The 144,179-nt window shown below is 43.7% G+C and overlaps 1 pseudogene; it reads right to left on the bottom strand.

The window, feature by feature from the left end:
• Positions 1-83,110: 83,110 nt before the first annotated feature.
• LOC127687960 (60S ribosomal protein L19-like) lies at positions 83,111-121,963 on the bottom strand (annotated as a pseudogene).
• Between the last annotated feature and the right edge of the window lie 22,216 nt (positions 121,964-144,179).

Below are 144,179 nucleotides of genomic sequence, written 5' to 3'. Positions count from 1 at the left end.
TTTGAAATGTAAATAAAAACATATCGAATTTTAAAAAAAGAAAAAAAAGAATTGACAAATGGGACCTCATAAAATTACAAAGTTTCTGTAAGGCAAAGGACACTGTTAAAAGGACAAAACGGCAACCATCAAATTGGGAAACGATATTCACCAACCCTACATCTGATAGAGGGCTAATATCCAATATATACAAAGAACTCAAGAAGTTAGACCCCAGAGAACCAAATAACCCTATTAAAAAATGGGATACAGATCTAAACAAAGAATTTTCACCTGAAGAAATTCAGATGGCCGAGAGGCACCTTAAGAAGTGCTCAACATCATTAGTCATTAGGGAAATGCAAATCAAAACAACCCTAAGAATATCTTTTCTTATGTTCTTGGAGTATACCGTTAAGCCCTCCACTAAAAAGATAATTTTTAAAAATCTGTCTGAATCATTAGTCATTAGGGAAATGCAAATCAAAACAACCCTGAGATTTCACCTTACACCAGTCAGAATGGCTAAGGTCAAAAACTCAGGAGACAGCAGGTGTTGGCGAGGATGTGGAGAAAGAGAAACACTCCTCCACTGCTGGTGAGATTGTAAGATGGTACAACCACTTTGGAAATCAGTCTGGTGGTTCCTCAGAAAACTGGACATGGCATTTCCAGAGGACCCTGCTATACCTCTCCTGGGCATATACCCAAAGGATTCCCCGGCATGCAATAAAGACATATGCTCCATTATGTGTCTTTATTTATAATAGTCTTATTTATAATAGCCAGAAGCTGGAAAGAACCCAGATGTCCCTCAAAGGAGGAATGGATACAGAAAATGTGGTATATTAACACAATGGAATACTACTCAGCAATTAGAAACAATGAATTCACAAAATTTTTAGGCAAATGGTTTGATCTGGAAAATATCATCCTAAGTGAGGTAACCTAAACACAAAACAATACACATGGAATGCAATCTCTGATAAGTGGATATTAATTAGCCCTGAAGCCCTGAATACCCAAGGCACAAATTGCATAACAAATGACTACCATGAAGAAGTATGGAGAGGGTCCTGATCCTGGAAAGGATTGATCTAGTATTGGAGGTGAATATAAGGACAGAGAAAAAGGAGGGAGGTGATTGGAGAATGGATGGAGAGAAGAAGGTTTATGGGACATATGGGGAGGGGCGGTCTGGGAAAGGGGAAATCAATTGGAATGTAAACAAAGAATATAGAAAATAAAAATATTTTTAAAAAAATGTTAGGGTTAGGGTTTTAGGGTTAGGGTTACATAATTTAAGGAGATGGAGCCCCACCATCCCAGTACTGCTTCAGAAGTGGGGGAAGGGCCTTGTAGACTACCAGAACTTCTCACACTTGTGGACCTTAGGAATGATGACCTTAGGGAGTCAACAGAGGAGCTTTGACTTACTTCCATTTGTTCATACTAATAGTCTGTATGGAAGATAAGAAAATCTTCTAATAGAGATGTATCTGTATTTCCCAAAAAATGACATGATTGTTCAGGGGAGAGACTGCTTTTCAAACACCAAAGGACCTGGGAGGAAACATCGCCAGCTGCCTGCTCATTCCTCAGTCTGAGATTCCCCAGGGTTCTAGATGAAGAAAAAAAGTCTCTGTGGGCAGGGCACTGGCATTAAAGACTGTGAGAATCCATTGGGTCTGTGGATGTTGTCTAGAGGAAACCATCTTTTATTTCTGTCTGTTGTGCCCTTGAAACCTTGTAGTTATCTGTGATAATAACTAGACTTTAAAGAAGTCTTTATCATCTATGTCTTCAACCTCTGTCTGGTAATGGTAAACACATTAGTTTGTGGACCATGGCAGAATTTCCAGTGTTTCACAGGAGCCCTTGTGCTTTAGGAGCCTGGGAGATCTGGGCTTAGTGTGCAGCTCTCTGGAAACACGCAAGGCCTCCTGCTTATGCCCAGAAGTGACATCACTGACATTTGATTCTGGTGGCTGCTGCTTGTGGACTTCTGGAAGAATGGGGGCGGGCAGGAAGAGAGCGCCCTGCTGAGTCCAGATGGGGTTTGTTTGGGTCTCAACTTCCAAGCCAGTACTTCTAATTGGTGAACTTGGCGTGAGGAAGGAGGCTGTAGGCCAGGTCATTTGGAGGCTTTCATAAATCTCTTTCCTCAAAAATAGAAATGAGAAGAACATTTTATCTTTAGCTATCAATAACTGAATGTTAACGTATCCTAATATCTTTTCAAAATATCATTTATTATTTGCTGGCAACAACTGACTGCGCTATTTTCTGTGTGGAAAGAAAGGAACCCTTCCCAGGTTTATGCTCTTTACCACCCTAAACACACAATGCACTAATTAAATATGTGCTTACAACGCCAAGCAGATACTCCAGCTGCTTTTTATAAATTAACTGTACTCAGATAATAACAGAACTTCCTTTTCTTAATATGGAGCATGTGTATGCTTTGAGGGAGCTCCCCAAAGTTCCTCGGGGCTGAACGTGTTCCCCATTTCCTGTGTGCAGTGGAATCAAGCAGAGTGATGGCCCAGAAGCCAATGGACGCCATCATCCATGACCACAAGTGTGTCAACTTTCAACAATGGCACCTATAGAACCCAGCTGCCTTACTTCAGAAATTTGAAACTTGCCCTTTTTATTGTTTTCTGGGGAGTAAACCTGTAGTGTCTGGGCCCATCTAATAGGTCTTCTTGGTCTTAACGTTTAACTTTCTGAAGATGAAAACAGTGTCTCCAGGAGGTATGTTAGAGCCTCCATTCTCGCTAGCTGCAGAGGAGGCTCCAAATCTGCAGACACGCCACTGGCTGCTCAAGTCCAGAATTAGAAACCCACAGCCTTCTTTCCCCCATCTAGCTCTGCTGTTATTCTCTGTAAACTAATCCACTGACTTCACTCAGTGAGTGTTTATCAGCACTAAGCACCTGCTGCATTGTGTACTTTGGGAAAATTAAAAGCAAAGGACTCAAAAAACTGCTTGAATTCCAGAAAGATTCTGCAAATTCTGCCCAGCCGATTTGACCACGAAGACCCTGAAAAGTATAAAAATTGCTTTCTGAGCTCTTGGGGAAGAGAGACCTTGATTGATTTCCTAATTCTGGCATATATACAAATCTTCCTAGCACCTATAAGATGTGCATTCTGTTGGGACAATTGCACTCTGTTGTGGCAAACACTAATGCTACTCAAAAAAACTACTTCCATTGATTTATTCAACAAATGTTCTTTGTGTTCTTACCGTTTACCTGGCAGAGGTCTAAGCAGCTGGTCTATTTCAGTGAAGTAATTTGTGTCCTATTGTCCCCATACCCTGGATTCCCAGTATCCTCCTTTGGGAACTTCTTGGGCTTCCAGTATCCTCCTTGGGAAATTCTGTCTCAGGGTACAATGTCCTGCCACCGTAATGCCCTCATCCTCAGATCAGGTGATGATGCTGATGGAGCAGTCTGTTTGGAAGAATGACTGAGGGCTGTTGAAGCTGTAATTTCTAAACAGTGACTTGATGTACACAATCGATACTTTGACATTTAACCACTTCTCCTCCAAATTGACCGCAGTAACTGAAAAATTCAAACTCTCACAAGTGCTTCTCCAGATAATAACATTCTGTCTACTCATTGGGGTGAATCCTAGATTAGACTGCTGCCTCTAATTAGAAATTCCTTTTCTCTTTGGTCATGTCTGGGAACACTTTACTGCAATGACATATATAGTCAGAATTGTTATTTAGATTAACTTAGACAGCCTCAATCCCAAGAAACAGAGTGGCCTGTAGGCATTACCTCCATTGCCTCCACCGTTTGTATGAATGTAGGGACCATTAGTTTTTTTACAGGGCTCCCAACTCCAGCCATGCATCTGGGGATTTGACAGCACTTCTCCAAGGGTCTACAAAGTGGACTCCCTTCCATTTATAAGTGCCTATACTGTGATTCCTCTGCTGAAATGATGGCTGTACAGTGACATCTACCCACATCTTCTACTGCCTCGTTTACAAACTCAAGTTCCTCCTCCTGTACCTGGGGAGATGTCCAGCAAAGTGTAGAGTAAGGATGTCAGGGAAGGAAGACCTAAGCCTGGTTTCTCATCCTCATGCTCAGTCCCATTCCCAGCATGTGTGCAGTATTTCTTACTGGAAGGACATCAGGACACACATTAGGCTCGGACAGTCCTGTCATCTGATGATGCCTCCAAAAGGCCCCCTAACACCTTTTCAGGCTGAGGATGATCTTATGAGCACACAGGGCATGAGGCCAGGTTACCAAGTGGCAGCCTTCCCACAATTCTTCCTACTCCTCCTCTTCCACCTCCTCCTCCTCTTCTTTTTCTTCTCCTCCTCCTCTTCTTTTTCTCCTCCTCCTCTTCTTTTTCTCCTCCTCCTGCTCCTCCTTCTCCTCCTCCTTCTCCTACACCTTACTGGTGCAATTCCATTTCACTATATATGATCCAAATCATCTGAAAGTCTCACACTATTTCATGTTAGAATATACAGGACCAAATGCTGGGGATGAAGACCCCAGCCAGGAGCCTCTAGCTAGTGCATCCTGCTGCAGAGGAAATGGCAGTGTTTACCTTGGCCTGTCAGGAAACTCAAATGCAAGAGGCATGCATGCATGGTGCAGTATCTACCTTCCAGGGAGATGCCTGACAAATGGGAATTTTCCTTCTCAGTTTCAGTCTGGGAACGATGAAATTAGAGGTAAATCCCACTCCTAATGTGTGCCATCAGAACACATTGGGAATATGGTTTTGTTCAAAGTTGTCAGGGTTGAGGGTGGGGGCGGGAAGAAAATCAATTTATAGGAAAATCCTGTGGAGGATTCATGAGTGTAATGTTCTGGACCAGGCAGGATTGGCATCTACCCTGTGACACTTTATTTCTGTTTCATGAAGAAAGTAATACTGAAATGGAATCTTCATCTGAGAAATACAACTAGGTCTGCTGTAAGAATGCAGCTTTTTTTAATCCATTCTAACTGGCTTCAAATGTGTTTTAAACAATTTCCTTCCCAACCCCAGCACACATAAACCAAGCATGAAGCCAAAAGCCCATGTAGTTGAAAGAAGACAAGAGAAGAAGTAGTGAATTCCCATCCTTGCATCATGATAATGATGATGATGATGATGATGATGATGTTAATAATGATAGGGAGGAGGAGGAGAAGGAGGAAGAGAATAGCAGTAATGGTGATTATAACAGTGATGATGATAGTAATGATGGTGGTCTTGGTGATGATAGCCAAGAGGTGGTGTGGTGATGGTGGTGATAAGAAAAATAAACCTCTTTATCTTATTATTGTTTGCTCCTTGTTTTGTTCAAGATAATCATGTTTAACAGTTTTAAAGGAGCAAGGCTTTACATGAGGAGACAGCTGGCACAGCAGTGTCTGACAGTACGTCTGGGTGACTTGGTGACTTAAGGCAGTGTTATCCCTCTGTCAATCTTGACCATCACAGTCTTGACCTCATAGTGTTCTCTCATTAAAATATATGAGTTTTGTCATGCTTATCCAATGGCCAAGCCCCTGTATTGATCACTGTTTCCCTAGTAATTGTTAACCTATCGGTCAGACAAGATGGGCACGATGTAGAGATCTATGCAGGCTGCAAGTGTTGTCTATATCAGGTTATCAGAGCAAAACCCACCAGACTGCACAACTCCAGTAGCAGCTTCTTGTTTCCTACAAGATATTGGAATTGACCTTCACCCTGTATGAGACTGGTGGTAAGAAATGTCTCTTTTGAGCAGTGGAACCAAGGCGTCACAGGGACCAGTTAGGCCCTGCGCCCACGACCACTGACCTTCGCTGACCAGCCGGACAGCAAGCAGCTGCAGTTGTGCGGCGCCTTTCCTGCACGGAGGCCACTTCAGAACTCGGCCTCCCACCAGTCAGGAGAGGAGGATCCATCTTGGTTACGTACTCCAGGAATCGGACTGAGGTACACAAACATAATCCGAGGCCAACACCGCGGTGGTCTGAGCCCGACGGGCGTTGGCCTGCACCCAGGCCCTGGGCGGGTCGGGGGGCCATCGGGGTGCCAACCCAACCAGGAGGTTTTTTGCCCAGGCCTGCGAGCGCGCCGCCGCCATTTTGCCTGCAGGACTACAGAGAGCTCAGGCGGGCAGACCTGTAACAGGCATAGCCTAAGGCTAACAAAGCGGGGGTCCAGGCCCCAAAAGGCACAGGACTGACCCCAAGAACTGGGCGGCTTGGTGGGCCATCTGTGAGTCAACCCGCCCAGGTGATTGTTAGCAAAGCAGACTCTCCCGGCGCTTTCAGGGAGCGCGGGCGCACACGCCCGCCATCCTAGTCACCTGGCAAACCCAATTAACAGTCAAAGCCGTAGGGGAACTTTGCTCGGACCTTGGCCTCCCAGGCTTTTGCCTGGACTCAGGGACTGGGCGGCCAGGCTAACCTTGTGTGCGATAGCCCGGTTGGCAGATCGGCTGCCCAGCGGAGTGAGCGGAACTCAGGGGAGGTCACAGTAGCATACACCATCGGCACTCCCTGGGAGTGCACACGGGCTCCATCTGCTCCACAGACACAATCTGGGGCAAGGCCTCAGGCAGAAGCCCTTAGCTCTACTCTCTCCGCTTCTGGATCCAGATCAGTCTGGGCGGCAGCATTACATCTCCAAGTCCTGCAAGGGGCTAGCTGGGCTTCCGGGCGGCCAGCTGGGAGAAGTCAGTGTGCTCCAGTGAATCCAGCGGGCCCCAGCGGGAGCCTTCGGGTGCCTGCTTTGGGATCGGAACAGCCTGGGCAGCAGCACACTGTCTACAAGCAGTGCAGGAGGTAAGCTGTGCACCAGAGGCCAACTGGGAAGGGGCAGCTTGCACTGGTGAGTCCAGCACTGACAAGATAAACTAACACCAGTGAGATCTAGATGGCAAAAGGCAAACGCAGGAACGTCACTAACAGAAATCAAGGCAATATGGCAACATCTGAACCCAATTCTCCTCTACCAACATGTCCTGGATACCCCATCACACCAGTAAAACAAGATTTGGATTTAAAATCACTGGTCATGATGCTGGTACAGGAACACATGAAGGTCATACATAAAGAAATTCAGGAGACAATGGATCAAAAGGTAGAAGCCCTTGCAAGGGAAACACAAAAATCATTGAAAGAAATCCAGGAGAATACAAAAGCCAACAAGGAGGAAATGCAAAAAACACTTAAAGAAATACAGGAGAACTTTGCTCAACAGGCTGAGGTCATGAAAGACGAAACACAAAAATCTCTTAAAGAAATACAGGAGAACTTTGGTCAACAGGCTGAGCTCATGAAAGAGAAAACACAAAAATCTCTTAAAGAATTACAGGAAAACACAAACATGCAAGTGAAGGAGCTAAGCAAAACCATCCGGGATCTAAAATCAGAAGTAGAAACAACTAAGAAAACTCAAAGGGAGACAACTTTGGAGATAGAAAGCCTTGGGAAGAAATCAGGGGACAGAGATACAAATATCAACAACAGAATACAAGAGATAGAAGAAAGAATCTCAGATGCTGAAGATTCCATAGAAACCATGGACTCAACAGTTAAAGAAAATGCAAAATGCAAAAAGCTTGTAACCCAAAATATCCAGGAAATCCAGGACACAATGAGAAGACCAAACCTAAGGATTATAGGCATAGAGGAGAGTGAAGATTTACAACTTAAAGGGCCAGCAAATATCTTCAATAAAATTATGGAAGAAAACTTCCCTAACCTAAAGAGAGAGATGCCCATGAATATACAAGAAGCCTACAGAACTCCAAACAGACTGGACCAGAACAGAAATACTTCCCGTCACATAATAATCAAAACACCAAATGTTCTAAACAAAGAAAGAATACTAAAGGCAGTAAGAGAAAAAGGCCAAGTAACATATAAAGGAAGACCTATCAGAATCACAGCAGACTTTTCACCTGAGACTATGAAGGCTAGAAGGTCCTGGGCAGATCTCATGCAGACTCTAAGAGAACACAAATGCCAACCAAAACTACTATATCCAGCAAAACTCTCAATCACCATAGATGGAGAAACTAAGATATTTCATGACAAAACCAAGTTTACCCAATATCTATCCACAAACCCGGCCCTAAAAAGGATAATAGGAGGACAACACCAATACAAGGAGGGAAACTTCACCCTGGAAAAAGCAAGATAGTAACCTTTCATCAAACCCAAAAGAAGTTAAGCATTCAAATTTAAAAAATAACGTCAAAAATGATAGGAAGTAACAATCACTATTCCTTAATATCTATTAACATCAATGGACTTAATGCCCCAATAAAAAGACACAGACTAACTGAATGGATACGTAAACAGGACCCTACATTTTGCTGCTTACAGGAAACACACCTCAGGGTCAAAGACAAACACTACCTTAGAGTAAAAGGCTGGAAGACAATTTTACAAGCAAATGGTCTCAGGAAACAAGCTGGAGTAGCCATTTTAATATCAGATAAAATTGACTTTCAACCCAAAGTCATCAAAAGAGACCCTGAGGGACACTTCTTGCTGGTCAAAGGAAAAATACAAAAAGAAGAACTGACAATCCTGAACATCTATGCCCCAAATGTAAGGGCACCCTCTTTTGTAAAAGAAACTTTATTAAAACTAAAAGCACACATTGCACCTAACACAATAATTGTGGGTGACTTCAACACTGCACTTTCCTCAATGGACCGATCAGGAAAACAGAAACTAAACAGGGACACAATGAAACTAATTGAAGCTTTGGACCAATTAGATTTAACAGATATATATAGAACATTCTATCCTAAAACAAAAGAATATACCTTTTTCTCAGCACCTCATGGTACCTTCTCCAAAATCGACCATATAATTGGTCACAAGACAGACCTCAACAAATATAAGAAGATCGAACTAATCCCATGCCTCCTATCTGATCACTATGGAGTAAAAGTGGTCTTCAATAGCAACAGAAACAACAGAAAGCCCACATACACGTGGAAACTGAACAATACTCTACTCAATGATACCTTGGTCAAGGAAGAAATAAAGAAAGAAATTAAAGACTTTTTAGAACACAATGAAAATGAAAACACAACATACCCAAATCTATGGGACACAATGAAAGCAGTGCTAAGAGGAAAACTCATAGCCCTGAGTGCCTCCAAAAAGAAAATGGAGAGAGCATACATTACCAGCTTAATGACACACCTGAAAGCCCTGGAACAAAAAGAAGCTATTTCGCCCAGGAGGAGTAGAAGGCAGGAAATCATCAAACTCAGGGCCGAAATCAATCAAGTAGAAACAAAGAGAACCATACAAAAAATCAACAATACCAGGAGCTGGTTCTTTGAGAAAATCAACAAGATAGATAAACCCTTAGCCAGAATGACCAAAGGGCACAGAGAAAGTATCCAAATTAACAAACTTAGAAATGAAAAGGGAGATATAACAACGGAAACTGAGGAAATCCAAAAAATCATCAGATCCTACTACAAGAGCCTATACTCAACACAACTGGAGAATCTGGAGGAAATGGACAATTTCCTTGACAGATACCAAATACCAAAATTAAATCAGGACCAACTAGACCATCTAAACAGTCCCATAATGCCTAAAGAAATAGAAGGAGTCATAGAAAGTCTTCCAACCAAAAAAAGCACAGGACCAGATGGCTTCAGTGCAGAATTCTACCAGACCTTCAAAGAAGAGTTAACACCAATACTCTTCAAACTATTCCACAAAATAGAAACAGAAGGAACACTACCCAATTCCTTCTACGAAGCCACAATTACGCTGATACCAAAGCCACACAAAGATCCAACAAAGAAAGAGAACTTCAGACCAATTTCCCTTATGAACATCGATGCAAAAATACTCAATAAAATTCTTGCCAACCGAATCCAAGAACACATCAAAACGATCATCCACCATGATCAAGTAGGCTTTATCCCAGGAATGCAGGGTTGGTTCAATATACGGAAATCCATCAATACAATCCACTACATAAACAAACTCAAAGAACAAAACCACATGGTCATTTCATTGGATGCTGAAAAAGCATTTGACAAAATTCAGCATCCCTTCATGCTTAAAGTCTTGGAGAGAACAGGAATTCAAGGCCCATACCTAAACATAGTAAAAGCAATATACAGCAAACCGGTAGCCAGCATCAAACTAAATGGAGAGAAACTTGAAGCAATCCCACTGAAATCAGGGACCAGACAAGGCTGCCCCCTTTCTCCTTATCTTTTCAATATTGTACTTGAGGTACTAGCTCGGGCAATTCGACAACATAAGGAGGTCAAAGGGATACAAATTGGAAAGGAAGAAGTCAAACTATCATTATTTGCAGACGACATGATCGTCTACCTAAGTGACCCAAAGAACTCCACTAGAGAGCTCCTACAGCTGATAAACAACTTCAGCAAAGTGGCAGGTTATAAAGTCAACTCAAGCAAATCAGTGGCCTTCCTATACTCAAAGGATAAGCAGGCTGAGAAAGAAATTAGGGAAATGACCCCCTTCACAATAGCCACAAACAGTATAAAGTATCTTGGGGTGACTCTTACCAAACATGTGAAAGATCTGTATGACAAGAACTTCAAGACTCTGAAGAAGGAAATGGAAGAAGACCTCAAAAAATGGGAAAACCTCCCATGCTCATGGATCGGCAGAATCAATATAGTTAAAATGGCCATTTTGCCTAAAGCACTATACAGATTCAATGCAATACCCATCAAAATCCCAACTCAATTCTTCACAGAGCTAGAAAGAGCAATTATCAAATTCATCTGGAACAACAAAAAACCCAGGATAGCTAAAACTATTCTCAGCAACAAAAGGAAATCTGGGGGAATCAGTATCCCTGACCTCAAGCAATACTACAGAGCAATAGTGTTAAAAACTGCATGGTATTGGTACAGTGACAGACAGGAGGATCAATGGAACAGGATTGAAGATCCAGAAATGAACCCACACACCTATGGCCACTTGATCCTCGACAAAGAGGCTGAAAACATCCAATGGAAAAAAGATAGCCTTTTCAACAAATGGTGCTGGTTCAACTGGAGGTCAGCATGCAGAAGAATGCGAATTGATCCATCCTTGTCTCCTTGTACTAAGCTCAAATCCAAATGGATCAAGGACCTCCACATAAAGCCAGACACTCTGAAGCTAATAGAAAAAAAACTGGGGAAGACCCTTGAGGACATCGGTACCGGGAGAAAGTTTCTGAACAGAACACCAATAGCGTATGCTCTAAGAGCAAGAATTGACAAATGGGACCTCATAAAATTACAAAGTTTCTGTAAGGCAAAGGACACCATCAAGAGGACAAATCGGCAACCAACAAATTGGGAAAAGATCTTCACCAATCCTACATCAGATAGAGGGCTAATATCCAATATATATAAAGAACTCAAGAAGTTAGACTCCAGAAAACCAAACAACCCGATTAAAAAATGGGGTACAGAGTTAAACAAAGAATTCTCACCTGAAGAACTTCGGATGGCGGAGAAGCATCTTAAAAAATGCTCAACTTCATTAGTCATTAGGGAAATGCAAATCAAAACAACCCTAAGATTTCATCTTACACCAGTCAGAATGGCTAAGATTAAAAATTCAGGAGACAGCAGGTGTTGGAGAGGGTGTGGAGAAAGAGGAACACTCCTCCACTGCTGGTGGGGTTGCAAATTGGTACAACCACTCTGGAAATCAGTCTGGCGGTTCCTCCGAAAACTGGGCACCTCACTTCCAGAAGATCCTGCTATACCACTCCTGGGCATATACCCAGAAGACTCCCCACCATGTAATAAGGATACATGTTCTACTATGTTCATAGCAGCCCTATTTGTAATTGCCAGATGCTGGAAAGAACCCAGGTATCCCTCAACAGAAGAGTGGATGCAAAAAATGTGGTATATCTACACAATGGAGTACTATTCAGCCATTAGAAACAATGAATTCATGAAATTCTTAGGCAAATGGATGGAGCTAGAGAATATCATACTAAGTGAGGTAACCCAGACTCAAAAGGTGAATCATGGTATGCACTCACTAATAAGTGGATATTAACCTAGAAAACTGGAATACCCAAAACATAATCCACACATCAAATGAGGTACAAGAAGAAAGGAGGAGTGGCCCCTGGTTCTGGAAAGACTCAGTGAAACAGTATTCGGCAAAACCAGAACGGGGAAGTGGGAAGGGGTGGGTGGGAGGACAGGGGATGAGAAGGGGGCTTGCGGGACTTTCGGGGAGTGGGGGGGCTAGAAAAGGGGAAATCATTTGAAATGTAAATAAATTATATCGAATAATAATTAAAAAAAAAAAAAAAGAAATGTCTCTTTTCTCTTCTGATATAATCCCATCTTGAAGGGTCTCCTCCTGACTTTATCTAACTGGGTCTCACCTTCAAGTTTCATTCCATTGGAAATGAGCTTTAGCACGTGAATTCTGAGATGACACTGGCCTTCCTTTCACGGTAGCAAGGTATAAGTGAGTTTGGTGACATAAGGGCATGGCTAGTCGGTTAAATGCTGGCTATTCAATCATCAGAACCAGAATTCAAATACCAGAACCTGTGTAAAAAAGGCAGGCTTGTTATTAAATGCTTATGATATTGGATCAATGGAGGCAGAGACATGCAGATCCCTGGAGCTCCTTGGCTCCAAGTCTAGCTTAATTGGAGAGTTCCCAGTCACTGAGAGACCTTGTCTCAAAAACAAGGTAGATCACTCCTGATAAATAACACCTGAGATTGTCTCCTGGCCACCACACATGCACATGCGCACATGCATGCCCAAGCACACCCATGATGAAATTCAGTCTTGACATCCATTTCACAAATGTGTCTCTCAGAAATATGAAAACATCTTAGTACTTCTCTGTGCCCACTAGACCAAGTTTCTCCCATCCGTTTTTATCCTGTGAGTTTCTCTTCTAAAGCAATTATGACAGCAATTTGAAGGAGATTGTTATTTCTATTTGTCTGGATTGATCGATTTTTTCCTTTAAATTGCCTGTCATTCTTTCCACACACTGTAGGAAAAGCTCATAAAATGTGTCTATGGTGGGAAAAAGGCATCAAGTTCAAAGCTAGAATCTCAAAAATCTAATTTGAACTTGCCCAAAGCACATGGCCTGAAGCAAGATTCTGACCCTCAGTACCCATAGGTGAAAGGAAATAATTCTCTCAAATTTTCAGTAAGATTATATGATAAAGGATGAATTTAATTCTATGATAGTGTTTGGAACTCAAGTAGATATTAAATAAATGTGTCTCTCGTTTCATTCTCAATATAACTATCACTTGTCTCTAACAAAGAACATTCTCTTTAGGTGTTGCAAATCATTTTCAGTGGAAATTGTCAGCATACTTTATGACATCATTGTTATGAGAAATAACAGCTAATTGTTGGGTGAGAACCACATAAATGGTAAAAATTATAGACGAGGAAGAATGAGTTGAGCAAAATGAAGGTGCCCAGGGTCACGGACATGTATTAGTTGCTTGTCTGTTGCTGTGATAAAGTACTATGACCAAGGCAACTCATAAAAGACAGAGTTTATTTGAGCTTGAGATTCCAGAGTAAAGTCCATAATGGCAAGGGAGGGGTGGCCGCAAGAGACCAGAATAAGAAGCTGAGAGCTCACACCTTCAACCACAAACAGGAAGCAGAGAGAGATCTGGGAGGAGGAGCTGGAAGGTCAGGCTATGAACTGTCAAAGTCCGCCACTAGTGACATGCTTCCTCTAGGACATCATCCTCCAAGCATGGTCATCAACTGGGGACCAGGTGTTCAAATATCTGAGCCTAAGGTAGACATTTCTCATTCAAAATATCCCAGAAAGCATCCACAGAGAGAAAGTATTTGTGGTGGTAAGAGGTGCCCTGGAGTTTTCATAAGGTGCGTGATAAAATATCAAGGTACACTAATGGATTAACGGGAGACAGAATGAGAGACATGTGGATGCCCCTCAATGTAATTATGGACTAGGGTTAGCAAAGATTAAATTGCATTGAACTGCATGTTTAAAATGTCCCACTGAAGGGCTCTTCATCTTCCACACTTTCAGGGCCTGTGTGTCTCTTCTGGGCTTGTCATTATCACTTCTACTTCTGTTGCAATCATGTGTCCAGCCATCTCTCACCAATATGTAAAATACCCATTTCTTTATACAGAAGACTTGCCTCTGGGATGCCAAATGTTGTATTAACAACTGCAAGACACGTGGCAAGCAGTTAGACACACAAGAAGTTCTGCAGGTGAAGGTTGTGGCGAGAAAAACAAACTGCAGCTCTAAACCTCAGAAAAAAAATAGCCAGTACGCCTAATTAAATGAGGCTAAAATTAGATGCGATTTTAAAGTCGTACCTGCAATGAAAAGTTTGAGAGGTGTTACAGCCAACTAAAGAATCAGATAACTTTAAAATGTAGAACTCAGTTTTCATAATTAACTTCGGAGCATAGAAATGTGTCTTTAATAATTGGTATGACAAGTGAATTAATTTATTAACATATAGGAAGAAACGGAGCCTCACAGACAAGGAGTGGCTAATTGCAGGAAGGGCTTCCATTCCCTTGCAGATCCTGCCTTCCTTGGTGATTTCCTGAGCAGGTTCAAGGGTGAAACACTTGCTGAATTGAAATCTAAAGTCTGATTTGAAGTCTTTGTGTAAACATGTCTTTCTAAAGTACATAGGCCACTAAAACACACACACACACACACACACACCATTTATGTTAAGTTGGATTGTAAACTTGATTGAGCCAAAAGGCTAGAAAGAGATAAATGATAGGTTTTACATATCTTCTTTGTTTGCAGCACTGGGAATTAGGGCCATGGCCCTAAACATGCTAGGGCAGTCCTCTGACACTGAGTTTCGTCCTAGGCCTTGAACTGAACTTGAACAGCATCGTTTCAGCAGCTGGTAAAATTTATACCGTCCTCGTAGTCATAACACACAGGTCAGACATGGGAGAAAAAGTACAAGGAAAAGGTGCACTTCCTGCAAATGTGCCTCCCTGCACACACACCCTGGTTAAAACAGTGCATTTGGTAGCTTGAGACCCTTGCCTGCATGCCACCCATCTCTGAACAAGGGAGTACGCTTCTCCTTCCTCCAACCCCTGCATCAATGGACAGATGTAAGTTCTTTTCAGTCTGTTCCACTTGTGTCAGGGTATGGAAGCAAGAATGGCAATTTAGTCTGAGCTGATTCTAAATGGGTAGTCAATACGGCAAGACTGTGACCCCAGGTGAACTTTTAGGGGGGAATCCTCTGTTTGCCATCTTATTCCTATGCCTAATCAGTCATTCTTATGATTAAAATCAGGTGCGTTATGGAAAGGGCTATGAGCAGATGAATAATGAGTACATAACTTAATCTGTCAATCAAAATAGACAACCACACATATTATGTGTCCTGCAAATAAGATGTCCTTTTTTCTTGATACCTGTGAGAAGAAACCCCAAGCAACAATCAGAGCTGTTAAGGGCACTCGTCAGGCTCACTGTCAGTCCTAACAGTGTGCTTCCTTCAGGCCTGTGCCATCACTTTGAAGAACATTGCCTTGCTGCTTTGCAATCTGTGTGTACTTTTATTTCATTCTTGAATAAGATGCCAGGAGTCTGCAAGCATGCCTCCCACACCGTGACCACTGGTGACAGATGTATTAGGATAGAAACAACCATTACATTGTGGTAAGTATTAACACACACACACACACACACACACAAACACACACCACCACCACCACTATTTTACCACTGAATCCCCATGGTCAGCTGACGGATGGAGCCCTCTGATCCCCCACACACATATGCATGCTTCCCTGTGCGCTTGGCAGATGCTCTTAGTGGGAATCCCAATGCTAAGACTCTGGGGTACCTCAGCCTGTTATACTTATAAGTGAATGTCATTCACTTGGAACCACTAATGAAAACAATTTCTATGATAGATGGCTACATGACACTTGGAGAAAATTAAGCATTTCAAACATGAAATTACATAATGTGGACATTTGATATCCAATCTGCCACAAAATAGAAACCAAGGACAGATTTTGTGTCCAGTTGATTGACTTAGTTAGATGCTTTTAGAAGGGATTTTCCGCAAGCCAGTGTCACTCCTTCCCATGCAGTATCTATGGCTATGAGAAAGAGCACTGTCCCACCTCAGAGAAGTTTTTCCCCTCCCCTACCATGCCTTCTGCATCCTGAGGAGAGCACTGGAGTTTTTCCCGATCTCCTATTTGTTCAAGCACATGCATACTATCATTGCTGTAAGGGTTCACTAAAGTCACTCCATAAAGTGGCAACTGCCTTCAGCACAGGAAGAATGTGGTAAATGTAAACCTTCCTCTCCAGGGTTTGAGTTGACCACCACTCTTCACCATGATACCTTATCCACACATATGCATAAAAGAGGCAGAGACAGAGACCAAGAGAGACATTGACAGAGAGATTGGCATCTATGACAAATCTCATGAATAATTATCCATGAAAGGAAAAGTGGGAACAGACAGAAATGTGCCTGAATCACTACACAAGGTGAGAAAACTGCCCTGTCCCATAGACATACTTCTAGAAATCATCTGCATGGTATATACCCTGTGTAGCACTTTTATCACTGCTACGACAAAATACAAAAATAAGTAATCTTTAGATCCTTTAGATATTAAGAAAGGATCTACTGGGGTGTATAGTTCAATGGATAAGGCCATTCAGGTGGGGAAAATGTGGCAGCTGGGAAAGTCAGACAGCTGGTCACATGGCATCCAGTCAGGAAGCAACGGGCAGTGAGTGCTGGTACTCAACTCTCTTTTTCCTTTACATTCACCTGGGACTCTAGTCCACTGGATGCTGACACCCACAGTTAGGGTGTCACCTTCTCACCTTAGATCACTTAGTCTAGAACCTACTTCACAGATATGCCCAGAGATTGGTCTTCTAGGTGATTCTACATCTTGTCAAGTTGACCATCATTCTTAACAATTATACCCTACCTACACACAGTTGACAGAGAGAGAGGAAGGGAGGGAAGGGATGGAGGAAGGGAGAAAGAGAGAGAGAGAGAGAGAGAGAGAGAGAGAGAGAGAGAGAGAGAGAGAGAGATTAGCATCTAAGTCAAATCACATGAAGAATTATCCATGAAAAGTGAATATAGACAGGAATTATCTATAAAATAAAAATGTGGGAGGGGCTGGGAAGAGTGGAGAAAGGGAAACTGTAGTTGGGATGTATTGTATGAGAGAGGAATAAATTTAAAAAGAAGGGGAGGAAGAGGAGAAGGAGCAACTCTCATGTTTCTCCTACAAGCTTCATAGCCTGAGAGACAGAAATAGCCAGGAATAAAGATCTCCAAAGCTGCTCTGAACTAAGTGCCCCTCAGTATACTGTGTCTAAGGCAACATTGGGGATTCTTTCATAAGACATCAACCCTTCTGCCCTGCATTTCACAGCAGTAACCTATCAGTGATGTGTCTTTTGTTGACTTTCCTCCTAGAACCATATCTCCCAACCCTCACAGAGATTCTCATAACCCCTTCCTGAATAAAATAATTGAGTGCTAAGTCTTGGCTCAAGGTCTGCTGCTGTGAGTCAGGAACCCCAGGAAACAATGAAAGGATATACAGGAGTAAGGCATCAGCCAAAAGGTTTCCACTAGATTCATAAGCAATTCACAATCCATATCTGACTGTAAGAGTTCAAGATCTGTTCTGAAAATAAGAGCCTCCTGGGGGCCAATCCCAGAAGCCCAGTTAGGAATAAGAGAACCGGATTTACTTCCCAAAGCACTATTGGCCAAAATAAAAACCCTCTGAAAAGGGACAAAATTCAAGGAGATTTTGCTAAAGAAGAAGATGAAAAAGAAGTCTAGAGCCATGTGCTAATGGAAAATCATAGTATCAGACAATCAGGGTAGCTGGTCACATGGCATCTGTAGTCAGGAAGTGGAGAGAGATGAGGCTGGTGCTCCTCTTACATTCTCTTTTTTTTCCTAGTGTAGGGCCCCCAAGTGCGGGTCACAATCAAGATGGGGCTTCCTATCTCAATTAATTTTAACACAGACATGCCCAGAGAGTGACATAATCTAAATAATACCTCAAAGGTTTGCTTGAAGGATGGTCTCCTAGGTGATTCCAGATTCCATCAAGTTAGGAATTCAAAAGATATGGCTACTATTACATTAGTGCATTTATGGAGGCAATCGACCACTTTCTGGGTTAATACGAGACCTTCTCCACAGGAGATATTTCATGTAGATTTCATGTAAACCTGCCTAAAAGCCCATGAGTGGGGAAAGCATCAGTCCCATCAGTCCGTAGGGAAGACACATGATTGCTGTCATTCTAAATGGTATTTCTGCTACACTATCTTCTAAGTGTTTTATGTTTATTCCCATGGATCTGTATTGCTCTTTAATCAGGAAAGTTTCTTTTTGAAGTGAATAATGGATAATGCAAAAACTCATAAAAGGTCAAAGACCTGGGTGTACTGCTCAGCTATGGATGAACGATCAACATCATTTTCCTCCCATCCAAGGCTCAACGAAAAAGCACAGGATGAATGCATAGTTCCTCTCAGAGGTAGATAGGAGCTATGAAACACTGATGTCCTGATATGACACGGCCAGTACACAGATCAACTCATGCCAACTGTAAGTACACAAGACCAAGCTGTTCAAACGTCCAGCGGAGATGAGGGAGGGGGCCCCAAGGTCCCACCCTTAATCTATTAGCAGTTGATGACCTTGGTTCCCAGGCTCTATGTCAGTGACACACTGAAGCCACTCACTTCCCTGAGAGGTGTTGACAGGATCCATTCCACAGAGGTAGAGCATCACAGGAAGAGGTGTCGCGGGTACTACCAGTCCCATCTGTGCCTCAGGAGAGAATGTGATGTTTCAGTGTGGCCTCCCTCCCAGAGAACTGCTACTGCCTGACAGGCAAAAAAAAAATATGCAACCAGTCTTTGCTTTTTATTCTTGAGAATAAATAAAACCTCCTTTATGAAACCAGGGGACCAATGCCATCCAGGCCTTAAAGGCAGATTTTCTCCAGTGGCTCCGACAGTCTCCTTCCTAGGAATAAATATTTTATATTTGGCTTCAGTAATAAAAAGATCTGCCCCAACATTTCTGGGCAGCTCTAAGTTCCTTTAAACTTCAGACCGTGATTAAGCAAATAAAATGTGTATGTGAGCATACTTCACTGTGGAAGGCGTAACGTGAGCAAGGGGTGATGGGAATCCCAGGCAGATGACAGCAGCAGGCTGTATAAAAATGCTGCAAAATATGCCAGTAAACTCTGGGAGGGAGGGATCTACAGCAGTGTGCAATGCATGGAGAATGTTGTCCTTACCCCAAGGGAGTTCTTTACTCCCTTTCTTTTACTTAGTCTTGCCTTCTCTCCCTCTGTCTTTTACTGTAGCTACCTCTTGAGAGTCATGTAGGGATATTATATTGTCCATTATTTCTAAAGTGTCATCCTCCTGACTCAACACTTTCTTTGCATACCGGTTTATGGTTTTCAGAGACTATCTCCACAGACAAGCTCACTTGAAACTCATCATCTCAAGAACTGGAAGAACACACACAGTGACTATTGTTTCAGTATTAAGGGTTCGGGAAGTGAGTATGTATTAACTCAGGATTATGTGGGCTGGGAGCATCCATCTGGAATGAATGCCGTGGCTGGATCACAGTGTATACATCAGTCAGCACTAGACTGCACAGTGGCAGGAGGGGTAGCATAGGCTGGGGACCTCGTGCACAAGAGGAAGTTTGTGACGTGGGCATGGGATGCCACTCTGAAAGTCCATGATGGAAAGCTTCCAGCTAGCGTCTCCTTCAGCCGATTTCCCTGACTCTCTCAGCACAGATGGGTTGCCATTACTGTGACTCTGGCCCCTGGCCTGCATGGAGGGCTGCTTTTTTGTGACAGGTCACCTGACAAACTAGGCTCTCCATTGTGCGGTGACAGCAAGCTCATGCCTGAGGATCAATAAGTTCAGAGAAGAATTAGAATGCCTTTACTCACCTCAGAAGGGGCTCTCTGGGGCGACCTCTGTGGTCAAGCTTTCATGCCTTTTTCCCCCTCAGGGTTACCCTGATTAAACCTCTCTCTGGAACTTTCCATGCTTTCTAACTAAATTAGAATGAATGAATAAAAATGAAGATTCTAATTAGCACCTCCTACATATTAAACAAATCATTCTTCCCCTTACTAGAAGACTCACTGGGAGGAGATCAGGTTTGAAATGTAGTTTTTCTGTCCAGATGCAGTAAATCATCGTGGCAATGGTGTGTTGCTGACCAGAACAGCATATCCACTAAGTGTTCCATCCTGTGTCCTTCTGAGTGACAGCAGGGGCATTCAGCATTGTGGTTATGTTGATGGCAAAGGGGAAACAAGACTCACAGGCAATGCTGTCTTGCAGAAAAGTGTGCAGGGATGCATTTGTTCAATTACTTTCAGTGACTACAGTGCCCTGAGTTTCCTTTCCAGACATGAAGGGGGTGGGATCTGCTGACTGATTAACAGCTGTGACAGTCAGTGAGCATTACAGCCGAACACAGCCTGACCTCCAGTGAGCTGGTGAGACAAGGTGTCTTCTAGGCTGAAATTCCCCTCTTAAAATTTTCATGAAATTCTCCCAATGGAATCACTGTTGATTCCTGGAAAGACTGGGGACATCAGACGTGCTCCAGCTCGGCCATCAGAACCTCACTCCTTTCACTCCCAGCCTCCACCCTTCCACCCCCACCCCCACCCAAGCCATATAAGCATGGAGAATGGGTCCAAGGCCCACCTATTATAAAATTTACATTTTCTACCAAAGCAACACTATATTAAATACTTAATTATTCACTACTAATGCTTGTCATGCTGAAATATTGGCCTCACTAATTTTGAGAGTACCAGATCCAGCTTTTCTTCCTTGAAGGTTAGCGGCTGAGTCTCTGATTTCATTTCTCTTCCTAAATGCAGCACACCTACCTTATTCTGTGGCTCCCAGGACCCTCAGCGCTGTTAGCAAGTAGAACCCTCACCACTTACTCTACTAATCTGTGAGGAGGAAAAGCTCATTTTAATTGCCATGGTGGGGAAAGCAGAAGTTGAGGGTGGTGTGTTTTTAAAAGAGACACACCTCTTCACTTAAATAAGCTGTATAGTTTTATATAAATCAGCTGTCAGGCTCAGAACTATTCTGTGTAGGTCTCCATACTACAGTCCCTTCTGCCTCTGATGCACCATGATCTTAATTCTCTCCTGAGAGGCCTTCCTCATCTGCCTCATCTCCCGGACAATTGCTGGAGACATGAAGACTGCTGATGCTGAGCCGAGCCCCGCATCAGAAAGCTCATTCCTGTGACTGTCGAAGCCACTGGAGAAAATCTGCCTTTAAGGTCTGGATGGCATTGGTCCCCTGGTTTCATAAAAGAGGTCTTATTTATTCTCAAGACTAAAAGCAAAGAATGGTTGCATTTTTTATTTTTGCCTGTCAGGCAGCAGCAGTTCTCTGGGAGGGGGGCCACATTGAAACATCACATTCTCTCCTGAGGCACAGATGGTACTAGTAGTACCCGTGACACCTCTTCCTGTGATGCTCTACCTCTGTGGAATGGATACTGTCAACACCTCTCAATGAATGCCATTGACACCTCAAAGGGGCAATTTCTTTAGATGTACAATCCTCCATTGTTAGCCAGAACCTCAGAGTAACAAACACAGCCTCTGACTCACTTTCAGTAGCACATCTCCTGCTATGAACCATGTTCAAACATGGAAGCTAGTGGAGACATTTTCATTCCAAATTGTAACCATTACTAACTTATGACACCAGAAAGACCTTTCAGGCTTGCAGTCCTTGGCCTGCACATGCCTTCATCAGCTTGGACTACATGACAGCAAGAAGCCAGAGTGGGGGGCTGGGGGGAGCTCACAGAGAGGAGAGAAGGCATAAGGGGGGCAGACAGTGCAGGAAGTCTGATGTCTTAGTTCTCTTGTAAGGCCACCCATTCTCCCTCGGGATCTCACCCTCACAAATTCTTCTCCCAATACCATCATATTAGGGGTCAAGATTCCAAGACGTAAACGTGCAGAAGAGGGAGAACCAGTGACCAGTCCACAACACAGTACCTATAGAGCAGCAACAGAAATCTCCTCCTGTACTGTGCGAGAACTCAGCTTAAAACACCAGAGAGTGGCCCATGGAAAGCTGGGTTTGCAGGCTCTGTTAGCAAATACTCTTCCCTTATAGCTGGAGCTAACCTTTCAGATACATTTACATGATCTCTCCTTACTGAAGAGCAAAGTCTCACTCTGTACCCTACGCTGACCTGTAACTTGCTAGATAGTGCATGCTAGCTTTGAACTTGCATTTCTCTTCCAGAGAGCTCCCTCTCATCTCCCAAGTGCTAGGATCCTTGGCATGAGCCACTTTACTAAGAAAAGCCAAGACTCTTTTTTTTATCATATACAACTATCAGTGTGTGACACAGGTTCTTGTCAATTTACCTATATTCAGAATGTTAAGAATCTTATACCACAGAAACCTCAAAATAAGTCTTCTTCGATTTCCAATAAAATGTGTTTTCTTCCACCTCCCTAAAACCCTCTTCTGTAAAATGTGTGTGTGTGTGTGTGTGTGTGTGTGTGTGTGTACATACACATATATATCCTCATGGTGTCATCAACCATTCAGAAGCTACAGTCTATATGAAAGGCCTGAACTATTTAGGAGCTAAGCAGTTAGCTAATGCATAGTTTGGCAGAGGAGTCACAGAGTGCATATCAGCCCCAGTTCTCCAGCATCCACCAAGGCCAGCTCCTCCTTATATTGCCCATTTCCTCTCTGACACTGGCTTTTTGTAAAATGGTTTGACCCTAATCCATCCCAGAAAGAGACCTCAACATCAGCACTACCCAGTTACCTGTGACTTTATAACACCCAGAAGCTCAGAGATCCTCTGTTCACATGATAACCTAGATACATCCTTCTTAGTTCAAACAGCTAAAAATGACTTCTACAAAAAGCATCACTTTGGAGGTATACACATGAAGAAGAAAAGGACATTTGCAAGTCCTGAAATATATTAATTTGTCTGCAAATATGTTAAATAAGAACTAAAATCCTTTTCTGTTCGTCAGTTGGCCTCCCTTAAGGTAGTGGCTTCCTCCTCCGACGGTGTTGCCATGGCTGCAGCTCAACCCTCCTGACTCTTGTGAATGTTCTGATGGGCCACTCACTAACTTCCCAGCATCTGCGACTTGAGTTGGTACCCAACCTGAGCCTGTATGTTGCATATTAAGACGTTGCCCTGCTCTCTCAGCGGGCCAGCCCCTGGTGCCTGTCTGCATAATAGACTATTCCAACCTTTACCTAGACCCTTTCAAGCTTGGAGTCTCCCTGATGAATGATTCCCTGCCGTGTCACCATGACAACAGGGAGACCCTCAAACCTCAGCACAAATCTCACTGATTCCTTTCTGTTCAGTTCAAGGTGGCACAGTGAGGGAGTGCCAGACTATGTCTTTCTTTATAGCACAGGCTACTTCCAAGCTGCCTCCCCTTTCACAGAGATGTAATTACCTTACAGTCTCTGGGAAAAGTGCAAATCCCATAAATAGAATGTACTTCACTGGCTGCTCTAGCCCATGCTAACAGCAGGAATTCTCTGCATGGGAGGAAAGCAGGTCCTGCTGCTGCCCTGTCCATTGACTGCCATAGATCTGGCCTGCCTAAGATGTCTCTGTGCCCTGTGTAAGCACAGGTATCTCTGAGTTCCTATATGGCTCTCGCATTAATGCCAACACAAGCCAAGACTCACATACAATGGAGACTCTGGGGTCGAAGAACAGTTCTTCCTGCCTCTGTCACTATTTTCATCAGGGTCCTCTTGATATTAAACCTCTGTCCATCCTCCACTGTCTTGGAGCTAAAACATGGAGATATAAGTACCCATGGTCAGCCTGGGTCTAGGCCTGGACCTTAACTGACCACAGGGACAAAGCTGCCCTCCCCTTCATTCAGGAAATGAATAACTCAGAGAACAGAGTGGATGGCGTGCCATTGTCCCCATATTGGTAAGGGCATTTTCATATTAGTATGTTGAGAGAAATTTACGTATACATGTCTAAAATCAGCATCAAAATCATGCACATGACTTCACACGCACACATCCTAAATACCTAGATAGACCCATGTAGGCACATTCCACAAGCAATAAAATGAGTGACTCCGTGAGCATGCAGTTTTGGATGTAGAGTGTGAGCTAACGGCTAAGATTAACTCAGGGCCCATTATCCCCTCTGTGCTAAGGGACATCAGATTGGGTATAACCTCATTTATTTCAAGTGACAACCTGAAAAGTAGGGCTAGTCACATTTTCTGATGAGGAATTTGATGGAAAGGGCTGAGTGATTTGCCCTAGATGTCTCTGTGCTCTGTGTGAGCATAGGTATCTCTAAGACCCCATATAGCTCTCACATTAGTGCCAACACAAGCAAAGACACATACAATGGAGACTCTGGGGTCTGGAGCCAAGCATATGTAAACCACCACACTCCTTGTCTCTCCATTTGTGTTTTATTGCTGTGGAGAGACACCATGACCACAGCAGCTCTTATAGAGGCGAGCATTTAATTGCGGCTAGGTTACAGTTTCAGAGGTTTAGTCTATTCTTGTCATGGCAGGAAAATATGTCACCATGCATGCAGACATGGTGCTGGAGAAGGAGCTGAGAGTTCCACCCCTTGATCCACAGACAGCCGAAGGAGACCATGGGTCACATTGGTTATAGCTTGAGCATAGGAAACTTCAAAGCCTGCCCCACAGTGATCCACTTCCTCCATCTATGCCACAGCTCCTCCAACAGCCACCTCCAACAAGACCACACTTACTAATAATGCCACTCCCTATGGGCCAAGCATTCACACACATGAGTCTAAGAAGGCCATGCCTATTCAAACCATCACACTCACCTACAATGCAGCTTAGCAGAGGGGTCTATGGTGGTGGTAGTGTGAGTGTGCATAAATTGGATGGTTGTTTAAATAATCATTGTGATATTTAATAGTGGTTGTTACCTTCACAGAACTAGAGTCACCAGGAGACACACCGCTGGTCGTGTCTGAGGGAATCTCTAGATTAATTGAGGTCAGAAGCTTAAAGGGTGGCACCATGCCATGGAATCCTCAGCTGACTAGAAAGAAGAATGAGCACTAGTGTTCATCTCTCTGCTTCATGGTTGGGGGTGTCATGCGGCCATGATGGACTGCACCTCAAACTGTAAGCCAGGAAGAAAAAACAAACAACAAACAATAAACAAACAACAAACAATAAACAACCTCCCTTAGTTGGCATTTATCAGGCATTTTGTCTCAGCAATGAGAATCCAGTCACATTGTAGTGTAAGGCCATTTCCTCTTATAGTTGAAGTTATATAATACAGATAATACATCTATTATTATCTTAACAATGAACACATGTTACATTAATGACAATAATCAGAAAACAATGTGGACATCCTTAGAGACTGTCTTCAAACTGTTTATGTCCAGACTAGAAAATGCCTTAATGTCTGCTGGGGACTCCTCTCTTGTCATATGTATTTTCAAATGCACACGAGGTATTTGTAGTGTTCTCCAGGGAAGAGGACACTGGAATCTCCTCAGAACTGAAATCACTCCAGGCTACCGCAGCTTAGTGTCGATTAGATGTGAAAGCTAATACAGCAGCATACTTCCAACAGTGGCTTCTTTTGCCCACTCACAGTTTTCTTACTGAACTCCAATCCCCAGTCTTATGGTGTCAGGGTAAAGCATTGTGAGGTAGCTAGGTCATGAAGGCAAAGCCCTCTGAATGAAATGAGTGTCTTTATGGGAGACCCCAGAGCATTGCCTCCCCTGTGTCATGTGTATATGTGAAAAGCTGATCACCCACACTTGGAAGAGGGTCCCTGCCAGAGTCTGACATTGCCTGCTCTGTGATCCTAGACCTCCAACCTCCAGAGTGAAAGGGAATAAATTTCAGCTATTTATAAGCTGCCTAGACTGCGGTACTTGGATACAGCAGCCCAAACAGGGTAAGACATACAGCCTTATCTCTTTAGGCGCTCATTTTTCCAAGAGATACCACTTGCTCATATATGAAGACTCGTGTGAAGGTTAAACAAAAATGTGTGCACTTGGCCAATGCATGGGTGTGATTATCTTCCAACACGTGTCATCGCTGAATTTGGCTTGTTTCCTCTGAAGTGGAAGGCAGTTGCCCATCTTTCTGTGATGACCTTTATATCCTTGAGGATTTAGCAGAATGATTCATGGGAATCTGTAGCTCCCCAGGAAGTCATCTCAACTATATCTGTGTTTTCCTTTGGCAAAGACTAAAACCAAAATCAGATTCTCAGTGACTGGGTCTCACCCTAGCAGCAGTGAGTCACATGACCTAAAACAGTGCTCTATGAGGAAATTCTGAGTTTGTAGGAAAAGAGAAATAAAGCACAATGACACTAAAGCTCAGAGGGCAGCACTGGGATGGTGGGGGATGCAGGAGAATGGAAGCGGAGAGGAAAAGAAGGCCAAAGAAAGCACATTTTGAATATTCCATAGTGAAGCCAATTACTTTGTTTAGAGCAACAGAAAAATGTCTGGGATGGGGAGGCTTACAATTTCTACTCACACCAAATAGAACTGAATAAATATAATTCACCAAAACAAACTGAATCTCTGATATCATACAGAGTCATGGGGCAGGGCCAGGGTGTTTGTCTTGTCTGTGACCTGTCCCCTTCCCCAGTGACCCCAGCAACAGTGTTAAATCTAGGACATTAAGCATGACACATGAAGGCCGGTGGGAATCCTGGATAGCCTGTCCCTGGATAGACAGCCCACTCTCTCAGCTTGCTCTGCATCCAGGACTTTCCTACCGACAGACCCTCTGGATCTGCTGCTGGGCTTTAATCGACACTATCATTTACCCTGTTTGCCCTAATAAGAAGAAAGCCCCACCGCAAACAGAGAGCTTTTAAGCCAACGTGCCGAAACAACAAAGAAAACCCACTTCACTCCGCTATCTGCTTCACTCACAGGAATGCATTCTTCCTTGTCAACAAAAATAGATCTTAAGACTCGAGAGCACGGGTGTACCGTGCTATGGGGGTCCATTATTCCTGCAAAAGACTTCCATAAAAACCGGACCAGCACGGAAAAGGATACGGAATGGGCTGGCAAAGGAGATGAACTGACCCCTGCCCCAACCCAGGCCACCCTGCACCTTAATTGCCTGACTTCCACCTAGGGATATGAGGTGAGTGCTCACAGAGGGGTTAAGTGAAACAGAGGAGATGGGGGATGATGAAGAGCCCTCACCCTGGCTGACAGTGCATTCTGTGGCCCGGGAACACTGCACAAGATCCGGCGCGATGCTCACCACCTCCGGGCAGCGCTGCTAACACAGATTTTTATGTGCTTCATGTCAGTATGTCATAAATCACACAATGACAAGACGAACTCAATGCTTATTAAACCCTCACCATGTGCTAGGGTGTATGCTATGGGCATTCAAAGCATGGCAAAGCGTTTTCAACTTCACGAGATCTCATAGATCTTTAAAACAGTTTCGGCTTTTGTGATGGTGAAAATCTCTCTTTTGTAAGAGAGTGAATGAAAGGATTTTGAGGCAATTTGTTCTCCATGGCAACAGCTCATGATTGAACTCCATTTTACCTCCATGGTCTTCTGGGCCTGGAAGGGAGTTTATTTTCACAGTAAACATTATTGAAATGTGAATCCCAAACAGAAGTACTAGGTGCATCACAGACTTGAGCAAACTCATTGCCTTCCAGCCACTTGACCTTAGCCAGTTCCTGCCTCCCTCATCTGTGGAAATGTAATATGGATACTGTGGCAGGGCATATACATGTCTGATAACTATATAATGTCACTACACCAATTAACTCATTCATCTCTATCATAAACTCCGGAAGGGATGGTTGAGTCACCAGGTGCTCCCAAGTCAGTACACCCTCTGTTATGGTTCACAGGCAGATCAGGCCCCAAAGATCCTAATAACCTAGGGAAGTCACAAGACAAACTCAGAGCAACAGGAATGAGGACCCTGACAAGTGGCCCTCCAGGACATGAAAAAGCCTGTATGCTTCCCCTTAGGAAGGAGGGATGACCCCAGAACAATCAAGAGGCAGTCCTGAGGACAACAAAGGTCGCACCAGTACGGTGAACTTCATGGCTTCTGAGGGTAATAAAGTTAGCAAGACAAATTTCTGGTAGGTTTGAGTCAGCACACGATCAAGTCTATTCTTAAGCCACCCAAACCTAAACTTGCCTACAGGCGGGTGGCTATGACAGGGATCTGACCTTAGCCCAGATTGAATCATATTGATAAGATTTCTGACAAATGCATTGTACTCGATATATAGACACTATCACACTGTTTCCTCAAGAAGCCCTAGTCAAGGAAAGAAAGGTAGAAACTGAGATGGCAATGTACTAAAGGCTCAGAGTCCATTTCTTTCCAAAGGCAAAGTGCAGATCATGGTCTGGGCCTCGTGACACTGAGTAGCAGAGTTCTGTAGAAAAAATGAGATTCCCTCAGAGATGAGAAGGCTCAACAAAGAGTGGATACTCCAGTACTAGAAAGAATGCCGCTAGAGAGATGCACTTGCTGAGAACCTACTCCAGGAAGAAGATGAGAGAAGACAACCATTCACGAGCTGCCTCGTGGGGAGAACAGTTAGCTGCCTAAACACGCCTGCCATGAGAGACTCCACAGAAGACTGAAAATTCACAAATAACATGATTTCACAGCTCCGTGTAAGGGTGCCTGCCACAGGGCAGAACTGGGTCCCTCCATTCCTTTTTGCCTGCCAGAGGCCCTGATCTTCACAGTGTCCTCAGAGAGTAGGACTGTTAATGTCTCTTACTGATATCATTTTATTTTGATATTACAAACTCAATGCATGCACATCTTGTTAACTTTTTTGAACTTCCTTCAAAGTGAATCATAATCAATATAAACACAAAATTATCCTAAGCACACACACATACATACACACACACACACACACACACACACACACACACACACACAATACTAAGCATTACATGGAAACAAAAACGTGTTTTGTCAATAAGGATGTAGTCTATACAGGAATGGTTAACTTCCAAGTAGATAATTATATTTGGATTGCAAATCAATTGGGCATTTGTCTTCTGGAGAAAGGAAATCTTTTCTGGGAAACCTCAGCCAACTCTAAATTATACCTTGGTTCACAAAGTTTATAACTTACTGGATGATTAACAAAATGTAAAGCTGACTATCGAGCTTTCCTTGTGGGACACAGAAGCCTCGAGCTCCTGAGCTTGAGATTTGGCTCAGGAACATTATTTTCCAATGTTTTTTCTAGGCAACAATATTTTTCTCACAGTGAGTTCAGAAAATTCTGTCAAAGGTCCATTAGTCCCAGCAAAACATAGAGTGTCAGTCACACATGCTAACAAAATTCCTATTGGCATTTTATAATCCTAACATGGCATTTACCACAACCTTTCCTTCTATGATGCATTGCACACACATCAATAAATGGCTGTCACTGATAGAAACTTAATATGTAGAATTCCCTCCCCCAAGTCCCTCTTGTCACCCAGGCTTCTCAGTACTTAACAGGGGACCCCTTAAACTTTAGACCCCAGGAGATGATGGTGTACAATGGGCAGTCTAGCCTCCAATCACTTTCCAGAGGGTTCCAAGACATCCTATCTCTCCTTCCCAAGTTCTCCAAAGCCATGGCCACTTGAATGAATCAACTTTCTTCCGTTTCAAGGGAAGCAATAAATAAACCTAGTTCCTGGGAGGATTTAGAAATTGAAAAAATAACTTAGATCTTAGAGGAGTGCTTGTCAATAAGAAATTCCTTTGAAAACAAAGTGTCTGTAGATTTTCTTCCGAGAAACATGACTTCATTAGCACTGAGTAGTTAGCTAGGTTTCCGGTACCAGGTATGTCTCCCTGTTGTTGAGTGGATCTTAAGTTTAATTAGAGAGTGGTTGGTTTCTTCCAAGATATGGGTGCCACTACTGCGCCTGTAGAATTATTGTGTCAGGCTGGTTGTTAATTGGGTCCATAGATGTCATAGCTGGGTAGGACTATTATTTGCCTCTCTCTTGGAAGCATGCATGGCACCTTTGGACACAATGAAAGCTAGTCCTCAGGGAGGGAAGTCCTTGTTCAGCCCATGTTTGGCAGTCATGCTAGTGAAACTTAATAGGTGGAGTTTCTACTGTTAACTAGCAGACAGAAGAATAGCACAGCGAAGTCCCTGGTCCATGGGCTCTTGCAATCTTTCTACCCTCTCAGGCCCAATGTTCCCTGAGCCTTAGCTACAAAAGCATTTTGTAGATATATCCATTTCAACTGGGCTTCACAACTCTGCATATTGATTGGTTGTGGGGTTTTTGTAGCAGTCTCTGTCTGCTGCAAAGAGAAGTTTACTTGATGAGAGGTGAAGGCTATATGTATCTGTGGATATAAGGACAAATATTTATTGATTGTTGTTAGGGATTACGATGAAAAAAGAGGCCATGAATTTGAAAGAGAGTGGGGGTGATGCATAGAACAGTTTGGGGAAAGGAAAGGAAAGGGGGAAATGTTTGTGATCAAAATACAGTCTCAAAAATAAACAACAAAAAAGTGTCTGGACTGGTTTAGAATTAAAACCTGCCTTCCTAAATCCCCCATCTTCTCCTTGCCTTCTGCATTCATATGGGGCTCCTGACCACTTAGAATATTTAGAATGTAGAGTTTTGAGGCCTTGAGGACAAACCTAAAGCTTGGCTTTTTTTTTTTTTTTTTTTTTTTTTTTTTTTTTTTTTGCCACTCGCCACATCTCCCAGATTATAAAATGAAGGCTGACACTTAAGTTATGAGTTACTAGGAGTTGGAAATCCAAGAACTAATTTTTTTTTGGAATATATCTAATACCATCGGAATTGGTTATTTTGCTTGTTGTAAAATACCCAAAAGGAGTAATCTAAGGTTCACGGCTCAAGGGTTTAGTCCATTATGGTTGGGAAGGCAGGACAGCAGGAGCATGAGGAGGCTGCTTTCGTCACATCCTCTGAACCAGAGAGACAGATGAACGCTGGTCCTTAGTTCAGTCTCTCCTTTTTATAGAGCCTTCGACCCTAGTCCGTAGAATGAACCCACCCAAATTTAGGGTGGGTCCTCCTACTTTAACTCACACTAGAAACTCCCTCATAAATGTCCCCCAAGACCTGTCTTCTAGGTGATTCTAGATCCTATCAAGACAATCAGTTTTCACTACCATACTCTTATCTCCTAGTTCTCCAAAGAGTTAAATGGGACAGTTCAGCAAAAGGTGATAGAGCAAGAGTTGTTGTTAGCTGAATTAGAAAGTGTGCATCAAACATAATTTTCAAACTATAATGCATTCTATAATGTAACTTATTTATATAATGATGTGTCACCACGTGTGGTTGGAACAGTGGAGTAGATAAAGATCTGACCTTCTAAGACAGCCTAAGGAGCATAGAGCAGTGTCTTCGATATGTATTTCTCTTCTGAACACAATGCTTTCCCTAGTATAATAAAGAGAAAAGTTTCCCTTCTGTGGGCTCTGCCTTATTTCTACTATCAGTTGGTTCTGATTCGTACAACCTGGCTGACAGGGAGAGGAGAGCCATGGATCTGGGCATGCTCTTTAATCCTCCAAACTACCTGGACTAGCTAGACTCAGCCACCTTACCTTTCAAATGAAGCCTAAGAATGGTGGACACCCTCTGTGTGAAAGACGGAGACCAGCGGGTCAGTTGCACCTAAGGACATGTGTCACTGTGTGGAAGGCACATTGAGGCATTTGCTGAAGCTGAATGAAACCGTGATTAGAAAGAACTTTGCTGGAACTCCGATTCTCATGTATTCACAGCCTTGCTTGTGGCTGCTCTCCAGCCATTTAATCTGGCATTCAATCACAAATAATAGTTCTATTGAGTTGTGTAAAGTCAATACTTCTTATGCTCTTTAATTCAGGCAAAGCTCCAGGACACAGCACTCTGTTTGTTTAATGCTTTCATGGGCTATTCAGGGAAATCAGATTTACAAGGTTCCGTTATTCCCAAGCCACTTCCCAGCACGCTCTTATCTCGTATTCTCCCTCCACTGAGGAAATATGCCTGTCAACCTAAGTAGCATTTTCTTAGAGGAATAAAAAATTAATTGGGTACAACGCTTTCGCTCTGGGACCCCCCCAGGGCTATCACTAAACATCTACATCACTGGGCCACCCAGGAGTCAGGCCACCAGCTCCATATTCTAATTCTTTGCAGAATCAAGAGATATTAAGAAAACAGCAGTTTAGGATACCTTCATCATAAAATCAGCAAATAGGATACAAACATTGGTTGTCAAGTTATATGAAGGTAAACATCAATCTCTTTGTTCCTGGGTGTTCAGACCTGGAGTGAGAAGAAATCTTATATTTATGATTCTTTTCACATTATTAAGAAAAGGGTACATTCACATTGTAGAAAAACGTAAAGACAAGCCAAAACAAAGTTAAATGTACGCCATACGAGATATGACCTATGTTGGTGTGGTAGTGTGTGCCTTTTGGGGTTCACACATAATATGTTCTTACCAAAGCAAGACTGTAATGTAAATAGTAATTTATACCCCATTCTACCTCTGCTGAACATGTGACTTTGTGAACAAAAATATCGATAAATGTTCATCCATAAATTTTTCAGTGATTGGATAGTTTCAGCACAAAGGTGGCCTTCATTTATTTAATCAGTTCCATGCTGCTAGATACCTCCCAAACCCCCAATTTCAAATATTGTATACAGAATAAGATGGCAATTTCCCTTTAAGAGTTCCTCACTTCCCTGGAATATCACCTTAGTCATAACTCAGCACATACGTCACTAATGCTTCTGGTAAGCCTGTTGTTCTCCAGCAGAGCTGCACTAGCTCATGTGCCTGTCCAACGGAAAATGTGCTCCTAGCCAGCCAGCCGTGTTGTGAGTGAGGAATGCCAACCCTCTTGATTTTCACTACTTTAATGAGTAGCCAGGTTCAACCTTTCTTTCGTTTTCCTTAGCTAGTAGAATTGCATCAGAGCCGCAGAGCCTTACCACACAGTGTGCAAGTTCAGGGAGCCTGAAGCCTGAAAGGTATAGCTGTGATCTTTGCTCCTTGTGGACAGTCACGGAAAGATAAGATCAGAGTACTTGCGGGGCAGGTCACAGGATCCATAGCTTCCTAAAGCAATGGAGGACGTTAAGCGTTTATCTAAATATTTGAGGACTGTTGAGTGAATGACAGTGTCCTTAACCAGCTTTGTGGTCAGAAACATATAATGGAATTACGATGGGTTGACTTCTACCCTCCCCCCAAAAAATACATACACTGAGAAGACCCCAAACTCAAGGGTCAAGAGGACTTTTTAACCTGGACAAAACGTGAAAGTTTTTTTTTTTTTTTTAGCTTAGACACTGCACAGACCTTAGCTGCTATTACTAACTTTCTTCTATTTGTTCATCAACTCTGTCACGATGCACCTGTCATCCTGCAAAGAGACAGTGCGTCCTACCTCTCCAGATCTTCATGACAGGATCCTTGCCTGTCCTTCCGGTCGGTCGGCCTGTACTCAGGATGGTTGCAGCAGATGCAAATATTGACTTTTCTAGAGAAATAAAGAAAGCAGATAGATAGCAGGGTCATGAACAGTCACATGTGGGGCTCCACCCAAGCAAATGGAAGCAAAGCCATTTTGTGCTGTCAGGTTTTAAGGGGTGGGGACTGAGAGGGAGCATGCAGGTGGAGGCCAGAGGTCAACCTTGGGTGTCCTTCCTGAGAAGCCATCCATCTTGGGTTTTTAAGACAGGCTTTCTCGCTGGGCAATGGTGGCACACGCCTTTAATCCCAGCACTTGGGAGACAGAAGCAGGCAGATTTCTGAGTTCGAGGCCAGCCTGGTCTACAGAGTGAGCTCCAAGACAGCCAGGGGTACACAGAGAAATGCTGTCTTGAAAAACCAAAAAAAAAAAAAAAAAAAAAAAAAAAAAAGACAGACTTTCTCACTGGCCTGCCCCCCCCCCCCAAGTGCCTAGCCTGAGAACTCCAGGGATCTGCCTGTCTCCACCTCTCTGATGCTAAAACTGCAGATGTACTCCACAATGTCTGCCTTGTTTTAGATTTTGATTTTTTTGTTGTTGTTGTTTTTTGGATTTGGTTTTTTCGAGACAGGGTTTCTCTGTGTAGCCCTGGCTGTCCTGGAACTCACTCTGTAGACCAGGCTGGCCTCGAACTCAGAGATCCGCCTTCCTCTGACTCCCAGAGTGCTAGGATTACAAGCGTGTGCCACCACCGCCCGGCAGATTTTGATTTTTTAATGTGATGAATTTTAGGGGTTGAGCTAAGGTCCTTTCTTTGACAAGACAAGCATTTTAACATCTACACCATATTGTCAGTTTCAAAGAAGTCAAAAAATGTTTGCTGTGGCTACACACGCTCTCCCACTCCCTCTTAATCCTCAACCATATACATTCATTCACTCTCTCATAATCACACACACATCACACACACACACACACACACACACACACACACCTGAGTTCACCATCAGAGCATTGTAGAAACTTTAAATGCATTTATAAGATATATTATTATTAAATATATTTTAAGATATATTTAAATATCTCACAATAGATGAAACATATTGTCTATATATTTTGAGATAAGGTCTCACTCTGTAGCCCAGGCTTAGCCTGGAATTCTCTATGTAACCCAGGCTCACCTCAGAATTTTAGAATTCTTACTGCCTCAGCCTCACAAGGACTGAGATTGCAGTTGTAAGCCACTGAAGCCAACTACACACTTATAGTTTTAAATATATACCTCATTCTGTGCTTAATCTTCTTGAGTTTTCTGCTTTCCTGATTTTCTCTACATTCATTTTTTTCTGAATAACACAACCAAGCTGGAATTATTAAAAAAAATTCATTTAAACTAAATACTTGGTTGGTTCACATATTATTTTAGAATCAGATGTCAAGTAGGTTTATTTCAGTCTCTCCTTTCCTTCCTCCATCTGGCTCCCATATGCACTCATGTGCGTGCATATGCACACACACACACACACATGTACACACACATGCATGTGTGGTGGTCGAATGCTCTTCTCTGCTCCCACACTGGCTCATGTCACCCAGGATCTCTCCTATGCTTCAAACTCTATGAGAACAGATGTTTTCCCTTCCCCAAATGACCTCATTGTTCTTGCTTTGAAGGTGAGTGTTTTGTCTAGTGGGAACCACTGCTTTCTTTCAAGGTAACCCCGGGCACATTGCCGTTGTCTGCAGTTTTATTTATTTGCTTTGGTTTTCATTAGCCGCTGCTGTTTAAGATATTCTTGACATCTGATTTGTACTATTTCAGCAGATCTTAGCTAGCCAAAAGAAAAATAATTCATGTATAGACCAGTCCAAAGAAAATGTGCAGAGCCCCAGCTCTGGGCGCTAGGAACAGGATAACAGGTGAAGAGCTGTTTAGTCTGTGATGGGGTTTGGGGAGTGTCAGGAGGTCTAACAGGTACCTAATGATGCTGAGAAGGGAGGCAGGCACTGGTGATAGGGAAGATCTGGCAATGGGTGTTCAAAAGTAAACGATGCAGTTGCTTTTATACAAAGCAAGCAGGAAGCCAGCTAGTGCACATGGGACAGACCACCCAGGAAGCGTAAGACGTTGACGTAATGTAAGGTAACGTAACATTAAACGTAAACATGGTATGATGGTCATCCGAAGAGCCAGGCATTAGAAATGTCCATGCAGGGCTGTGCTGGTGCTCTAGGATGAGACCTAGCATGCAGCTCAGTCTGTCTCCTCTGTTCCTTGGTAGAACCCTAAAGAACTTCTGCCTGGATGGAAGATTGTAAAACTTTGTGCTTCACACTCTCCGTGGCAATTAGAAACCCCTCAGAGTCCTGGAAAGGTATGGGAGAAGATAGGAAGTTCTGATGAACTCTCTAGATGGGGCCCTGTTGGTGATCACCACTGAGCACACTGCTATTCCGTTCACCACTGAGCAGCACACTGCTATCTCTTCTCACCAATATTTAGGTGATGTCTAAGATAACATCAATATGATGTTGATGTATGACCTGCACTAATGTTATACAGTAATATAGTTTAGGTACTACATAGTTCGTGATTTTATATCTTTCCTATGTGTACTGAAAGTATATATGAGTGTGTATAGGTACTGTGTTCTATGTGTGAAATATTATATAACTATTGATTTTTACATATGCATATATAAAATCTCTGCGTTGTGTGTTAATGTATAATGCCACAGTCATACTGTGCTGGACATTGGAGGCTGCACGCCTGCCTCCAGTGTACACCTGCCTCCAGTGCACACCTGCCTCCAGTGTGTACTTACTTCCAGTGCACACTCAGTACACACCTGCCTCCATATAACATCATACATGCTGAGTTAGACAGTTTTATGTCAACTTGATGCAATCTGCAGTCATTGAGAGGAAGGAGCCTCATACAGAGGCAGATGCTCGCAGCCAACCATTGGACTGAGCACGGGGTCCCCAGTGGAGGAGCTGGAGAAAGGACTAAAGGGGCTGAAGGGGTTTGAAACCCCATAGGAAGAACAATATCAACCAACCAGACCACCCCCACCCCAGAGCTCCCAGGAACTAAGCCATCAACCAAGGAGTACACATGGTTCCAGCTGCATATGTATGTACCAGAGGACTGCCTTGTCAGGCATCAATGGGAGGAGCAGTCCTTGGTCCTATGAAGGTTTAATAGATGCCTCAATGTAGGGGAATCGAGGCCAGGGAGGTGGGAGGGGTATGGGTAGAAGAACACCCTCACAGAATCAGGGGGAGAGAGGATGGGATAGGGGCTATCCGGGAGTGGGGGAAACTGGGAAAGGGGACAATATTTGAAATGTAAATAAAGAATATATCCAGTTTTTTTTAAAGAAATTTTAAAAAAAAAAAAAGAAAAGAAAAGAAAACACCTTTGTAAGACTATGCTATAGGCAAAGCTACAGAGCATTTTCTTATTTAGTGATTGATGGGGAAGTGCCCAGCCCATTATGGGTGGTCTCATCCTGAGCTGTGGTCCTGGGTTCTGTCAGAAAACAGGCTACACAAGCTATGGAGAGCAAGCCAATAAACAGCACCTCTCCATGGTTTCTGCATCAGCTCCTGCCTCCAGGTTAATACCTGGAGTTCCTGTCCTAACATCCGTTGATGATGAGCAGTGGAAGTGATGTGGAGGTGTAAGTCAAACAAACCCTTTCCTTCCCAAGCTGCTTTGGTCATGGCTTTCATCACAGCAATAAAAACCCTAAGACAAGTACTATTGTGACTAAGTATGGATTATTGTTCATTGATAGTTATTATGGTTGTTGATATTACTGCAAATCATACTGTTTAATGTTTTTGTCCCAGTGTAAGGAAACCACACAGATGCTTATAAAAGAGGGCAAGTGTAAATTTTTTAACTTACTAAAGTTTCCCATGCCATCTCAAAGAGCAGGCACCCACTGTGCCCCTTCCCCTGCAGATCCATCCCTAGTGCCCGCAAAAATGGCAGGAACACATTCAGGATGATACAATAAAGCAGTAAAATAATGGCCACCGACCCCATTACAGATCAACCAGACAGTAAAAAAAATCATCCTTGAAATTAAAAAAAAAATCAATGTAAAAATTCAGTTTTCTTCATGAGGGAGACTAACACACATGCCTGTTTTGTGTTCTGAAGCAGCAGCTGGTCAGTGGAGATGCAGGCACAGGGTTCAACATGTAGGACAGAAAATATAACTCAGAATTTAACTGAAAAGAATTACAGGATTAGAAATGTGGCAGAGATGGTGTCTGTTATCAGTGTATATAGCAAATGAGTGATTGCTTAAGCACTTCCGGGCTGAAGACCACTTCGTGTAGACATGGCTAAGGCAACGTGTGTCATAGCCAGGATTACAAAGGAAAGAGAATGGTCTCCAGACTTTCTCTCAACCTAAAGCCCGATCAGCAGATGTGGTTTAGGTTTGTAACTCTATTAAAGTGCATACCTGCCTCCAGTGAACACTGGCCTCTAGGGCACACCTACTTCCAGTATTTACCTGCTTCCAGTGCACACCCAGTACACACCTGCCTCCAAATCACTCATGGCTCCCATACACACAGGCCGTTGAATCACTTCTTACTCCAATGCACGTCTACCTCCAGTGGACACCTGCCTTCAGTGCACACCTGCCTTCAGCGCACACCTGACTCCTGTGCACACCTGCCTTCAGTATATACCTACTGCCAGTGCACACCTGACTCCTGTGCACACCTGCCTTCAGTTCACACCTTCCTTCAGTGTACACCTACTGCCAGTGCACACCTGCCTTCTGTGCACACCTGCCTTCAGTGTGCACCTACTGCCAGTGCACACCTGCCTTCAATGTACACCTACTTCCAGTACACACTTAGTGTGTACTGCCCTTAGTGTACACTTGCCTTTAGTGTACACCTGGCTCCAGTTCACACTTGACTCCACTGCACACCTGCTGCCAGTGTACACCTGCTGCCAGTGCACACTTGCCTCCAGTACACACCTGAATCCAGTGCACACCTAACTCCAGTGCATACCTGACTCCTGTGCATACCTACCTTCAGTTTACACCTGCCTTCAGTGCATACCTGCTGCCAGTGCGCACCTGCCTTCAGTGCACACCTGCCTTCAGTGTATACCTACTGCCAGTGCACACGTGCCTTCAATGTACACCTACTACCAGTACACACCTGCCCTTAGTGTACACCTGACTCCACTGCATACTTGCCTCCAGTGCACACCTGACTCCTGTGCACATCTGCCTTCAGTGCACACCTGATTTCTGTGCACACCTGCCTCTAGTGCATACCTACATTCAGTGTACACCTGTCTCCAATGTGCATCTGCCTCCAGTGAGTCACAAAAGAGTTTTCAGAGTGTTCATAACACTGAAGATAGTTTCACTTGATTTAGACATCATCATAGTGACTAAGATCTGAGAGCAAAGCTAGACTGCCTTGTTGGCAGGTAGACGTTCAGAGGATGAGCCAGCCTCCACAGGCTCCAACTCCTAGATTTGGACCAGACTACTGCTCTTGGCCCCTTGGGAGTGTGAGAGTCCATAGTCTGAGTCTCAAATTGCTTCTTCATGGTTAGGTATAAATTATTCTCATTTTAATAAAAACAACTATAATTCAACTTTATCTGTGAGGTTTTTAACCCACAATAAATAGAATTGATCCCATGGAACCATTTCTTCTCTCTTGGAACCACTTATTAACAATGAAGTCATGGGCCATAACTCTGAGCACCTCCTAAATCCTGCACTGTGAGTTGTGAAAAGTATCTGTATGTACATGTATCTGTGTATACCTGTGTGCATCCATGCATGTGCACATGTATGCACATATGTATAGAGGCCAGAGGTCAATTTTAGGTTTCTTCCTCAGGACACTGTTTACCTTTGGTATTTTTTTTCAGACAGGTTTTGCCATTTCTATCTAAAAGTCAATTATTTGACTAGGTGTGGTGGTTTGAATATGCTTGGCCTAGGGAATGGCACCATTCAGAGGTGTGGCCTTGTTGGAGGAAGTATATCACTGTGAGCATGGGCTTTAAGACACTCATCCTAGCTACCTGGAAGCCAGTCTTCTCTTGTTTACCTTCAGAACGATGTTGAACTCTTAGCTCCCCCTGTGCCATGCTTGCCTGGACACTGCCATGCCCCTGCCTTGGTGATAATGGGACAAAGGTCTGAACCAGTAAGCCAGCCCCAATTAAATCTTATAAGAGCTGGCTTGGTCATGATGTCTGTTTACAGCAGGAAAACCCTAATTAAAACAGTAGACTAGCTGACTGGTGAGTCTAAGAAATCCACCTGCCTCCTCCTCCCCAGGGTTGGAGTTAGAAGAGTCACACACACACACACACACACACACACACACACACACACACACACAAAGGGATTAAACTCAAATTGTTTGTGCTTGGGTGGCAAGTACTTAGGACTCTCAGGTAGTGACATCAAGAAGGAGGCAGATGAGTAGAGTGACAAGAATATGGACTGAAGAGGGAGCCCTGGGCTTTACAGAGAAAATTCCGGTACCTTGCTGTAAGTGTGCCAGACTTACAGCCTGTGTCAATAACCTTCATGAAACTGGAAAAGTGGGATGGAGAGATGGCTCCCTGGTGAAGACCCCTTGTTACTCAATCACTCAATCATGAGGACTGGAGTTCGGTTTCCAGAACCCACGCAGCAGCTCGCAAACGCTTGTAACTCCAGCTCTAGGGAATCCACTAGCCTCTCCTGGCCTCCTCAGGCAATTACATTCACCTAGACATACAAGACACACACAGGGGGACACACACGCATTGGGGAGGGGACAGAAATCTATCTAAAAACAAAACAAAACCAACCAGAAGGACTGGCACAGATGGGAAAGAAGGCCAGTGCCCCTCTGGAGTGGCACAGGATGATAAGGACATCCATCTACCTCATCACTACATCTACTTCATCCACTTCATCACTGTATGCTACGGGAAAACAATATCATAGTTTTCTATCATTTCAGTAAATTTGCTGCTACCCACAGCTAGCTGGCAAACTTTTACCACAGGGACCAACCTCTCCTTGACTGCACTCTACTTCCTGCCATGGGGCAGCTGCTCATCCCTGCATGTTGATCAGTTATATGGAACTATGGGAGATCCTAAACTCCTTAAGCTGTGAGCACAGTGAGTCTTTTATCTCTCCCCACACTGTGGTAGGCCTGTCATAATGACATCACTATGCAGAGACAGAACTAGACCACGGGTAGTGGTGAAGACAGCTCTAGAGAGAGATGTTGAGGATGACCCCATATCTGGCCATCTGGCCTATGTCAGAGGCTGAGGCAGTAAGAAGAGGCCATAGCTGGTGGGACAGGCGCGGGAAAGGCTTTCAAAGCCTAGAGTTTGGAGTCTGCTCAGAGAGTCAACCAATCGGTCTAAATCAAGTGTCAAACTAAGCATCTCAAAGATGCACTCAAGCCTGTGGTTTAAGTGCTGCATTTCTTTGCTGACAGGGAATATTCATTCCAACACATCGCTGTAATATTGAGAGATTTAGGTACTAATCTAGCTGTGTGAGGTTTTTATTTGTGATTTCAATACTATAAAGTAATTTTTTTTTTAAAAGCCTAGATTTGGTGTGAGTAAAAATACACCATTTTTAAGTCAGGATGCAGTACAAGCAGTCACACTATGTTTACTGTCGGTGCCTAGGGCAATGTGGCACCTGGTAGAATGCAGGAGGAGTGGACACTGGAGGACACGTTGACAGGTTACCCACGGGGAGTTCCACTGAAGAGAACCAAAGCCATCATGATAAGGAGAGGGGGACTGGAGAGAGGTCAAGGGTGAGCCTGCCTGGCTTGCATAGCCTGGGAGCTCCTCAGAGCCCTGCTGTGATGTCAGTTTTCTTTCCCTTCCTCTGAAAATTACTGTAATCTTGAGTAGAACCTGCTGGCCAATTACCATGCTATCAAAATAGTTTCCCTAAGAGCAGAAGGCAAACAAATCAATAACTTCCGAACAAGTTTAATATGCAAATATTTGAAATGTGGTTATTAAAACTCGTAACTCAGTCTCTGGAATCTGCTGCGGCCTTTATTAAAGACGTTTCTCAAGGCCTTGGTGGTATACTGGTTGGAATATGAAGCGATGATGTTCACAGCCCTCTCGGAGAGCATGCCTCTTCATGGAAGGACACTGAATATTTATATTTTAAAGAAATGGATGTGTTATGCAATATCACTTTTCAATAATTTTATATGAATCCAATAAACACATTATGAATATCATAAATCTCAGTTTATTAAAATAATGATATCTGTTGGGTAGAGCGACCAGTTATTCAATCAAGGAAGGAAAACACCCCGTTTGATAAATCAGTCCTTTTTCATTGACCCGGGTTTCCATTTGTTTTGGCATCTGTGGCCTTTTCCCTAAAGAAATAATATTATGACAAAAGAGTGGGATTCCAACCTAGAAATTAAAGGCTGGACAGCATAAGCCATCCAATTATTAAAAAGGCACAAATGATAAAAAAAAAATCATTAAATAGCATGTGGCTGGTACACACCCAACTGTGATGCCATTCTGGGGTAGCTGGGATGGGACAGATGGGGCACAGACATCAAGGGAAGCCAAGATCCTGCCGTTACATGATAGACATGCAGGCATTCTTTACAGTTAGTGCTTTATGGGAGCATAGACAGACAGACAGACAGACAGACAGACAGAGAATGAGTAGTTATTAAACACATAGACATTGTTTCTAATGGCTGAATAGTACTCCATTGTGTAGATATACCACATTTCTAGAAAAGGGGAAATCATTTGAAATGTAAATAAAAAATATATCGAATAAAAAAAAAAGGCATAGACAGTATTTGCCCCATGTGCTCAACTGACTTATGCCTGCTTAAGGTGTACATTATGCAGAAGTACGTTAAGACAGACACATACAAGGATATGGAGATCAATGTATTAAACATTTTTATACATAAAATGAATAAAAAGGAGGAGGAGGAAGAGAAGAAGCAGCGTGTTGTAAGAGATCTCCATGAAATATCACTGGACCTTTACACACACACTGTATTTAAAAAAGAAAAAAATCCAAGCAAGGGAGAAACCCAGGGAAATCAGATGCTACTGTGGAAGTGGCTCCTCATCACTACAAGAAGCATGTGAGATTATGAATGTGCTCAGGAAAGCGTGGCTCTGCGTCTCAGCTTCAGGGGGTCTGGTCCCGGATAGGCTCAGGCTGGTGCTTTGAGCTATGGCTAGACCGAGCATGGCCTGGAAGGACAGAGGACCAAGAGAGGCTGCTCCCATGGTCCCCTTTCAGGCCACACCTCAGAGGCCAAAGACTCTCCAACCCCAAAAGCATCTACCAACTCCAAGGTGCCACCCTAGGGAGCAAGCACATGAGTCTTTCCAACCTACAGAACCCACACAGATGTGTATAGCTCAAGACTGCAGTAAATAATATACACATGTTCGTCGGAAGGAAATCCCAACGTGGGAAACAATAATATTTTAGATACTGAGAGAGGAGTGTGGAGTCTCCAAGGGAGCTAAATTCCCATCTGTTGTGGCAAGACCCCAATGAGTTATGTTTACAGTTAAGTAGCAAATGCCTGTGGCCTGGCAGTTCTGCCTGCCTGTTCTGCCTGTCCTGCCTGCCTGTTCTGCATGCCTTGCTTGCCTATTCTGCCTGTCCTGCCTGCCTCTTCTGCCTACCCTGCCTGCCTGTTCTGCCTACCACTCTCTGGTTTGTGGTTTCCCATCCATGCTTATTCCAATCTGGCCTCCTGACAGCCAACAGCTCTCTGCTTTGTTTCAAACTCTCCTTTAAGCATATATCCCTACTATTTGGAGATTTTGGTTCAATCACTCCAAGGACTTCCCATCAAATTGTCTTCCTCCTGGGCCCACCCTAGATGCAGCCAGAGTGTCAGCCTCCTACTATGGAGCTGCAAACTCCACTGACACATTTCCTCATCTTTGTCTTCTCATAGAGGTCAACATTGTAAAAGGCATTAATAAATACATTTCTAAATATGTATAGTTCCAGGGCTGGCACATTCCAATAATCAGATGATGCTAGTACCCAGACCCAGAATTCCCAACCACAGCTGTGCTGTCTACACTTGTGGAAATTGAAATGCAGACCAGCCTTCTACTTCCAGTAAGTACTCCATGCATCACCTACCAGCATGTGACTGTATGGTGTCCCCCAACTGGGGGAAGGAAGCCCCTGGATATGCACAGACCTCGCTCACCCAGCAGTAGCAACAGCAAGTCTAGGACTCAGACTCCTGATTTCAAGCACTCAAAAGCCAGGCTCAAGGCAAGGTGCTGGCCCTCCTGCAGAGAGCACAGCTCAGTTTCTGCTCTGTTCCACTTAGGAAAATGAGAGGCTGAGATGCTGGTGGGATACTCCGGAACACTAATGAGGAAAGATAAAACAGGGGGCATTTGCTTTGCTTGTTACAATGCAGCAACTGCTGGCACAAGGTTACCACTGCACCCCAAAGGGAAAGAAAAGGTGTACCCTGTCAGCCCGGAGACAGCATCTGCCTTCCTGGAAGGGTGGAAATGGACTCTCTGGGGAAATTAAACCAGCCAACTTCAGCAAATCTTCAGCAGTACGTGCAATTAAAATGCCATTTTTAAGAAATGGCATTTCTACCTCTCAGCTTTGCAGAGGTTTCTGGAATAGGCCCTCTAGGTAAATGTGCCCCCTTCTGCAGGCCCCAGCTTGCAGGGGAATCGGAGCCCACTCCAGAGAGGGAATAAAAAGCTGGAGACATTTTCTACAGTCATACCTGTGAACTCAAAAATAGTGAGCATCATTAAATCACCAATTAAAACAATAAGTATTAACAAATTCATATTTTCCCAGAATTGGAACCCATTGAAGCCACAGAAAATGAACATTCCGATGTTTTGAAATGTTATATAAATATCTTCAGTCCTGAGGAAGTTCAAGAGAGTAGTAATTACTGTGAATCACCCCTTTCAGGGAATATGAGAGCTGGCAGTGACTTAGCCAAAGCCCAGAGACTCCAGCGAGATACCATCTTGATGCCTGTCCACGCAGAAGGAATAAGAACAGGGACAAGATGGGGCTGTGCCTGCTCTGCTCAAAGCCAGCTCACTCTAACCTGCTTTCTCCTCCTCTCTCTCTCCCTCCTTCATGCTTTTCCTTTAGTTGGATTTTAGCAAAAGTGTTAAAGAGTTTGACTCTCAGGTCACAAAGGAAGTGGCAGATGCTTGTGTTAGTGAAAGTCTTTGAGATGGGCACAAGGGGTTGAAAGCTGTCTTGCAAACTTTCTCATTCTCATATCTGCCCTAGTTTCTTAATCCATTCATTTCGATTCAGATACTATGTATTTGCACAATTGCTATAATTAAGTCTAATTATATAATTAGCATAACATATGTGATCACGGAGTTAGAATGTGTAATTACATAATTACACTGTGTAATGGCATCGGGTGTAAATATCCTTCCGAAATGTCAAGAAGAAATATTCTCCATTTGCTCAAAAGGTAGATTTAAAGTTCAGTTTCACTTTTTTTTTTTTTGCCATGGTAGAAATTCAAATATTATTTCAATCAAGCACCTTAATTACACTTGAGAAAAATAAGTTTCATTTTTCTCTTCTTGTATCTTTTCTAGCTGTGGTACAAAGAAAGAAACTTTGTAATGTGCCACAGTCATTTAGTTAACAAGTAAGGAAAATAAAATATTAGAGATCTTGACCAAACTGGCCAAACATGGTAGCTCACTTGTAATTCTAAGACTTGAAAGGCTGAGGTAGGAGAATTGACATACAGAAGCCAGTTCAGGCTACACAGAAAGAGACCATATCAAAACAAGACAAATGAAGTGGGGAGAGGAGGGAGGCAGTAGGAGGAAGGAATGAAGGAAGAAAGGAAGAAAAAATAAACGCTGGTTAAATGAGCATACCTATAATAGTGACAAACGTATTTCCCATTTACGTGCCGTGTTTCCCATAATACCCGTAAGCATGGCTGCTTGATTCTTCACCTACAATTCAAATAAACAAATACACAGAATCAAGCACATTGAATTTTCTTACCCTAAGTTGTTCTTTCACTCATATTTCCTAACTTGGAGGGTCTTGGACTCCAGTATTAACCAAACCTTGCTGAAGAGATGTGAGCACAGGACCTCGAGAACTCATGCTGGGATCTCTGGGAGGCAGGCCTGGGGTAAGCCACCATGCATCTGCATGCATCTGCATTGCTGCTGTTGCAGGAACGAGGATGGAAAGGCACTGACTAGACAATCCATTCCACTCTTGACTCCTCCGCTCTTCCCCTGGCATCTCATTTAGACATCACTGCCTTGGGTTCTGCCACAGGAAGCTCATCTCCCAAGTTAACACTCTGCTTGTCCGTAGCTCCTCCAGTTTAATCCCGTTCTCATCTACCTGTGCTCTGCACTCACTACTGAGCTCTCCAGCTCTTGCACAGGTTCAAGGGTCAGGGTTTATAAGCAGCATACAGTTCAAAGCGAAACAATGAAAGAATACAAAGAGAGGCAGTCCTAAATATCAAAACTCAATTACTAGAATGGGGCCATCATTTGACCACTGGCCAGCCTGCAGCATGGAACCCCAGTTGCTGCAGCCCAGCTGCTTGCCCTCCTAGGAGAAGGAGAGTGCAGGTAGCCTCACCACCTGCCGGCAACAAGCACTAAGGTCATTCCTGGTGAGCTGAGGGTGGCTAGCATGGAAGACAGGGAGGTCTCATGGATCCTGTCCTCAGAGTCCCTGCCTAGACGCATGATCACCCTGACTCTGGGAAACAGCAGGATATCCAAAAGCACTCTGGGTGATCGTCCAGTATTTATGGTGCTTCAGACACCAGAAACCTTGAACCAGACAAATGTCTCATTGCAATAATTATTCGCATGTAAAGTTGCTTGGGCAAATAAATAAATAAAGTGTGACACACTGTTGAGGAGCCCTGTTATGTAAGGTCCAAGCCTACCATGTCCAGATAGCTCCCCTGAGTCCTGTGAGCTCTGTGCAAATATGGAAGACTCCCTATCCCAGCAGGACTTCCTTTTCTCTAGTTATTTGGGGAGCCCCACACCCATACCCTCTACCTGAGGAATGTCAGGTAAACCTTGGCAAAATTACAGCTTCAACTTCCTGGAATGGAATGCCTCTCCATGAAAATGACATATCCCCAGTACCTCAAACCTCAGCCAATGAAATTCACCCTAAGAATAACCCTTTGCCACTTTCCAAGGTTTATATAGTCCTTTTCCACCCCAACAAAGAACACAAGCTGTTTCTTTGACTGTCGTCTAAGAGAGCTATTTTCTAAAGGAGCTGTAACACTGAACTCTTCAGCGGAAGTCTCCCCTCCCCACCCCCACAGCATTCACTGCCAGACCAGGATCCTGCTGACCTACCTATTCCAGACTTTGCTTCATACTTTCCGGCCTGATATACACAGGCTCCAGACACCCAAGGGAAAACACAGACCGTGGGATTCCGCTCTGCTCCATTCTTCCCAGCTTGGTGTGTAGCAGCACCTGGACAGTACAAAGGAAGAAGCAATAGATAGAACCACAACACAATGCAATTTGCGGTGCCACTTTGATGAACAAATACGTGATGAAGAGTTGGGAAAGATGGAGGAAGGAAGCAGCTCATGTGTGGTGGAGTTGTCACTGAAGGTGGTGACAGGTGTGGGAGAAGCCGGCTGTGGATTGGGGAGCATGGTATTGCCAAGTAGGGCAGGCAGGATGGTGTACAGCACACTGGAGCTGGCACAGGCTCTGCCACCAAACACACTACCTAGCCACATGATTGCCTTGGTTCTGAGCAATGAGAGAGATGGGAAACACTTCATTTCCTGGACTGGGCTTCCTCATAAGATCTCCCAGAGGCCATGTTGGCATCTCTTGTCCATGCCACAGCAGGGGCACATGTCTGTGGTCTGTGCTGCCACCCTAGGCCATGTTGGTGTCTGTAGTTTCATGTGGCTGTCCATGGTCTGTGCTGCATCTGGAAGCCATCTTGGCATCTGGGTCCTGTGCTGTCACCTGAAACCATGTTGCTGTCTGTGGTCCAGGGGCCATGGTGATCTCTGTGGTCCATGCTATTGGTGGAAGGCATGTTGATGTCCACGGACCCTGTTGCCACCTGAAGCCATGCTGGTGCCTATGGACTGGCCATGTTGATGTCTGTGGTCCATGTTGTCACCAAGATCATGTTGGTATTTGTGGACCATGCTGCTGCTGAAGGCCAGGTGGACATCCAGGATTGGTACTACTGCTGGAGGCCATATTGACATCCATGATCTGTGCTGCCATCCCAGGCCATATTAGTGTCCATGGTCCAGGCTAAGAGCTATGTTGATGTCCATGATCTGAACCATTACCAGTGACTATAGTGAGGTCCATGGTCTGTGATGCTTCTGGAGGCCATGAATATCTGTGGTCCATCCTGTCACCAGAAACCATGTGACAATCCACAGTCCATGCTGCTTCTGACTGTAAAGGGCAAGGACATATCTTTCACAGTGGTGTCAATGACTGCAGACACATGAGAATGAGAGGGATGGAAAGCTTCCATGACAACCTCTCTCTCCAGCCCTGACCCCCTACCTTCCCTCTTCCCCCAAAAAGAAAGAAGCAGTCTAGACATGAAGCCATTGAAGAGAACCAGCTAATCCAGCTTTAATGTGGAAGATATTTTCAAACACACTGAAATTAGGAGTAGCAACCTGTTTAGTTTACTAGAAGAATGTCTTTTTAACAAAAAGAAAAATAATCACAACAGAAAAGATATACGAAGTGTATGTCTGTAATGCCCGCTGTGTTTGGAGGTTGAGGCAGGAGGATCATGAGTTTGAGGTAAGCCTGGCCTACAAAGACATTGTCTCAACAACAAAGCAAAAGAAAGCAGCAAAAAGCCATAATGAGGCGCTCATCTGAACCCCATTCATCTGGAGACAGAAGATGGTAGATCACAATGCCAGCCTGAACTACTACTATATAATACCTCCAATTGTGAGCCCACAGCTTATATAACTTATAACCTACATGACTTAAAAATTAAACTTGTGTTTAAAAATACAATTTATAAATAACAATAACCAGTGTAATGGGGAGTGTACTTAATAAATCTGGCTATGTTCTTTGCTTAATTTGGAAAGACTATAAAGGCACTAAAAAAAACTCTAAAAATAGTTAATAAACTTAGATATTGTTAAATTGTAAGTTAACCATAAAAGGCTAGAAATATATTTCAGAAAATAAAGTTGAACTATGAAAAAAATTTAAAACCTATAGCAAAAAAATGCAAAGAAGTGAAAGGCTGCACTGCAGTGTGGTTAAAATTCATTTATGAAAAATAAAACCTTAGGACTGAGTCTCCTTGTACCATTAATCACAACATAAATAGTAAAGTCTGTAATTTTAAATTTTAAAAATAAATTTTACAATTAATTTCAACCTTCAACACAGCACGGTGGTTATCCTGACAGACACTGTGTCCTAAGACAAAGTTTAATGATATTTTGGGTTAAGTTTGATTCATTTAAAGGGGTGAATTTTATGTATTTCTTAAATAATCCAAATGGTCATCTGAGTGGCTCAGTTTTGAATCAGTCATAATGTCTCCCACCAAATATAAGCCCTAGCTCATTATATCCTTATTTATCCCTGGATTTCACCAAAAATGAGATTTTTTTTAACTAGGAAAAAAATAAAAGAAAGATGAAGTAGAAAATTCTAGGGTAACCAAAGTAATCTAGGAAAGTCCAGGCACGCCACTCACCCTGTTGCCACTCCCCCTGTTGGAAGGCATGTGGAAAGGCCAGCCCTCTGTGGCCTGACTCCAAGCTGATCGGTGCTCCAATTTGGTACCCTGTACCCAACATCAAAGCCACACAATGGTTACCTGGGAGTGATGGATGACCTTAGGTATTTCACACTGGAGGGGGCTCCTCCCATGGCAAATACCCTACAGATGAAGCGCTTGAGAGTGAAGGAAGTCATGTACAAGAACAAGGCTCTCTAGTCCTAGAGGTTATCAGCTCCAGATGTGCCCCATGGAACAGAATGAAGGGATAATTATTTGCATGTGTCAAATTGGATGCTGTGAGAGCAAGCCCAGGGAGGTTCCTTTAGCCACAAAACTCTCAGCACTGGATCATTATCCAATTTCTGATCTTATCCCTTGGTTACTAAGTCACAGAAATGGGGAAGGAGTTGAAAGCCAGGTTCACAGTGGTGACAAACTATGAAGAACTACACAGCTGCAGGTTCACACTGACTCACACCACCAACTCCACAGAGAGGGGTCATGCAAGACTCTTAGGTTGTGAGGGAGGACTGGCCACAGATGGTTGAGGGAGCTGAGGAAGTGGCTCTGCACTAGTGCCAGGAAGGAAGGGGTTGTGAGACAAGGAGAGTCTGTGTTTGAGGGTCAGAAGGATCCTAGCTACTGCCTACAGTCCTGACTCTGCTAAAAGGCCAGCATTGTACTTGTGCCTGACCCTGTCTTGGATGGTCAAAGAGCCATTAAGAAAATTAAAGGGATTTCTACAAGATACCCCAAGTTGGTCCCAACAGCTAAGAAGAAATGGATATAGAACATCCTGGGTGGCAGGTTGCAGTTACAATGGAAGCTTCAGGGTCTCAGAGATGCCTGGCCATTCTTTGGCAAATAAGTCTCCTCCTCCCTCTCCCACTCCAACCCCAGTCCAGCTTTCTTTCTTCCACCCTCTTTTCCCTCTTTGCTTTCCTTCTTCCTCCACCTAGGTCTTTGCTCTTTCCCTCCCTCCTTCCCTCCCTCTCTCCCTCCCACTATACATGGGCAACCTCTGTTCATCCTACACTCCTCCAGGCCACAGCCTTATAAAGCTGATGTACAGGAAAGGAAAATTGTTCAATAACAGATGACTAAGAGGGTGAGTGAGTAGATGGATGGATAGGTGGATGGTAGATGGATGGGTGAATGGTGGATGGATGGGTGGATGGATGGATGGTGGATGGATGGATGGGTGGGTGGATGAATAAGAAGTAAATATACTGATATAATCTTGAAAAATGGTAATATATGATAAATGAGACCCATGTGAATAAGCTGAGCACACAAATGGGACTGACAATAGAAACAGTGTAGATGGAAGGACTGTGAGATAGAAATAGGAGAGCCAAGGTGTCAACCCTCCCTTCCTCTGCTGCCACCCACTTAGGTCATCAAAGAGGTTGTGCCCCCAAGTAAAAGGACTTATGCTGTGGATGACAAACTGGAAAGGGAGGGGCCTCATCCTCATCTCTGAGGAAGCATATGGCCCAGCAGCATCCAAAACAGACAGCAAGGCCCTGCCTAATTAGCTCATGGGAAGTGCTCTGAGAGGTCAGTAAGGACAATGTGTTAGTTGTTTATTTCATCCATGTGACCAAGTAACCTATGGGAGGAAGCACTTGTTTGAACTTGTGGTTTGAGGGGATTTGTTGCATCATGATGAGGAAGACATGATGTTGGAAATAGCTGTGTTCCTGAAGCAGGTACATGAACCTGCTCTCTTGCCCCTTGGTAGACAGAGAAGCAGAGAGAAACCAAGCTTCTTCCCTCTGCCCCAGCCTAGTATGACTGAAACTTCTCCTTCTATCCCGGCATCCCAGCATGTAAGCTTAAGCTGGTCAGCAAGGGAAGCCCAGGGCTCTACAAGAGTTCCTGGCCCTCATTTACTTCAAAGGCAGAGATAACTGCCCCTACTCCACCAAGGAGATCCTGAGAGGATGAAAGAATACCTGCATGGTTCTAAAAGAAAGAAACAAGAACACTACCTACAAATCATGACACAGTCAAGAGTCCTTATATATACTAAACCAGAAGAAATAATGTAATGTCAGGTAGGCATTGTAAGAATTGGAAGATGAAGCCCTTCAGAACAAGGAGAGCTATGTAATGTTTATATGTGGACCAGCACAGAGAAATAACAGAACTGGATATTTTAAAAATCTCATAAGACATTGTAGGATGAAATTTCTCTGGACTTTAACCCCCTTCAAGTAACTATTACTTGATAATTGCAAAAATAATACCAAGGTACTATGTGGTGTTTTGGTTTACTCAGAACTGTAAACCAGTTCTGAGTAACTGAACTTAACTCAGCAAAGGCAGCTTCATAGAAGGGCTAATTTGGGCTCAGAGTATGAGGGTGCACCTCTTCATGGTGGGAATTCAAGAAAGCATGAACTTGAAGCAGCTGGTCCCACTGTGTATGCAGTCAGGAGACAAAGGAAGATGGATGCTCATACTTGGCTACCTTCTTCCTTTCATGCTGTCCAGAAGCCAAGCTCAGGGAATGGTGCCACCCTCCTATATGCAAAGTTTTTCTTCTTTATTTATCAAGATAATCCCTCACAGGCATGAATCTAAATAATTCCCATAGGTGTATCTGAAATCCAGCTGATTTCACATCGTGTCAAGTGGATATTAGTCAATATTAGCCATCACGTACACCTTATAATGTGTGAAGAATGCCTGAAAGTCGGTCAAAAGATAAAAACACACCTTTAGAAAAGTCTTACACTGGCTGCCGGGCGGTGGTGGTGCACGCCTTTAATCCCAGCACTTGGAAGGCAGAGGCAGGCGGATTTCTGAGTTCGAGGCCAGCCTGGTCTACAGAGTGAGTTCCAGGACAGCCAGGGCTATACAGAGAAACCCTGTCTCGGGGAAAAAAGAAAAAAGAAAAGTCTTACACTGCTCTTTGAAGTTAACTAATGTTGTGTGAAACTATACTCAGTTAAAAGTGTATAATATAAACTCTAAATTAACCACACACAAAAATTCACCAATTTCTAAGTAAGTAATAAACCAATAAAAGAGAACACATAGAATATAAAAAGAAATACTGAATTGCTCTAAAGCAGTTGAAATGGAGAAAAAGTTTCAAAACCAATTTTAATAACAAAACAGTAAATTTAAGTAAGACTGTCAACAATCATCTCCCTAAATATAGCACAAAGACACAATTAAGTGGTTAGATTATAAAGGTGCATTAAAAAAGGAGGGAGGTCATTGGAGAATGGATGGAGAGAAGAAGGTTTATGGGACATATGGGGATGGGGGATCCGGGAAAGGGGAAATCATTTGGAATGTAAACAAAGAATATAGAAAATAAAAATATAAAAAAAAAGCAAAACTCCAAGAAACCACACTGTAGGGACTTGAGTGAGAAAAATCTTCCCCACTTTGAACACTTTGTCCCCAAGTTGACCACCAAACTTAGCACTGTTTGGGGAGGTTGGAAGGTGTGGCCTTGCTGGAGGAAGTATATCACTGGGGGAAAGATTTTGGAATTTAAATCCTTGAGCCATTTCTGGTTCATTGTCTCTGCTTGGTGTTTGCAGTTGAACTCTCAGCTTCCTACTGCCTTATGTTCTGCTTGCTGCTGTCCTTCACCAAGAACCTCTGAAGCACAATCCAAATAGACCCTCCCTCCTACAAGTTGCCTTGGTCATGGTGTTTTATCACAACAACATAAAAGTAAATAATACAGAAGTTGGTAGGAGAGTGGTTTTTACTGTGAAGAACCTGATTTCCAGAAATATGGAAAAAGACTAATTTGGACAAGTTTCAAAACAATGCAATCCCCATCAAAACTCCCAAATAAATTCTGCATAGATCTAGAAAGAGCAATTCTCAAATTCATCTGGAATAACAAAAAACCCAGGATAGCAAAAAACGATTCTCCACAACAAAAGATATCCTGGGGGAATCACCATCCTGAGCTCAAGCTCTACTACAGAGCAATAGTGATAAAAACTGTTTGGTATTGGTATGGAAACAGGCAGGAAGATCAATGGAATAGAATTGAAGACCCAGAAAAGAACCCACACAAGTACAGTCACTTGATATTTGACAAAGGAGCTAAAAACATCCAGTGGAAAAAAGACAGCATTTTAAACAAATGGTGCTGGATCAACTAGAGGTCTGCATGCAGAAAAAAAGTAAATCAGCCCATTCTTATCTCCTTGTACAAAGCTCAAGTTCAAGTGGATCAAGAATCTACACATAAAACCAAACACACTGAAGCCTATAGAGGAGAAAGTGGAAAAGAATCTTGAACACATGGGCACAGGGGGAAAGTTCCTGAACAGAACACTAATGGCTTATGCTCTAAGAACAAGAATCTAAAAATGGGACCTCATAAAACTACAAAGTTTCTGTAAGGTAAAGGACATGGTCAATAGGACAAAATGGCAACCAACAAATTAGAAAAAGATCTTTACTAACCCTACATCCAATAGAGGACTAATATCCAATGTATACAAAGAAATCAAGAAATTAGTCTCCAGAGAGTCAAATAACCCTATTAAAAATGGGGTGCAGAGCTAAACAGGGAATTCTCAACTGAGGAAACTCAAATGGCTCTAAAGCACCTAAAGAAATGTTCAGCATCCTTAGTTATCAGGGAAATGCAAATCAAAACAACACTGAGATTCCACCTCACACTGGTCAGAATGGCTAAGATGAAAAACTCAGGGGACAGCAGATGCTGGAGAGGATGTGGGGGAAAAGGAACACTTCTCCATTGTTAGTGGGATTGCAAGCTGGTAAAACCACTCTGGAAATCAGTTTGGCAATTCCTCAGAAAATAGACATAGTACTACCTGAGGATCCAGTTATACCATTCCTGGGCATATACCCAGAAGATGCTCCTACATGTAATAAGGACACATGCTCTAATATATTCATAGATGCCTTATTTATAATAGCCAGAAGCTGGAAAGGACCCAGATGTCCTTCAACAAAGGAATGGATACAGAAACTGTGGTATATATACACAATGGAGTACTATTCAGCTATTAAAAACAATGAAGTCATGAAATTCTTAGGCAAATGGATGGAACTAGAAAGTGTCATCCTGAGCAAGGTAACCCAATCACAAAAGAATGCATATGGTATGCACTCACTGATAAGTGAATGTTAGCCCAAAAGCTCAAAATAAACAAGTTACAATTCACCCAATAAACAAGTTACAATTCACCCAGCACAGGAAGCTCAAGAAGAAGGAGGACTTAAGTGAGGGTGCTTTGGTTCCTCTGAGAAAGGAAAGAAAATATTCACAGGAGCAATAAAGGAGACAAGGTGTAGGGCAGAGACTGAAGTAAAGGCCACCCAGAGACTGCCCTACCTGGGGATTCATCCTATAAACAGTCACCAAACCCCAACACTACTATGGACGGCAAGAAGTGTATACCAAAAGGAGCATGCCATGGTTGTCTCCAAGAGAGCCCTGCCAGAGCCTTACAAATACAGAGGCAGATGCTAGCAGCCAACCACTGGTCCGGGCAGGGGGTTCCCCAGTGGAGTATCTGGAGGGTGGTCCAGAGGAGCTGAAGGGGTTTACAGTCCCATGGGAAGAACAACAATGTTGGCCACCAAGACACCCCAGGACTCCCAGGGATTAAACAATTAACTGAGGCATACACATGGTTCCAGCCGAAAATGTGGCAGAGGAATTCCTTGTCGGGCATCAGTGGGAGGAGAGGTCCTTGGCCAGGTGAAGGCTCAATAGATGCCCCGACAAAGGGAAATGGAGGGGGGGATGGTGGGAGTGGGTCGAGTGGAGGGGCATATATGTGGAGGCAGGGGGTGGGAGGAGAGATTGGGGGTCTTCGGGGAGGGGGCAAATCAGGAAAGGTTTTACCATTGGAATATAAATGAAGATGATATTCAACAAATAAAATTTTTAAAAAATGGAACTCTATAAGCAGAGCTTAAACGGGCTATCTAATAAGAGCTTGGAAGGCAGCGTTGAGAGCAATGTGGACTAGAATGCCTAGCACAAGAGGTTTCAGAAAGAAATAATATTAGCAGTTGAGCTACAGATCATTCTTGTGATATTTTGGCAAAGAATCTGTCTTCTACCCTAGTCCTAAGAACTTGCCTCAGGATAATTAAAAAGTGATGTGCTAATTTCTCAGGCAGAGGAAATTTCAAAGCATAATATTGGCTCTTCTGTGTCCACTATTAATGACTGTTATTTGGGTTTACAACAAAAAAAGATTACGTAGAAAAGAACGAAACACAAAATGAACAGCTTGAAGAAAAAAAATAGCAAGAGGAAGCAATATGGCAACCAAAGGTTGAAAGAGAAGAGATTAGTGCCATTCTAATGGCAGAAGCCTCTAAATCCACACGGAAACAAAGGGAAGGGTGTCCTCAGGTGAGACTTCACGCGGCTAAGCTTCCAACTCATGAAAGAGCAAAAGGTGCTTTCTACTGTAGAAAACACCTAAATAAAAGCTGCTGCCAATGTGACTCCAGGGGCCAGGAGTCAGCCTAAGCTGTCAGCCAAACTTGGCAGTGTCATCTACATTTTAGAGGCATGAATGATTTGATGGTGAGGGGATTTTCACTGTGATTTCGGATACCTGGTGAGGCCAGGCAGCCTATAGCCAGGGGATCTTTGCATAAAAGCTCTAAAGGCAGAAGTTTCTGAGGGGCCACTGCATGGAAACTATGAAAGAAGACTGGGCTGCACTGGATACCCCAAGAAGTTGGAAATGCCAAAGCCATGAGATATTTGCCAGGGAGAGTTGAACACTGGGAGTGGAACCAGCCCAAGAGAGATCAATGCTGCAAGCAGGAAATCTAGAAGGGCAGAATCATCCAAGGCCTGTGACATCAGACATGGAGCTATATGATTTGATGTTTGCTCTACTGGGTTTTGGTCTTGCTTTGGTCCAGTATTTCCTCATTATGCCTCAATTCCTCCTCCTAGGAAGAGTAATGTGTATTCTGTACCATTATACGTTGTAATTACATGATTTGTTGTTTTTATGCACTCACTAATAAGTGGATATTAGCCTGGAAAACTGGAATACCCAAAACATAATGCATAATCCACACATCAAATGAGGTACAAGAAGAAAGGAGGAGTGGCCCCCTGGTTCTGGAAAGACTCAGTGTAGCAGTATAAGGCAAAACCAGAACAGGGAAGTGGGAAGGGGTGGGTGGGAGAACAGGGGGAGGGAAGGGAGCTTATGTGACTTTCCGGGAGTGGGGGACCAGAAAAGGGGAAATCATTTGAAATGTAAATAAAAAATATATCGAATAAAATAAAAATACATCAAAAAAAAGAATAAGAGATTGCATTGAGTCTCAGAAGAGACTCTGAACTTTGAATTGCTAAACTCTGTGGGGGCTGTAAAAGACAATAGAGACTTCTAAAGTTGGACTAAGTGCATTTTCAAGTTCGCATTTATGCTGAGGCTGTGAGCCTGTGTGGGCCAGGAAGTGAAATGTGGTGATTTAAATGAGAATGACCCCCATAGGCTCAGGTACTTGAAAACTCTGGCCCCAGGTCATGGTGCTGTTTGAGGACGTTTAGGAGGTATGGACTTGCTGAAGGAAGCACATCACTGAGGGTGGGCTTTGACAGTTTAAATCCTTGAGCCACTTCCAGTTTGCTCTCTGTGTTTGGTGCTTGTAGTTCAAGATGTGAACTCTCAGTTGCTGCTTCTGACACCACAACTTCTGCTTGGTGCCATAATTCCCTACCACAGACTTCTAGAACCATAAGCCTGAAGAAACTCTTCCTTCTATAAGGTGTCTAAGGTGTCTTTGTTACAGTGTTTATCTCAGCAACAGAAAAGTAAAGCTTCCCAGAGCTGCCATGTGTGTGTGTGTGTGTGTGTGTGTGTGTGTGTGTGTGTGTGTGTTAAAGACTGTGCTTCTTAAATTTATTTTTATTTAATATGTGTCAGTGTTTTGCCTGCAGATATATATATTCACTTCAAGTGTGCAATCCCTGTGGAGGCCAGAAGGGGGCATCAAATTCCCCTAAGACTGAAGTTTTAGACAGTTGTGAGCTGCTATGTAGGTGTAGGGAACCAAACCTGTATCCCTGTAAGAGCAGACAGTGCTTTTAACAGCTGAGAGATCTCTCTAGACCCTTTGTTAAAAACTCTTTGATAAACTTTCTTATTAAAGTGAACAAATGGTACTACAGTCTCAAGAACTTTTATCCTGATTTATTCCAATCCTTACCCACTGATTAGTATCTCTGCATTCACCCTTTACTTTTTCTAGGCACAGAACCACTGGAGGATTTCTGCTTCTCTAAGAGATGAGTAGTTTCAGGCACTACATATAAGATCATTCAGTTTCTGTCTTTTTGTCTATCTGACGTCATGTCCCATTTCACCCAGGTTCACTGATGTTGAAATAGGTAATGGGATCTCATTTGTTGTTGTTGTTTTGTTTTGCTTTGCTTTGCTTTGCTTTGCTTTGTTTTTATGAATAGCAGAATAATACTCAGTTGTCTATAAAGACACATTTTCTTTATCCTATCGCCCATTCATGAGTATTTAGGTGTGTTTATATCTTGGATATTGTTTTAATGGAATGGCCATAGAGAAACAAATATGTCTACCAGACCCTGACTTCCTTCTTTGCAGATACAAAGGAAAAAGACTTCTAGATTGGATAGCTGTTTCTCTTTGTTTGTTTCTTTGTCTCTTTCTTCCTTCCTCCCTTCCTTTTTCTTTCTTAGAAATTCCATTGTTTTCTACTATTGCTGTTATCAGTTTATGATAACAGTAGTGAGATTTCCTTTCCTTATACTCTCTTGGACACTGGTTATTCTAATCTCTCAGGTGATAACCATTCTGATAGTTTGCAATGGCATCTCATTGGATTCCAATGTGCATTATCCTGATGGTTCTCTGTCTCTCCGTGCATTCTGTGCTGGTCCTCAGGGAAGGGAGATCCCATCCATTTCTACTTTGCTTTAGGTCAATTTTAAATTCCTAAGTAGGCTAAAACTTCTCATTCTGTCCTGTTACTGAGTAGATGTTTATATGGGTATAAAAGTCTAAGTCATCATATTAGCATGTTGAAGGCAATGTCCTGATCCTCCCTGCTTCTCTCTGACATTCTGTTGTAAATCTAATTGTACATGTTTTGACTAGTCCAGAATTGCCTCTTTCTGTACTGACTAAAAAACTAATTATAAAACGTAAAATAAAATTAAGTGTATTGTGCAAATAACAAAATTGTGTGTGTGTGTGTGTGTGTGTGTGTGTGTGTGTGTGTGTGTGTGTGGTGGTATCTTTCTGATTAATTCTTTTTTTACTGTTTGGGACTCAATGAAATCATTGAATACAAGTCACCCTGGTCTCTGAATGTTGTATGTTCCATGCTTTTCCTGTTCTGTTTAAATCCCATCAGAAATGCACTAAATCTCCACTCCCCCATCTATGCCATGATGAATTCATTCTTTGTCATTTGCTTGGCTTTGCTGTTCAGAGCAGTGACCAATGTCCACATTAACAAAACTAACCTTAGTTTTTGTTTTATTAAGGTTGCATTTCATGTGTAACCTTTTTCTTATCTGGGAGTTTTGTTTTGTTTTGTTTTTTGACACAGGATTGCTCACTGAGCCTGGAACTCATGGACATTCTAGACTAGCTAACCATCAAGCCCTGGGGATCCTCATGTCTCCTCCTTCCCAGTGCTGAGACTACAGGCATGTATACCATATCCAACCTTTCATGCACATTTTGAAGATCCAACTCAGGTTTTCATGGTCCTATGTGACCAACTGAACCATATCCCCAGCTCTCAACATCCTCATCGTGAATTTTTATCTGAGAACTATGCTTTTGAATAACCTACGTTCAATGGGGGAGGGGCTGTTTGATCATACAATGTCCTCCCCAGCTCACACCTTTCCTCTTTACTTCCTTTCCTTCATCTTTCCCTCTCTGCCAACCTTTCACCCCATCAGACTAGCTGTGGTGGAACTCACTTGCACTCCCAGACACTGAAGGGGAGGAAAGAGGATGAGTAACTAAGGGGAGGAAAGTCTCATGTGGGTGAGTGAGGAGAGCATCTCCTGACGCAGCTCATTCATGCACTTCCCACCAGCTTTCCAGAGCTGCACATGGGTGTGTGGGTGCAACAGGCATAACATAAATGGAACCAAGCACAGGCTGAAGGCAGTGTGAAGACTCCAGCCTGCCAGCTGACAAAGTGTCTGACATGGTGCTGTCAAAATGAGGGTGGTGTTGAGCATGCCACAGGCTACAGAGCACAGCTCTGGCTGGCACAAGAGAGCACACTTTTGCTCCCAAGCACTTGGATTCTTCCAGAGTTTGGACAGCTTCCAGGATAAATTCAAAATAACCACTTTCTAAAACAACTTATTCTTCTAGGTGATTATTTAATGGATTTGATATTATAACATAAAATGTGAACTGTTTGCTCAACTCTTTGATACTTGGCATATCAAAATTAACAATTTAAAGTAGACAACTCTGGTTTGTCAAACAGCCACTCTCCCAAGCCCTGTCATGGTGGATACTCACAGGCCCCACAGCACGCTCATGGTTGGTGCTATCCAGGCTAATTTGGACAGACACACAGAAGCTCACAGGAGCCAATAGAGTTTCAAAAACAATGTTTAGGTAAGTAACCAGTAAGTATGGGAGTCCGGTGTTATGCAAAATGCAGTCATAATCTGCACTGAGCTGAGTCCATGCCTTCTTCCTTCATTCCTCCTCCCTCAACAGTGCTGCCTCTTGAGCTGAGATCCAAGCCTTGGATCTGTTATTGTGCAACAAACCAGTAAAATCTTTCAGAGTCTCAGCTTTCTCCTCTACAAAAAAAGAAAATGAAGCCTTGCCCTAGTCCACCCGTGGATTCCATCAACAAGCAAACACAAAGTCTCAGAAATACTGGACAGTACTTTCCTGGGAATTCTCTATCACATTTAAAGAACATAACAGCTGGTCAGAACAGCATGGCCCAGAGAAGATAACAGGTCAATCAGTAGACCCAGAAGACGGGACTCACAACCTAAAAGTCCAGCCAGGCAGCAATTTCTATAGATGTTGGTTTTACAAATCGTTAGATGTAAGGGCAAATATTAAGCAAGGAGTGTCTTGCCAAGATGAAAAAACCAGAGGAGGAATGGCAGCATTGTAATGGGCTGAGTGCCCATTATCTTTGGCATTGTGTGGAAAGCTGATATGTGATAGCTCCTGCTGAATACCCACCAGCAACAGGTACAGACACTTACTGATGCACATTAAAACACCTCTGGCAGTCAGAGGCAAAGAGATGCCAATAAAAGCCCAAAAAGCATAAAGAACACCAAATAGGATCAAAGAAATTCTCTACATTGTATAATGGTCAAAATGGCAAATGTGCAGAAGAAAGAAAGAATATTAAAAAATGCAAGAGCAGGGGGAAAAAAACCAAGTCAGACACAAAGGCAGAATAACAGCTGATTTTCCAATCGAGACCATGAAAACCAGAAGAGACCGGACTGATTTTCATTTTCTGTTAGCCATCCACTGCTAGGCATGGGGCCTACCCTTAAGAACGGTTTATTTCCTCAATGAGGCTCCCTTGGAGAAAACTAATTTTTCATTTGCAAATAGCTTTCAATTGGAGACAGCTTCTGGGGTAGGAATGGGTGCATGAATTCACTTCTCCTTTCAGCATTGGGAGCCCATCTGGTGCAGACCTATGCAGGCCCTGCAGAGACGCAAATGTTTTAACCCAACACAGCAGCGAGTCACTTTGTGAAGCCCAGTGATTATTACATTCATATGAGGGAGACACTTGCCAAAGTGGATGCTACCTGCTGGCTACCTACCAGGGTGTTTGATATTGTATACCAAGTTCTGTGTTCACAATGATGACAGATTTGTCTACTTATCATAGTCTATGTATCTGTCACCTGTTAATATGTGCACCCATCATCTTTCTACTTGCCAATCATTGTCTATCTATTTAATATACTCTCCTGTGCATAGGATAGTGTATAACTAATTTTCAAAGATGAAATTTAGTCAACACCTCCCCCCTCTGGAATGTAAACACATTGGCACCAAAGCTACTCTATTCATTTAACCACAATGCACAGCACCTACCCTGCCCCAGAAGAGGATCTCAGTATGTTTCCTGATTAGAAAGTGCTGAATAGAGTGTGGTAGCTCATCAGACGAGTTTCATCTCTGCACGATGAAGCACAGAGTTGCTTGCTGGGGCATCGTGACCTGTCTCTTCCTTGGAACAAGTCATAAAACCAATCGAAGCTGGCAGAACTGCAGGGTATTCTGGCAGCTCCTGAGGATTATCCCTGGTGTCAGTATTAGAAAATCGAATCAAAAACACAGCAGACAGTACATCCTTAAGTACAATTATAATTACAAATGTCACACTTAGGAGGACATCTGACATTCTAAGGTTCTGTGTCGGGTGACCAAATGCTTCTTTATAAGACTACTTATTCCTCATGTCTCTTCACATGCGCCAGAGAGCCTGAGCGGGGCTCTCACACAGCAACTTCTGCACAGAAGTCCTCCTGTATCCTCTCAGCTGGCTTCCCAGCTCCTATACAGGAGAAGAAATAGCATACAAGCACGGTGTGCCTCTATTTAGATACCTGGGAAGCTATACGATGTCAGAATGAAAACTCAAGAAGTTCAGACAGTTCCATCACCCAGTGGACGCATGCAGACAGTTCCACACGCCTAAGTTCCATCACACGATGAGCGCATGCAGACAGCCTTGGAATGCACAGCTCACTCCAAAGTACTTAAAAGGAACAAGGCAAGAGTCACTTTACACCTGCCACTGTGTGTCTGCCTCACACCTTGTCTCAGCCCAAAACTAAGAGATTCACAGTCAGACACCCTTTTTAATGATGGAAAAATTTACGCTGGGGAAAGGGACAGATTGGCCAAGATTGCCAAGGTAGCAAACTGTCAGCTGTAATTCTTACTTGTGTCTTCTGGTTACAAAGCCCGTTATTTAATCTCCCCAACATCCACCATCCAAAGGCTCCCAAAGCTCTTAAAGGACTTAAAAAAACATGAGGCCAAGAATGAGGTAAGCTGCTGGTAAGAAGCACAGCCTTCCAAGAAGGACTTGTAGGCACCCGGAGTGTACAAGGTGACCAAACCAGAAGTACCCATAGAAATGTGACCCCAACTGATCCTTCCAGAGTGTCTAGTGTCCTGGCTAAGAGAAGAAATCCTGAAAACATTCTGTGAGGCCTCCAAAGAGATACTAAAGATTCTGTGTGAATCAAAGCTTGGTGTTAACCTGTCTGAAAGGGAGCCTTGGCCTCAACATAAAGGTCATGACACCATTTAGCCAAAGCTACTCAGAAGACTTTTCCTACACTAACAAAGGTCATATAAGGGTCAGCAGACACTTAGCCAAGGCTACTCAGAGGAAGTGCTCATGGGACTTCAGGCCTTTCCCACACTAACAAAAGTAAATAAAAGGTCAGCTACCACTTAGCTAAGGCTTCTCAGGGGAAGCCCACTGCTCGGTTCAACCTAGACAGTTCCCACAATCCTCCATAATTATGGAGGTTCAGACACAATAGAGTCAGTACCTGGCCCAAGGTCACAGGCAGAGAGGGACAGTGTCTAAATGTAGTCTAAGAAACCCGCTCAAGCAATGGTCAGGCCATCTACAAAACTCAAGCTCTGGCCAGAGATGCAACACCCAGCCCAGAAAGTCAGTTCATTCTTAAGCATTTGAGGCTAGCTCTGCAGGTCACTCATGGTAGAAATCAAACCATTTTCTCTGGAAAGTAAGAAGCCATACATGAACCCTGTGAAATTCAGACCAAAATATCCAGGACTTGAGTTGTGGTTTGCAGCCACCTAGATCTTGCCCTTATTTTCAACCAAGAACACAGTGAGAAACAAATATTGACGTACCCGGGATGATGTGATGTGTGTGCTGTGATCCAATGTGATGACTCTGTTCTCGTAGCAGTCCTGATGTCACCAGGCTGACAACCTCCTCAAGGATGACCTAGGGCCTTTCTTACACACTGGCTGTGAGTCTCTGTGAGTCACCTGTGAGTAAACACAGGGACCAATGGCTCTTGTTTAGGTGATAGTGGCCAACCCATTGGCTTTTACAACTCCACATACAGAGCTTCTGTCCATCCCACTCTAGTGTCCCCATTTATTTCTGCTAGTCTGAAACTGTCACTCGGGCTCCTTGTTACCCTGCAATCCAGCCCTTTCAGATGAAGAGTACACAACTGAGGCCCCATTCATCTCTCCAGGAACTCCCAGAAGACAGTCCTCAGCCTCCTGCTACCCAGCACATATAGCTCTAAATCTGGGCTTCTGTTTGCTTCATCTTTCTACCTAGCCACCCACACAGCTTAGCCATCATACCTATGGAGTATATCAATTATATACACACCACAATGCACACCATACAAATGTGCATAAACATTCATGCATGCTTCACATGCATGGTACTCTTAAACACACACTGTAAACATTTACACACAACCCCAAGACCCCACCCACCATAGCCAGGTTGGAAATCACACATCATTTTGTCCACTCACCAACATCCCAACTTGCAGCATTCTCTGGAAAGAGTGGCTCCATGAGGAATGATGTAGAAAAGAAGGGAGAAACTATAGCTTCACAGTGAAACCTCTGACTATTCTTCCCTGTTGAAATGTATGTATAAACTGCAGCACACAAGCAGGTAGCCTCCTCTGTACTTTTCTAGAGGCTCTGTGGCTGAAGGCTGGCCCGACATTCATCCACAACACAGCAGTCAACAGAAGACTTGTGCAGAATCAATTTTTCAAGGATGTTTCAAACAATATAGCAAATTAGCCGAGCTTGAAAATAAAATAGAAGCTAGATAAATTGTCTCATGTCTTTAATCCTAGGTAGAAGCAGGTGGACTTCTGAGTTTGAGGCCAGCTTGGTCTACAGCTTGGTTCTAGGATAGCCAGGGTTACACAGAGAAACCCTATCTCTAAAAATAAATAAATAAATATATTAAACAAAATATGATCAACATCCAAACCTGTTCTGCATGATATGTAACATGGCCTAGTCCCCAGAAGACATGGGGGAAGGGCATCTTTAACTTCACATCTTTCTGGGAGATTAAATAAGACCCTATTTAAAATGAATGTTTTGTTTTATTTATTAACTTGGAACATCGAAAACATCAAAAAGAGGTAAGATAAGGAACTTCCCCACCCTTACCCACATGTCAAGTACCAAATAACCCATTGAGAGCTATCCCTGCACAATTTGTAAGGTGTACTTTGTTGGTAGAAGTTTCAAGCCCAAGTTCATGAACTAAGACCCTTCCTCACATTAAGGAGCCCAGGAAGACAAGCATCTGAACAGACAGATCAATGCCTGCCAGAAATACAGGGCCAGCGTGATTATCTACATTAATGGAAAGAGCCACACAGATAAAGTCAGAACCACAAAGCACTCAGGGTTATATGTCTAAACTTTTCTTCCATCAGTATTTTTCAGGAATTGCTTGAAGGGGACAGGAGAAAATAGAAATACTGTTGTCCTTTATAAAGAGTTCAGATGCTCCCTTCAGCCCAGCAGTACTGAGATATTATTCATTGACATTGTGGAGGCTCAAGGATCGGATTCTAGTCCCAGATGAGCCACTAATCTAAAAGCCAAGTCCTGAGTTCAGAATCCTTTTCTTCTACCAAATAAAGGAATAATTACCCCACCTTCCAAGACAAGGGTATCAGCAGGTAAAGGGGAGTTACATATCTTAAGACAAACCTGTGACCCTTATCCCATCCCACATGTGTGTGGGGCCAGCTAAGATTTGATCTAGTCAGACAGAATATAAACTTCCTATAAGCCTGCATCCTCACCACAACCAAACCCATTATGGGTAACAAGCTGGTATCTTCCCTCTCCTCTCTCATCAATCTCTGCTCTCTTAAGAATCTCTTGTATCCATTTGTTCTTGCCTTGGTTAGAATGAGCTTGGATGTACACAGAAAGGACCATTGGTTGCATTCTACCTGAGTCAGCTCATCATGGAAAGACTTCTTTGCATCTGGTGATGGTACATGTACAGAGGGGAGACTGTTGGCCATGTCCAGATGGCCCAATTCCTGCTAAACCTCCCACACCTGGAACTTCAGTTTCTCCTTCAGCCTTTGGGTGTTGATAATCTGCATTGTTAAAGGCGTTTTAATTTATGTCATAGGCACTGAAGTCTGAACAATGTTGCTCTGTATCTTTTATGTAAAATTCTGAATCTCTTATCACCAGTGCAAGCTTGGACAATGTGTTCTACCTTCCTGAGCCTCAGTCTCCGCACTGAGGATCCCCACTCCTGATACCATTGCTATAAATAACAACAGTCTGGGTGGGTGGTGATGAGGGCTCCTTGGGTGCTGGTTATCATTTGTGGTGACATCTGCCATTATCACAATGAGTAGATGAGTAAACCCCACCTATTGTGCTGACCTGCGACATCATGGAGTCCAAGCCCAGAGTCTGAATGGGAACTCCAGATCAGTGTATCTATCAACCCTTGGCTGACCCCGGTGATGTGGGAGTGGGAGAACTGGCAGGCTGACCGACTCAGCTTCTACCCAAGCCCTGATCCAGGCCTTTGAGTTGGACCACCACAACATCTAACCCATCTATGAACTACTCACATGAAGATACCTGTTCTGCAAATCCAAAGCAGCAGGGTCTCTGACAGATATCCAAGAGGAATTCTGGAGAGAATCCAATATTGATAAAGTAGCAGACCAACAACTCATTGCAATGAACACTGGCAAATAAAGAAGTATAGACAAGAGGTTATTCAGTGTGATACACACAGCTTCCATGATAAGGTCAGGTTTTGTTTTTTTATTTTGTGGGGAGAGGTTGCAAGAGCAGAGAGCAGATATGAAGAGATGGGAAGATGAGTGGGATTGGGGCGCATGATGTGAAACTCACAAAAAATCAATTAAAAGTTTTAAAGATAGATAAGTGCAGAGAGAATGAGAATGGAGAATGAACAAGAATTGTGTAGACACAGTAGGAGGATATTGGAGGAAAGATGAATATAATCAAAATACATTGTATGAAATTCTCAAAGAACTAATAAAAGTATTCTTCAAAAAAGCCTTAATTAAGCCATACAAGACAAGAAGAAAGCACACTGCGCCTGACTTCAGGGCGGGTGGACAGTCTACTGATGCTGGCCTTTGCTGATGCAGCCATCAGTCTCAGAGTTACCTCCCATTGCCCCTGTCCAGAAGTAGCCACTGCCAAAACTGCATCCTGGTTTCTCCATCCCAGCACTCTCCTCTCAAGGAAGCTGCAGCTGTGCTGAGGAAGTTCCCATGTCCTGACTAGGCAGTCACAGAGGGCAGGCTAGCAGTCTATAGATCCCCTTCTTCTACCCAAAGAAGCTCAGAATGAGAAGGTCACTGTAATGCTGACAATTCCACTGGGTGTCCTCAAAACGCTGCTGTTTTGAGTGTGGCCTGGCTCAACAGCTCTGTGTTTCTCTTATGCCTGCTGTTCTTCTTGTGTTCTTGCCTCTTTGCTGCACGTGTGGTAACCCTCTGCCTCTCAGAGTCTTTCTCAGACTTTCTGTGACTGGTGTTCTTCCATAGCCCCTTGTCACCTACCACCACACATCAGTAATGCATTCTGGGACTTCACCTTCTCATACTTTGTGGTTCTTCTCTACCTAAGTATGACTCTGTCGGAAATTGGGAAGGAAGAATATTGGCCAGTCAGGAAATGAATGACAACACAGCCAGAGGCTGAACCTGAGTTTGAAGCTCCGACCTGAGGAAAACAGACCTCTGTCCTCTGCCACTTGGCCAAGTCAGGACTCATGGCTACAGCAGGCACAGGAATCAATAGAAAAGGTGGAATGCTTTGGGTGAACAAAACTGTCCTAAGACTCCTGATCCAGGGGCTGCTTGGGGAAGGGAGGGCCCCTAGTGACCCATGGCCTTAAAAGGATGGAGCTGAGCGCCTGACTATTCCAGATTATCATGAGTAATGGCTCCTGCCAAGAAGTCTGGATTATTTCTTTAGGGACAAGAGGAAAGTAATGAGACTTCCCCCAATGGATGGTGAAGGCATTGAAGTCCTGGACTTAGCCGCAAAAGTCACCATATCTCACCATCTAATGAAGCAGGGCCAGTCTCCCTGAGCCTTCAGAGACTTACACTTTCACACTGAGAAAACTCTATTCAACTAGATAAAAAGGCTTTCCAGTGAAGGAGGAAAGCCAAAAATCAGTACAGCCATCGAGTGTCAGTGAACACTTAGCAGATCCAGATGCCACCTTTAACAGGTCAGACACTCTGGCCAACTAAATATCAGCAGAAAGGCTGAGGCAGCGGCTCGGTTGGTAAATTACTTGCTGAACAAGCCTGAGGACCTGAGCTCAATGCCCAGAAGTCACATTTAAAAGCCGGGTATGGTGGCACTAGTTTGTGATCTCAATGCTGGGAGACAGAAATAGGTGGATCCCTGGGGTTCACTGGCCAGCCAACCTAGCCCAGTAGAGCTACTTCTAGGCCAGTCAGAAACCCTATTTCCAAAACAGTGAATGGTGTTCCAAAGAGTGATACTAAAGACTGACTTCAGGCCTCCACATTTGGGCTATACATGCACAAATCACGCATGCACTGTATAGCGGAGGACTGACCTGGAGGACAGTTACTACATTACTTCCCCAGCCAGACTTGCCCGCAATGACACAAAGGTGGCCACCCTAGGGTTTGATTCCCACGTGTGGATGCTCTGCATGGGTGCCAGTTTGTTCCTTAGGACTGCTGTCTTGGATGTAGGGATATTTCATCTCTGCAGTGTGCTTTGGCTCAGGAAGCCTGCTGCTCTGAGTCTGGGCCAGGCCATGGAATCTTGATGTAAATAACATCAGGGGACACAGGGAGCGCAGGCAGGACCTTTACAGCTGCCTCAGAGCCCTTAAAATACAACATAGGTCAGCACATGACATACTTGCCTGTCAGCCTTCAGGCCTTCCCCAGCCTCCACTCACCGAATACACAGCTCTTTAGAATTCAGTTTCTAATTACTGTACTATACAGACCCCAGAATGATGCCGAATTGATAAAACATGCAAATGAGGCAATCATAGAATGTATTAAATTTTCCATTTAAACTGTTAGTTAAGCTGCCCGCATTTGTGAATGTAAACATTAGCCCTCCAGAAAAAATATTTTTTAAAACTACAATGTAATTGGAAAATCCACAACCATGTGCAACGGAAGAGGGATTGTCACACAGAAGGGTCTCCTCATCACCATAAAAAAGAAAAAGAAAATCTATAGCATGGGTGATTCCTCTCAGCAACTCCAGGAAACCCCCTGTGGGTCTCTGGAAAATCACTTCCATCCTTCTGTCCGCCAAGAAAAGCACACACATCATCCCCTTTGCTAGATGTCCATGCCCTTAAGGATGACCACCCCACATCCCTCAGACTGCACAGCGCAGTCTTCCACCTCCACCTGGGAGGAGTTTGCAAGGGTTGGTTAAATTGATGCACAAGTCCAATGATGCACAACTGGACTGAATAAAGTCAGACTGTATAACATTGTTGCATGGGCTGCTATGAAATCTTCAGACTTCGGACTTAGAAGCTGTCTGTATATTTGAATATTCCCCACTTCTACCCATCTTCAGATGGAGTCTCAAGCCAGCACACGTGAAGACTGGGGTTAGTGCAGGATGACAGTCCTCAGACCCCATGAGCGAGGATGCTGGGAAGGAGATGTCATGCCGTGGGTACCCCCTACCCCACTAGAATATTCTCTTCTGGCGAGTGAAAATGTTCCTACAGTCACCCTTCAATCACCAATCAGAAACCTGTCTCAGGTCCTTACCCAACATTGCCTGAAAAGTTAAACGTTTATACTAAAGAGTACACTTGTCAGGAATAGCGGGAAGACCTTGGCGAGACAGGTCCCAGTTGTGTGTGTGTGGGGGGGGGGGGGGTTTCTCAGTGAGTATGCTGGTTCCTTCCTTAGTCCTACTCCTTTCCCTCTATTTCTCCATTCTTGTCCTTCTTTCCCTTCTCTCTCCCCCTTCCCTTCCCCCTCCCCCTTTTCCTTCTTCTCCTCCTCCTCTTTACTCTCCTTCTTTTACTGTAATTTCTGCAGGTGACCCCTGGAAACAGCTTCAAGTTCTTTTAGGAAGTATGAAAGCCACAGATAATAACTCATCAAAATCGAGCGTGTATCTGTCTATCATTAAAACCACAGAGCAAGAAAGCTGTGCCCCACATCCACATACTGTAATAAATTTCATCATTCCTTTGCTGTTGCAGACACTAAACATATACAAGGGGTTATAGTAGGAAAATAAGATTATTATTTAAGATGAAGAAAGAGAAATGATTTGGAAAAGGGTATCAGTGATTTCTCCAAAAATCACTGATGTATCAACAGCCTCCAAATGGGAGATACATCTCCATGAAGTATTGGGAACTCCCATCTCTCCTCTTCAAGAGCCTGGCTGTTAGCAAGATCAGTAGGAAAGGAACGGCATCAGGCTAATACACACTGTGCCCCAGAGGCTTAATGTTCAGCATTGCACAGACACTAACCCAGGGGCTGCTGGTTGGATAAGACTGCCTTTGTGCTAGCACAAGAATAAGTAACCCACGACATCACAAATCTGCAGGGAGTCCTAAGTAACCTACCTAGTGTTGTCACCAATAGCTTGCTCCCGCGCCCATTAATGACTATATAATACTTTCAGATCTTCATTATCTTCCATTAATCATCAGAAAGGGGTCCTTTTGAAAGAGTTGAAATTGGGGCTACAGAGCCAACCACTTCATCAGGTCACACTCAGGCTCTGTCTGTCACAGCTGAACCATGATCATGGCCCCTCCACCATGCCTGAACTCGGCTTTCCGGCAGTGCCCTGGAGGGGAGAAGGTCGCACACCTGTTAGGTCCCTTGCTGCCTGTTGCCGCAGCACAGTGGAAGGGGTAGAGGCCCATTCCATCCTGCTGCAAGCATCCCTGTGAGGGGCCATGTTCTTTCCTCTATGGTAGAACAGCCCCGCTAAATCCCAAGGACAAATCCAGAAACATTGCCAGGATCACAAATGCAATCCCACTGATCAAAGGCTACATGACAAATTTAAGATTCACACAGTGCCCTGCCTCTTGCCGTTCATAAGACAGTGGGGTCCAGAAAATACTAGCATTCATAGAAAGAAGCTAACTAGATGTCTGTTGGCCTCTAAGAAGCAATGCAGATCTGAACAGAGTTCAAGTCTACTGAACCAGTTCAAGCTTACTAATCCCCCAAGTCCAGGAAAGCCTATGCTGCCTCCACCCCCAACACAGATGACATATTTCCAATATGGACAGTGATGAATATTCAGTCAGGTAAATGCCATTGGCATTACCTCAATCAATATAAATGGAAACCCTAAGGCAATCGATACGTGGAGGGCAAACCTTCTGGGATACAGCTGGCTATAAATGGCAGCAGCCTGCCTTATAGCTTCTGACAGAGCTAGGGATTCACAAGCTCCCTTGCTGGACAAAGGCAACATCCTCAAGCCACGTGCACAGGACGACTGTCCCTGTGTTATAACACTCTATGAAACCAGTGCACCTAGCCTTCTTAGTTAAAGTGAGCTCAGTTAAAGTCTTCCAAGTGGCATAAGCTATCAGACTTTGTCTTTGGTGAATGGTAGGTTTAACTGACTAAGCAGTTCTGCTACCACTAATCCCACCTCACAGGGATAAGAATAAGAGAAATTATAGTCTCCATGACACAAGACACTAAAGGAGTATTGGAGGATAGATACAGGTCCCTTCAGTAAACTGCTTACTACACAGCTGTGAGGACCTGGGATTGAGCTCCCCACCCGCCAGTACCTGCATAAAAATAAACTGGGAATTTATGGTTTTGCCTCTTCCCTTGGGGTTTCCAGGCACTGCTACATACCAGTCAGGGATGGATGGAGTGGAGCTGAGTTCTGAGGTCTGCTTCTTCCCTTGGGATGTCCAAGGCCCTGAAGCACACTGACCAAGAGAGAATGAAGCAAAGTTCGGAACAGGTGGGCCAGCAGGATCCAGTCCAGGATCCCAGTCCGGCAGTGAATGCCGGTAGGGAGGTGGTCTCTTCTGAGGATTTCTGTGTTGCAGACCTTTCACAAAACAGTTTTCTTAGATCACAGTCAATGAAATAGCTTGTGTTATTTATTCAGGGTGAACCTGGGAAAGGGGGGAAGGGGTTCTTCTTAGTGTGAGGTTTCATTGGCTAAGGTAGTGGAATACCTCATTTGCATGGAGAGGCATTTCAGGAACTTGAACCTGTGACTTCACCAAGGATTACTGAGGTAGATATTCCTGAGGTAGAGTATGGGAGTCAGGCTCCCCAGATGGGGGAGAGAAGAGAAAGCCCTGCTGAAGAAGGAAGTCTTCATTTTGCACAGAGATCAGGGAAGCGGTCCAGATATGATAGACCATGACCTTTAAATACCAGGATCTTCTAACAGGAGTTGTATGCACACTTGCTACCTCATAACTGAGGGGAACAGAGATAGGCAGAGCCTTGGGGCTCACTGGCCATCCAGCTTAACCCAGTTAGTGAACCCCAGATCCCAGGGGGGAGCCTGCCTGAAAGGCCGTGAGAGCAACATCCAAGACTGCTCTCTTGCCTCCACACAGATTCACACAAGGATATAGACACACGTGTTGGGGTGGATGCTCAAACAAATAAATGCATGGAGGAAGCACAAGTTGTACAGAGCTAACTCCTCAAGTTCTGCAGCTGGTCACTAGGTCTGGTTCTGTGGAGCTCTGTACCCGTGCCGGGAGTGAGGTAGGGCCAGACCGAGAATCATCCCCACTATCCTAGTGAAACTATAACATTTCACCAACTGACTGAGTTGTAGACCCATTACAGAGGCAAGGGGAGTCAGGAAACTGCAGTTCAAATGGGTTTGAATGAAACTAAGTGGCTTGCTCACACTATTTAACCTCTCTTTGCTCCCCACTTTCCTTATCTGTAAATTAGGGATAACTCAGGGCGTCTTACAGAGCAGAACTGGGGATTAAATGAAATCGTGAAGATAAAAGGCTTAGCCCTGGCCCTGTCCAGGGAGAGGATTCTGCTAGTGGTGGCTTTCATTATTCACTAGTTTAAAATACGTTTGATTCCAAGCGCTCAGCTGTGATCCCTCTCATCCCCATTAGAGGAAAGGAGCTGTGGTGTGTAATGGGAAGCCATATGTGGAGCAGGAATGGGAAGGCCAGAGAGCAGTAAGCAGGTCTTCCAACTGGACTCCCTCCGATCACCAAGCCTGTAACACTCAGAACACAGATCTCATCCTGTAGGAAGACGTTAAGAAAACCCTCCAAGCGAGCCAGGTTTGCTGGCTCTCCTTGGGATGTCAAAAACATTTAAAAAGGAGATGGGTACGGGTGCTTTGCAGGCTGCTTGGGAAGAGAAGCCATCAACAGTCTTAACCAGCTGTGACTTCTGTTAGCTACAACAATAGCCAAACACGGAAAGAAATGCCTATTACCGAAATAGTGGTATGGCTGATGTGGGTGTAACCAACATCTTCCTAATCCTAATGGACTTAAATCCTGATCCACAGGAGTAAACATGCTTCCTGCTGTCACTCTGGTCAGTAACCTGTGGAGGTACATCTTAAGCCCTGCTACTATTTATCTTGCTAAAGGGACATCCCATCCAACTGTCTTATAAATACTTTTCCTCATTCACAAAGGCCAGGGCAATCCTTCATCACAGAAACTTCTGCAGCCAATGGCGTTCAGTACAGAGACTCATATCTGGTAGAGGTGCAGAATACATGTGACTGCAGAGAACTCAGCCCTGACTGGAAAATCTGTATCATACCTGAAGTCCCAAGGTTTGAGGGAATACCATGGAAGAGGAGAGGGAAAGATTTTTAGGAGCCAGAAGTCAGGAATGAGTTTTGTGAAATTATGTCTCCTGAACCTAAGACCACTCGTGAACTAGCAGCAGCTATGGTTACCTGTGTAACACCTACACTGGAGCAAGTCAATCAACAATCCAACATGGAGGGGGAGGGACTTGTGAGCTCCTAGCCCTAGTGGAGGAGCCATGGGAAGTTGCTAGCCACTGTGGGAAGAAGAGTCAGTTTCCTTCTGCATGTGGCCATGGCAGTGTACACTCATCTACACTCCAGTGTACACTCATCTACACTCCAGTGTACACTCATCTACACTCCAGTGTACACTCATCTATACTCCAGTGTACACTCATCTACACTCCAGTGTACACTCATCTATACTCCAGTGTACACTCATCTATACTCCAGTGTACACTCATCTATACTCCAGTGTACACTCATCTATACTCCAGTGTACACTCATCTACACTCCAGTGTACACTCATCTACACTCCAGTGTACACTCATCTATACTCCAGTGTACACTCATCTACACTCCAGTGGAAGGTACCCCATACCCTTAATCATGTAAGTAGTATGTGACATGTGACCACTCTTAAGCATGTGAGGGTAATGGTACTCAGTGGGTGAAGAGGAAGGAGAAGAAGGCAAGAAGGAGAAAGAGGAGGAGGATCAGAGAGGAGATGAAGTTTGCGGGGACGTGTGGGAGATGAGCTCTAGAATGACTGGAGAAGGGAATGGGGTGCATGTTGCACAGCCTTGCTTTACTGTGCTAGACTGCCAAAGAATAAAGTTAAAATGTAAAACTAAAAGGACCTGTGGCTGGGAGATGGCCGAACAGGCAGGAATACCCCGTCTGCACGCATGAAGGCCTGAGTAGAAATCCCAACACCCAAGAAAAAACTAGGCATTGCTAAGTGTGCCAGTAAACCCAGCATTGTAGCATCCCAAGGATCCAAAAGAATAGCTGTCCAGTCAGCCTAGCTGAGCTTTTGATTCGGTGGGAGGCCCTGCCTTAAGAAAAGGTGATAGCTATACAGAGAAACCCTGTCAAAAAAAGGAAAGAAAAAGAAGGGAGGAAGGAAGGGAGGAAGGAAAGAAGGAAGGAAGGAAGGAAGGAAGGAAGGAAGGAAGGAAGGAAGGAAGGAAGGAAGAAAGGAAGGAAAGAAGGAAGAAAAAGATGAGAGAGGAAGACAGCCAACTGTTCTGGCATCCATATGTGCCTGCACACACATTCACACATCCACATACTCCACATACTCATACAACACACATGCGCGTGCGGACACACACACACACAATGGAGCTAAGTGGCTAAACTCTCAAGCTCCTTCCAGCCTTTAGATTGCCCCTAGGTCCCAAGGCACAGCATGAAAGCCACAAGGAACACACACAAGCATAGGCAATCAGAGCGAAGCTCCGCCCAGCCCATATTTAAGACCCCTAAAGACACCTCGAGCTACCTTAAGGCACCCAAAACACAAAGGGAGGAGCCGAGGGCAATTCTGGGGCCATTTCATTAGCTCAGACATGAAAGCTCTGAGGCATTAAGGAATTCCTATTGTGACTTAGAACGCTCCAACAGCTCTACTAGGAGGATGGGAAGACTGTCTGGGTGTCCACATGTCATCTAAAGACCACAGAAGTAAGCAAGCAGTTTGGGCAGCCTTTAGTATCAGGGTTTTCACTGCCGCTTCCAGAAGTCTCCCACAGCACCAGCCGTAGGGATCCTCCCCAGCGCCTACCGATGCTTCATATTACAGAGGGGTCTGAAACTACACACTCTCCTGTGGACCAGCGTCCAACAGAATGTTCTGTTTCTAAGGCGGCGTGAAAATAAATCTCTTGGTGTCAGTGAATGAAAACTTCTCTAGGCGAGATAAAAAGGAAATAATAAAAAAAGAAAGAAAACACAAAAGCTCCGCATGTAGATTACAGAAAGGAGGAAAAAAATTCTGAATTGTGGGACTTCTGGGCCTTCTCCTTCCCAGGAGGGAACGGGCTACTTAGGAGAAAGCTGCTCAGAACTGCAGCACCTGGACCACTTTCCAGCCGCTTTTGTCCTCACTAGGAAGGGGGCGGGGAGAAGATGTGTTCGTGGGGAAACATTGCCATCCAGTGGTCAACCTGTGCATTGCTCAAAAAAAACAGGAAAAAGGCTTCGTGACATTTTATCAGTCAACTGTTAAGTGCTGAAAATACTTGTTAGATGTCAGGCTGAGAATACTTGTCAGATATCAGGCCAGATCTCTGATACCACCCTTCAAACACACACACACACACACACACACACACACAACTCAGAGCTGCTCTAGGACCCACCTGCCTGGCCATGTCCCAGAGACAACTGCTCCCAGTCACCCTTGGAGGGTTGGTCCATGGTGATTCAGACAAGGTGACTACGAACAGCAGTTTCCACAGCACACAGAAATGGGTTTTCCTGAGTTTTGCTTTCAGATTTCATGTTTTCTTTGTGCCGTGTAGCCTCCCACCATCATAAGGAATAAATATGATTCCCTGGTTCCTTTATAGTTAGACTTTAGGACAGAAATCCAAATGGAGTGATGGACAGACTTACTCTTCCTCTTGGACGGCTGACCTTGCGTCCTCAGGCAAGTCGATGACTTTACGGAAGATGGGAACCTAGTTCACCTTTTCTTCAAGCTTGGCATGAGGGCTGAATGAGGCATTGATTTTACCCTCTTCTCACTTGAGGGTAAATGAGCTCTCAGACCAGCCTCTAGGTTTGGACTTCTCATCTCTCATGAGTGATGGGTTTTGCCTCCCTCCCCACAGCCCACTCTCTGCAGTTAGGACGGTAGGGTCCCCCTTGATGACCCAGATATAAATCTCCTGTCTACTCCTGCAAGGCATCATACGATCAGAAGTCAATCTTTTTGTTTGTTTGGTTGGTTTTTGTTTTGTTTGTTTTGGGGGGGATTTGTTTTTTTCGAGACAGGGTTTCTCTGTATAACCATGGCTGTCTTGGAACTCACTCTGTAGACCAAGCTGACCTCAAACTCAGAAATATGCCTGCCTCTGCCTCCCAGAGTGCTGGGATTACAAGCGTGCACCACCACCGCCCCGCAGAAGTCAGTCTTTAAAGTATATTTTTTCTCATGTAATTTAGTCAACAGCTTAATTTACAGATTCTAAAACTATGGGACATGACCCCATGTGGGGTCACGTGTCAGAACGAGATGTTCACCGAAATGTTAATAAGAGGAGGTTTCCAAACACACAATGCCTAAAATTTAACCCAAAACCACATTCAGAATCCAAGGTGTGGACAGCATGGCTGTCCCAGCCAGCATCAGAAGATGTCACTCTTCCCTGCGTGTGGGGTCCCAGCATGAACACTGCGCAAAACAGCTCTGTTTAGATTTAACACTATTTGATGGGTGTGAGACAGGGTCTCACTATTTAAACCAGGCTGTCCTCCTGCCTCTGCCTCCCTAGTAGAGGGATTAAAGGCCTGTACCGCCACACCTGGCTCAGATTCAATGCTGTATTTGTAAAATTGAACTGCTATGTGTTTAACTTTACATATAAAGTTTCTTGGGCTCGTAGATACACATTGCTTCCATTATGGAAAACAAAGGTTTGTAACACGCCCTGCTGTTCTTCAGCATGCTTCGAATGACTATATTGCTGGGTTGAATAACATTAGGGAACTTTACCTGAAAGTTTGCTAATCTGGATTGCTGACCGTAGCTGTGAATTAAACATCGTGCATGGACTACACCTGCCCAAGACCTCTCTGGGTTCATGAATGAAAGGCACACACACACCAGCTAATTTTTATATAGCTTAACTAGCTCAGTGACGGGCATGTCTAAATTTCCCTGAGGCTGGAAAACACTCCTGTCCAGTATTCCTGTGTTAACATCTTTTTTTTTTAATATTTTTATTTTCTATATTCTTTGTTTACATTTCAAATGATTTCCCCTTTCCCAGATCCCCCCTCCCCATATGTCCCATAAACCTTCTTCTCTCCACCCATTCTCCAATCACCTCCCTCCTTTTTCTCTGTCCTTATATTCCCCTCCAACGCTAGATCAATCCTTTCCAAGATCAGAACCCTCTCCATACTTCTTCATAATAGTCATTTGTTATGCAATTTGTGCCTTCGGTATTCAGAGCTTCTGGGCTAATTAATATCCACTTATCAGAGATTGCATTCCATGTGTATTCTTTTGTGATTGGGTTACCTCACTTAGGATGATATTTTCCAGATCAAACCATTTGCCTAAAAAATTTGTGAATTCATTGTTTCTAATTGCTGAGTAGTATTCCATTGTGTAAATATACCACATTTTCTGTATCCATTCCTCCTTTGAGGGACATCTGGGTTCTTTCCAGCTTCTGGCTATTATAAATAAGGCTGCTATGAACATAATGGAGCATGTGTCTTTATTACATGCTGGGGAATCCTTTGGGTATATGCCCAGGAGAGGTATAGCAGGGTCTTCCGGAAGTCTCATGTCCAGTTTTCTGAGGAACCGCCAGACTGATTTCCAAAGTGGTTGTACCGTCTTACAGCCCCACCAGCACTGGAGGAGTGTTCCTCTTTCTCCACATCCTCACCAACACCTGCTGTCTCCTGAGTTTTTGACCTTAGCCATTCTGACTGGTGTAAGGTGAAATCTCAGGGTTGTTTTTATTTGCATTTCCCTAATGACTAATGATGTTGAGCACTTCTTAAGGTGCCTCTAGGCCATCCGAATTTCTTCAGGTGGAAATTCTTTGTTTAGATCTCTACGCCATTTTTTAAAAGGGATATTTGGTTCCCTGGAGTCTAACTTCTTGAGTTCTTTATATATATTGGATATTAGCCCTCTATCAGATGTAGGGTTGGTGAATATCCTTTCCCAATTTGTTGGTTGCTATTTTGTCCTTTTAACAGTGTCCTTTGCCTTACAGAAACTTTGTGATTTTATGAGGTCCCATTTTTCAATTCTTGATTTTAGAGCATAAGCTATCGGTGTTCTGTTCAGGAACTTTTCCCCTGTGCCCATGTTCTCAAGGGTTTTCCCCAGTTTCTTTTCTGTTAGTTTCAGTGTGTCTAGTTTTACGTGGAGGTCCTTGATCCACTTGGAGTTGAGCTTAGTAAAAGGACATAAGAATGAATCAATTCGCATTCTTCTGCATGCTGACCTCCAATTGAACCAGCACCATTTGTTGAAAAGGCTATCATTTTTTCCACTGGATGTTTTCGGCTCCTTTGTTGAAGATCAAGTGACCATAGGCATGTGAATTCATTTCTGCGTCTTCAATTCTATTCCATTGGTCCACCTGTCTGTCACTGTGCCAATACCATGCAATTTTTAACACTATTGCTCTGTAGTATTGCTTGAAGTCAGGGATACTAATTCCCCCTGAATTTCTTTTGTTGTTGAGAATAGTTGTGGCTATCCTGAGTTTTTTGTTATTCCAGATGAATTTGAGAATTGCTTTTTCTAACTCTGTGAAGAACTAAGCTGGGATTTTGATTGGGATTGCGTTGAATCTGTAGATTGCTTTTGGCAAGATAGCCATTTTAACTATATTAATCCTGCCAATCCACGAGCATGGCAGATTTTTCCATTTTCTGAGGTCTTCTTCAATTTCCTTCTTCAGAGACCTGAAGTTCTTATCGTACAGATCTTTCACTTGTCTGGTTAGAGTCATACCAAGATACTTTATATTGTTTGTGGCTATTGTGAAGGGTGTCATTTCCCTAACTTCTTTTTCAGCCTGCTTATCCTTTGAATATAGGAAAGCAACTGATTTGCTTGAGTTGATTTTATAACCAGCCACTTTGCTGAAGTTGTTTATCAGCTGTAGGAGTTCTCTGGTGGAGGTTTTCGGGTCACTTAAGTAGACTATCATGTCATCTGCAAATAGTGATAATTTGACTTCTTCCTTTCCAATTTGTATCCCCTTGACCTCCTTATGTTGTCTAATTGCTCTAGCTAGAACTTCAAGTACTATATTGAAAAGATATGGAGAGAGAGGACAGCCTTGTCTAGTCCCTGATTTTAGTGGAATTGCTTCAAGTTTCTCTCCATTTAGTTTGATGATGGCTACCGGTTTGCTGTATATTGCTTTAACTATGTTTAGGTATGGGCCTTGAATTCCTGTTCTTTCTAAGACTTTTAGCATGAAAGGATGCTGAATTTTGTCAAATGCTTTTTCTGAATCTAATGAGATGATCATATGGGTTTTTTTTCTTTGAGTTTGTTTACGTAGTGGATTGCATTGATGGATTTCCTTATATTGAACCATCCCTGCATCCCTAGGATGAAGCCTACTTGATCATGGTGGATGATCATTTTGATGTGTTCTTGGATTCAGTTGGCAAGAATTTTATTTAGTATTTTTGCATCAATATTCATAAGGGAAATAGGCCTGAAGTTCTCTTTCTTTGTTGGATTTTTGTGTGGTTTTAGTATCAGCATTGCCTTCCTATACTCAAAGGATAAGCAGGCTGAGAAAGTTAGAGAAATGACACCCTTCACAATAGTCACAAACAATATAAAGTATCTTGGTGTGACTCTAACCAAACAAATAAAAGATCTGAATGAGTGAGAAGAGCTTGAGGTCTCTGAAGAAGGAAATGAAAAAAAATCTTCCATGCTTGTGGATTGGCAAGATTAATATAGTCAAAATGGCCACCTTGCCAAAGCAATATACAGATTCAACGCAATCTCCATCAAAATCCCAACTCAGTTCTTCACAGAGTTAGAAAAAGCAATTCTCAAATTCATCTAGAATAACAAAAAACTCAGGATAGCTAAAACTATTATCAACAATAAAAGAACTTCTGGGGAAAAATCAGTATCCAAGACCTCAAGCAATACTACAGAGCAATAGTGTTAAAAACTGCATGGTATTGACACAGTGACAGGCAAGTGGACCAATGGAATAGAATTGAAGACCCAGAAATGAGTCCACACACCTATAGTCACTTGATCTTCGACAAAGGAGCCGAAAACATCCAGTGGAAAAAAATAGCCTTTTCAACAAATGGTGCTGATTCAACTGGAGGTCAGCATGCAGAAGAATGAGAATTGATCCATTCTTATCTCCTTTTACTAAGCTCAACTCCAAGTGGATCAAGGACCTCCACATCAAACCAGACACACTGAAACTAACAGAAAAGAAACTGGAGAAAACCCTTGAGGACATGGGCACAGGGGGAAAGTTCCTGAACAGAACACCAATATCTTATGCTCTAAGATCAAGAATTGACAAATGGGACTTCATAAAATCACAAAGTTTCTGTAAGGCAAAGGACACAGTAGGACAAAATAGCAGCCAACAAATTGGGAAAAGATCTTCACCAACCCTACATCCGATAGAGGGCTCATATCCAATATATACACAGAACTCAAGAAGTTAGACCCCAGGGAACCAAATAACCCTATTAAAAATGGGGTACAGATCTAAACAAAGAATTTTCACCTGAAGAAATTCGGATGGCCGAGGAGCACCTTAAGAAGTGCTCAATATCATTAGTCATTGGGGAAATGCAAATCAAAACAATCCTGAGATTTCACCTCACACCAGTCAGAATGGCTAAGGTTAAAAATTCAGGCGAGGATGTGGAGAAAGAGGAGCACTCCTCCACTGCTGGTGGGATTGCAAGATGGCACAACCACTCTGGAAATCAGTCTGGTGTTTCCTCAGAAAACTGGACATGACACTTCCGGAGGACCATGCTATACCTCTCCTGGGTATATACCCAGAGGATTCCCTGGCATGCAACAAGGACACATGCTCTACTATGTTCATAGCAGCCTTATTTATAATAGCCAGAAGCTGGAAAGAACTCAGATGTCCCTCATTGGAGGAATGGATACAGAAAATGTGGTATATTTACACAATGGAATACTACTCAGCAATTAAAAACAATGAATTCATGAAATTTTTAGGCAAATGGTTGGAACTGGAACATATCATCCTAAGGTAGGTAACACAATCACAAAAGAATACACATGGAATGCAATCACTGATAAGTGGATATTAATTATCCCAGAAGTTCTGAATACCCAAGAAACAATTAGCATATCAAATGACTCCCATGAAGAAGTAAGGAGAGAGCCCTGGTCCTGGAAAAGCTTGATCCAGCATTGTAGGGGAGTACCAGGACATAGAAAAAGGAGGGAGGTGATTGGAGAATGGGTGGAGAAAAGAGGGCTTATGGGACATATGGGGAGGGAGGAACCAGGAAAGGGGAAAGCATTTGGAATGTAAACAATTTAGAAAATAATAAAAAAAAAAAACAAGCATGCCCACCTCTAATATGCAAATAAACTTATTATAATAAATGTTTTATTTTTACCTACTTTATGTGACTGTATATCCAGCTTTGTGTAAAAACTTCTCAGGTGAAAGAGAAAGTCTGAGACGCCTTTAGGGAACCACCCTGGTTGTTGGAACGGCTCCCGCCCTTCTGTAGTATGGCTGCTCAGGCAAGATGCCAGTTGGTCCTTTTTTCCCCATGGACGTGAGTTTTACTTATCAACTAGAGAAGCAGAAAAGAGTACAAGCAATTAAATATAAAGGATGTGTGTTGATAACACGACCTCACTGTTAACTAAATAAAAACATCTGTGAATTATTAAAATCATCATCTTTGAAAATGTAGCAATACATTCTTAGAGGTCAGAGCCACAGATCCTGGCTCCCAACTCCTATACTATGTTAAGACAAGCAGTTGGTATTTTCAAATAAATTACTTACCTAAAGTGAAAGTATTAAAGGTTCATGTTATATCTTATATTTACCAACTAGGAAAATCAAGTATGGACCCTTCAGTTTCAATGAAAAGTGTAAAGAAAGGAATTTCTGTTTAGCCAAATGCCCAGATCCATGATGGGAATCCCACTGCTGTGGATGTTACCAAAAGGGATAAAGTCAGTATGTGCAGATCCAGCTCTGATGCCAATAACTAAGAAATGGGAACAACCCACATATCCATCAACCGGTGAAGGCATAAAGAAACCGTGGTGTGTTGACAAAATGGAATAGTATTCAGCCACACAAAAAATAAATAGATAAATAAAATTAAAACTAAAAATAAATGAATAAAAAAATAAAATCTTGCCATCTGTGACAGCCTGAAAGGATCCAGAAGGTAAAATAAGCCAATCACAGAAAGGCAGCAAAACATGACCTCACTCCTAAGCTAAAGCTCCAGGTTTCAGATGAGAAAACAGAGGCTCAGGGAGTCAGAAGCCAGGGTAGAGAGCCGGGCTCTGAACACACAGTCATCTCTCCTCATCTGCAGAGGTTTTCCCAAGACTCCCATTGATCCCTTAAACTGCTGACAGTTACCAAGCAACCCCCACCCAAAGACAGAGGAAGAGAGAGAAGGAAATAAGGAGGGAGGGGTGGGGAAGGAAGAGAGAGATTTAAGGAGACTCCAGGGCATAAAACCTGCTTCTATGTGGCAGTGCCTCAAAACATATAAGAACAAGTATAACACATGCACACATACACACACACACACACACACATACAGTATATTTACTTCGGTTTTTTGGTTTGGTTTGGGTTGGGATGGGGTTTTGGTTGGTTGGTTGGTTGGTTGGTTGGATTTCTTTTTTTGTTTTTTTGTTTGTTTGTTTGTTTTGTTTTTTTGCTAAAAAATAGGGCAATGGACAAAAGCTTGTTTTATTTCAGTGTCTGATCCTGGTGAGGTCACAGCCGGGCCACTATGCACAGACAGGGGAAGCTTTATTTCTTGGTCTCCTCCTCCTTGGACAGAGCCTTGATGATCTCCTCCTTCTTGGCCTGGAGGCGCTCCTCCCGGCACATCTGTGCTTCCTTGGTCTAAGACCTGCGAGTCTCAGCCTGGTCAGCCAGCAGCTTCTTGTGGGCTTTGTCTGCCTTCAGCTTGTGGGCGTGCACCTTGAGAATCCGCTTGGTTTTTAATACATTCCCTTTGACCTTCAGGTACAAGCTGTGATACTTATGGTGGTCAATCTTCTTAGATCCCTGGTATCTCCTGAGAAGCCACGCAGGATCCTCATCCTTCTCATCCAGGTCACCTTCTCGGGCATCCGAGCATTGGCGGTACCCTTCCTCTTCCCTATGCCCACATGCCTGTCCTTCCGTTGGGCCAAGGTGATTTTCTGGGCAGCGAGCCCAGAAATGGGCAGCCACAGGCTTCCAGGTGATCAGCCTGTCTTTGATCAGCTTCCTGATCTGCTGACGGGAGTAGGCATTGGTGATTTCCTTGGTCTCATTAAGGTCCAACCAGACCTTCTTTTTCCCACTGCAGAGGACACTAGAGCCTCTTCTATAGCCTGCGCATATTCATGGCTGCGGAAGCAGCAGTGAAAGGAAAGAGCTTCTTTATTTCGTTTTTTAATTAATTTCACCCAGATAAAGATATTAAAGCAACAGAAAGACGGTGTTTTGAAGGACGTCTCTGAGGTTCCTTTACCACCATCGAGTTCTATTGAGCCTCTTACTCACTTCTCCATATCTAAACAAAAGCATTCGGCTACCTTCCTGGGATGTTAGCTCCCAGCCCTGGCCCACAGCTGGTAACCTCAGTCCTGCAAAACCACTGAGAGGCCCGACCTCAGCCAATCAGAGTAGAGCAATCTATGATGGAATGCCCAGCAAATGCTGGGTGTCATTCACAGCTGAGCACAGCCCCATGATGGGTGCTGCTCATTATCTGTGATATACGAAAAGTGGGACCAGAAGCTTTTTCACCCTCTTCTCTGTTTTTAAATCTAATTGACAAAAAGCCAGCCAAAGTGCTGTAATATCTCCTTTCTAGTAAAAGGGTGGAAATGTATTTTTTTAATATGAGAACTATCAGAAGGCTATACACAGAAATGAAGGGGAATGGGCTGGCATGACCTCAACTTAAGAAAATGGTGGTGCTCTTTATTGAAAAGGAAAGAAGAAAGAGAGGCCAAGGTCTAGAGAGCAGAGTGGGGACAAAAGGATGAGGTCATCCACACTAGACTCTAGGAACTGGAGTAAGTCTGTGTTCTAATTATGAATGGCGTATTTATGGCTCTCAACTTATTGCTGATTTCTGGAAAGTACATTTGAACATGTCAGGGGTCACCTTGGCTCCTCAGTCAGTGCTCCCTATGTCCATCTCCTTAGACATCCACTCAGTTCTTGAGATGTCCCCGTGTTTGTGAGGTAGACACGGGTCCTTGGAAGGATGATGAAGAGATGCCCACACAGAATGTTGAGATACACCATTAGTTATCAGGAAGAATGAAAGAGCACTCCTGTGTTCTTACAGTAAAAACAGGAGTCAGGGAATACTCTTCTCCAGCTCTGGGAGATAGTCTTAGGAAGTTCAAGAGAGGAGCTGGGGCAGATGGCAGAGCTCAGCTCTACTGTCTAACACTCCTGTGGACATTATTAACATCTGCCTCAAACAGAAGCCTCTGCAGTAGTGGCATATGCATGTGAATGGAAATACATGTCTCACAGGGTAGATCTTGGGGCCCCTGGAACAGCGCAGCCCTATACCCCACATGTAGACAAGAAGCTTCAATGCTTCCAAACAGGCTTCCACACAGGAAAAAAGTTTTTCTTTTAAGTGCTTATTTGTAATAGAAGGATCTTTATAATCAACCAACACTTTGAAATGCATATCTCATTTTAAAAAGCCAGCGTCAGCAGATGAATACTAAAATAAATCCATCCTTTCATCCCATGTAACACATTAGGAAGGGGTGCTACCCTCCGGAATCTCACTTGTGCGTAGACATGAGTGAAGCAGGAATATGCTCAAGAAGGAGAAAAAGAAAGACATGTTTGTGAGGTCGAAGCTCCAGAGACAGGAAGGAGGTCTGGAGAGGCAGCTGGAGAAGACACTGTGAGCAGCCTCAGGTACATGTTACACGCCATCTCACTACAGGCAAAGGCATCCAAGGTCCCAGAGGAATGGCTACGTAATAGATTACTCTGGGTTCTCCAGTGCCATGGTCCTCTACATACCTAGTGCTAGCCTTTTTTAGCCATTCAGGATATCCAAATGGCATCACAGTGTCTAAACTTTCATTGGCCCATATGGCCTTCTTTCCCCTCAATGTTTTATATTTTCCCAAACTAAACTAAAAGAGCATTTGCTCTTAGTCTAGAGCAACTAGAAAATAAAGATATCACCGGGCCCCTGCAGGGCCCAACTCCATGTTCACAAAGCTTGGCTTTGAAACTGAAGAAGTTCAGAGGGTTCCTCAGTATCTGTGTTCCAGACTCTATAGAATCTGCTGAGATGGTGGGCAGCACCCTTCAGACTCTTCTACAGAGAGTAAAATGAATTCCCACCATTCTCTTCAATGCTCCCACTGCTCATAGCAGTGCTCTCTCTCTCTCTCTCTCTCTCTCTCTCTCTCTCTCTCTCACACACACACACACACACACACACACACACACACACACACACACAGCAGCAGCAGCCCATTATTATGCCACAATCATCATGGTAATCTTTATCCCAACACAGAGCCAAATGGCAACTTCTGTTACAAAGTCATCTCTCTTGCATCTAATTCCCAAGAAGGAGAATGTCTCTTTGGGATTAAGACCTGCAAGGGGTGGATTGTAGAATACCTACAGTGTATCTGACACTGGATCAGAAGCATCCAGCAGCAGCATCTCCCTCCCTGAGTGAAGCACTCTTGGGACTGTGTGAGAAAACAGTGCCTATAACAGCATAGCCATGACCTGGAGTTGATGAGGACAGGCCATGGCCACACATCCAGGGAGGGTAAAATCTCCCCCCAGCCAAAGAGTCCCATTGCCTGGGAAGCTTTTGTACATTCATGGAATAGAAAACCATGATAAGGTCACAGCATGCCACATGCTGGCTAGAAGAAGCCATGCGTGCCATTAGGAGAAAGGAGATCCCTTGACCTCATGGTTCCAGCCAGGATGAACAATCCATTCTGTGTGAGGATTCTGCACTGCTGGTGGCTTAGAGATCAGCACTTATCAGGAGGTAAGTTTCATATGGCTTAACCAAAGTGAGTAGACACAAGAAAGGCAGAACAGAGGGAGCGTTCCTGTCTCCAGGGACAGAACTTGGGCCTGCTCACAGCTCTTTCCAAGAAATCTAGGAAATGCTGAGTGCCAGTAGTGTATGGTTTCCTGGGTGAAAATGGATTATTCCACTCCAGAGGAACAAAAGGATAGGTCTCAGGAGACAGCCGAAATCCATTCCTGGGAAAGGAACAGCCATCCCAAAACTATGTGTAGGGCCTATCCTCTTATCAGTCCCAGAGTCTGGCCACAATGTGAGTCACCACTGTGGTGTCACTAAGTTGAATTAGTATTGTAAATTTCAACCTTTGACTTGGAAGATATTGTTATAATGTAACGGTAATGACTGTCACCTATTGGCAGGTAAACCAGGGTAGGCCTTGTCTCTTTCTGGGACATACCACAACCTGGATTTTACAGGTGACATGGGAATGTACTAATACCCACAGGACTTCAATTTGTCAAGCCTCTGTCTCTGTGCTGCATGCCACCAGCAGGCCACTCATCTCAAGAGTGTGTAGTCCTTGAATGGACACTGTATGTCTTCTATCCAAACAAAATGATCCCTTTTTAAAATGATAGGCAAGCAGAATCATGTTTACATCACTGAGGAAAATCCCAATCAAATAAGCACAGACTTATAATTTCCATTTTCAAGGTGATGTGATTATGAACTTATAGACAGGCCTCTGGGTGTGCCTATTAGAGAATAGCTTGAGAAAGTCAGTTGATGTAAAAGACCTGCCCACTTCGGGCAGCACCATTCCCTAGGCTTGGAGCCTGGACTGCATAACTAGAAGAAAATGATATAGTGAGATGACTTAGTAGGCAAGGTGCTTGTACAAAAGGATGATAACATGAGTCTGATCTTTAGATCCCACAAGTGGCAGGAAAGAAACAACTTCCAAGAGTTGTCAAGTAGGACACCTATGTGCATGTGCAATGAGTGTGCACACACACGTACACGCACACAGGCACACACACACACACCCCACCACCACCACCACCACCACCACCACCACCACCACTACCACTACCACTACCACACCACACTACACCACACCAAATAAATAAATACTTTCCAAGCATTTCCACAACTCATGTAGCAAGAACTCTGTGCTGGTTGTTTTTATGTCAACTTGACACAAGCTAAAGTCATTGGAGAGGAGAGAGTGTCAACTGAGGAAAAAGTCTCCCTAAGATGAAGCTGTAGGCAGGCCTGGAGGACATTTTCTTAATTAGTGATTGATGTGGGAGAGCCCAGGCCCCAGCCCAGGCTGGTAATTCTGGGGTCTATAAGAAAGCAGGCTGAGCATGCCGTGAGGATCAAGCCAATAAGCAGCATTCCTCTATGGCTTCTGCATTAGCTCATGCCTTCAGATTCTTGTTCTGTTTGGGTTCCTGTCCTGATGTACTTTGATGATGAACAATAATATAGAAGTGTAAGCCAAATAAATCTCTTCCTCTGTGAGTTTCCTTGGCCATGGTGTTTCATCACGGCAATAGTAACCCAACAGGAACAAACTCCAAGATATTGCAGTTTCATGGGTAGACTTGGGAGAGTAAGATGCTAGAATGCAGCATGGTCCAAGTCTCACGTCAGCCTCTATCTGGTGCTTATTTTGTAATTATTGCTTAGAAAATGATAAGGGCCCTTCCGCTTCTACTGGTACCATCATGGTATTATCAGAGAATGGCACTGCATAGCTGAAAAGAACCACTGCACAGGCTCTGCCTTTGAGTCTCTGTTTTTATTCTGTTTATATGAAGAGCTGCTGTCTTAAAAATAAATAAATAAATTTTATCTCTTGATTCTGTCTTTAACAAAACTGAAGCAGAAAGTTAAGACCTTGAATGTGTGACCCATGTAGTCAGTGATTGTGTTCCTCCAGAATTTACAAATGTCAAACACCACCAAGCCTCCAACAAAAAGTATCATAAGGCTCTGAGGGTCTCTGGCCAGCATATAATATAATGACTCTGTGCTTCTAACTCTAGAAATTTGATGTTACCTGAGGGATGGTAGCAGGAGAGTCACTGTGCACCAGCCAATGAGAGAAGGTGGCTTACCCAAGAGTTATTCAAATCCATCTTTGAACTTCTATGATGGTGAAACATTGACTATTGATTGGTCAGCAACTCTGATTCATGAGTTCAGAGGCAGAAGCAAGAATCGGCCTTTTCCACAAGCACCCAGCGATTCTATATTGGCTTCACACGCCACATTCTGACCGTGTACTACCATGTCACTCTTAGACAAATGTGAAAGTTAGACCAAAGCATCTGACCTTTAGTAAAATTGCTTAGACCACTAGAGTCGGGAGGGATTTTCATCACTCAGAGTAGCTCTGCTCACCTCGCTGCTTCAGCCCCATCTCCTTCCAATCCCTCCCACTATGATGAATTCTCTGCATAAGACTTTAAGTCTGCTATTCTCTCCCTCAAATGCACCCATCGTTCTCTGCCTCTAAATTAGAGAAAAGGTAATGAGCCTGTCAAAAGACTAACAGGTCTTTCTGCTTTCAGAGCATCTGCTGGTCCTGAGTATCAATGCCTTCAACCCTTCTGTTTCTGCCTATGCTACTTCTTCCGGTCAATTCTGCACACTGTCCTCTTCCAGCATGGCCCTTCTTGTCAACTCCTATTCATACCTCAAAGCCATAGCATGAAAATCCCTCTCTGAAATCTTCTCTGCCTTTGAAAGCACAGTAGTACTTCTTCCTTCCTGGCTTAGCACCATGCCATGGGGAGATGAACATCTAAACCATAATGCGTCTACTTCCCCTCCAGACAGCATGCTTACAAAGGTTTAGTTGTTCTTGCTATTGTTTGGGGTTTTTTTTCCCCAACATGATATAAACTAAGGTCATCAGAGAAGAGGGATCTCAATTAAGAGAAAATGATTCCATCAAATTGGAAATCCACACCTTATGGGCATTTTCTTAATTAATAATGTGGGAGGCCACAGACCACTGTGTGTGGTGCCACCCCTGGGCAGGTGGTCCTGAGCTGTAGAAGAAAGCAGGCTAAGTGAGACAGCAAGCAGCACCCTCCATGGCCTCTGCTTCAGCTCCTGCCTCCAGGTTCCTGCCTGTCTTGGTTAGGGTTTTACTGCCGTGAACAGACACCATGACAGAGGCAACTCTTATAAGGACAAAATTTAATTGGGGCTGGTTTACTGGTTCCTAGGTTCAGTCCATTATCACCAAGGTGGGGAGCATGGCAGTGTCCAGGCAGGCATGGCACAGGAGGTGCTGTGATGTCAGATTGGTAAAGATCTCTTCTCAATCTCTTGGTTGCTGTTTTGTCCTATTGACAGTGTCGTTTGCCTTACAGAAGCTTTGCAATTTTATGAGATCACATTTGTCGATTCTTGATCTTAGAGTGTAAGCTATTGGTGTTCTGTTCAGGAAATTCTCCCCTGTGCCCATGTGCTCGAGGCTCTTCCCCACTTTCTTTTCTGTTAGTTTCAGTGTCTCTGGTTTCATGTGGAGGTCCTTGATCCACTTGGACTTGAACTTTGTACAGAGAGATAAGAATGGCATGGTGCAGGAGGAATTGGAGTTTTATATTTTGTTCTAACAAAGGGGAGAAGACTGACTTCCAGACAGCTAGAATGGGGGGTATTAAAACCCATGCCCACAGTGACACAACTATCCAACAAGGACACACCTACTCCAATAAGGCTACATCTCCTAATAGTGTCACTCTCAGGGCCAAGCATATCCAAACTACCACACTGCCCTTCTTGAGTTCCTGATGTGGCTCTCCTTGATGATAGCTTGTTATTGGGACTTATAAGCCAAATAATCCCTTTCCTCCTAAGTTGCTTTTGGTCATGATCTTTATCACGACAATAGAAAGCCAATAAGGACAGCTAGGCACATCACTAATGTTCCACCTATTCATGGATGTTTCCTAACAGATTCTTACTGCAGGGAATCTCAGAGAGGTCTTGGAAACTATGCCCATGCTGAGGGAAGAGGGAGTAAGGGTCTAGATCACTAACTCTCTCCTCAGCTTGAGGTAGGTCAGCTAGGAGAGAGCTCCTCCAGCATAGCAGGCTAATAATAAGTTTGCAAAACTGTGTGAGTCCAGCTCTGAAATCCTGTTCTGGGTTGGGGATAAAGCTTAGCATCAGACCACTTACGCAGCATACAAAAAGCCCAAGTTTGATCCACAGAACCAAAGGAAAGCAAAAGAGAGAAAGGAAGCTGTGGAAAGCCTGTCCTGAGGAAGACAAGAATGTCATCTTCTGCAAGAAAAGCCCACTAATGTTTTTGAGCAAAGATGTACTAGTACCACTCTACAGAGAGCAGACTGTGGGGCATCACTGCCAAGACAGGAGCTGGGAATTCAGGGAAGAGAGACTTCAGAATAGGTAGAGTTCCTGGCATTGGCCTTGAGGGCAGGGTTCCTGGATGTTTTGGGTTAGGAGCTTTTTGCATTTTGAATTTTTGTTGACTATTGTGTCAATGTTTCCTATGGTATCTTCTGGCCCTGAGATTCTCTCTTCTGTCTCAAGGTGTGCTTGCATCTATGACTCCTGATCTCTTTCCTAGGTTTTGTAACTCCAGAGTTGTCTCCCTTTGTTATTTCTTAATTGTTTCTATTTCCATTTTTAGATCCTGGATGGTTTTGTTCAATTCCTTCACCTGTTTGGTTGTGTTTTCCTATAATACTTTAAGAGGTTTTGTGTTTCCTCTTTAAGGGCTTCTACCTGTTTCCCTGTGTTCTCTTGTATTTCTTTAACAGAGTTATTTATGTCCTTCTTAAATTCCTCTATCATCATCATGAGATGTGATTTTAAATCAGAGCCTTGCTTTTCTGGTGTGTTTGGGTATCCAGGGCTCACTGTGGTGGGAGAACTGGGTTCTGATGATACCTTGGTTTCTGTTGCTTATGTTCTTGCACTTTCCTTTCACCATCTGGTTCTCTCTGTGTTAGCTTGTCTTGCTGTCTCTAACTGTGGTTTGTCCCTCTTGCAAACTTCTGTGTCATTGCTCCTGAGAGGTCAGTTCTCTCCTGGAGGAATTTGGGTATGGAGAGCTGTGGTACAGGGTCAGCTCTGAAGTGCAGACAGAATCCTGAAGGATCCTGTCCCTGGCTGTTCTTTGGTTTCTGTGTCCTGATGATTCTGGGCTGATCCCTCTTGAGCCAGGAATTTGAGCAGAAGTGGTGGTCTTACCTGTGCTCACAGGTGTGCCAGCACTCCTGAGAGGCCAGCTCTCTCCTGGTGGTATTTGGGTATGGAGCACTGTGGCACACGATCAGCTCCCAGAAAACTTTTAAAATGGATACTAACCTCCTGATAAGACTGCTTTTTAAATGAATGGACTGTTTCATATGGCAGAAACCCGGGATTCTGGGGTGGGGGAAGCAGTGGGTGTCACCAGCCAGTGGCACAGAGCAAACTCTGAGATTCTCTAGTCTGTCCTGTTAGTCTCTATAAATCCATGTTTAGCCTCACCCTCTTCATGAGGCATCATGACAACGACACTATGAGAATGGGAACCACTTTGTAACACGACTATCCATCATCAGCAGGAGCCAAAAACCACTTCACTCTCTGTTGCAAAATTATGTAACGGGAGCCCAGCTTGCCAATTACAGCTTCCTCTTCAGGAAGTCCCTGAGAAAGCATCTGACCTCCCCAGAAAGAAGATGCAGTTTCTCTTAAGGTTGTTCTGTTTGCTTGAAAAGCCAAGGGTCTTGAAAAGATGTGAAGGAACCTGTCAGAACAGAGAAGCAACCTCCTCTCATGAACCTTGTGTCTGAAGATTCCTGCCTAGGGTTTCCCAGTCTATCTGCATGAGTGAGCACCAGAAGCACATTTTGGTTGTCTTCATTTATTCATTAATTTAGACGTCCATAGGCGATGATAAAGAACTCTTGTCGGGGACTAGAGTGATGACTCAGTGGCCACAAGCACATACTGCTCTTGCAGAAGACAAGTTCAGTTCCCTGCTGGTGTATTATGTGGTTCACAACTGCCTGTAACTCAGACAGGGGCATCTGATATCCTCCTCGGCCTCCTTGAGCCACGAAGGATATGGTTTAACTTTTTTCAATTCAGAATGTCTGGCTCTCATAGCCAGAGATCCATCGGGGTTAGTGTGATAGCAGGGATGGTAATGTTGAATTATTTCATGTATAGGAGCATTTAGTAGCAATGTCTTAGATTCTGCCCCCATCCCCGCCCCCTCCTGGCTGTGGCAGCTCCCAGGCAGTCAAGCTATAAATCTTGGCAGCTTCCTGGAAGAAAATGGAGAAGAGAAAGGAAAAAGGTCATGCCACTAGAATTAAGGCAGCATGAAGACCAAGCAGGCTGGTGGATAAGATGCCACAAGGTGGGGAGGGGACTTTAAAGAACACTTGAGGAAGCCCAGAAGATTGGGGAAAGCATACTTGGAGCAGAGATAGAAAGGAGAAAATGAAAACTCACGTGTTTCTGAATAATTCATAAAAATCCAGAAGCTGGTAAGCTACTGCCCTGGAGCAGGAATTCTGCAGAGAGAGGAGGCTCTGTCCCTGGCAGGAAAAAACAGACAAGGCCTGAGACTCCTCCCCCTGCTCAACAGTGGCTGTTATCTGGGAGGCAGCACACTCTGAAAGCACAGTCACAATATTTAAAAAAAAAAAAAAAAAAGCCTAAAAACCTGAGGTGCTGGGTGTGTCAGAATCCTGAACCTCACATGCCACCTGCCCATATGCCAATGTCTCCAGGGGATGGAGAGTGAAACAGGTCATTTCAAGCTGTGAGTCCTAGGAAGCTTCCAGAATCTCTCCTTGTCTACAGAGACTCTTCTAGACCCCCACAAGACAGCCTTACTAGTTTGACCTAAAAACCATAAGAATGAAAATAAGAAACTTGTAGGCAATCTGTGCTAATAGCTCTGTAGGCTAATAGCCCTTTATTAGCACTAGTGGCATGAAGAGATCCATGTTCTACCAGGTGGGGGATGAACAGATATTAGCAGCTGCCCAAGGGCCCCGGACCATGGGCACGATGGCAAGGGATCCTGTTTTCTTCTTCATTTGGCTACAAAAGTGAGAGGAAGACCACTCAGAAATGCATAGGCATAGCTCTATGTTATTGGTGACTACCCACTAACTAATCACAGAATTCTGAGGAGGGATACCCATTTTTATCATCTCCTATACATCTTAGTAGCTATGCTTAAGAGCCAGGCCATCAGGTACCAATATGAACAAGATGGCCGTCTTTGGAGAGACTGGGGGCAGCAAGGAGCGCAGAGGACCCAATTGGTATTTTTGCATTCCTCTATCTTGTGCACTATTATAAGCACAGGAGCTAAAGTTTTTGGCAAGTTTTTAAAACTAAAGAGAAAAAACTCATAAATGATTGAAAGCAGCAGCTCGTTTGATCAGCATTTTTTTTTCCCTTTGCAACAGCCAGAATGGTTAAAGTATAAAATGACGTCATCCATTAACCCTCGGCTCTCAGCTTACCCATCATGCTTCAGGGGAAACATGGTCCTGCCCTCTGACCTCACAGTAAGACCTTGCTGATCTCAAAGAGGCTAAATCATGGGCTCTGAAGAGCCCTCACTGTGCTTTGATGGGAGCCAAGACCTAAACCACAAAACCCAAAAGTTGTGTGGGAGTTACAAGCTGAAGGCAGGCACCCCTGCGAGCGGCCCACCCAGAGGAAGCAAAGGCTGCCCTCCCGGCTGCCCATGTCTGCCTTTCAAGGCTGGCTTCTGAAATCTCGGGTTATCTATTATTACATAACAAATAGAGCCTCCTGGTTTTCTTTCATCGTGCCATGCATCAGGATTTGCAAACGTGTCCAAGATGCACCACAGGTGAACCATAAAAGTGTGATTACAGTGGAAATCAGATCTTCATCTGGACACTTGGCCAGGTTTTGAAACTCTTTGCAAAAGAGTATAAGATTAAAACATCTCCCCTCACCCCAAAAATCTGGAGTTGTCAATATAACATGCATGGAGAAACCAGACAAGAGCACAGAATGGAACACTCAACTCTCACCTGCCACAACCACCCCAGGCCCTACCACAGTCCCCCTCGCAACTGTCTAGAAGGTAGGGAAAAGATATCTGCCAATGATTAGGTTTTCTTTCAGCCACAATTCAGAAATGCTAATAGTACCATGAGCTCCAGTAGGCATCCTGGGGCTTGGAATGACCCTTATGTCATGGAATTAAATCATGACCCAGAATACAGAGTTACTGTGTAATATGATGTATTCTCTATGAAGACCCCAAAGAAATAAATATCCCAAGCCTCCTGGCCCAGGCTAACCTATTGATCGAGGAGAAAAGGGCATTTTTAAAAATTAATGCTGCCCAGAGGCACCATAATGCTTTCAAAAAAAAAAAAAAGCCTTCAGCAGATGGACCATCAATCTTGAGAGCTTGGTTAGGGAAAACGGCTTGTGATGGGGGGATGGGCATTTAGAGATCTCACACCTTGCCATGCCAGGATGCTGCCTCATAGGAAAAGGGGGAAAGAAGAAAAGGGAGGACCCAGGCTTCCTTCAGAGATCACAAAGGTCCTGGGCTCCTGTGGATCCTGAAGTCCCACTGTGTTCTTAACACTGGACAAGGACAAAGTCAGAGGTCAGCCATTATCTGGGAGGTCAATGCTTCCTATATCAGCCATCCATAAATAACACAGGGGAGATGGGACCTGTTTGTATCTTGAGAAGTACAAATGGTCTTATTTCTGTGGGGGGATGTTCACAGTAGAGGGGCTGACAGGAGAGCCAGAGGGGCATCCCCAGAAAGACAGACCTCTCAGGATGTAGGGCAGACAGGCTGAGTCAACAGTAACCAAACCTTTAACCTCGGGAATACAGGAAGAAAGAAAGGGGCAGACTTAAAGTTGGTTGTGTAGAGAGGTGGGAGTACAGTAGGTGAATCTGGGCAGTTTGGGGTTGAATATGATCAAAGTATATTGTACAAAATTCTAAAAGAATAAATAAAAATGTTATTCTAAAAGGAGATAAAATACATGTAAATTTAAAAGCATGAAGGTTAGAGTCTCTGTGTCAAGACAGCAGTGGTGAATGGCTTCGCACCCAGCCTCTCACACTTCCTCTGAGGCAGGAGGAGCCTCTGGCCTTTCAGGATTTTATCTCTTCCTTCGAAGAGTGAATTCTGTACCCCATCCACCTATGTCTAATACAAGCTACTTGAGCTGTTGAGCTGAAAGCCCTCTGTTAGGATTATCATCTACATTTACAGTTTCATGAGATGCACATCTGCCACGCTGTGTCACAGAGCTCTGTGAAGGAGACAAGAGCACAGGCTTTCAAGAGCAGAGGGCAATCTGAGGAGAAGCCCACCCCTGGTAGGAGTCTTTATATACAGGGGGAGTCTTTATATACTTTGAATGTGAGAAGCAAAGAGAAAACAACGGCACTGCTCTGAGTTATCCCTCTGATAATTCACTGTGGGGTCACCCACAGGCCTCTCACTTCTGCAACTTTAGCCCTTGCAAGAAACTTGGTGTTCACTAATTAAATAATTCGAATTGAACAGAGCACACCAGAACCTTCATTCCATTCCTTGACTCTGCAGATACTGTCAAAGTCAATGCCACTGTTTGGAGCTGTCTCTAAGGATTCCCTTGTACATAGCTATATAACATTAAGAAGAATCTAAACAATTTTTGGTATCCCAGATCTTCCATATCTTGAGCCATGATTTAAGTTTTCTTCTCTAATAGGTCAAATGCAAGGTCATGTCTTTTACATGAACAGACAGACAAGAGGTGGGAGATCCAAATGTTGTTTTAACCAATTAACCTTGGTAGTGTCTCTCAACAGGTCAGTTGACCTTAAGAAGCCAAAAATCAAAGTCCATGAAGGTCAAAAATCACCCTGTGAACTGCTGCATGTACTCTATTTATGAAAAGGTACCTAGTTTTTATTTACATTCTACTTCTTCCGTGGTGCTTGTACAACCAGTGTGGTTTATGTGGTAAGGATTTGGATGTACTTCTGAACTTCCCCAGGAGAATCAGATCTGTAGTTCAGAGATTCTTGGTTTTCATAGAATACTCATGCAACATATTGTCATTGAACTTCACATCCAAGATGTCAACACACTCTCCACATGACCAGTACTAGATACCAGACATGTCTGGGTTGCCACAGAAGCACATCTTTTTCTTTAATCGGTAATATTTTAATTTGTAATTATATTCTTGCAGCATTATTATAAGTACCAAATGGAACAAGGAGAGGGTGGGAAGAGAAAACCACGTCTGACCATCATTCATTAGGACCCAAAGGAGTTAGTCACTGTTATTTGCTTTGTTCTTGGGAATACTTTAAACCAAGGTTGTCTGTTCAGCAACAGAGGTTTGTGTAGTGATGCAGTCTACTCTGTAAGCATTATCTCTGAGTGACAGAGTTAGTTTAAATCTGCTTTCATACAGTACTGAAATGTAAACTGGGTGTGTGGATAAATGATCATGATACCCTTTGATCATAATGATGTGAATTCACAGACTCCCGAAATGCATCGCAATATGACCAGACAATTTTTTTTCAGGGTAACTTTTCAGAGTACTACATGGTAAGCCAGTTCCTAAAGGACATATAACATGTGATAAGAAATATTTGCAGCACAGGGCTCAACTCAGGGTCTCAGTATTACCCACCCACCCATCCTCCTGGGGTGGTGCTCCTTGCCCAGTGGCCCACATAGGAATAGTCCATCTCTGCCTCTCTTGCAAAGGGACTGTTAGCTCTGACCATCACCCTGTGTCCTTCCCAGTCCTTGGATGAAAATGGAGATGAACTTCCTTCTCCAAAACTATGAGAGCTCCAGGCACTTGTGAAGCACCCCCAGAATACCCCCCCCAGCCCCGCACTAAGAAGTTAGATATTGAGGAACTGGAAAAGAAGATACTTCAGGAAGAACAGATCTTCATAAAGACACTATTATAGGCTCGGGCATTTTAGTGTACCTATAATTTAAGCAAGTGATGCCAGGTCACTTCCATTATTACCTTACTAATCACCTTCTGAGGTGTATGAACAGTTTGCTAGCCAAGACCCTCACACTGTCTCACATTACCCAGGTTTCTGAACTAGTGCTTTCACTAAAAGAGTGTAAGAATCAGTCTTCCTAAGAATGTACCCTAGGAACTTGTTCTTGGCCATTATTATCCAAATTTGAGTTCATTTGCATAACAAACTTTCCTTTGGGGGTTTTCTTTTGCACTGTTTGAGATAGACAAAAAATAAAACTCACCATTTAAAAGCATACATTTACATCAACCCACCAGACAGGATATATCCATTGCTGTAATAGTGGCATAACTGTTATGGGGACAACCAACTGCTCTCTGATTTGAGGCCCCTTCCACAGGAGCAAATCCCCACCACTTTATGGGAAGTGTAACCCTATATTGAGAGGCCTCAGAAGAATGAATGGAGTTCAACCTTGAAAAAGTGTCCATGACTTCTCCCTGGTTTGTCTCTTGAGTGGAATCCTCTAGAAGTTCACAATCAGCAGCATGTGGTGGAGACAGGAGCTTGGAGTTTTCCCTGGCTAGGAACATGGAGGTCTGCTGCACATTATTCAGTAAGTGTGATCCCTAGGATGTTAGTACCCACCCACTGTCTTCCAAAAGTGTACAGTCTCCCCCACCCACTACAGCACTATCCCCTAAGTGATACAACTACTAGCCACTTGAAACCACACACCGCACGTCCTTTCGGAGTTCCCATCAGCCTCTGCATGAATATACATGAAGCCTACTCCCACCTCCATGAGCTATGGACAGTGTGAACACGGAGTGGCTGTCTTTAGACATGCTGGAATCTTCATGGGCTCAGATGTAGATCTAACCCACTTACTACCTTCATACGTAGTTCAGAGAGGAAAGGGAAAACTTTTTACTATGAGTTATTCATACTTACCTAATTTCTAAAGAAAAAAATTCTAAAAGGAATGTCTCTGGGCACTAGAAAACTACTACCAACCTCTTGACATGTTACCACATAGTTCACAGTTCATAGTTCATAGTCCTACAAAGTTCACAGTTGAGAACCATATTTCCAATAACTTTTAATTTTTAATTTTTATAGTTAATTTTTGTTGGCTATTTTATATATTTACCTTTCAAATGTTATCCCCTTTCCCATTTTCCCCTCCAGAACCCCCTGCCTTCACCCTCCCATTAACTTTTAAATACCATCACACAATGTTTTAAGTAAGTATAGAATTTTGTGTTGGGCCACATGCATAGCTGTCCTCAGCTGCATGTGTTGCATGATCTGCAGGTTAAACATGCCTGGAGATGGCCATCCTCATTTTTCCAGACACAATATACACTTGTGCGCTGTTTTAAAAGCTGCTGACGATTTTAGTGCACTGAAGTTTGTTGCATAGCTTAAGAGATTTGAACACAGAGTAAAGTCTAGAGGCTGGAGAGATGATGGCTTCACAGTTGAGAGTAGGTGCTGCTCTTAGGACTTGAGTTTTTCACCAGCATTCACATCACCAGCTTATGGCCACTCAGACTTCAGCTCTAAGGGAATCTGTTGGCTTCCACCCCACACAGACATATACACAATTAAAAATAACAAAAATAAATGCTCTTAAAGATAAAGTCCAATATGCTTTATTTATATCAGTCTGATCTTGCTGTTTGCATACCTTTTTTTTTCATGTTTTTTTCATGCAACAAACAAAATGACCTAGTGCCTCTTTTGAGGAGCTGACCCTCCCTCCATGGGGTCTGCATTCATTCAGTAGTATTTCATAAGGAAATAGTCTTTTCTTCTGAGATACTGTCTCTAATTAGGTCAAAAGAATTAACACTAAACATGCTTCAAAAATAACAAGACACTAGGCAAAGCTCTCCTGTGAGATTTATGGCTTCGCCCTTTGCTGAAGCCAACAGGAATGGCATTGGTTGTGCAAGCAATAGTCTCAGCCAGCAGGCCTCACCTGCATGGTCTGCTCAGTGTCTCAGGGATTGCATTAATCCAGTGGCAGCAATTGCTGTCAGGCTCCAAAGGAGGAGTTTCCCCACATTTCCCACTATTCCTTTACCTAATATGCAATCATCCCTCTTGCAGTCTAGAGAAAAGTAACACTGGGGCTTCCAAAAATGCAGGCTGCTGTTGATCTTCTGCTGACAGCGTTCTGGGTATGCAGAAGGAATCGGCTACCGATCTACTGACAGCGTTCTGGATATGCAGAAGGCCCCTCCTGCTTAATCGTCTTTTCAGAACATGTGAATGTTGAAAGAAGCAGCACATCGACAAGTTCATCCTGTGCAACCTGCCCTGTCCACGTCACACAGGGAAAAGGTGGGGACACACAGAGGGCTGGCAGCCTCTCTGCAGCTATGGTTCTGTCTCTAATGAGAATGGTAGAAAGGAAACCTCATCAACAGTTACCATGACCTAGTAAGGTAACACATTCCAGGAAAAAAAGGAGTCAGGTATACACCCCCCAATCACTCAAGAATTGAGCTCTGTTCTCTCTGAAGGGAGCCCTGACTGCTGTCTTCCTCACACCAATGGCAAAGGCTTCCTTACCCCCAGTCAGCAGAGTACTTGTCTAGCATACAGAAAGCCCTGGAACTAATTCTTAGAGTTTCAAGAGTGGATCACAGTGGTGCTTGCCTACAACTCTAGCACATGGGAGATAGAAACAAAAGGATCAGGAGTTCAAGGCTAGCCTGAGCTACGAAGCAAGTTGGCCGCAATACTGTCTGAAAAAAAAAAGGGGGGGGGGAATCTATCTAGTATTTGTCAGAAAGACTAATAATACATGTTTTCATTGCTATGGATACTAGATTTCATGCATATACATGTATATGCACACTGTACAACTTGAAAACAGATTTGTGTGGAGTGGACTAGCAGTAGAGGGCAGAGAGAGCTCATGGCCTGAACATGGTCAAAGATCAAGACAACCTCGATTACATGTGTGAAGCTCCTCACCATGTATAATGACTAAACACCAACACGAAGCTTTAAATGCTACGTGAATGAATTATAAAATGAACCTGTATTTTTAATACCCAGGAAGTGAGCTTATCACCTAAAATCTGGAGGAAGGAGAAAACCAAAAAATAAAAAATAAAATAAAATCTGCCTCACTAAATGCTTATGATTTAGGGGAGCTGAGGAGCAGACTAAAGCCTCCTAGTGAGCAGGCTGGGTACAGGGCCTGGGAGACAACACCGTTGATAGCATAGACCATAAGGTGTGGTCTCTGCCAGCCTTGGGGGTTGGGTGGCTTTTCATCAGCTAAAAGAAGGACCAAGGACCTTTCTGGAGGTGGTGACCTAGTAAGGTAACACATTCCAGGAAAAAGGAGTGAGGCATTCACTGACAATCACTCAAGAAATGAGCTCTGTTCTCTCTGAAGGAAGCCCTGGCTGCAGAGGTTTCCTCGCCCTCATCTCATCAGGAGAGATCGTCAAGCAGCCCTGCTCCGGCTGGAAGGGCTCTCTGTGGTGCCTCTCCTCTCCCCTGAGGGGCTCGTGCTCACCTTCAGCATCATTAGCCGGTGGCGTCTCTCAGCCTCTGGGCTAATTTATCACTCACTTCTACACAGTCGCCCTAAAGATAACAAGAAGACTCCCTGCTGAGCCTGAGTGTGGCTGAGTGAGCCTCAACAGTCAGGAGAAGCAGAGTGATTCTTCACTGACCACAATTGCCACGAGCCCATCAAACCCGAGATCTGTCATCCCCCATAAATGTTTATGAGAAAAGTAAGACAAGCCAAATCAAATGTGGAAATGAGTATTTACAGGCAAAAGGCAAGCATGGAGACATGGAAGGAAAGCCAATTCCGTGCAACTCTTGGAACTCGTTATTCACCGCTGAAGGGTCAGGATGGTGCAGATGGTTTCACACCACTTGCAAGGAGGCCTAATACTGAAAAATCATTAGCTTAAGATCAGAGAAGGTAAGACTCGAATCTGAAGATCTCAAGCAATTTGCTCGAATAATCTCCACAACATTTGCGGGTGTGTTGCATGTATGCATACATATAATTTCTTCGGAAGCAATAATCATTGACAATAAAAATGCCAAGGAGGACTTAGGAAGCATGAGATAACACGCCTCCACAGAAATTTCTCAACATATGGGCTAGCAAAACAGCAGCTGTGGACAGGCTTTTAATAGACCCAAAATCCTGCAGGAAGTCCCTAACACAAACAATCTTGCATTTAACCACCCATACCTAAAGAAGCTCACAAAACTCTGAATCCTGTGGAAAGGATGGGTAAAACTAAAGTTGTAAACACCAATCAGAATTTTCATTTCAAAATAAAGAATAGTAAGCATGGGGCTGGAGCAAGGGCTCAACAGTTAGAAGCACTTCCTGCCCTTATAGAAACCAAAGTTCACTTTCCTGCATCCACATTCAATGGCTCACAATCTTTGGGAACTCCAGTTCCAAGGATCAGATGCTATCTTCTGGCCTCTGAGTGTATCTACACACACACACACACACACACACACACACACACATGGTGCACGTACCAACACAAAGCCACAGGTAAATTTTATATAAATAAAAATGGAGAATAGTATCCCTTTGGCTAAAGATAGATCGTGGTGGCAGAACATTCGTCTGGCTTGCTTGGGTCCCTGTGTTCAATTCCTATACCAGAAGTCTAATCACACAAAGGACCAAAGAAGTAGAAGACACCATGCTAACTAGGTATGAAGGTGATTCCCAAGCATCTTCTAGAATCTCCAGACCTGTCTTGTGGATAGATTTCCTCATTTGATAATAATGAAAGCCTGAGACCTGTACACTATAATTGCCTCAACTTTCAGATAATTATCTTTATGGTCTGGAAAAATCACCTTCTGTCTTTAACCCCACAGTATCCTCTTTGTGCCATGAAAGACAGGTACTCTCTACCAGACCCAGGTGAGATTTACTGTCATCCCTACAGTCTTGGTAAGTTATGGTTTTCACATTCTCACAGGGAGGATAAAATGGGAGGACAGAAGACAAGGAGCCACTGAGCTGACAACCAGAGCACAGGTGGGCAGAAGAATTGAGATAGGCCAGACTTGTCTCAATACCACCATCAGCTCACTTGGCCAGGATGACCCTCTGAGGCAGAACTTTCTCACCCAATTCCTACCCAAAACCAAAGACCGGCCCAACTAGATTCAAACCTAAGAATCCTGGTCTAGATCTCCTCTCTCCACCTCTGAACCATGTAGCCAATTCCATCAGAATCCCCGGATAAGACCCATTTAGGAAATAGGAGAACTGTTTCTGTCCTTTCCCATCAGGGCATGTTGTCTTTTAGACCTTGTCTCTGTCAGGGTTTCTATCGCTGTGATGAAACACCATGACCAAAATTCTAGTTGGGAGGGAAAGAGTTTATTTAGCTTATACTTCCCCTTTGTAGTACATCATTAAAGGAAGCCAGGACAGGAACTCAAACAGGGGAGGAACCTGGAGACAGGAGCTGATGCAAAGACCACAGATGGGTACTGCTTATTGGCTTGCTCTTCATGGCTTACCCTGCCTATTTTCTTATAGAACCCAAGACCACCAGCCCAGGAATGGTACAACCCACAATGGGCTAGGTACTCCCCCATCAATCACTAATTAAGAAAATGCCCTACATGACTATAACTCAATCTTATGGTGGCATTTTTTTTTCCATTGAGGTTCCCTTCTTTCAGGTGACTTTAGCTTATGTCAAGTTGACATAAAACTATCAATACTGAAATACCCCTATACCCAGTAACTCCATGGAGCATCCAACTGCCAGACAGAGAGTAAGTAAGCTTCAGCATGTTCTCTCTCTAGATTATCTCTACAAACAGGCCCTGCAGTCAGATCTGAGTCTTCTCCTCCTTGAATGAATTACATCATGCCTATCATCCCTGGGAGACAAAACCAGAGGGATTATGTTTCAAATGTTATACTTTTACAAACCATTTACACCATGAGCATGCCCCTTTAGAAGATGTTTTAATTTCAGAGAAAAAGAAGATTCCATTATTTGAAAGGAATATCCTCTCTGTCACTTTCCTTTCCTTCTTCGGGGGCTCGCTAACTCAGCCGTGTGGTTTGTAAGGTCTTCAAAACCTTTTATACTTGACTGACCTTCAATGAAACCCAAATACAAAAGACTTTTTTGTGGGGTTTCCATGGATACAGAACAAAGCTTCCCTCCATTTACACTAATAAGAGGCAGAGCTGTGGGTTGCTCCTGCACTGAAAATGAGAGCTATGTGGACCAAATCCAACTTCTAAGAAGGCAGAGTATCTCTGCCCTCAGCCTTATGGCAAACTCGAGCCGTGGGTGGCTAGTAAATTTCAGTGTCTCCATCTTTTCTCAATGACTGCACTGAAAGAAGGGGAGGAAATGTCAGGATGGAAGGTAAGGAGTCCAGACTCAGGCAAAGATTGGGCCAGGTGGAGGAGAGACCTGGGAGATGTGTCAAAAACAGCTCACAGCCAGGGCCTCTTCACTGCCAGAAGCTGAGCCTGCGGGTGACCTGAACTATTCACCCTCCCCTGGAAAGCCAGGGTGCACCAATTCTCAAATGCTGTGGAGCTAAGCAAACCACACTAGCTTTCCTGATGTTGAATGCAGGCTATGCCTATTCCTCCATGTCAGAACCTGTGGTTTTCCAGGCTGTACCTTGCTCTAAAAGACTCTACCTTACATGCAGGTTTTTTTTCTTCTAGTTTGAAGGAGGGAGATGACTGCAACCTCCTCAGACCACAGATACCACCTCCTGACCAGCACAAGCCACATGGAGCAAAATGGTGACCCGTTCCTGGGAGTAGGAAGGCTGCTGCCCTATAAATGGATCTGGAGAATTGAGAGTGTAGGAGCACATGGGCTATTAAAATTACATCAAGGGCTGAGCATCGTGGTCCACTCCTGTAATCCTAGCACTCAGGAGGCAGAGGCAGGTGGATATCTGTGAGTTCTAGGCCAGCCTGGTCTACAAAGAGAGATCCAGGAGAATCAGGGATGTTACACAGAGAAACCCTGTCTCAAAAGACAAAAACAAAAACAAAAGCAAAAATCAAGGAAACTAGGCCCAGTAACGTATCTATCACTATGATAAAGGTGTCATTCCCTTGTCTCAACCTCATACAGTGGTGGATACTTAGCATTGTGACAACAATGGCCCCACACCAATCTATCACCTGATACTTGATGTTCCAAGGGCTGACAAACAGAAGACACCTGTCTGTCACTGGGGCTTCAGCTTGGCTTGGTCCCTGAATATTGGCATTGCCTGCTTTTAAATGTCCACCTGCCTGCCCATCTGGACCTGAACCTACTGTTCTCTGATCTACACTGGGTTGGATTCACTCAACCATGCAGATGCCTCCATCTTCCCTCTCAAAATGAGGCTTTTCGATGCAGACTCTGTTAACATCTCTAACAGCCCACTTCTGAATCCTTGTGAACTCCAGGCTAGATCTATTTAACTTGTATTCATGGAAACCAAACACATGCAGACATCTAAGAAGATTTACTATGTGCTCTGTGGTATTAGAGTTAATATTAGGAATTAAGATTTGAATAAAAAGCTAGAGGTGATGGTGATTGTCCAAGTTCTTGGGAGGCAGAGCCATGCAGATCTCTGCGAGACTGAGGCTAGCTTTGTCTACATAGTGAGTTCTAGGCATGGTAAGGCTACATAGTGAGGACTTTTGTTAAAACAAAAATTAATCAAGACTGTGATAAAAAGAACTTCCATTTGCCGCAGCCAGAATACAAAGGTAGGAGGAATTACCTGGTAAACTGAAGACATTGGAAGGGTTGAAACTTAAGAATTTTTTTGTTCAATAAATTCTGGCATTATGGAAAGACACATATCTGTTTATCTATATTTGTTGGCATAATACAGCCATAGGAGATTGTTATTTTTACTCTTAAACCTCCTGGTCCCCAAAACATGTCTGTCTTTGAGTGTATTTCATCCTACAAATAAGCCTTCTACACAGACCAGGGGTTCTGAGTCCCCAATCCCAACCTAACACCTAGCAAGCATTTAATGACGTCAATACTGCAGACGAACCACATGAAGAAATATGTACCTGGTATGGATGAAAAACTAGTGTTGTTGTTTTTTAAATAAGCAAACTATGTGTTAGATCACTTAAATCAAACTCAAGAGTGGTAGTTGCTTTATTGAAATGCATATCCCTGGCTAGAGCACCATCTTCAAACCAGCTTCACCCCTGCTTTCCTAAGCAAACCTTGGAGGGCTCAGGGGCCCAACACAAAAGTCTTTAAAGGCTTCTATCCACACTCAGATAGGTGCAGAGTTTGGGGGTCAGGGAAATTAAATATTAACTGTATTCAAGCTTCTGCATAATCAGAAAAGCCAGCGAAGGGAGCTAAAGAACCCCAATGGGAACAACCCATCAGAGAACTAAAGAATGTTTTCTCTGCTGAGCGCTGGGGTAGAACTGACAGAAACACAGCTCATCGTGTTGAAGCAACTGAGAAAAACACTTTGAAGAGAAAGAAAACATCAAACATAGCCGGGACTTGGGGGAAGAGAAGCAGCTTATTTTTCTATCGCACCATATTGGATAGCAGAGGAGAACAGCGTCATTATTTTATTATTTATAACTGCTGGGACTTAGCCATATGAGACTTGGCGGAGGTAATCTAGATGGTGGGCCACTTGTTTTATGCTTTTATCATTAGTCACTCTTGCAGCCAGACACCAAAGCTATTAGAAGGCATAATCCAAACTCACGGTTGCTGTGCATGAGCTTGGAAGACTTCCTGCTAGATCTAACATTTCATGTGCACCACAGTGCCAAGGGTGATATAAACACCTACATCGTAGTGTCAGCGTGGGAAGGGGCACTGGAAGTCATCTGACTCTAGTCCCATGTTCCAGGTGATGTGGGGCCATGAGCCTCTGTCCTGGCCTCATCACCTCCTTGGTGCAGGATTTCAGGGGAGTAGTCCAGATGTTTCTGATGGGTTTCCTCATTGGAAAACCTCTGTCCTCACCCTTTCCCTCATCTTCACCATCACCAAGAGAAACCTGGCCTGTGATGACTATTCTGGTTTTCAATTTGAAGTTTCAATTGAATCTGGCACCAACTAAAAACACATCTCCATGCAGATCTATGGGAATATTTCTTGGAAGAATTAACTGAAGGGGAAAGAGCCTCCACTAGAATGGGTGGCACCTTCTGTCTGGAGTCTACATATAAAGAGGGCTGAGGGACAGAAATACTGCTTTTGCCTGCCAGCCCTTGCTCCCTGGTTGTGAATGAATCCGCTGCGCTGCTGCTGTCTCTGCTGCTGGCAATGATGATGATGATGACGATGACGATGATGATGATGATGATGATGTCATCCATCCTTTGCTGACATCAGAACCACCTACTTCAGTCTTCCACCATGGTCTGGACACCTGAGCTCTCCAGGCGTCTTTTCTAAGCCTTCAACACCAAATTGGAACTGCTGAGTCATCCAGCTACAGGGACTGAGCAAACTCCTGGTGGTTCCAGCCTCTCTACCAATGATTGTTGAACTACCAAGCACAAAGCGTGTACCCCAATCTAGTCAATCCCCTTTGTTGTCTATATTTATTCTGCAAATTCCACTATCCCAGAGAATCTGGACTAATACAGAGACCCTGCCAAGTGGTACGCGGTAAGGCAGAGACACTGTGCTGCATGCTTTGCAAAGCATTCATCCTCATGAAGACAGGCTCGGTCATTCAGCTCCACCGCATTCGGAAGTTGCAGCGGATGCCCAAACATGACACAACCCAAGGTCTCAGAGGGCTGATCTAACAAAGTGTCACATACTATGCAGCCCCTGGCCACATGGCTCCGTAATTAAAGTGAGTTGTGCTATCAATGTAAAACCCGTACCATAGTTGAAGGCCTAGATCACAGGGAATCAGAGGAGATCACCTATATTTTTATTCTGCATGCATATCCAAATAATATTTTGGTCTGTGGAGTTTAAGAAAATATATTATTAAAACTAATTTACCTGTCTCATTCTGGCTTCGTTTTTCTTTTCCTTCACATGTTTGTTGGATATTTGAATGTAACCATTGCCCTCCCATATTAAATTCCTTTTGGACACTGTGATTTGTTAATGTCCCCCATCGTAAAGGCTGGGTCATCATCCTATGGCAGGTGGTGGACTCTTTAGAAGATATGACTAATGGGCGAAAGTGAGGGCACTGCAGTGTGTCCTTGAAGGGGTATTGTAACCCCCATCACTTCCTCTGTTTCATGAGGTGAGCAGCCACTTGCGGATGACTCTCCCCATAATGCACCATGATGTCATAGGACCAAAGCAACAGGATCAAATCACAGACTGAATTCTCTGAAACCGTGAGCCAAACTTACCTTTCCTCTTTCCAGTGGATTAGCTTGGGTGTCTTGTTGAAGCAGCAGCAGGTGACCAGAACGTACACTTCACCTCTCAGCCCTGCTCCATCTCCTTTCATAGGGCCATGCGACAAGGGAAAGGGAAGAAAAATGCCTAACTGTAGTCAAAGCTGCACCAGATGCACTGAGTGAAGAACACGACCTCTCTGTAACATAAGGCCCTCTGTGAATCTTAGGAAGGTGAGGACAACAGGGAAAGAGGGGATGGAAAATAACAATCAAACCTAACAAGCATACTTATTGGACTATCAGCCTGTAAGAGAGCGTGAACTGCCTAAACCTTTCTCCTCCATGAGAAGGGCACAGTGGATGCAGAGCTGCTCAGTCTTGGTTTGGTCTTTTGTTTGTCATTCTCGGTCATATTTCTAAACATCAAAATGGTGGGGAGGATGTGTGTGTGTGTGTGTGTGTGTGTGTCTGTGTGTGTCTGTGTGTAAGGTGTATCTGTGTGTCTGTTGTGTGTGTATATATCTGTGTGTGTCTGGTGTGTATGTGTCTGTGCCTGTGTGTCTATGTATGTCTGTGTGTGTGTTGTATGTGTATCTGTGTGTGTGGTGTCTATGTATCTGTGTATATGTGTATGTGTGGTATGTATGATGTGGAGGTGGGTATCATGTGTGCACCTGTGTCTGTCTGTGTGGTGTATATGTGTGTGCGGTGTGTCTTGTATGTATCTGTGTGTGTATCTGTTGTGTGAGTGTGTGTTTATGTCTGTGTATCTATGTGTGGTGTGTTTGGTCTGTTTGTGTTGGTATGGTGGTGTGTATCTGGTGTGCTTGTGTGCTGTGTGGCATAATGTGTGCATGTGTGGTATGGTGTATGTGTCACGGTGTGATGTGTGTTTGTGTGTGTTGTGTGTATGTGTGATGTTTTAGAATATGAGCAACAACTGAAATGCTCATGTATCCCTGAACAGATACTGCTTTAGTTTTTGCCTGTGGCCTTGTCATCTTAAGTGACATGTGTTTGAGCAACTCCACATCAGACTTATCAATATTTAAATCAGCCAAGAAGCCGTAACACTACCAAATTCTACCTAGGAGTCCACTAGAAGTTGTTCTCCTGAGTTATTTTTCCTCAGGTGTTAGCATGTCTCTCCAGCACCATGAAGACAGCACTGCTGAGAGGGGGAGGATCCAACCAAACTCTGGAGTCCAGGAGCTATTTCTTCCCATACTGCATGATTCCCATCTTTCTATCCTGTCTGAAACTGGCATGGTGATCTTGTCCACTCCTGACCAAGAATATTAATCCCAAGTGGAAATTCTGTTGTATTCTATAAAAGATCAGTTTAGAATGTATAGAGAGGGCTTGCAAAATGTCAATTTCTTTAAAGATTTTGGATCTCGTCAGGCATGGCGGGAGAGTTGCAACTTCAAGACCAGTCTGGGAAACTCAATGCGACGCTTTCAAACTTTAACTAGTTAGGAGGCCAGGCAGAGCGAAAGACTCGCAACCTCAGGTGACGACAGAGCAGAGGACAGGAGCCATGCAGAAACAGCAGCCTGAGAATCTGGATCCAGCTGTTGTGTGGTGACCTGCCCACCTAATCCAGCTGCTCTGCAATTCCCTCCAGGTCTCAGTTCTCTCCTTACTCTTCTCCCCTCCTGGCCCTGGTTCTGGGTTTTAAACATGCTAAGACACTATGGTGTCTTTCAACTTGTGCTTCTTGTTCACTTACAAAATAATAACCTTCTTGACCTTCCCGTCTGGCCCCTCTCCCATACGCAGACCTCTCTAGAACTGAACGCCATCAGAACACAGTATTTCTTAATTTTTTAATTAAATATTCACTAAACTAAAATTACTGTATTTCACCTTAATATGTACTTCATTTCATCAGACTTATTCAAAAGACTTGGCATTAGTACAAGCCTGAGATGAAAGCTTGAAGAAAAACAAGATGTTTAGCTCCATGACCCATGGGACTTCACACAAGCCCCATCGCTGACCCATGAACCTCAGGTACAATGGCAACCAAGAACTATGTAGAGTCTTGATGGAAAGGAACAGCTCTGATCCACGTGGTCAGCTATTGTGGGGGGCACATGCGTTCCCAGTCATTTTCTTTATGTATTTCCTTCCTCAGGCTGATGCCACTGTCCATCACAGGACAACTCTAGAGAGTGGTCACTAACAAGAGCAATCCTGAAATGGGGCTAGCTCAGATAAAAGAGCTCTTTACCGGAATCTTAACTGTTAACCAAAGAAATACACCTATAGGATGAAGATGATTTCCATTTGGTTACTAACTTTCCCGTGTAGGTATATCCTAGCATGGAGTCTAAGACCAGGACACTGTAAGCAATAGCTTAGACGATAGCTAATACAGATGAAGGACTGACTAGCCTTAAGTAGGCTTTCATTCCTACAAGCTGGGTTTCAAGGCCATAAAGATGGCTTGGTGGTAAAAAGGCTTGCCACCAAGACCAATGGCCTGAGTTCAGTGCCATGAACCACACAGTGAAAGGAGAAACCCGATTCCAGCAAGTTGTCCTGTGGCTTCCACGTGCACATAAATAAGTGTGGTTATTTTTAAAAATATAATCTATTTATTTGACAGTAAAAAGAAAGAAGAAGAAGAAGAAGAAGAAGAAGAAGAAGAAGAAGAAGAAGAAGAAGAAGAAGAAGAAGAAGAAGAAGAAGAAGAAGAAGAAGAGAAGAGAAGAGAAGAGAAGAGAAGAGAAGAGAAAAGAAAAGAAAAGAAAAGAAAAGAAAAGAAAAGAAAAGAAAAGAAAAGAAAAGAAAAGAAAAGACGGGGGAAAAAACCTTAGTTCACCAGAAGAGCCAAATGTATTAACTATCTTAACATCTAGATAAGATCATCTGCTAGTTTTCTCTAGTGAACTAACAAAACAGACAACTACATGTTTGGTATCTTCTGTGTGTCTGGCGTGAAGTATTTTCTAATAAGTCATTATTCCAACAACCTACAAGTCAGGTGCATCATTAGCCTCAGTTTAGGATGAAGTGAGGCACTAGCGAGTTCAAACACATAACAAGTGTAAAAGCCAAACCCGAACAGTCTGACTTAGGAATCCATTCTAAGCACCACATTCAACTATCTACTCCTGACACATACAAGGCATATGTGTATATGTAATACATTTGTATTTTTACATATAAATATATGTGTATATCTACTGGGATATGCCTTAAGTAGGAAGAATTACCTATGGATAGCTGTGTATTATGTGATCTAGACGCAATCTGGTGAATACTACTAGATGAATCATGGTGAGACATGAGGTGTGGGCTGATGTTACTAAAAGGGAAAGTCTGCTCCAGCCAGCCAGATACACCACGTCTAGACACATACAGTCCACTCCCAACTTTCTAATTATGACACAGAGAAAGGGATTCCAGATGAATTTAATCTTACTCATCTTTTAAACTTTAAGTCCGGCCATCAAAATATGAGGTTGACAATTGTAATACCCTACTGGCATACCTCAGCATAATATGAAAATAAATTGTCTAATTTTATTTTCATTTGCCTATGGTCCTGTCCAGTTCCTGACTGTTTTCTTCACATCACTTTTTTGTTATCATAGTATTTGTTTCATGTGCTTCCCCAGAGTCATCTGTTTCTGAGATTGTTTTCTCAAAGATGACTATCATTGGGATCTCTTGCTTGGGTAGATATCCTTGGAATGGCATTTTCAAAGATGACTATTTGGGAAATTCTCATTGTTCAGGTGGTTGGTCTAAAAACTGTTCCAAGGATGACTCTTTAGAGGACTCTCATTCAAATTGTTGTTCTGGAGATGGTGGTCTGAGAGATGAGTATGCAGGTATCTCTTGCCATTCAAGTTGCTGCTCTGGGGATGATGGTCCCAAGAATAACTTTCCAGGAGACTCTTGTTCAAGTTGTTGCTCTGGGGATGATGGTTCCAAGGATGACTGTACAGACACCTCATATTGTTCAAGTTGTTGCTCTGGGGATGGTGTTCCCAAGGATGATTGTACAGACATCTCTTGTTGTTCGAGTTGTTGCTCTGATGATGATGGTTCCAAGGTTGACTGTACAGATACCTCATGTTGTTCAAATTGTTGCTCTGGGGATGGTGGTTCCAAGAATGACTGTATGGGTATCTCTTGTTGTTCAAGTTGCTGCTCTAGGGATGGTAGTGCCAGGAATGACTGTATATGTAATTCTTGCTGTTCAAGTTGATGCTCTAGAGGTATTGGTCCCAAGGATGATTGCCTAGGGGATTCCTTTTTCTCAGGTCTTTGTTCTGGGGATGGTGTTCCCAAAGATGACGTTACAAAGGATTCTTGTTGCTCATGTTTTGGGTCTTGAGTTAATGATGACTCTTCTAGTGATTCTTGTCCCATTGATGGAGCTCTTTGAACTTCTGCTTCTACTTGGGTTTCTGGCAGTGCAGGTATAGGTTTTTCTTCTAAAATGTCATGTTGTTTTTTTTCTTTTTTTTTCAGTAAACAAAATAAGACAAAATCACCAATAAATAGAGTAGCCATCTGATCACAAACAAATAAATGTTGCTATCATAATATTAAGGATTTAATAATGACTGAACATTTTTGCATGGAGTATTAAACTTGAAATGCTCTTTTGACTGTATCGTCATGCTTTCTCTCATGTATAAACACAATCTTAAGCAAGTATTAAAAGAATATAAGAGATGCCTAAGAAAGGGGGGTGGAGGGAATGTCACTAGATGGCAACTACACATATATAAATCTGTTTTCGTTGAAAATTAAATGGTTAAGTTTCCTTACTTTTTCTGTGAGTCACTGAGACAGGTAAGGCACTTTTATTAAATGAAAAGGAAAGAAATGAAAACATAGGAAAATATGAAGCCCGTGCTCAACACAAACAAGACAACCTATAAAGCACATAGAAGAAGCCTATGTACACCCACTCTGCCTGACAAACCACATACACCAGACATAAACTACCCATAATTGATATGAGGAAATCAAGACCATCATCCTCTGAAAATAACACAAAGCAAGCCTCTTCCTAGAGGAGCCTCACACGACCTGGAGGATACCAGGCAGCCCACGTGACATGCATAAAATGTACTATGTTGACCTCAACTTCTCATCAAAGTCTATTCTCCCTCTCACCTTCAGCTGCAACAGCCAACTCCCAAATCAGAAACCTCAACTCTAGTTTCATCCTAACCCATTATTTCCAGTGTGCCAAATCTAGACCATTTGGTCTATTCCCAGATACCTGTTGGCTCCTGTATGCCCCCCTACTGTCTTGGCCCAGGTCTCTTCATCTGATAGAGTACTAGGGTTATACCCTAATACTCCTGTATTCCCTTTGCTACTGAATAATACTTAAATTTAGTCAACTATCTCCCTGGTTTAGCATTATCTACAAGACAAATATATTATAGCAAATAAGGGGCCTGGCACCCATGATGAGCTGGCTACCAGATCTGTATCCCCAACCACCTGCATTTTAGTGGACCAAATGAGCAGTTCCAACCAAAGGAATGTTAGCCGCATCTCGTCCCTTCTGGACTGAGAGGGTTAAGTGTTTAAAGCAACTTATTCCTGTCTCTGCCTTTCTCTTTGGCATCAAATTCAGAGGCCAGGTGCTGATGGGCAACATGGGCATAGCACCAAGGACACCTAGATCATGAAGGGAAGGGAGAGACTCAGGAGAGATTCTACCCCACAGTGGGATTTCTGTGGTCGTCACAGAAAGCTCTGTCACGCAAAGTCATTGAGATTTGGGGTTGATATTCCTTACTGCAATTCAGCCTTCCTCCATCACTAGCACAAAGGACAAAATGTGGCCCTGCTTTACCATATTATGTTCCTTTCCGTCCTCACACACCAGTCTCTGACTCCATGCACACCCAATGAGCCGAGCCTCGCAAAATTCACAGTAGCTTTGCCATGAGCCTTAGTACTCAAATCCCTCTGCTCACAGTTCCTTCTCCACAGTGTCTGGCAGGCAAATTCCTGCTGACCATTAGCAACTGTCCTTTATACAGGTCTTGTATCTTAGCATCCTTCTTCCCAATCTCTGGCAGTCCATCATTCTAAATATGGCCTATCTCCGGGTATCTGCTGAATTTTTCTACCTTCCCACTTAGCATAGGCAACTTTCTCCACACAAGTTGCACCCTGACACATATGAACTCACTCAGAACAGCAGGACTATGTTGTGCTCCCACACACTCCCTCTTCGGTCGGCACATACCGAATCTACAGTGAGCAGCTTATACTGACTGGGCTTTGTGTTAAAGGGCAATAATGACATTGGCTTCCTGGATTCAAAATAGCCTTGGGACAATCCCCACTTCCTTCTCTTGGTTTCAGTGAATTTTCTCTTGGAAATAGAAAAATACATGCCTATAGGAACTATAGGAATATCGTGATAAGTAGCTGAAAGCTTGCTGGGAGAATTAAAAAAAGATCAATGTTTATATCATGCAATTTCCATTGTTATAAAACCTTAGTGAACATAAATAAATGCTTACATGCTACAGTACCCATTGTTATAAAATCTTAATAGTGAGATACATACATACATACACACATTGTTATAGAAGCTCAAATAGTGAAAATAAATGTATGAACCAGAGGTTTGGAAGAAAACCTAAAAACTGTCATATGCAAAGTATCAGTCAGGTAGAAGTCAGAGCCTAGGGTAGTTGTTCCCAGCCCCTGGCACCTCAATGCCCCCTAGTGAATGCAGTTAAGACTCCACATAGGGGTTGTGGCAGACCCCAGGCATGAGCAACTGAGGCAGGAGTTGTATCCTACTTATCATTTTTCTCAAGCACCCAAGCAACATGTGGAAGGAACTCAGCATATTCCATAAATAAAACATAAAGGAAAAAATCATTATTGAACCCAGAAATTCCCTCATCCCAATCACATAGACCCTTTCTGAAGACACAGGACATTAGAATGAGCAAAACGGAAAATACAATAAAGGTATAAAAATGTGTCTATATGGATAAAATATTACTATAATATTCAAAAGGAAGATACAAAACAACAGTTTGGCAAAAATATGCCTGCTATGTGAAGATATATAGGAATCCATTTTCAAAGTCCTGGCATTCACCTTGTCTTCCAAATTCAACCATCAGTGAGATCGTGGAGCTGTTCTCTGCACTGCTTGCGATCTATACAGCTTCCTTTCATAATTCAGCCTGTCATCTAATCAGCTTCTAACTGTGGCTACGGCTATCACCTGCAGTACACCAGGGGCACATGCTTATCTGAGGTGTCCTGCTTACCACCAGTCTTGGAAGATTTTCTCTAATCTTTTCTTTAATATAATGTCAGGGTAAATGAGATGAACTTTTAAAATAAATGCATAAAGCAATAACGAGTCTACCTAAACTGAACTGACTGGCATATAGTGCTAGCATATGCTAAGTCAAAGAATTCACTTGTGTACAAGAGCCTGAGTAGCTTTTGGGGTAACTACCAGGATTGCATAAAGGCCTTTATGTGGGCCCTTGTTCCCTGGGCTCCAAAGAACAGAACACCTGGAGGTGCCTTTGTAAACAGGATTTAGCTGGCTAGGGTTGACGACGCCTTAAGTAAGGAGGGAGATTTAAGGGAGGAGTGGGCTCTGAGGCTTTCAGTGGAAGCATTATTTAAGGGAAGGGGGCCATGCTAGGAGGGCTGGGAGGAGGGGAAGAGAGCAAAGTGTCTCTTGGAAGTTGTAAAATATGATTTCCCCCCTTTACATTCACAGCCTATAAAATAAGGCATTTCTTAGACTCGGAGTGGCCTTAGGTGAGTGGCCTTGCTTAAAGCTTCCATTTCGACATTTTATTCACTGGTTTTCACATTTTGTTGTCTCTCAAAAAATTAAAAAAATATTTATTAGAGTGAGTATTATAGCAAAAGTTGTATCATGCTCCCATAAAACCCAAATGCTGTTTCAGAAAGAAAAAAAAAAAAAAACCCTTGTGAATTGACCTAGAGATCACCATTGAGAGGACAGCGTGGCAAACTGCAAGCACTGCTAGGGGAGTCCAGTGCATCCAAAGCTGAGCTCGCACAGGAGGCAGAAAAACCCAGATATGGCTATAAAGTGGCCTTGCCGCAGTCACTCAGATGGACACAGTGGCAGTAAATGCCCCTCTGCCCACACCTTATGTCACGTGCAAAAGTCCTGCAAATGATCAATCGCTCATAGTGCATTCTCTTACCAGGCGTTGGAACCACCTCTTTATTCTTGCAGAAGCTCTTGAGAGATGCTAAAATGAAAAGGAGCACAGACGTTAGTGAACTGAGCAGAGGATTCACCATGAGCTGTCAGTGGGACACCTATAGCTGAGAACCAATGGAATGCAACCTTCTGGATAGCTTGGAGAGAATTTCAGGCCAATAAAAAATGACCCTACTGAAAATATAACCATGCTTCTGTTATGTAGAAATAGATGCTGACATTATCATTCTTTGGATAATGATTGGATGTTGATCTGCCCGCTTTCTTTCTCAAAGAGAAAAGCATATTTTGCTTTTGTTTATTGGCTAAAACGAGCCCCACACAACTGATACCAGCTCTTCCAGGAAAATGCACTCACCCACACAGGTATGACATAAATCCAATACTACTTCTCTGAAGACCCGCCACAGATAAACATTCCAACCAACAAGCCTGCTTTGATTTCAAGTATACTGTGACATTGACAGAAGACTCTTGCCCCACCTCCCAGCTAAAATATTTGCTGTATTCAAGCGTCCCTGTGACTCAACACCAGCATCAGCACAACTAACATGGAAACATTTTTTGTTAATAGCACTTCAGTTCTGATGAACTAAGAATTAGACCCAGGCTGTTCTGTCATGGGCCTGCCCAGTTTCAGAGCTTATTGCCACTAAAGGCAGGAACTGTGGGAGCCCATGAAGGGACTGGCTGCTGAGATTGCACTGCCAAGAGAAGCAGCTGGGAGAATCTGAAAATGGGAGCAGAGATGGGAAATCAAGAACTATGAGTCTGAAGAGGAGGCTAGTTTTCATTAGAACCATGAGGTTTTAAAGGCCACCATGAGTCAGCTGGCAAGAGGTAGGCATAGCCTTCATCCACAGAGAAGTCCAGATGCTGTACCCCTAGCTGCAAGCTCTGTGGAGCTGAGGGGTGGCTCAGTCTATACAGTGCTTGCTCGGCATACACCAAGGTTCCATCCCAAGCTTCATATAAACTAGGTGCGGTGGCACATGCCCGTAATCCCAGCACTGGAGAGATACAGGCTAGAGAAGCAGACCTCAAAGTCATTCTAACCTGTGTCAAGTTTAAGGCCAGTCTGGGACACGTGAGACCCTGCCTCCAAAACAACAAAACTTGTTCATGTGTGCATTTAGCTTTGTGATGCTGAAACATCAAAGGTACAGCAACTCATGACTCAAGATGCTAGCTCATGATTTGTGAAAATAGATCCACTCTTTGATTTAAGATGTGACTAGCATATGAAGATAGACGCCGAAAGTTAGAAAGCATTTAATTTTTAGCTGTCGGAGCTGCTACCTAGGTAATTGATTCTCTGTAGCTAGACCCACAGCCCTTAAATATTTCAGCAAAGGCATTTCCCAAGTCCTTTAGGAATCACAGGTAAATCAGAAAGTACTCTGGACTCAGTAAATCTCCGTCAGTGCCAAGAAAGTATTCCCAATCAGTAGTAGCTAGCTCTGTAGTGACAAGTTCATCTTGTGGCTCTGTGGCAATGGCCTGATTGTCTAGATACAAAATCCATTTATTGAGGGCCATCTTACACAAGTGCAGTGCACAGGAATCTTGACTGTCACTGTGAGAGGTCAGTCACGGCATCAGGTAGGGGTCCAAAACCTTTCAGAAACACTTTGGATTTTAGAATTTGGGATAAGGAATGCTCAACCTGTGTTCAGAAATTATCAAGCTTAAAGAGAAGTGAGAAGCAGAGAAAGGCAGGGGCTGGCGGGCACAAAAGCATCAGCCTTTCTTGACAAGACAAAGTCCTCCAGCCCCACAGAGTCTCATCACAAGGTCTCTCCTGACACTCATGTGCAGCTTTGTCTTCTATTTTTATTCTTCCAACAAAGGTGTCCCATTGTCTTTCTTCTCTCTTTTTATTGACAGCTACCTTAAATTCTCTGTCAATAGAACAGCAGCCCTTACAAGAGAGAGAGAGAGAGAGAGAGAGAGAGAGAGAGAGAGAGAGAGAGAATGAAGGATCTGGTTGTCTGGTTGTCCTGTTGGGAAATGTTCAGAAAAAGCCACGTCAAACTCTGCATTTCATGGGACAGTGAATGCTTTCCAGTCACAGACCTGGAGTGGCTAGCCTCCACAGTATACTAACAGCACATGGAGAATTACTTCCTCTGCCTTGGGGAAGAAACACATGGACTCATGGAAAGAAAACATCTCTGGTTCATGTGGCTTTGGGAAAGTCATCCACCTGAATTGATGCAAACTCAAACTTAACCAGTAACTTCCAGGACAGCGGTTGCACTTCAAGTGTGACTATCACTCTTGACATAGTGTACCACCCACCATGAGCAGCCATCACCCCCTCCCAGCCCCTTTTTCCCACCACTCACCATGTGCACAGTCAGTTCCATTCCCTCTCAGCCCCTTCCTCACTGGTATCCTTCCTGTTGTATGTTATGGCCTTCTATTCTGCCCACACTGCTTACTGCTTTAGGTGTCTCCAACACCCTCTTTCTCTTCCAACTACTCACTCACGTAATAGACTCAGCATGTAAGCAAGCCATGACCCTTAAAGATTTAGCATTAATTTCTCAATTTTATGAGGGGAAAAACACAATGAGCTAAGAGTTATTTCTGGCAGCCTCAGTTTCCCATACTTAGTACAAGAAGTTTGAGCAAGTGACTTTTTGGTAGATTTTCACATTTCAGCCACAGAGCCTGTCCAGCAGGGTAAAATATGGCTGTCTAAGTCCTCTGTTCACATTTGCCAGAAGGGAATTTTAAAAAGACTGATTAGCAAGTGGAAGGTGGCAGTCTGGAAAGGCTACATACTTCAGGATTCCAACCACTTGGTAGTCTCACAAGCATACATGCCTGCGTTCAGCTCCTCGGCACCAACCTAAGCCAGCAATGACAGCATGCATCTGTTAATCCTTTACTGAGAGGTGAGAGGCAGGAGGATGCCTGGGACTCTGACCAGTAGTCAGTTTAGCTAAATCAATGAGTTCCAGATTAGGGAGGAAAAGAGGTCTGGTAAGATGGCTTGACAGATTAAGGTGCTCACCACCAAGTTCAAGTTGAAGACCTGAGTTCAATCCCCAAGACCAACTTGGTATAAAGAAAGAACTGACTCCTGCAAGCTGTCCCTCAACCTCCACACACCCTGTGACACAGATGTGCCCACATACATACAACAGTCATATGCCATAGATAAATAATATGGAGAATGACCTATGAGGACACCTGACACTGGCCTGTGCTCTCCACATACTTGAGCACCCATATGCATGTGTGTACACTCACAAGAACTCTGCTTAACTCACACAGGACTTGGTGGGACTGGAACTGAGAAACATGGTACCTGAAAGCTATTCCCATCCTAGCCCCAGGACCCATGGATGTGTTAGTTTAGGTGGTAAAGGCACATTAGGGCTGCAGAGGGCATTGAAGCAGTGATAGACAGGAAACGTTCCCCCAGAATATCCTCATGGGCTCAGCACAATCTTGAGGTCCTTTGAGATAGAAGAGAAAAATAAGAGGGAACGTGAACACAACAGAAGAACTAGAGAAAGGCAACAGGTTTTGAAGAGGGAGGAAGGATCTACAAACCAAAAATACGGGTGCCCCTGGGAACTGGAAAAGGCATGAAAACAGATTTTCCTGGGACAGAAATACAGGTTGTTAACCCATGAGACCATGTCAAACTTCTGACCTACAGAACTATAAGATGACTATTAAATTTGTTCTCATGTGTTACAAAAACCACATAAACTAAAGAAACACACCAGCCATCTTTTCCCTCCCCTGAGAAGCTCAGCATGTGGCCATCTGTACTGCTCACTGGGAGAGAAGAACTGCCCAGGATCCTCCATCCTGACCTCTGTAGACAGATGCAGTCATGGAGACAAAAACATGTGGATGCTGCAGATTCCAAGATAGCAAACCAATCTGGGGATGGTGACTAAAATCCAGGCACGCAATACGTGTGAACTGAATGCAAATAAAGAGTTTGAAATGTGAAGTTCTAACCAGAGATTGACCTCACTGTGTGCTGCTGGTGCAGGGCTTTTGTTTGATATCCTAAGAACCTCAGCGCATGCAAAGCCCTCTACCAGTAAACAGTCTCAGGGAGCGCTTAAGGAAGTGCTTCCCATTAGTAGAGAAATTGTAAAGATGCTGGGAGGCCTGGCTCTGGGATCTTGAAGTCCTATCACAGGGTCCTTTCTCCAAGTGACAAAATATAAGTGCCAGAGTCCTCATTAGAAACACATGACAATCCATTGTGTTATAAGTGCCATTTCTATGAAACTTACTGCTAGGTTAATTCAAGTAAAGAATACAATAAGAGTGTACTCTAATCATTCAGCAGTGGCAAGAGTGTTGACCTCAGTGTTTGGTTGGCACACAGTAACATTCAAATGTCCAAGAGGACCAGTCAAAAGCAGATACACAGAGTCAGCTGAGAATGAATGAGAACCTGGATGAAGGTCACCCCAGTAAAAAAGAGCCTCACCCAAGCCAACACATATACGGGTCCAAAAGAAGAAAGAAAACAATGGAAAATGACTACCCACACACACACCCCACATCTGCGGATGGGTTCCAGAGAAGAGAACAGCTTGGTTTCAGGGCACGGTGCTGAAGGAGGGAAGCTGCTACAGGAAAGAACTGTCTGCTGGGCTTCCCACTACACACAGTTTATTTAAACCAGTTAGGGACATTTAGCGTCTCAGTGCTTAGATTAACTTGCCACTTTCCTCTCTCAACTTCAAAGCATGTTGTAATTTAATTTCTTATGTACATACAGGTAGTTTTACCTGCAGGTATGTCTGTGTACCACCTGTGTGCCCGGAGCCCACAAAGACCAGGCAAGGGCATTGGACACCCTGAAATGGAAGTTATATGTGATTGCAAGACACTAGATAAGCACTGGGAATAGAATCCTGATCCTCTTGAAAGATAGTCAGTGCACTTAACTGCTAAGCCATCTCTCCAGCCCTCAATTTATAAGCATTTTAAGATTGTTTGTTAAATATTAACTTCCTCTTAGAGATTTTTAGCATATTCATTGACACTCTCTCTGGATCCATTTGAAGGAAACTGTCTATAAATCAGAGGAATCCTACACTCTACTGCCCAAGGCAATGAAGAAATCCTTCCATTAGCCACTCTGTGAAACAATTTATAAAACACATACATATTCAAGATTTCTCCAGAAGACTGACACAGGCTGCCTCAATATCAAACACCATACAGGAAATGAATTGGTCTGTTACCAAAAGGATAATTGGGGGTCTCAACAAAAAGGAAAAAAGGAAGGAAAGAAAGAGGGAAGGAAGGAAGGAAGGAAGGAAGGAAGGAAGGAAGGAAGGAAGGAAGGAAGGAAGGAAGGAAGGAAAGAAGGAAGGAAGGAAGGAAAGAAAACCCATCAGTAGGAAAGAAAATATCTAAAAAGAAGGTAAGAAAATAATACTTTTCTCTAAAATATTTTTCTCTTGTTCTTTCCATAGGTGGTCTCTAGACCCAAAACTCAAACCTTCAGTGGTTCAAAGTCAGTCCCATACCACAGCTCAGAAGACATTCTGAGTCCTTGGCCATGACCGGGGATCAGAGCATAGTTCCATCCAGCCCTGCCTCTATTGAGCAGCAGTGCCAAGGGAAACCCATCCCTAGGGCTCCCCTAAACTCAAACTTACAGAACGATTCCTGCCAACACCAATATAACACAGCCAAAAATTATTTCCTGTAGCCAGGGAGCTACACACAGCTTATTACTGCCTGGCATTGGTCTTCTGGGATTTGAAATTGCCTCATTCTCCTGGGGAAAAAAGGAACCTTCAATAGGGAGCATCTAATTCCTCGGCCTCATCATCTTACCAATGAAGACATGGGGCCCCTGCAACTGGCCTGTGTCGACATAGGCCCTCGACAGCAGGTCCAGGGCTACTATCAGTTCTTTGGGTTGCAGGCTCAGGACTCTCTCTCCTTTGCACCATGTTGCGGTCCTAATCATCGTTTTACACCTAAGTAAAAGATCATAGAACATCACTGAAGGGATTTGCTAAAAATAATGATAATTAGCATGAACCCCTCCACTAAGAGTGTTCAAATTTTGCAGGGTCAAATAAAGACCAACTGACTAAATCTCTGCCTACCTGTGAAACTAAAGGAGCCATTTATACATGCTGATGGACATTTGGGCACATCAGCCAGGGCCCAAGTCCCCTGAAAATGGAATAAGTGCTGGTTTCCATTGCTAGTATCCTTGGCTATTGTAGAGTATTTTTCAGTGAAGTCCTCCCTTCTATATGTTTAACACCATTTCATTGAACTAATATGGCCTCACTAGCCTGGACGGTACTGGAATGGAATAGCAAAACTATCCTGGATAGAACTGGCACTGGGTGACCTCACTAGACTGGGTGGTACTGGCACTAGGTAGCCTCACTAGCCTAGGTGGTACTGGTGCTGGGTGGTACCTGCATTGCAGCCTCCACATCACAGGCAGCTTCTCTAAAACTGCAGCCTATGCCCTTTAACTGCAGCTGAAATGCAATGCGGAAAGGCTTCGGAGGAAGTTGAGATGTAGCCTTATTTTTACACTAGTATGTAAATACCCGACTAAAGCTCTTGGAAGCAGCAGTTTTACCCTCTGGCTACATAACAGGAAAGCAAATGATTCAGAGATTCTCCTGTAGTAGATTAGGGGCTGGGGGGGGGGGCCTTAAAACCCAGAAATTCAACTGTCTCCATAGGATCACTCTAATAATAAATAAAAACACAGGGAAAGAGCAGACACCTGGCTGAGAGAGGTGAGCCTCTATGGCTTTACTCCAAGACAAAAAGAGAAACTCCAATGTCATTATGATTCGTTCTGCTTGGAACAAGCTGTCACTACAAGCCAAAGGAGACTGTCAAATTAGAGACCTCAGAGGAAGTAGCACAAAGCCGACTGAACCGATGCTGGGCAGAGGGGGAAGCTGATCCCGACACACGCCCTGCCCTGCTTCACAAGGCCACCTGGACTCCTAGACCCCAACCATAACCAGCAATTGTAGTTCCTTTGAGGACAAATCATAACAAGTCATCAAAAAATCAAGCTAATCCATGATCATTAAAAACTCATTTCTTAACCATTTCTTGGTTTCCAGGTGGACTTAATCACAGCAACTCCAAACGAAGTATCCAATGGAGAAGTAGCCCAAAGAGGCTCTGCCTGGGGATTGTGAATTGCCAGTACACAAAGGGACTAGGTGAGAAAATGTGATTGCATCTATGCTTCAGAGGAAAAGGTGTGTCTAGCCTGCATCACACCGCGCCATGTCCTGGTCCCTAGATCCAAGTGCTCTTCGAAGAAATGCCAAACCAATTCAACATTTCAATGGGGAAAAAAATGACCTTTTCTTTTTTTCATTTACTTCTATCATCCTGCTTCCTAATTCCCCCCCAAACAAAATAATTACAATCAAACACGACCACAAATTATTCCCAGTGAGCAAAGGAAAACTTATCACTGCCTTGGAAAAAAATGGAACTTGCAGATCTTACAGAATGTGGGAAGGTACCATGACGCTTTGTAAGCAACTTAGGACAGAGAGAAACACCCCTCCCCAGGACCATGAGGCTCCTGCCAACGGGATCTAAGAGAATGGATAGGCACTGACAGCTGCAGCCTTCCTGAGCAAGGACACATTTTTTAGATCAAGTGTGAAATGGTTGATTCTCTACTCCCAAATAAATCTTAGTTCTAGGCCATAATTTCAGGAGGCCCCTGAGTAGCTGATGGCCTTCAACAGCCCTGTGTAATGTGCCTGGGTGAAAAACCACTCCGGAGCCTGGAGGCTGTAATTGAACTTCAGAGATATTTTGTGGTGCTGCCGGGGTAGCTGGACACTTGGAAATCTGCGAGAGAATTCAGAGGACCTGGCTGACAGCTGCTCTGATGGACAGAATGGAGCTACCCACAAAAGTTTGCATTCAAAGGGGCAGCCCCAGTGGACACAGCCCATCAGCAAGCCAGCACACCCGGGTACACTGACTATGGGGTCTGAAAGGGACAAACTCTTTTCTCCTCAGTAAAATGAGAACAGTCCTCAACACAGTTGCCACTAAAACACCTTGGATTCTGCACCAATTTTCAGATTATTGCAGAAGATAATGTGATGCATGATTTACAAGCCTAAGTCTCAATAAAAGCATACGGGCCTTCATGGGTGGAACAGTAACTGGCAAAGAGCAGTACGGTGTGGAGGGAGGGGAGGCTACAGATGTTGCTCAAGCACCTTTAATCTGATATAGAGGCACCTGGGAGCATCTCTCAATTAAAACTCAAGTAACAGGAAAAGAACAGGAAAGCAGGTCAGACTTCAGTTCTAAGTTGAGTGGATGCCATCTTGAGTGGATGCCATCAAGGACTTACTTGAAAGGACAAGTGGGCTCATTTCTGGAGACCAGGTGGTGGCCCTTCTCCTCCAACTGGGTACAAATACCACCTTCGTGTCTTAATATCTGAGGGGTCCACTTTGTAAACCTCTTTTCTTAAAAACAGAAAAATGTTCTCTGATAATCTTGTTTGTATTGTCTCTGACATTACCAAGCAGAGCAGAAAACCAAAGATGACCCAGGATTCAGTGCAAAGTCTACTCATGATGTACGGAATGTCAACAATTGTAGTGAAATGTTAACATTCAAAGCCAAAATAGTATACTCTGTAAGTATGATGCCCCGGGTCACTTTAGAGAGTCTCCTTCTCCTCCTCTCTCCTCCCTCCTCCCTCCTCCCTCCTCCCTCCTCCATCCTCCATCCTCCCTCCTCCCTCCTTCCTCTCTCCTCTCTCCCCCCTCTCCCCCTCTCCCCCTCTCTCCTCTCTCCCCCTCTCCCCTCTCCCCTCTCCCCTCTCCCCTCTCCCCCTCCCCCCTCTCTCTCTTCTCTCTCCCCCCTCTCTCTCCTCTCTCTCCCTCCCTCTTTCTCCCTGTCCTTCTCCCTGTCTCTCTTCCTCTATCTTTCCTCTTCTTCCTCTCCCTGTCTCTTTTCCTCTTTCCCTTTCCCTCTCCCTCTCTCTCCCTCTTTCTCCTCTCTCACACTCTCTCAAGCCAGACCTAGTCCCTCTCCCTCTTCCTCTCTCTCTCTCTCCCTCTCCCTCTCCCTCTCCCTCTCCCTCTCCCTCTCCCTCTCCCTCTCCCTCTCCCTCTCCCTCTCCCTCTCCCTCTCCCTCTCCCTCTCCCTCTCCCCCTCTCCCTCTCCCTCTCCCTCTCCCTCTCCCTCTCCACCTCCATCTCCATCTCCATCTCCATCTCCATCTCCATCTCCATCTCCATCTCCCTGTTTCTCTCCCTGCCCCTCTCTCCCAGCCTCTCTCTCTTTCTCTGTCTCTCCCATCTCTCTCCCTCTCCCCCACCCATCTCTTCTTTCTCTCACTTTCCTGCCATGCTGCCTTTTGTACCCATAAGATCCGAGGAGTCCACCTCCACAGATGAGCTTGTCTCTGCTCTTTACCACCTCCTTCCCTTCAAGGCTCCCCGCCAGGCTTATTCTAACTCTGACCACACCTATGTTAATGAAGCTCAGACCACACCACGCATCAGGCGGTAGCTGTCCACGTGGCTAAGAGTACAGCTCACCCACTCCTGCTCTCAGCAGAGTCTACACCTCCCTTTCTCAGTCACAGTCCTATGTCTTTCCTGCATCCTCACACCAGCAGCCACCTAATAAATAAGTAAGGTGTAGAGGGACAGGGAGATGATGGCCCATGGTGTCTCAGAAGCTCTGCTAGGTCATCTCACAGAATGCTGCTGCCTCCTGGCAGGCCATTGCTCTGCCCTTTATTTTTAAAAAGAGCAACTGTAGGTGATTGACTTGGGGAAATGACTTGAACCTAGAAAGCACCGATACTGTGGATGGAGAGCTTGGTACCACACTCAGCACTGCTGCTAAGATTCTCATGCCTGCCCACAGCAGGAATCCTGACATCTTGGATGATTCTGTGCATGAGCTCTGGCTAACTTCCAGTTCAGTGATACAGAAAATAGCCTTGGGCTGAGTATCCACCCTCTCTGCCTCAGTTTCCCCATCTGTAAATTATCAAATGCCTCTAAAGAGATTTTACTGCCTTCCCAAACATGGCCCCAAGCACAACGTCATTTAAAACTATCATATATCATTTTCCTACTCTGGGTGTAACTCTGGTGTTACACCAAGAAAATCAGATGGTGGACCCTTCTAGAAAACTGGTTTTCAACATCACTGCAGACTTGGCGTGGTGGTGCAGGCCTGTGATCCCAGTACTTAGAAGGTAGAGGCAATGGGATTAGGAGCCCAAGGCCAGCTTAGGTTACATCAGACCCTATCTTAAAACACCAACAAACAAACTAAAAAATGCAAAAGGTATGGTAAAGAATAAAAATATGAAAAATTAGGAAAGGTATATACTTTTCTAGGGATATTATTGTGGTGGTTTTATGGTAGAGAGAGAAAAGGTTAGGTATGAAATTAGATCTTTTTCTTATGATATGTTCTTTGCATATTCTGATTATTTTTCAAGAGGCAAGTTTAGTCTGCGGTACACTAGCTGTTCACAGTAGGCTCTTACGCATATTCCCATGCAGCCGCTGAGTTCTTACAGAGTGTACAGATTTCTATGTCTTCAACATCTACATCACATACCTTTTCTCTTTCTGCGGTGTCTTAAGGGAAACCTTTTCTTAAAAGACATTCGTGAATGGTCTCCCTGAAATAGAAACCAGTTGTGTTAGCTTCTGATACTTCCTCCTCTGCTCGTAAGCAAGAAGTCCTCAGAACTGGATTCTTCAGCTATGGCAGAAACCTGTTCCACCAAGTTCAGTTCACAGAAGATATCCAAGATGACCTGCTAAGACCCAGGGCCAGCCACTAGGAGGTCACCACCTCCCTAGCCAGCCAAAGTCAGCATGATTCTGCACAAGCGTAGACTTCCAGACTGAGGCATAAAAGGCCTGTGAGATCACTACCATCTGCATGCACGCTAGGGTCCTGACTGCTGGACTCTTAGAAGGACTCAGACACCTTGATAGGGGCCAGCATGGAGGCACTCAACCCATACCTAGACCAAGTCAGTCTCTCCAACCCTTTCACCACCAACATATCCTCCAAACACGCTCTACATAAAAACTTACCCAGCTTCAGCTTGGAAGCTACAAAACAGGAGAGTACCTCCTCACCCTAAGCATGAATTTTAACTTAAACCCATCACACAGCTGATGCCTAAGTGAAGAAGGATTCAGCCCTGGAGATACATGACTAGAACCTGGTTTCCCAGAGGCTGGCCCAGGAGGATGGCAAGAATACCCAACAGGGTCATCAGATGCTTTCTGCCAGGAGTGTTCATGAGCTACAGACAAGAACAAGGAGAATTCACAGAATCTGGGAAAGCAAGGCAAGGCCATGCCTTGTCCTGGGCAATCTCCCATATACCTTACCCAGGCTCCTCCCTACTGGATGCTCCCAGAGGATAGAAAAGACCCTGCAATGGAAAAGAAGGGTAGGCACCGCTGCAAGAACCCTCCACACTAAGAGCAGGACAGCAAAGCCTGCCACCCTCGGGCCACTGCTGAAGGTTCACTAGGGTTGGAGAAGGAACAAGAACCAAGCTCCCCTCAGGACATGGACAGCTTTGTGCCCAGACCATGGCATATCCCAAACCACCAGGATAGGCAGGACAATTGGGAAATCATAACTCTAGACCTGGGAATCAACAATCCCAATATGGACAAGAATATGAAACAAAAAAGAACCCACCACCTACCTATAACCAGCAGGCCACTAAACATCAGTGACAGCTAACAGGATTCTACAGCAGCGGTGGGGCTAATGTTCATCTTCAGTAGAGCTGAAGATGGGCCCAGAAAATTGATAATATATCTCCCTAAAAACCAGGCATGCATTCAGCACAAGGCAATAGCTCGGTAACCATAGCAACAAAAGCGCTGATCTAACCTCTTGTCTGGGCTGATTCAAGGCCCTTCTAGGGGCCTAATGGAAGAGGATGTGACTGTCATTGCAGAGGCACTATCAGCCTCAGTCTGTATCGCCTGAGTGTCGAGTCCAGCCCTATGTCTGCTTTTTGCACATGAAGAATTCTTAGGATACAAGCAGGCAGCATTCAAGCTCATGTATTATCTGCAGCTATATCTGCCATGCTTAGAACATCTAAAATATTTTTCAGGCATTTCACCAAAAAAAAAAGCTTGCCAGGATGTACTTACTATACATGAGTTTAAGATTTTAAGCAAAATTTCTCAAACACATGCAAACAGAAGAAAAACTACCCACTATAAAGTCATAAAGCCAGACACTGATGTGTCTCACATTCATCAATTATTAGCTACCAATGCAAGAGCAAGAAAAAAAGACCTGTGGCCAGTCTAGCCTGCTGCCCGTTTGCCTACATGTTCTACCAGAATATGCCACACCATCTCTTCCCGCTGCCCGTGAACACTTTCCCCTAACAGCAGAGATGAAGAGTTAAAGCAGAGATTATACAGTTCCCAGGATGAAATATTTGCTCCCCATTTCTTTAGGTAAAATTCCCTATACCCTGCTTTAGTAAAAAAAATTAATGCTATGCATTAATGAGTGAGAAATATCACCAAAAAGAATGAGCTATTGGGAAATATCCAATGGAAATGCTAGAAATCATCTGAGTGGTAATGGATAATAGATAGGTTCAGTTATAAAGTAAAGTCAATAAAAGAGCAGGTACCCAAAGGTCAATGCTGGACAGACAACTAGAAAAAGAAAGAGGGACAGAGCATTCCAGGGGCAGTGGAATGATACCTTACAGGGTAAACTTTTGGGGAGTTGAAATTCCTGGTAGAAAATGCACACACAGGAACCAGAATCTCTGATGAGACAACAGCTAAGAGTTTTGTTAAATATTGAAATATATCAATCCATGGAGAGAACATGTTCTAAGGACAACAGGACACAGAGAAATGTGGAATAAGGAAGACAGGAAGGGAAGCCCAGATGCTGAGTCACATCATATTCTGAACTGTAGAAAAACTGAATAGAAAACTGTAAACGAAGCCAGATGGTCCAGAGACAGAATCCAGAAAGGGAACATGGCAGGATCTGTTCTAGCCTGAAACGATGGAAATTTAGAGTTGGTGGAATGGCACCACTAGAAATCAGAAAGGTGTTATCAGCAAGAGTTCCCTATCCGGTGAAAATGTTCTTCAGAAATGACTGACTTTAGCAGCAACATCCCAAGCCTATGAAATGAAAGCCAAGAGAGCGGATAACTCACCAATGATAGCCAGAATATTCAATACCCCACTTTCAGCTGGTATAACATCTGGGCATCTCAACAAGGAAAACAGAAGGTGTGTGTGGTATGAAGACACCAGCAGAGCACACCTCCCAGGAACCAACTATGCATCTGTGCATGTGCTCTGGTGCACAAAAAAAAAAAAAAAAAAAAAAAACCACACCTCTGCTCAGCACTCAGCAGAGACCAACTGTTAGGCCACAAAACAAGTCTCCATAAATGTGGAAAGATTGGAATGAAAACACTAGGATGAGATTAGACTCTGTAACGGAAGGAAACCTGGGAAACAGGAACATTTTCAATCAAACTACTAATTCCTTAAAGTAGGTCAGAGAAGAAACCACTGGATAACAAGAAAACATTCTGAAACGAATGAAAACTAAAATATAACACAGCATATGTGGCATGGTGACAGAAGTGCTTGGAGAAAATCCATGGCTTTACATCCCTAAGAAGGAAGAATGGGCTCTAGAGAGTAACTGGAATGTCTGTCTTACAAAACTATGAGAGCAGGGGGGGGTAGGGGGGGGAGAGGTGGGATGGAGGGGGGAGAATGAGGGGAGAGAGAGAGAGAGAGAGAGAGAGAGAGAGAGAGAGAGAACTACTAAGTCCAAAGCAGTCACAAGGGTGAGAGAGAGAGAGAGAGGGAAGGACAGAGGGAGGGAGGGAGGGAGGGAGGGAGGGAGGGAGGGAGGGAGAGAACACTAAGTCCAAAGCATTCACAAGGAAAGCATGATGAAGGTTATCATGGAGCAAGGAAAGAAAGCAGAAAACCCAGGGAAAGACCCAGTAAGGTTCCAGTGAAGCCCATAGTTAGTTCTTTGAAATGTCAGAAAAAGCAACAGACCTTGAGTTATACTGACCAAGCAAAAAACAAACCTACAGTTTAATAAACTTGGGGACGTATACAGAATACCACTGTGGAACATTCAAAAATAAAGTGGTTATGAAACAATACAATAAATAGCTTTTGCTAACAAATTAAGTGTGCTATATAAAATGAGTAAATTCTAATAAAGACACTATTTAAACTGACCCCAGAAGAAATAGAAAATATCAAACTAGAACAAGAGATTTGCTTGGTAATAGCCACCCCCCTCCAAAAAAACTCAATCTAAGCCTAAGTGTCTTCACTGATTAAATTCTACGAAAAACAAAAGTCAAACCAACACACAATGGAATAAGTTTCCAAACCTATAACCAAATAATTCCTGATGCAAGCTAAAAAGTGGGCAAGCCTGAGTGCCTCCAAAAAGAAAATGGAGAGAGCATACATTACCAGCTTAATGACACACCTGAAAGCCCTAGAACAAAAAGAAGCTATTTCGCCCAGGAAGAGTAGAAGGCAGGAAATCATCAAACTCAGGGCCGAAATCAATCAAGTAGAAACAAAGAGAACCATACAAAAAATCAACAATACCAGGAGCTGGTTCTTTGAGAAAATCAACAAGATAGATAAACCCTTAGCCAGAATGACCAAAGGGCACAGAGAAAGTATCCAAATTAACAAACTTAGAAATGAAAAGGGAGATATAACAACGGAAACTGAGGAAATCCAAAAAATCATCAGATCCTACTACAAGAGCCTATACTCAACACAACTGGAGAATCTGGAGGAAATGGACAATTTCCTTGACAGATACCAAATACCAAAATTAAATCAGGACCAACTAGACCATCTAAACAGTCCCATAATGCCTAAAGAAATAGAAGGAGTCATAGAAAGTCTTCCAACCAAAAAAAAACATAGGACCAGATGGCTTCAGTGCAGAATTCTACCAGACCTTCAAAGAAGAGTTAACACCAATACTCTTCAAACTATTCCACAAAATAGAAACAGAAGGAACACTACCCAATTCCTTCTACGAAGCCACAATTACGCTGATACCAAAGCCACACAAAGATCCAACAAAGAAAGAGAACTTCAGACCAATTTCCCTTATGAACATCGATGCAAAAATACTCAATAAAATTCTTGCCAACCGAATCCAAGAACACATCAAAACGATCATCCACTATGATCAAGTAGGCTTCATCCCGGGAATGCAGGGTTGGTTCAATATACGGAAATCCATCAATACAATCCACTACATAAACAAACTCAAAGAACAAAACCACATGGTCATTTCATTGGATGCTGAAAAAGCATTTGACAAAATTCAGCATCCCTTCATGCTTAAAGTCTTGGAGAGAACAGGAATTCAAGGCCCATACCTAAACATAGTAAAAGCAATATACAGCAAACCGGCATCAAACTAAATGGAGAGAAACTTGAAGCAATCCCACTGAAATCAGGGACCAGACAAGGCTGCCCCCTTTCTCCTTATCTTTTCAATATTGTACTTGAGGTACTAGCTCGGGCAATTCGACAACATAAGGAGGTCAAAGGGATACAAATTGGAAAGGAAGAAGTCAAACTATCATTATTTGCAGACGACATGATCGTCTACCTAAGTGACCCAAAGAACTCCACTAGAGAGCTCCTACAGCTGATAAACAACTTCAGCAAAGTGGCAGGTTATAAAATCAACTCAAGCAAATCAGTGGCCTTCCTATACTCAAAGGATAAGCAGGCTGAGAAAGAAATTAGGGAAATGACCCCCTTCACAATAGCCACAAACAGTATAAAGTATCTTGGGGTGACTCTTACCAAACATGTGAAAGATCTGTATGACAAGAACTTCAAGACTCTGAAGAAGGAAATGGAAGAAGACCTCAAAAAATGGGAAAACCTCCCATGCTCATGGATCGGTAGAATCAATATAGTTAAAATGGCCATTTTGCCTAAAGCACTATACAGATTCAATGCAATACCCATCAAAATGCCAACTCAATTCTTCACAGAGTTAGAAAGACCAATTATCAAATTCATCTGGAACAACAAAAAACCCAGGATAGCTAAAACTATTCTCAGCAACAAAAGGAAATCTGGGGGAATCAGTATCCCTGACCTCAAGCAATACTACAGAGCAATAGTGTTAAAAACTGCATGGTATTGGTACAGTGACAGGCAGGAGGATCAATGGAACAGGATTGAAGATCCAGAAATGAACCCACACACCTATGGACACTTGATCCTCGACAAAGAGGCTGAAAACATCCAATGGAAAAAAGATAGCCTTTTCAACAAATGGTGCTGGTTCAACTGGAGGTCAGCATGCAGAAGAATGCGAATTGATCCATCCTTGTCTCCTTGTACTAAGCTCAAATCCAAATGGATCAAGGACCTCCACATAAAGCCAGACACTCTGAAGCTAATAGAAAAGAAACTGGGGAAGACCCTTGAGGACATCGGTACAGGGAGAAAGTTTCTGAACAGAACACCAATAGCGTATGCTCTAAGAGCAAGAATTGACAAATGGGACCTCATAAAATTACAAAGTTTCTGTAAGGCAAAGGACACCATCAAGAGGACAAATCGGCAACCAACAAATTGGGAAAAGATCTTCACGAATCCTACATCAGATAGAGGGCTAATATCCAATATATATAAAGAACTCAAGAAGTTAGACTCCAGAAAACCAAACAACCCTATTAAAAAATGGGGAACAGAGTTAAACAAAGAATTCTCACCTGAAGAACTTCGGATGGCAGAGAAGCATCTTAAAAAATGCTCAACTTCATTAGTCATTAGGGAAATGCAAATCAAAACAACCCTAAGATTTCATCTTACACCAGTCAGAATGGCTAAGATTAAAAATTCAGGAGACAGCAGGTGTTGGAGAGGGTGTGGAGAAAGAGGAACACTCCTCCACTGCTGGTGGGGTTGCAAATTGGTACAACCACTATGGAAATCAGTCTGGCGGTTCCTCCGAAAACTGGGCACCTTACTTCCAGAAGATCCTGCTATACCACTCCTGGGCATATACCCAGAAGACTCCCCACCATGTAATAAGGATACATGTTCTACTATGTTCATAGCAGCCCTATTTGTAATTGCCAGATGCTGGAAAGAACCCAGGTATCCCTCAACAGAAGAGTGGATGCAAAAAATGTGGTATATCTACACAATGGAGTACTATTCAGCCATTAGAAACAATGAATTCATGAAATTCTTAGGCAAATGGATGGAGCTAGAGAACATCATACTAAGTGAGGTAACCCAGACTCAAAAGGTGAATCATGGTATGCACTCACTAATAAGTGGATATTAACCTAGAAAACTGGAATACCCAAAACATAATCCACACATCAAATGAGGTACAAGAAGAAAGGAGGAGTGGCCCCTGGTTCTGGAAAGACTCAGTGAAACAGTATTCAGCAAAACCAGAACGGGGAAGTGGGAAGGGGTGGGTGAGAGGACAGGGGAAGAGAAGGGGGCTTGCGGGACTTTCGGGGAGTGGGGGGGCTAGAAAAGGGGAAATCATTTGAAATGTAAATAAATTATATCGAATAATAAAAAAAAAAGTGGGCAAGCCTTGGAAACATATCAAAAATCTTGGAAATCTCAATGTTCCAGTATTCAGATCAAAAGACAAAAAAAATCTATTTTTTCTTCACCCTACAATAAACAGTTAGACACCAACATTTTAGACACTGTGTTCAATAGCACCTAGAACAGAATAGCTGTGCATAAATCCCTCAAGCTGTATCTAAGATTGGTATGCTAAACAGCACAAACATTTATTTGAAAGTTGACATTGTAGTCAGGTGGTAGCGGTGCACACCTTTCATCCCAGCACTCAGGAGACAGAAGCAGGCAGACCTCTGTAATACAAAGTCAGCCTGGTCTATAGAACAAGTTCCAGAACAACCAGCACTACACAGAGAGACCTTGTTTCAAAAACAATTTTTAAAAAAGTTCACAGATCTAAATGGTAGAGAGACAGGTAATATTTATGGTCCTTTATATCCAACATTATTAATACCTAAAATCTCCCCCAAAATGATCTATAGATCCTTGTTTCCCAGGCAGGATTCCTCCAGAAATCAACAAGCCAATTTGGAAAGGCAAAATATTTTGAATGGGCAAAAAAAAAAGCTTAAAATAAGAATAAAAGCAGAGATCTCCCCTCACTCACTAGAGCAGGTAGGAAAGCTGGCCCTGGGGTCTTGAGAGTGGAAGAACTGGCCCTGTCTCTCACAGACCTGAGAGAGTGAGTCCTGCACCTCGCCTAGGCTGCAGGGTAGAGCTGGCCCTGCAGGTGTTGCTGGTGTGCCAACCACAGGGGTACGAGATCAGTAAAGCAGGCAGGCTGAGCAGCTCAGATCCCTCTGAGGCCCAGATCCGGGTCTTTGAATTGGGCCACCCCAACATCTACGCCATCAATGAACTACTGAAGTACATGAAGGGACTGGTCTTACACATACAAACCTTCAGGATCTCCCTAACACAGGACAGCAACAGGATATTCAAAAGGAGTTCCAATCCTGGAACCTTAGATAGACTAGCAGAAGGCAGAAGCCTCGCACCAGACCCATGAGTCATTGCAATGAACATTAGCAAAGAAGTGTAGACAAAAGGGTGACACTGTGAGACACACTAGACACCCCACAGCTCCCACAATAAGATTTTTTTCTCTTTTGAGAGGTTGCAAGGATGGAGGACAGGTACAAGGGGAGAGGGAGATGAGTGGGATTTGGGGGTGCACAAAGAACCAATAAAAGGATTTTTAAGCAAAGAAAAGAAATATAAAAAGAAAAGATCAGATGTCTCACATAATCTGATTTCAAAACCTCAGGATTCGAAATATCTTCTTATTGGTGAAAAACAAAGCAAGATAAACATCCCCAGTGGCCCCGAGAGAGCGAGGGCCCTGGGAGTGGCCTGCACCACGACTATGCTGGCAACTATGTGACCATGTATTCCCCCAAATTTCTAAAACTGGATACCAAAACAGGTAAGCTTTATTGTCCACAAATGATAGATTAATCCTTAAATTTCACTCTTACCATGTGGGGCCCATTATCTAGGTGGACATTTATGATCAGAAGATGTGCCTGCATGTGTACTCACATGTGGAGATTAGAGAAGCATTTTAGGTGTCTTCTTCTATTGCTTTCTGTCTTGTGCTTTGAGACAGGTTCTCTTACTGGACCTGGAGCTTGTCTCTTTAGCTATGCTGACTGACTAGCACGGCTGCGGGGTCTGCCTTTCACTGTCTCTCCCAGGACTGGCCTTATAGGCACGCATCACCATGCCCAGCTTTTCCTGGGTGCTGGGGAGCTGAACCTGGAGCTTTTTTTTTTTTATGCCTGTGCTCCATGTGTGTGGGTAGTGCCTGCAGGGTCCAGAAGTGGGCATTATATCCCATGAAACTAGAGTTAAAATTGCTAGCCACCATGTGGTTGCTGAGAATCAAATCCAAGTCCTCTGGAAAAACAACAATTGCTCTTTACTGCTGAGTCATCCCTCTACCCCCTGAACCTTGACCTTTCTGCTGATGCAACAAGCAGTTTACCCACTAAGCCATTTTCTTAGCCCTTGACAGTTTGGCTTTTAAAAGGATTCAAGGGCTCAAGGAGAAAATTATGGCCCGATGTAATCAATGTAAGGGTATTTCCTCTTAAAGATGGAGGAGTTGGAGGGCAGACTGGAGGAACTGGGGTGAGGGGGCTGGGGGGGTTGCAGCCACAGGGGAAGAACGATGATGTCGATGTCGGCCATCCAGATGCCTCAGGACTCCCAGGGACTAAGCCATCAACCAAGGGGTACACATGGTTCCAGCCAAAAGAGTGGCAGAGGAATGCCTTGTTGGCATCAGTGGGAGGAGAGGTCCTTGATCCTGTGACGGCTCAATAGAGGCCCCAGTGTGGGGAAGTCAGAGTGGGGGTCGTGGGAGTGGGTTGGGTGGAGGAACCTATTCTTGGAGGCAGGAGTGGGGGGAGGGGTTGAGTTTTTTTCAGGTAAAGGGGGAAGCCAGGAAGGGGTATAACATTTGAAATGTAAATGAAGAATATATTCAATAAAAAAATAAAAAATTAATTAGAAAAGATGGAAATTATAAAACTAATCTCAATTCATTCAAAGCAACTGTGTGGCCCTTAGCCACACCCAAAGTTGGCAGGTACCACAAGAGTCTGACCCACACTGCACACAGGCAGAAGACGGCCACACACCACCCCCAGCTCTGGGTGAGTGCACTACCACAGTCTAGCTGCTCATGGTGGCAGGAGACCACTGAGAACCACTGAGTCCCCATGGAAAGAGACATTCTGGATGTGAGAAAACAGCCCAGGGACGGGCATCCAAAACGTAATCTCAGAGCACGAGCAGCCCTTTCCTGAGTGCACATGTACTGATGACAAACTCCTCAAGTCCCAGTGAAGGCAGAGACACCAGCCCTGCCTCAAGAATGCACAACAAAACACACCGGCTTCTAAAGAGAAAGACCCCCCCAAGCTGTGTCACTCTAGCTGGACTTCAGTCTGCCTCTGGCTTAGTAGGTTGAGCGTGCATAAGGCTGTCCCGCCACAGCCATAGTTAGGAAACCGGAAAACTGCAATGTGCGAGGGGCTCCCAGGCACTCTTATTCCTGAGACAATAACATCTAAAATATTTACCAAGACCATAAGTGAAAAGCAGAAAAGAAATGGAAACCATGTCATAAGCCCACATACAGAATCCGTTTACCCAGGCCTGGTGAGGTCCAACCTGAGTCCCTGCCTGCTTTAGATCAAGCAGTGTGTCTGGAAGGTAAGACGGCGAATTCTGGAAGCTCACCTATAGCAACAGGGAGGAACTGGAATGATAGAGAGAAGCCAAACCTCACTCTCGTAGAGGGGAAGGTGACACTATACTTCAGACTGGGACCACCTCAGGCCAAGACAAAACCTACACTCCTTATCCTCTAAAATACCCCAGCAACACAGGCCCAGCAGACACTAATGGGTGTCAAGGAGGCTCGCTCACCAAGAAACAGTCTCTGAAGAAATGGAGAAACTATGCTGTGCCCACAGAGACACCAGACAACTAGAATATTCACTTTTACAAAACTCTGGCACATCAAGATATCCATAATCCATTATTTGTTCTTCATTGGCCTGTTCCCACTAATGATGCTCTGCTTGGCATGAACACCACAGACCACATGCTCTAAGTAACCAGTAGGTCTCTCTCTCTCTCCCCCATCTCCAAACTTACACGCCAAAAGCTTGCTTAAGATAAACCTACTCACTTCCCTTAAAATGACGTAAAATGTGTTTGGGAAGGTTCCACGGCATCACTGGGCCAGGAACGCAGGCACAAGATGGCGTGTTTGGTCTTGCAACATTGCTATGGTCACCACCTTGACCCTAAAATTGAAATAACTCTCTGGTCTGGCCAAATCAGACATGGGAAGGAACTGTCACTCACACTTTAGCAGGAGGTGACTATCACTCAATCTATATTGGTTCTTTTTTTTTTTCTGATGAAAAAAGCAAGAGGAATTTTATTTAATCTAGCACATTGGTGTCGCCCTGCACATGGGGAGAGAACGACCCTATATTAGTTCTTTTAGAGGCCAGAGTGGAGGGATGAGACAGTGGCCATAAAACTGCCCTGTGCAGACTTCAAGCACAACCCGTGGAGATGGACTAGAGTCGATGTTCAGTGACTCTTACACGTCTATTTCAACAATGAATCGGGTCTGCTCATCACCTCCACAATAAGAGAGCACCATCTCCTATTCCTTGTGGAGTAAAAGGTAAAGAACCTTTAAAAGTGATAAAGTCCTTTGCTATCAATATTCATCCTGGGGGGAAAAAATCTTCCACTGAATACTAGTTGATAATCCAACAACTGTGACCTGTTGAGTTCAGTATAGGCAAGATGGCACAAACACACAAAACTAAGTCCACTCCTGCTACAGAGCCTTTCCTTTGTCCTTAAAGTAAAGCTTTTAAGACTCTGAGGGAGATGACTCAGTGGTTAAGAGCACGGACTGCTCTTCCGAAGGTCCTGACTCCAAATCCCAGCAACCACATGGTGGCTCACAACCATCTGTAACAAGATCTGACACCCTCTTCTGGTGTGTCTGAAAACAGCTACAGTGTACTTACATATAATAAATAAATAAATCTTTAGAAAAATAAAAAGACTCTGGCCTCAGTGTGAGAGGAAGCAACTAGCCTCACAGAAATTTGAAGTGCCAGGGTAGGGAGGATACCCAGGGAGGCCCCTTACCTAATCAGAGGAGAAGGGGAGGGGGGAAGGATTATGAAAGGGGGTGACTGACCAGGAGGTGGGCAGTGAGTGAGGTGTAAAGTGAATAAGTTAAAAAAAAATAGCATATAAAAACAAACAAAAAAACCAAACCAAAAAAAGAAAAGAAAGGAGAATCTGGAACCAGAGAGGCAAACAAAATGTACAAAGCTGAAGCAAGAGAAAACACAGTTCATCAGCAGACTAGTCAGAGGAAGATGGCTGCACAGCAGCTTAAGAGCTGTTGATCTTTGTCTAAAACACCCGTCTCCTGCAAATGTCAGAACGAACTAACCACTAGTTGTCTCTGAGAACCAATCACCTGACCAGGATCTGCCACGTCCTGGGTGGCCAGGGAAAAGTCAACTGTGGCCACTGTCCTCCATGGGTTCTAAGTCACATGGAGGGACTAATTTTAATGTGCCCTGCTTGGTAGGACTTCAGAAACTACAGGCATTGGAAACAGTCAGGCATGGCACTACAGAAGAGGTGGGTTTGGGCAGGGACAGTGAAGCAGGTGTCAGAATGGAGCTACCTGAGAAGCAATGGGAGAGGGCACAGGGGGTGGCTGTGGACAGATGGAAATGAGGTACAGTGAGACGAGGAGAGATGACCTCTCGGGTGCAGCCAACAGGAGCTGAGAGAGCTGCTGAGAGAGGAGCACAGGTGCGGAGGTGTTTAGGATGTTTTAATAGTATCTCAGAGTAGAGTCGAGAGGCTCCCAGCACCCAGGAGGCAGGCTGGGATACTACTTGTTGCCAGTTGGCAAGAACCAAGCTAGCATAGTTTCCATTAAGAACAGGAGTTGTAAAGGGGCAGGGGTTGGGGATGGGGCTGAGAAGTGGAACAAAAGCAGTTGGTCCCCACAACTGTGATCCAAACACTGAACTTGATGTCACCCTCCTGGGGGGGATCAACTGAGCTGGGAAGTGTGAAGAGAAAGAACCAAGACAGCTGAGTGAGGAAGTGTCCAGTGTGGTGAGGACAGCAGAAAAGTCATCAGGCCACAATGAGAATCACAGTGCCCTTGCATGCAACAGCACAGGCTGTGAATGAGAGGTTGGTGAACAGTGTCCACAAAACCTTCTCAGGGAAGTTGAGGATGTGCTAGCCTCAGAAATGCTCCCTGAACTTAGCTCTCATGAGCCAAGCTATTCTGGAGAACAGTGAGGATGGTAGAAATAGTGTGCACAGACTTGAGAAGCAACCGCAGCCTTGTATGCACACCATTGTTCACGCTGCACATGGCAGCAAACAGTTTAGGCTGATGAACGCAAGTAACTGGAAGCACCCAGAACAACATCTCAAAGGGAATGATATCCGTTGACTGTGGAGCCAAAGGAAACTTCCAGGAAAGGAAAAGTTTATGCTTCCAGAAACAACAGGCACATAGACCCAAGAGAGTTGAGCAATGAAGACACTTCTTGAGGCTAGGGAAGTGAGAAAAGATGTATTCTCTGACCTGAAGGTTTGTGTCACCCAGAGGGTTAGGGTTAGGGTTGGGGTTAGGGTTAGGGTTAGGGTTAGGGTAGGGTTAGGGTTAGGGTTAGGGTTGGGGTTAGGGTTAGGGTTAGGGTTAGGGTAGGGTTAGGGTTAGGGTTAGGGTTAGGGTTAGGGTAAGGGCTAAGGTTAGGGCTAGGGTTAGGGTTAGGGTTAAGGTTAGGGTTAGGGCTAAGGTTAGGGTTAGGGTTAGGGTTAGGGTTAGGGTTAGGGCTAAGGTTAGGGCTAGGGTTAGGGTTAGGGTTAAGGTTAGGGTTAGGGCTGAGGTTAGGGCTAGGGTTAGGGTTAGGCTTAGGCTTAGGCTTAGGGTTAGGGTTAGGGTTAGGGTTAGGGCTAGGGTTAGGGTTAGGGTTAGGCTTAGGGTTAGGGTTAGGCTTAGGCTTAGGGTTAGGGTTAGGGTTACGGTTAGGGTTAGTGTTAGGGCTTAGGTTTGGGGGGGTTAAGGTTAGGGTTAGGGTTAGGGTTAGGGTTAGGGCTAGGGCTAGGGCTAGGGTTAGGGTTAGGGTTAGGGTTAGGGTTAGGGTTAGGGTTAGGGCTAGGGCTAGGATTAGGGTTAAAAGAAATTAACCAGAAGCAAAGAGCCTCTTGGTGGAAGGATTAGGAGGTAGGGCCATTAGAAAGTAATTAGTACCTGTGAGTGGAGCCCCATAAGATTGGCACCCCCATGTGCTTTCCTTTACACAAAAACGTGGCAATAAGGTACCATCTATCAATCAAAAAGCCCCACGAGGCACTGGGGCCACAGTATTAGCCTTGAGCTTTTCCAGCCTTAAAGTTGCTGAGAAAGAAGTGTCTACTCCTGCTACACCCCCTAAGCCTGTAGTAGTCGACTCTATCGATCCAGTCAAGAAAACTCTTAAGGAATTCTGACTAAGGAGCTGGCAGCACTTGCTGTGCTTGGCAAAGGTCTAGCCAGACCTGGATTTCTGTCCATGATAGATATATCTTACACTTAAAAATACAGACTGTGGAGGCTGGAGAGATGGCTCAGCAGTTAAGAGCACGGGATGCTCTTCCAGAGGACCAGGGTTCAATTCCCAGTACCTACATGGCGGCTCACAACTGTCTGTTCCATGGGATCCAACACCCTCATTCAGTCATACATGCAGGCAAAACACCAATGCACATAAAATAAAGATAAGTAAACTTAAAAAAACTACAGAGTGTGCTTTTTGTCCCAGCATTCAGATAAATCACCAGTAACCATTGAAAACCATCTTCATCTACAACTGGAAGAAGCAGGGTCGGATTTAGGTGAAAGGATAGGCAGAATTGTAGCCCACCAGGGTCACAGGAAATCTCAGTCCCAGTGTGTCACCCAAAAGAGACAAAAGCAGTTCCTGGGACAAGGGTAAGTGGTCCAGAATCCCCCTGGAGTTCTCTTACTCTACCCTGAAGAACACAGTGAAATAAGGATTGTTACTCCTGCAAAGGTAAGTGACTGAGACAGGAGAGGCTGAGCTGGAAATGAGTAGCTCACGCCACCACTTCTAGGAAGGTTACACAATGTCCTTCAATTTATGCAGCTAGTGACAAGGAAGGTTCTGAAGGAGACAGCTGCTTCTGGGATATGAAAATGTGCCTGGCAAATGGGCCAGCATGCACACATTGGGAGGAAAGAGTCACTCAGTATCAAGAGGAACCGTGTTCTGAGATGGAGAGAGCCTCACATGAAGAAGTCAAATCAGAAATGAACCAGAAGCAAAGAACTGATTGGACCATTGGCCACCAAAGACTGGTTTTACGTAGAAGCAACTCTCTGCAGAACTTGATCCTTTTGTTCCAAATATAGTATAATAGCTGCCATTTCTAAGTGAAGTTTTAAACTGTTGGAGATGATTTCTGACTTGAAAACACTAGACCTTCCTATTGAATAGTAATAACAGTTGTCTGTGAATGGCTCCTGGGTGCCCAGTGTCAAGCAAACATTGCTCACTCTCTCATGAAGTGAGACATGGTGGAAGTGAGACAGTATAGCCTAAGGAGCACTCACGGAGCCCTGCCCTCCAGCTCAGCACTGCAAAGCCTTCATCAGGACCTAGTCATCCATATCCAGAGCCTTGACAGTCTCTTACTACTGCCGTCACCACAAACATTGCATCTTAGAGTGGTCCACAGCTCCCAGACCCACACAGGGGGTCAGCCAAGTCAAACACTGCTCGTAATAGTAAGGAATGCTTTCTTGAGCTGATGGTGGGATACAAGGAGAGACCCATTAGCATCAGGACAGATCAAGCCATAGTTCTAAGCTTCACAGTTCAGTCCCACAGATACATGATGGTTGTACATAGCAAGTTTGGGAAAGAAACTATTGTTTTCATTCAAACACTGAGCTCCAACCCATTGCTATTAGTATTCTGTGTAAGGAAATGAAAAACCCATGCAAAGCAGTTCTGCTATACCTCCACCTTGGTCATCCCCCCAAAAAGCACATAAGCTAACCACACAGCTCTTGGGATGGTATTCTAACTGAAAAGCGTAAATAGCAAGCTATGCTTATCCACTGGAGCACTTGACAGGCATTCTCTTTAACAAATTGAAGCCTCACCCGATGAAAACAATGACAGCATTTGCACGCAGTAATAAAATTTGAGCATCCAAAACAGAGACGTTTTATATCATGCACGTGTGTTTGGCATCTCTCTCAAGGCTAAAAGTCTTTTCTCCAGATATTGGCAGAAAGACTAATGTGTGTGACTTTTCAATGCTGTATAATTAATGTGTTATCATCTGCGTGACTCGCTGAGCCAGTATTTTCCAAGTGATCAATGCACTGTGGTACAAAATCGTACATAAGTACTAATCCACTCAAACCAAAACACTTAATAATGAATTTTAATGATAGAAAAAAATGATAGAACAAAAGTTCATGAGTGTGGTTTCTGGTTCACACTGCAGCTAACCTTTAAAAGACTATGTGTATCAAGCTTAGTGGTACCCAAGGTCTACAGAACCTAGAAGGCTACTTAAGCATTTCTCCTCTCAAGGACATAGCCTGTGAGGGCTGGGTGCTCTTAGGCTATTTTAATTGACTGATGCAGATGGACATGAAAAACTGCTGCTTTCCGCGAACCAAAGACACTTGCAAAAAAGGAAAAGCAGTATTTATATTCCTACTAACCCTTCTTTTGGGGAAACATAACTGTTTTTTTCTTTAAAACTATGATAATTGTAGTAAATTGGATTATAATTAATTTGAAATGAGTCAATGAATATATTATGTTCAGGTCCTTAGGTTCTGGATTACTGTTGCTCTAATATAGTGTGGTGTGTTATGTTGAGGTGTGCTGTAGTGTGTTGTGGTGTGGTATATTGTGGTATGGTGTATTGTGTTGAGGTGTGTTGAGGTGTGTTGAGGTATGGTGTGGTGTGGTAATTTCTTTTCTGCTGTTTGAACCCAGGGCCTCTCACAGACCAGGCAAGTACTTTACCACTAAGTGACATAACCACAAATACTTAAATATTTTTCATTTAAGATTTTAACTTCCTGATTCTCCCTCCTCAGCCTTCTGAATAGTTGAATTTCTCCATTTTAATTCCTAACATGGTAGCTACTGGAAGATAAAACCCACAAAAACTATGTGAATCCTTAACAGTTTTCATACAGACAAACAGTCCTAATGACCATGTCTGAGAAAAGCTACTTGAACATGGAGGCTGGGACAGTAACCTAGGAAGTGGCTTACTGCATAAGAACCTGAGAGCCACAGGCACAACCACAGAAAAAGCCAGGCACAATGCACACTTGTAATCCCAATGCCAAAAAGATAAAAAAAAAAAAAAACGGTAGATTCCAAGCACTCTGTGGTCATCCAACCTAAACTGCTTGATGGGTTCTCAGCCAATGAAAAGCATTGTCCCAGAATCTCCTCCTTTTTCTATAAATCCCTCTCATACAGGCTGGCCAGCATCCCCACAACATGCCCTGGCCTGTGGCATGTTCTTTGATTCCTAAGAAGCTCAATGACAGGGAAGACAGGTGATCAAGTCCATAGCTATTTCCTACTCTGTCTGAACCTGACACAGGATCTGGTTCCCCAAGATGAACCCAGAACATACTCTAGACAACTGGAATTGTCTTAAGATATTTCAATTGTATTATAATTTTACTAAGGACTTTTTCATTGAAGTGTTTAAATCAGCAAAGAGATTTCCATGGGGATTCTGGCTCAAAAGCTTTCTTGGTTGGTTTGGTTTGGTTTGGTTTGGTTTGGTTTGGTTTGGTTGATTAGTTCCTTGGTCAGTTATTTTGATTTGGTTATAATTATAAGAGGGAATTTTTTAGATTGGTTTACATAAAAA

This window comes from Apodemus sylvaticus, chromosome 6, assembly GCF_947179515.1.
Source record: "Apodemus sylvaticus chromosome 6, mApoSyl1.1, whole genome shotgun sequence".
Taxonomy (NCBI): Eukaryota; Metazoa; Chordata; class Mammalia; order Rodentia; family Muridae; genus Apodemus; species Apodemus sylvaticus.
Note: the sequence above shows the minus strand (reverse complement) of the source record. Positions and strands in the feature narration are given on the sequence as shown.